This window comes from Sturnira hondurensis, unplaced genomic scaffold (genome assembly GCF_014824575.4).
Source record: "Sturnira hondurensis isolate 20B ecotype Veracruz unplaced genomic scaffold, ASM1482457v3 Scaffold0022305, whole genome shotgun sequence".
NCBI classification, from domain to species: Eukaryota; Metazoa; Chordata; class Mammalia; order Chiroptera; family Phyllostomidae; genus Sturnira; species Sturnira hondurensis.
Genome location: NW_028094936.1, coordinates 1339074 through 1452035, shown reverse-complemented (window position 1 = coordinate 1452035; position 112962 = coordinate 1339074). Strand labels below are relative to the sequence as shown.

At 38.9% G+C, this 112962-nt stretch overlaps 3 protein-coding genes and 1 pseudogene across 4 annotated transcripts; 2 read left to right on the top strand and 2 right to left on the bottom strand.

Moving 5' to 3' along the window:
• Positions 1–24296: 24296 nt before the first annotated feature.
• MRPL32 (mitochondrial ribosomal protein L32) lies at positions 24297–40631 on the bottom strand. The gene is made up of 3 exons (XM_037035397.1): positions 40449–40631; positions 37986–38167; positions 24297–24591 (listed from the first exon to the last, which is right to left on the bottom strand). Exons 1-3 carry the CDS (start codon positions 40597–40599, stop codon positions 24337–24339), a joined length of 588 nt encoding a protein of 195 aa, XP_036891292.1. The 5' UTR covers positions 40600–40631; the 3' UTR covers positions 24297–24336.
• A 116-nt stretch (positions 40632–40747) lies between these two features.
• On the top strand, positions 40748–57415 carry PSMA2 (proteasome 20S subunit alpha 2). Its single transcript, XM_037035396.1, has 8 exons — positions 40748–40853; positions 50624–50700; positions 51442–51574; positions 53576–53698; positions 54429–54510; positions 55856–55929; positions 56468–56525; positions 56609–57415. The coding sequence occupies exons 1-8, from the start codon at positions 40813–40815 to the stop codon at positions 56723–56725; spliced, it is 705 nt and encodes a 234-aa protein (XP_036891291.1). The 5' UTR covers positions 40748–40812; the 3' UTR covers positions 56726–57415.
• A 4651-nt stretch (positions 57416–62066) lies between these two features.
• Positions 62067–64456, top strand: CUNH7orf25 (chromosome unknown C7orf25 homolog). 2 transcript variants are annotated; one of them, XM_037035404.1, is made up of 2 exons: positions 62067–62146; positions 63083–64456. In XM_037035404.1, the coding sequence occupies exon 2, from the start codon at positions 63104–63106 to the stop codon at positions 64367–64369; it is 1266 nt and encodes a 421-aa protein (XP_036891299.1). In that variant the 5' UTR covers positions 62067–62146; positions 63083–63103; the 3' UTR covers positions 64370–64456. The 2 variants fall into 2 exon arrangements, with proteins under 2 accessions (XP_036891299.1, XP_036891298.1); XM_037035403.1 differs by having other exon boundaries at positions 62071–62231.
• An 8564-nt stretch (positions 64457–73020) lies between these two features.
• Positions 73021–74319, bottom strand: LOC118979375 (obg-like ATPase 1; annotated as a pseudogene).
• Between the last annotated feature and the right edge of the window lie 38643 nt (positions 74320–112962).

The window sequence follows — 112962 nt, the reverse complement described above, 5'->3', positions numbered from 1 at the left end:
TATGCCAAGAAACTTGAAAACCTAGGTGAAATGGACAAATTTCTAGAAAACATGATCTTTCAAAGCTCAATGAAGAAGAAGCAGAAAGCCTGAATAGACCAATAAAAGCAGGTGAACTTTGAGTTGTAATCACAAAACTCCCGACACACAAAAGTCCGAGACCAAATGGCTTCAAAGGAGAATTCTACAAATCATTTAAAGGAGAGCTAACTCCTATTCTTCCCAGGCTATTCCAAATAATCCAAAATGATGGAAGACTCCCAAACTCTTTTTATGAAGCCACCATCATCCTAATCCCAAAACCAGATAGAGACACAACAAAGAAAGAAAACTTCAGGCCAATATCGCTGATGAACATAGATGCTAAAATCCTCAACAAAATATTGGCAAATCACATCCAAAAATACATCAAAAAGGTTATACACCATGACCAAGTGGGATTCATCCCAGGGATGCAAGGATGGTTCAATATTCGCAAGCCAGTAAATGTAATACATCACATAAACAAAAGAAAAAACAAAAACCACATGGTCACATCAATAGACTCGGAAAAAGCTTTTGATAAGGTACAGCATCCAATTATGATAAAGGCACTCAGCAAAGTGAGAATAGAGGGGGCATTCCTCAATATAATAAAGGCCATATATGAAAGACCTACAGCCAACATCATACTCAATTGGCAAGAGCTAAAAGCTTTTCCACTAAGATCAGGAACAAGACAAGGTTGTCCACTTTCACCACTTTTATTCAATATAGTATTGGAAGTTCTAGCCGCAGTGATCAGACAAGAAAAGGAAATAAAAGGCATCCAAATCGGAAAGGAGGAAACAAACCTGTCATTGTTTGCAGATGACATGATAGTGTACATGGAAAATACTACAGACTCTACCAAAACACTGCTTCAACTAATAAATAAATTTGGCAAAACAGTGGGATACAAAGTCAATATCCAGAAATCAAAGGCATTTTTGTATACTAACAAAAAATCAGCAGAAGCAGAAATCAAGAAAAAAATACTATTCAACATAAAAAAAAAAACAAAAATAGAATATCTCGGAATAAACCTAACCAAGGAAGTAAAAGACCTGTATGCAGAAAACTACGCAACACTGAAGAAAGAAATCAAGGAAGACACAAGCAAGTGGAAACATATACCGTGTTTATGGATTGGAGGAATTAACAGCATCAAAATGTCCATATTACCCAAAGCAATTTACAGATTCAATGCAATACCTATTAAAGTACCAATGGTATATTTCACAGACATAGAACAAACACTTTAGAAATTTATATGGAACCATAAATGACCCTGAACAGCAGCTGCAATTTTGAGAAAGAAGAACAAAGTAGGAGGGATCACAAGACCTGATACCAAACTGTATTAAAGGCCAGTGTAATCAAAACAGCCTAGTACTGGCAAAAAAAAAAAAAAAACCCACAAAAACTAAAACAAACAAACAAACAAAAACACAGGCACATCTACCAATGGAATTGAATGGAAAACCCAGAAATAAACCCATGTCTCTATAATCAATTAATATTCAACAAAGGGGGCTGAAACATAAAATGGAGTAAAAATAGCCTCGTCAACAAATGATGTTGAAAGAACTGGACAGCTACGTGCAAAAAAATGAATCTCAAGCACGAACTTACACCATATACAAAAGTAAATTCAAGGTGAATAAAAGACTTAAATATAAGCCATGACACCATTAAAGTCTAGAGGAGAACATAGGCAGTAAAATCTCAGATATTTCACGCAGCAATATTTTCACTATTATGTTCCCTAGAGCAAGGGGCATAAAGGAAAGAATAAACAAATGGGATCTTTTCAAAATAAAAAGCTTCTGCACAGCTAAAGAAAACTGTATTAAAATAAAAAGAGAACCAATTGTATGGGAAAACATATTTGCCAATGATACCTCAGACAATGGTTTAATGTCCAAAATATATTAAAAACTTACATGACTCCACTCTAAGAAGACAAACAACCCAATCAACAAATGGACAAAGGGCTTGAACAGACACTTCTTCAAGAAGGACATACAGAAGACCCAGAGACATGTGAGAAGATGCTCAGTATTGCTTGTTATCAGAGAGGTGGAAATTAAAACCACAATGAGATGCCACTTTACACCAGTCAGAATGGCCCTCATAAGCAAAGCAACAAACAACAAATGTTGGAGAAATTTATTTCCCTCTTTCCTTGTGGGGAAAAGGGGATCCTAGTTCTTTGTTGGTGGGATTACAGACTGGTACAACAACTATGGAAAACAGTATGGAATTTTCTAAGAAAACTAAAAATGGATCTGCCTTTAAGCTAGCAATTACACTGCTAGGATTATATCCTAAGAACCCTCAAAGACCAATCCAAAAGAACCTATGCACCCCAATGTTCATAGCAGCACAATTTACAATAGCCACGTGTCGGAAGCAACCTAGGTATCCATTAGTAAATGAGTGGATCAAAAAACTATGGTACGTGTACACAATGGAATTCTATGCAGCAGAAAGAAAGATGGAGCTCCTACCCTTTGCCACAGCATGGATGAAACTGAAAGCATTATGCTAAGGGAAATAAGCCAGGCAGAGAAAGACAAGTACCATATGATCTCACCTTTGACAGGAACCTAAACAACAAAACAAACAAGCAAGCAAAATACAACCAAAGACACTAAAATAGAAAATAGGCTGACAGTGACCAGAGGGGAGAAGGGAGGGAATTTCAGGGGAGTTTCAGGGAAAATAAGGGAGCGGTTTATAGAAACAAGCATAAAGGACACATGGACAAAAACTAGGGTGGGTGGAAATAGGAGGGAGATGGGGAGAGCTTGAATGGGAGTAAAAGACAGAAAACTGTATTTGAACAACAATTCAAATAAAATTAAAGGTAAAATGCCCCTAAGCCCGGGCTGGTGTAGCTCAGTGGATTGAGTGGGGGCCTGGGAACCACACGATCGTGGTTCGGTTCCCAATCAGGGCACATGCCTGCATTGCAGGCCAGTTCCCAGGAGGGGAGACTCATGAGAGGCAACCATTGATATTTCTCTTCTTCTCTCCTTCCCTTCCCCTCCAAAGATAAATAAATAAAATCTTTTTTAAAAGTCTCTAATGTAGTTCCAGGTAGAGAGTATGCAACTTTTGTTACTTACGTTAAAAACTGTTTTGTGCTTTATCATAGCTTGTTATCGCATACAATGTGCAGCACTTTTATGTGGATCTGAAATTAAATGTATTCTAAGCCCTCTACCAGACCGTCTAATGCTAAGATACATACTCAACAACAAAATGAATACTCCATATGAAACTGAACTCATAGAAATAATATAGTTTAAACTAACAGTGGGGGAATGGTGGGGGACTCAAATGTCGGGAAACTTTTAGTTTTAGGTAATAGCTAACAAGCTTAGTAATCAATGCATATAATAAAACTGTTGTCTCAAGAACTGAAGGTATGCCCCACTTTGACTCCAGGAGACCATAAGCATTCCCACCTTTTTGCCTCAGGAGGACTGCAAGTAATTAAAATGGCATGTGAGCCATTATACTCCAGTGTGAGACTCCCACTGCCCAGGACACAGGTAAATTCCACCACCCAGGTCACAAATGAAAAAATGCTGCAGATTTTTTTCTGATTAACTTTTTCCCCGAATTCCAACCTCCTTACCTACACTTTTCTCCTCCTTATAAAATGGGTCACTTTAAAATGGAATTTAAGATGGTCTGTTAGGATGCATACCTGCCATCTTCTCAGATTGCTGGCCATCTGAATAAATTGTCCATAAAGAGTCTATCCCTGTCTCTGCTTACTGGGTCTGGTAGGTGACAAGAAGAAGGAATGTCAGCTTTTATGATTTCATACCCTTTCTTCTCAGAGGTCTTCCATTTCTTCTTCCCACTGTGGAAAGGAAAGAAGGAGGGAGGGCCCTCCAGAGACCCCTCTCCACATTTCCTGTCAGCCATCTACTGTTTGCCTGACAACTTTAACTCTTCTCATCAGATGAGCTCAAAGCAGACCACTTTTAAAATTTCAGCTAAGGATCCATGCAGAAAGCTTGGCACAGTTTTCTCCAGGAGGTTTTATACTTAATTAGTATCTCTTCCTATACAGAGAAAACCCTATAAGAATCCACCTAGGCAAGCTGCAGTTGTAAACAGCAACATCAACCAACCATGTGACATTTCTGACCAGTGTGAATGAGAAGAAGCTACATACTAAACCTGACAAACTCAGAGAAGGCCTCTGTGGCTGCCTTTCAAACTCAGAGACCTAAAGTCATCACACAGAATAGTTTGAAATTAAAGCTTTTCAACTAAAAGCAGTTGATGGTGGGTAGTCATGTCCTAGGGCCCTGTCCTAGAGCATACCCTTTGTTGGGGTATTTTTTCCCTAATAAAGAAGGGAAAAGCTGGCGTGGTGTGCTAGCCAGCTGTCTCATGAAGGAAAACACTTTCTCATAGATCAATCTTCACCTTAACTGAGCCTGTCTGTTTTTGCATCTGGAATAACATACTTGATAAACAAGGCTTTGGAATAGCAAAGTAATCTCTTTCCCCCCCTCATTACTTTTATCAGGTTAATTATTGACTGTTAATGACCCTATACACACCTATGTAAAAGAACCATTTGTCTAACATTTTACTTTTTATCCAACCCCAGAGTTCCTCCAAACCTTTCTTTCTTTCTCTCACCTTACTAATCTATAACCAATGGATTTTGTGTAAGCTACTTATGTTTCCCCTTGATTGTGATATATAAAATAAGGTGCAAAACTGCCTTATCCCAGAGTATATTCTCAATCCTTTGATGTTTTGCTTCCTGGCAATTGTCACCATTTGGCTCAAATAAACTTGCAAAAGTTCTTACAATTTTGGATGTTTTCTTAGGTTGACACTAGAGTCTTGAGCAACAACAACAACAAAAAAACCCACCTCTTCCCAAACCCATCATCTATGGTTTCTAAACTAGCACAATATCACCAGAGTATAGTAAAGGATCTTTCTTTCCCTTACTTCATTGCCAGGATGTTCACCTCATTATTTCTAATGACTCAACATCAATTTGGTCTAAAAATATTTATCTCAGTTCCATAATGGAGATAACTTGACAATTTGAACATTTCTCATAAAGATTATTGATGTTTGTTATGCAGGAGCTTCAAACTTGGAGCTGCTTAAGTATTCATGATATTCTAAAAAAAACCACCCAGAGGACTAGGAGATGTGGACATGCCATTTATCCCTCACCAATGACAGCAGGTTGGTGTGATAGAGATCACACCACCATGTCCGAACTTGTTTTAAGGGGCCCCAGTCAAAGAAGACACATGTCTTATGCATGACTCTAAACTACATTACCTCAGAGTAAAGAAAAGATCAAGAAGCTGTCACAAGACAGGAAGCCAATCCCAATAAGGAATAAAAAGGAAGTTACATTCCATTTCCAAAGTAATAAACTTTCTCTCTGGCCAGGGGCCCCCTGATCAGCCCTCAGTCATGGGAGGGGAAAAGGCCACGTCAATTGACCCCACACTCCACCCCAGAATTGCTTTTCCACCTAACATTCTTCTCATTAATTCTTCTGATAGGGGAACTGTGTGATGAGCGTCTTGACACATTGCATCCAGATACCACAATAAAGCTGTAGGCTACAACTAAAAAAGCACAGGGCAGAAACTGAAGAGACCTAGGATGAGGGAATGCCACCAAGAACCTAAAGAGTTCCACCCTGTCATAAAGGGGTCAGAAGCTATGGCTCATATATAATTGATTTCAGCTCCGAGGGCAGTTAATGCTTGGGATACATTGTTGGCATTATCAGGAATATATACACAACACTCTACAATATAGGAACCCTCTGGGCAGCAGTGAGTAAGTCTAATGCCATTTTATTCTGTAGCAAAACTTTCAGAAATAAGAGCTATAGCATGCTTGGTATAATTAAGGGCTATTGCAATGTGATTTGTTAGGGCCTTAGTGGCTTCATGGGTTAAAATACTACATGCAGGGGATACAAAAATGGCCAAGGTATAGAAACATCAATCAAAATGATTGACTCAAGAGCATGTCTGAAATGAGTCCCAATTCTGAGGGACACCTGTATGAGAATTCAATACTCATCCTGGGATATATTGCTACCCAGGTGCAATACCCAGTCCAATTAAATGGGAGATAAGGCCAACCATATTGGTCAGAGTCTCACAAGGCTCCCTATGGGATAGGATGGGCCTTTAGCCTGTTAGTAGACAATCCCCAGAAACCTATAGTAGTCATTAGCACAGTATTTCTCCATAGGGTTGCTGGCATCCACCCCATGAGTTGCGGAGGTACATTTACAGCCCCTTTTGTCAATAAATATGGGTCTGGGCTGTCATACTTCTACCTGTAATTCTGACAGACACCTCACACTGTCCTAAATGGTGTATATGAGCCATGGCGTGGTATGCTAGCCAGCTGTCTCATGAAGGAAAACACTTTCTCATGCATCTGTCTCAAGAGAGGGTCAGAAGCCTTTCAGAGGGAAATCTCAGACCTGTGCTAGAAAAGACATGGATGTGTAAAGTCACTGGGGGAATAACAAGGCAAGAAGTGACACACGGCTGGTGGCATACACTAGCTGGAGCAGTGGTCAACAGCTGGGATAGTACCAGAGACACTGGGGAGCTGACTGACACCAGGGGCTGAGAGAAGAGATGGGCAGCAGCTAGTTATGAACCAGAGAGACTCTGGACTGGTCAAAATCTATCAGAGTTGGACTGTGTGGAAAGCTGGGTGGGTCTTAGGAACAGTGGGTGGCACCCAAGAGGACTTTTCTCAAAAAGAGAATTAAGCAGCCATGAAGGGACCACATATACATGGATCTCCTGCATGCAGCAGCCTGGCCAGCAAACAGGGAGAAGGAAGATGCAATTTCCTCCCACTCAGGGCTTTTCATGAATTGATCAAAGGTGGAAAGCAGGGGCTCAGAGAGGAAGGTGCTCCCAGAGAGACTTCTCCCATTAGCAGGACTGAACAGCCCTGAACGGGCCTCATGATTCTGCAAAAACCAGGCCAACAAAGAAAAGTGAGTGGCATGATTGCTCCCACTCTGTACACCTCAGGGACTGATCAAAGGGCTGAAAAAAAAGGTAGATTATCAGTACTACCCTGATGCAAATACACAGAGTACACAGTGTAAAATCAGCAGGAGGCTTCCCCCCACCCCACCCCGTGAGAGTAAGAGAGTAAGACTTGGAGGTATGAGAAAACCAGAGATGGATCCAGAAAGAAGTTAGAACACCAACAGCTGAGATAAATTTCGCCTTACTGTGTTTCAGAACTTGCATAGTGCTTTTTTCCTCTTCTTTCTGTTCATTTAATTTTTTGTTTTGTTTGTTTGTTTTCTTTGATATTTTTGTTCTCCCTTTCATATCACTTTTTAATTTTTCTTCTTTCACTTCATTCCTATTCCAAATAACACGCTACTCTTGGTCTTTGACTTTTTTATTCTTTTTATTCAGATTGTATATTGCTTATCATACTATAGTTATTCCAAATCCCACACAACACATTCCCTAGTCTTAAACCATTTTTCCAACCCCCTGAGATTTACTACTGTTGTGGTTAACTATTTTCTCACACATTACACCATGTTTTCATCCCTTACTCTCACTAGTTCTCCTCTATCCTCATATAAGTGCTCTGCTAGCTAAAGTCATCTAACATTCTTTTTTCCTTCTAATATGAATCTTATCTCTTTACCACCTTTTATAAAAAGTGTGAAGTTGGGTGAAATATCACAGTTATTGCTGTACTTCTCCAAAGGATCTCCTACATGATCAATTATTGTATTTTAAATCCCATAGAATATTGTCCCACTGTCTTACTCCACTTTGACTTTCACCCTACCCATGATGAATTGAGTAAGAACATTTTCTCACTGTTTTCTCTCTCCCTTTTTTCTTCTTTTTATTTCTCTTTCTCTCTCTATTTCTCCCCTCTCAAGACCTGGGCTTTATTCCTTACTTTTATTAGTTTGCTTCTCCCATCCTCTCAGAATGATTTTCTTTACTGTAGATATCTCATATTCATTTTTTCTTTGCTACAATATTTGTATTCCCACTGCACCTTCATTAAACTTCATTCAGCAGTCATTGCTATGGACCCTGCTGGGTTTTTCAGCAATTTTGCTTCCATTGGCCCAGGACCTTTTCAGTTTTACTTCAAATGTCATAACATACTCTTTCATCTTCTTTCCTCACAGTTCCTGTCATCCTTTCATATTATACTTACATTGCACATTTTTCTGTCTCCTTTTCTTTGCCTTGGTTCTACTTCAACTCATGAATTCTCTTACCTCTTACCACACAACAACACTTTTCCCTCTTTTAGTTCTCTCATATTCCCTTTGTCATATCTTTTAATACCTGCAAACTTTAGTCACCTTTATTAATCTTAATTAAATTGCAGCAGAGATTGCTGATGTAGTAAGGGGGTTACTTTTGATGGTGTAGGGGGTAACTTTTGTTTGGTTGTCTGCCAATACTGCTTAGTTAATCAACACTTGTACGACAGCATACAAGATACGTGGGTGTTGTGACTACTAGTAGGCCCTCTTGAGGGAGAACTCACCAAAAAAGGAACCAACAAAAAGTAAAGACCAAGTACAACAAGAAAGCCTTCACAAATTGAAGAAAAGGCAACACTATAGCATCCAGACAAGAAGATCAAAGAGACCCACAGAAAACCAAAAAGAACAACTGAATCCCACAGAACTCCTACCACAGAAGTTCACCAAATGAGGAAAGCTGGCAAAGCACGGAATCCAGAGTCACAAAACAGACAGAGTCACCTGAAAAGAGTAGACAGAAAGAACCCAAAATCAAAAGGAGTGTAACACTTCCCAGTAAAAGTGCTAAATGAAATGGAGGAAAGAATACTACCAGATATAGAATTTTTAAAAATGCTTATAAGGATGTTCAAGGAACTCACTGATAACTACAAGAAACTGAGTATGAACTACTATAGCATTAAAAAAAAGAAAATAGAAACTATAAAAATAACCAGGAAGAAAAGAATAATACAATATGTGAAATAAAAAATACCTTAGAAAGAATAACAAGTAGGCTGGAGGGCAGAGGATCAAATTAGTGAGCTGAAAGATAAGGTAGAAAGAAATACCAAGGTAAAGAAGCTACACAAAAAAGACTCAAAATAGATGAAGATACCCAAAGGGAATCGCAGGACAACAAGATATGCAACAACATTAAAATCCGAGACATACCAGAAGGAAAATAAAAGAAGCAAGTGATAAAAATCCTACTTGAAAAAGTCATGACAGAAAACTTTCTTAACCTGGAGAGGGGGAAATGCCACACATCTCAGAAAGCACAGAGGGTGCCAATCAAGATGAACTCAAAGAGGTGACTCAGAGACACATCATAATTAAAGTGCCATATATTAAAGAGGAAGAGAGGATCTTAAAAGCAAAAAGGGAGAAACAGGTAGGAACATAAAGGGCTGCTCCAATAAGGATAGCAGGCTATTTCTCCACAGAAACACTACAAGCCAGAAGACAATGGCAATAAGTAATGAAAAGCAAAGGCCTGCAACCAGAACTACTATACCCACCAAGGCTCTGAATTAAAATGGAAGGTGAAATAAGGAGTTTCTCAGACAACATAAGGCAGAAATAATTCACCTCCACCAAACCAGCACTGCAAGAGATGCTAAGGGGACTGCTTTATGAAGATGAAGAAAATGAGTGAAAGAGAGGAACACAGGTACAAAGGCAGAAAATGAATAAGTACCTGTCAATAATAACCTTAAGTATAAACGGATTAAATGCTCCAATAAAAAAACATAGGATAGTTGAATGGATAAGAAAACATGACCCACATATAAACTGCCCACAAAGGCCAAGTCAGAACAAATCCACCTACTCAATCTGAAACTAAAGGGTTGAAAAAAATATTCCAAGCAAACAGATAGGAAAAGAAAGCCAGGGTAGCAACACTTATATTAGACAAAAAGTCTTCAAAACAAAAGCCATAAAAAGAGGTCCAGAAGGACACTTCATAATACTCAAGGGAAGAATCCATCAAGAAGATGTAAACAGCCCTGGATGGTGTAGCTCAGTGGATTGAGCACGGGCCTTCGGACCACACAATTGAGGTTCGATTCCCAGTCAGGGCACATGCCTGGGTTGCAGGCTAGTTCCCATCAGGGGACGCATGAGAGGAAACCATACATTGATATTTCTCTCCCTCTCTCCTTCCCTTCCCCTCTAAAGATAAATAAATAAAATCTTTAAAAAAAGAAGATGTAAACATATCTGTACCCAACTTAGGAGCCCCCAAACATATAGGAAAAGGCTTGGAGGACTTCAAGAAACATATAGACAGCAACACACTTATACTAGGGACTTAAGCACCAACTGGCAAAAATGAATAGATCTTCCAAACAAAATATTAACAGGGATATTGTGGAATTGAACAATGCCCTAGATCAAATGGACTTAACTGATATATATATATAGAACCATTCATCCTAAAGAAGCAAAATAGGAGGTGGAAGGTGGCGAAGGGGTAGTTGGGAGCAGAGCCCGCTTCTTCTGCACACAGGTGGGACACTTTTCTGATCTTCAGAGGAACAGAGTGAAAAGCGGATGGAATCCCATCATACATGAAGGTTGGAGGTCAAAACTGTAGAGATCATTGAAAAATAGATGGTAAGGAGATTGCTTTGGGACAATAAGGACCCTGGAACCAGCACAGGGACCAGTGCTGCTGCAGCCACCTGGCCTGATCCCTGCAGGCACCTGTCACAGGATCCATGGATGAGAGCCAAATCAACAGGTCCCTCACCTGCCAAACAAGAGTATAGAGCAGCACCAAGATGGACCTGGATGCTTGAAGTCACTGGGGGTAACAAAGATGAAGTGGGAGATGCACAGGGGTGGTGTTAACCTGCTAAGACTGTGGATGCTGGCTGGGTCATTACCAGGGAAACTGGGGAGATAGGTGATGCCTGGTGAAAGAAGAGTGGGCCATGATGTACCCTGACCTGGATAGACTCCAGTCTGGTTTGAAAGGTGAGCTGTGTGAAAGGCTGGGTGCTTGTGAGGAGCAACAGGCTTGAACAGGATTTTGTTCAAAAAAAGACTGTTCACTGTTTTGTTTTGATTTGTTTTTCCTTTGTCTCTGTGTTTTCTTTTTTTTAAATTTATTTAACTCTTGTTCACGTACAGTGTTCTTTCCTGTATTCCCAGCCCTGCCCCCCAGTGCTCCCCACCTCCCTCCCATCTCCACCCCCCCACCTTAGTTATTGTCCATTTGTCCTTTATACTTGTTCATGTGAGTCCCTCCCCTTTTGCCCTGTGATTCTCTCCCCTCTCCCCTCTGGACCCCGTCAGCAAGCTCTGAATTTCAGTGTCTTTGGTTACATTTTGCTTGCTTGTTCGTTTTGTTGTTTAGATTCCTGTTAAAGGTGATATCATATGGTATTTGTCTTTCACCTCCTGGCTTATTTCGCCCAGCATACCCTTTGCAACATCATGGATGGAACTGTTCACTGTTTTTGTTCAGAAAAAGGCTGTTCACTGTTTCTGTTCAAAAGGCTGGTCACTGTTTAGGGAACTCACCTGCAGCAGCCACTGCTGGCCACCCTGGCTGCAACCCTGCTACTACAGCCGCAGCCGCCACTGAACCCCAGCTCCCACCACCACAGCAGCCATGCCAGCACCCTCACCCCCAGCACCTCAGTGGCCACAGCTGCACCCCTGTCCCCACCTCCACAACTGCAGCCACTCTGCTTCTCCCTGGAGGTGGGATAGCTTTCTAAGAGGAAAGACAGGGGCCCCCCAGCAGAGGAGAGCAGCAAGGCTCAGTGAATTGGCAGTCTCCAGAAAGACTTAACTCAGGGGAGGAGCTGAACTATCCTGAAGAGCTATGAAAGTGCCTAGCACCTAGGACAGCAAGCAGCAAGAAAGTGGTGTGTGAATTGCCCCTAATTAGTGCACCTCAAAGATGGCACAACTGGTGGATTGAAGGTGCTTGCCTGGTGCAGACAGGAAGTGGGGGCCCAGCAGGAAAGGGAGGAGCTGGAGTGGAGACTGGGCATCCCAGACCTGACCCCCATCCTGGCAAAAACATACGAAGGGAGAAAATCAAACCCAGACCACCCTCATCCTCAGGCATCCAGGAAGACCAGCAGAACTTACTTGGTCTGTTTAAAGTCAACAGGAGGTTTTTCTTTTTTTTTTCCTTCTTTTAGAAGGTTTTTCTTTTTCTTTTTCTTTTCTTTTCTTTTCTTTAACAAGAAGTGAGACAATAAGACCTGGAGCTGTGAAAGGTCCAGAGACAGACCCAAAGAGGGATCATGAGGCCAATCCCAACAACTGAGAAACTGAGACAAATTTCACTTTGCTATTCCAGAGAACTTTCATGTGATTGTTTATTGGTATTATTGTTGTTTTTACTTCTTTTACTTCATTAGTATTTTTCCTTTCTCTTCTTTCTGTTTAGTTTTCTTCATTTTTATTTGTTTAATTACATTTTTTTGACTGGTTCTCATTCTCTCCTTCATAGTGTATTTTTTCCTTTTTTAAAATTGTTGTTCAAGTACAGTTTTTTGCCTTTTCTCCCACCCCTCCCAACCACTGCAACCCTCTCCACCTCCCCCCATTCCACCATCCCCCTTGTTATTGTCCATATGTCCTTTATAATTGTTCTTGTAAACCCTTCACCTTTTCCCCCCATTCTCCCCTCCCCTTTCCTCTCTGGTCACTGTCAGTCTGTTCTCAATTTCAGTGTCTTTGGTTATATTTTGCTTGCTTGTTCATTTTGTTGATTAGGTTCCAGTTAAAAGTGAGATCATAGGGTATTTGTCTTTCACCACCTCGCTTATTTCACTTAGCATAATGCTCTCCAATTCTATCTGCACTGTCTCAAAGGTTAGGAGTTCCTTCTTTCTTTCTGCTGCATAGAATTTTATTGTGTAAATGTACCATAGTTTTTTGATCTATCCATTTACTTGATTACTTTTTGATCTATTCAAGAAAATTGAAATCATATCAAACATTTTCTCTGACCACAAGGGACTGAACGTAGAAACCACCTACAAGGGAAAAATTCAAAAATACTCAACCTCATGAAGATTGAATAGCATACTATTAAATAATAAATGGGTCAAAGTGAGATTGAGTAAGATATCAAAAAGTTTCTGGAAACAAATGAAAATGACCTCACAACAACCTAAAACTTATGGGACACAATGAAGGCAGTCCTGAGAGGCAAGTTCATAGCAATACAGGCCTACCTAAATAAGATAGAAACATTTGAAATAAACAATGAAACCTTACACCTACAAAAACTAGAGGAACAACAACAAAGACAGCCCAGAGCAAATAGAAGGAAGAAAATGACCAAGATCAAAGCAGAATTAAATGACATAGAGACTAAAAGCACAATTCTAAGGATCAATAAATTCAGGAGCTGGCTATTTAGAAAGGTGAACAAAATTGACAAGGCTTAAGCAGACTCATCAAGAAAAAAGAGAAATAAACACAAGCAGAAATGAAAGAGGAGAGATTACAACTGATACCACAGGAATACAAATATTCTAAGAGATTACTATAAAGAAAAGCTAGGTAAAATTTCTAGAAAGAAAACCTAGGTGAAATCTGTCCAAAACTATGTAAAATTTCTAGAAAGATATCATCTTCCAAAACTGAATGAAGATGAATCAGAAAGACTGAACAGACCAATAACAGCTGATGAAATCAAAACAGTAATTAAAAGATTCTCGGCACACAAAAGCCCTGGATTGGATGGTTCTGCAGGAGAATTTTACAAAGCACTTAAGGAAGAGCTAACCCCCATCCTTTACAGATTATTCCAAAAAACTAAGATGGAATTCTCCTAAACTCTTTTTATGAATCCATCATTATCCTAATCCCCCAAACAGATAAAGAAACAGCAAACAATGAAAACTGCAGGCCAATATCACTGATGAACATCGATGCTAAAATCCTTGGCAAAATATTGGCAAACCATATCTAGTAATACATTAAAAAGATAATACTGCATGATCAAGTGAGATTCATCCTAGGGATACAAAGATGGTACAATATTTGCAAATCAATAAATGTATTACATCAAATAAACAAAATGAAAACAAAAATCACATGATCATATCAATAGATATGGAAAAAGCATTTGATAAAGTACAAATTTAGCAAAGTACAAATTTATCACTGAATCATCTGGCACTCTTTTATGATAAAAACATTCAGCAAAGTGGGAGTATAGGGAGCATAAGTCAACATAATAAAGGTTATATATAAAAAACCTATATCCTACTCAAAAGTCAAAACTAAAAACTTTCTCATTAGATCAGGACCAAGTCAAGGATGTCCACTTTTATGACTTCTATGCAACATAGTCCTGGAAGTCCTAGCCACAGCAATCAGACATGTAAAAGACATACAAATTGGAAAGAAGGAAGTAAAACAGTCACCTTTTGCAGATGCCATGATAGTGCACCTCGAAAACTCTATAGACAACACCTAAATACTACTTGGTCTAATAAGTAAATTTGGAAAAACATCGGATCCAAAGTTAATATTCAGAAATTGAAGGCATCTTTGTACATCAACAACAAAACATCTAAAAGAGAAATCAGGTGGAAATTCCATTTGCTATAGCAACAAGAGAAGTAAAGTGCCTAGGAATAAACTTAACCAAGGAGGCAAAAGACCTGTACTCAGAAAACTACACAACATTAAAGATAGAAATTAAGAAAGCCATAAATAAATAGAAGCATATATAATGTTCAAGGAGTGGATGAATTAACATCATCAAAATGTCCATACTACACAAAGCAATTTATACATTCAATGCAGTACCTATTAACACACCGATGACATATTTCACAGATACAGAACAAACATTTCAAAAATTTATATGGAACTATAAATGACCCCTAATAACCACAGCAATTCCGAAAAAGAACAAAGTAGGAGGAATCACAATTCCTGATATCAAACTATTTCATAAAGCCATGCTAATCAAGACAATCTGGTACTGGCATAAGAACAGACACATAGATCAGTGGAACAGAATAAAGAGCCCAGAAATAAATCCAAGTCTCTATGATTAATGCATATTTTAAAAAGGGGGCAGAAACATAAAATGGAGTAAAAATAGCCACTTCAGCAAATGGTGTTGGTATGTCTGGATAGCTACATGGAAAAAAAATGAAACTCTACCACAAACTTAAAGGATACACAAAAATAAGCTCAAGGTGGATAAAAGACTTAAATATAAGTTCTGACACATAAAATTCCTATAGGAGAGCACAGGCAGGAAAATCTTGGATATTCCCCACAGCAAAATTTTTATTGATATATCTCCTACAGCAAGGGACATAAAGGAAAGAATAATAAAATGGGACTTCATCATAATAAAAACTTGTGGCCCTGGTTGGTGAAGCTCAATGGATTTAGTGAAGGCCTGCTAACCAAAGGGTTGCTAGTTTGATTCCCAGTCAGGGCACATGCCTGTGTTGTAGTCCAAGTCCACAATTGGGGGTGCACGAGGAGCAACCATACATTGATGTTTCCCTCTCTTTTTATCCTTCCCTTCTCCTCTCTCTGAAAAATAAATAAATACAATCTTTAAAATAAATAAATAAAATCCTCTGCATGACTAAAAGAAACATCAGCAAATTGAACCAACCATACTGAGAAAATATATTCATAAATGATACCTCAGACAAGGGTTTGACCTCCAAAATGTATAAAGAACCCACATGACTCCACTTCAGGAAGACAAAAACATATAATTAAAAAATTGGCAATGAACCTGAACAGTCACTTCTCCAAGAAGGGCATATAGAGGACCCAGAGGCATATGAAAGGATTTAGCTCAGCATCACTAGCCATCAGAGAGCTGCAAATTGAAACCACAATTGTATACCACCTCACACAGATCATGTGTGAAGGCCATCATAGCAAATCAACAATGGCCAAGAATGGCCATCATAAACAAATCAACAAACAACTAGTGATGATGAGGTTGTGTAAAAAATGGAACAGAAGTACACTGTTTGGAATGCGGAATGGTGCAGCTATTCTGATGAAAGTATAGGATATACTCAGAAAACTAAAGATGGACCTGCCTTTTGATGCAGCAATTCCACTGCAGGGATTATATGTTATAAGAAGGATATATGTTATAGTATGTTATTATAAGAAGGTTCAAACACCAATTCAAAGAACCCATGCACACAATGTTAATAGCAGCACAATTTACAATAGCTAAGTGTTGGAAGCAATCTAAGATCCCATCGGTAAATGAGTTGAGAAAAAAACTGTGGTACATTTACACAATGGATTATTATGCAGCAGAAAAAAAAGAAGGAGCCCCTATCCTTTGTACCAGCATCAATGTATCTGGAGAGCATTATGGTAAGGGAAATAAGCTAGTCAGTGAAAGACATATACCATATGATCTCACCTATAAGTGTATCCTAATCAACAAAACAAATGACAAAGCAAAATAAAACCAGACATTGAAATAAAGAGCAAACTGACAAAACCAGGAGGTAGGGGATAGGGAAGAGAGGAATAATGGGGGGAATAGAGGAACAGTCATCAAAGACAATCTGTAAAGGACACATGGAGAAAGCTAAAAGGGGTAGGATCATGGGTGGGAAATGGGGTTGGGTGGGGCTGATGGGAGTGGTGGGTAGAAAATGGAGACAACTGTACTTGAACAACAATAAAAAAAGGAACTTCTCAATTGGAGCATGAGGCAAGGACTTAGCAATATGTACAACATTTAAGGCAAACACTGTTTTGCACATATTTGTGTATTACAATTTTACTGTACCCATTCCATCCAGTTGGCTGAGGATGTCTACTAAATGATCTGGAATACTCAAGGCCCTGAACATCAGCTGGTTAAACAAGGAACTGGTCTCTATGATATCCTCTTGACAACACATTCTTCCCTGAATCTTATGGTAATTAAGCCCTGGATCCACTCCACATGGGGCATACCACCTGAGGAGGACATGGACACTGCTGCTGTAGTTGAAGCTGAATGGGAAAGCTGGACCTGCACTCCAGAATAAGATGCAATTCCTCTCCTTGGAAAGTACAGTGAACCCCAACGCAGAGTAACAATGTTTCTTTTACTTTGTTCATGTCCTTGTAAAACTAGAGACTTTTCCCTGACAGATAATGAGTTTGATTGTGGTCCTTCCTAGCATGAAGAAGACTAAGCGTTGAAAGTGGATAATGGTTAAATCTGAAGGAGTAAACATATATACATAATTCTTGAATGTTTCAGAAGATCTATAGGATGTTATAAAGGCTATTAGAGCTTGTGAAAGTTTTAAATGCGGATGAAAGGTCACCTCAGCTCTTGGGTGTTTTTTTGTTTTTGTTTTTTTTTTGTTTTTTGCCTGTTTTCTGATATTAAGGACATGGCTTGAACTTTGCTGCTTTAGGTACCTCAGGAATCCTGTCTCTGTGTTTTTGTAGTTGAGACCTAAGAGAGGTCACCTGTAAACTAAGGAGGATGCCTTTGCCTTTTGGGAAACCAGGAAGGGTCATGTGGGGTTGATGAGGATAGCAGCCTGGGGAAAGAGAGTATGTTTCTGCCAAAAGACCAGGTGGTGAGAGAGCACACTCTTTGCCAGAAGACCAGTGGATGCACTGGTGGGCAAGAGGTTGTCTCTAACATTAAAGCAAGGGTCTATGGAATGCTGATGATTATGCTGGCTGAGGGTGAGAGAGTATGTCTCTCTGCCACGAGACCAGTGGATTCACTGGTGGGCAAGAGAGTGCTTCTATCAGTGAGGCTTCAGACCATATAGGACCTAGGAAAGCTAGCTGGGATAACCAGTTAGTGAAACCAGTGGGGAGTAAGACAAGATTCCAAAGCCAGTTCTAGTCCCCCTAATTCTTTTGGACATCTGTCTTTGCTTTAAATTTTTTCTCTACTTCTGGTTTGAGAGGAAATTGAGGTTTCTCAAGGAGGGTTAAAATTTCACACTATGTGGGAAAGTGAACAAGACAAAGTATAAGGCATAGAAATTCAATTTTAGTGAATATTCAGAGGACAATAATTTTCCGTCACAATTTATATTTTTCTTACTACTTGACCCCTCTGTAATTTGCCATTCTGAAGTAGTGACGACGTAAGGTTTCCTTCCATAAAATCGGTGAGATCAGTTGTCAATGGTGAATTTCTCAACCAAGACTTTGACTGGAATTTCATGCCTGAAGGAGGCATGCTTGGGCTCTGTCTGTTACCAGAAAGCCTGGAGGAATTGGGATTGACTTCTAAAGCTAGTAAAAGCCCATGAGAAAAAGCCTGGTACCTTGACTGGTTGTGTGGTTCATGGCAGTCTTTCCAGGGAAGGAACAAAGGTAGTTTTCCTGAAAGATGGCTAGTAGGTACCTTAAAACACAGTGGAAACCTCAAGGACTTGAGAGCAGCAGTTGATAAAGGTAAAGAGAGATGACAGATGTGTGTCTCAGCTTCTGTGCCCTGAAAGGTGGACAGAAGAGTCAATCTAAATGTTCCTTGTGTGAGTTCCAGCAAAGCATACTTAAAGATTGCATGTGATAAATGGTTGCTCTTGTTGTGTTTATGCAAACAGGTCAAATTAAAGCTGTACTTAACGCAGTCCCTTCAATGGCAAAGAGGGGGATCTTAGGGAGAAAAATTGTGGTTCAAAGAAAATAATAATGTTTAGCGGTGCACATTAGACTAGTGCAGCTAACTGTCTTCAAAGTTTGTTTTCAGTTGGAAGTTGAACCTGGGTGTGTAACATCATCATCAAAGATATTTAATTTACAGGCAAGAAGGATATCTCAAATTGCCACTGTTACATGTATTCTAGCAAAAGATTTGCAACTGGATGCCTTCTCAAAAAAAAAAGAAAATCTCCTGGACTCAAAAGAGACTGTTTCGTGGATTGTGTGAATTAACATGTCTGTTCTTCCTTCTATTTTCATAGGATTTAAGCCTATGATCTCATTACCTGAGTGACTGGTTACACAATATAGGCTTCATTAAGAAGCCCATCTGGGTGACACATCAACAGAGGGAAGATGGCAGCAGAGTAGTGGGCAGCTCTATTCATCTGCTCTCAGACATGGACCAGATTTGAAGTCAGAACACAGAGTGGTGAGTGAAAACATCTGTAAGTGAGAGGTTACACAGAGGAGAGTGTGGAGAGTAAGCAGGAGTATGCAAGGACTGGCCTGCCTGCAAGGAGCCTGCAAAACAATGGCCCAGGTTTTCTAGGTAGACCACCACTGCTGCCCAGCCCAACACTGCTGGCTGCATGGAGTTGGGGTGGCTTTAGATCTGGTCAGGAACCATGAGCTACTGGGATAGTGAGAGAAGGCGTGGGAGGTGCAGGCTTCATAAACATCAAAGCAGGAACAGGAAGGCCCAAAGCTGAAGACCAGTGGAGGAAATAGTAGAGAGACCACAGTGTCACCACCTTGTATTATAGCAGAGCTGAGGGGATCTTCCCAATGCCATCCAGGAAAGAGAACTGAGGAGTGGGGAAATAGGACTTGGAGAGATGGGATTCTGACTTGGAGATACTGAGATTAATGAGTTATCTGTCAGACATTTGACTGGAGATTCCAAGCAGGCAGTTGAATATGACTTTGGAGTTCAGGAGAAGAGGCCCCCATTAGAAATATCAAATTGGAAGTCCTCAACATGTAGTTGCTATCTCAAAGCCATAATGATAGGGGACTCAAGACTTGGAAAATTTTAGCTTAATATAAAAAATATATAAGTCTAGCAAGTAATGTGTATGTTAAAGCTTTTGTTTCAGAATCCACAGATAAGGCCCATCCAGGCTCCTTGGAAAACAGCCGGCCTCCTGGGGCACTGCTACAGATTACTACCTGGGGACAAGTTGGAGGCATCAAGGCCTTTGGGTTCAAGGAAGAGGAGACCACCCTCCCCTGGGAACAGCTAACTGCCCAGGACAGGCATGTTGCAGCTTCTGATTCTCAAAGCCCTCACTGCACCTTGTTTATTCACCTCCCCCCCCACCCCGCCCTTATAAAAGGTCTGGCCTGGAAAGAAAAGACAAGATGGTCTGTTAGGGTATGAACCCACCATTTTCTCAGATCACTGGCCATCTGAATAAAGTACCCATAAAAGATCAATCGCTGTCATTGCTTATTGGGTTTGGTAGTGGCAGACAGCCCAAACACTGGTGTCTTTTCTGGTTACAATAAGACTGGCTGAAACCACCAGGGATGAAGAGTTGGGCACTAGAAAGTTAAGAGTTTGGGAGAAGAGAAGGAATTAGTAAGGGAGTCTGAAAGGAAGACCCACTGAAGTAAAATGTAGGGAACTGCTTCATGTGGTGTGGAAATGTAGCTCAGCACTCACGTGGAAAACCAGTGGGGAGCGAGTGGTATGCAGGACCACGCCCACGGAGAGGTTTTCCCATGAGGAATCAGGCCTGCATTGTACCTAGACTGCTATGAGATCTGCTTTTGCTAAAATTCCCTCACCCTAAATTGAGGCACAAGGGCTTACTGCAACTTCCTAAATTCTGAGCTAAAAAACCTCTCAAGTGTGGAGTGAGAGTGGATCAATCCCTTTTCCCCTTGGTCTGCAACATCCTTCTCTTTGAAGTAATTAGCCACATTCTTTCCTTTGTCATCTGTAGAAGGTAATCCCCTGCAGTGAACCTGTGCATAATAAATGAGGACTACTCTCTGTGTAATGTACTCAGAAAGGCAATAAAAGCCTGTCCAGGTAGGCACTGGGGCCTCTGGCCCTCTAGCCCCCACTCTCTCTCAGAGAGTGGCTATGCCATCTCTTTTTCTCCACAGGACTTCTGCAGTCCGTGTGTATTTGTTCTCTAGCAGCAACGACATCCTGCAGGACAGGATCCACCACAGTAGAACAAACAGTGAAGCATACAGCCCAGATACTTGTCTCCATGTTTATACGTCATATGAAGATTTGTGGAGAAGGGAGTAAGATTTTATTAATAGGGTCCCCAATGAGGGGTCTTAAAGCATTCCTGTTCTGAGTTGACTGAGCAGACTTCTGCAAAACACAGAAAACCAGCCACATCCAGGAATATTAAAGACAAAATACGTGTCCAGAAATTCTCATTATTGCTCATCTGTAACCCAAGGTTGTAACTCCAACAGGTCTCCCTCTCTCCAGCTCCAGCCCCTCTCTCTCTCTGTATCCAGTCACCATTGCCTCTTGGCAGCTCTCATCTATGTGCTGCTTAGTCTCCATACGCTGCTCTCTGGGCGAGTAGAAGCTGTCCGGGACCCATGGGCTATGCTACAGTGCTGTAGTGTCCCAAGGGCTGGCATCCAGCGAGGCCCACACACCAGTATGAAACCCTGCCTCCTACAGCTTGGCTTCCAACCATGCAAGGCCTAAAACCTGAGCTACCCCAGCATCTGCTGCTTCCAGCTGTTAAGGGGCAAAAGCAAGAGGAATTTCTGCCTCTCTTTGTTTTTAAAGTCCTCTCTCAAAATCCCACGTGCGCTGGAAGCCAGTGTAAGTATCCACCTTTTTGACCAATGAGGGCCAGCATCAGCCATGTTTACCTTTGCCTCTCTTCTGGCACCACGTTGAGGTAAGGGGGCGGTCTTGAATCACACATGCTCTGTACAAGCTCCCTTCTCCTGGGTCAAGAGCTGCTTGTCTGACTGGGCAAGTTTTCTTCTAGTGGCCCTTCCCATGGGCAGGGCAAACCCCTTTTAATCTTTAGTTCTACTTTGGGGTTTTTCTCCCTTCCCCCTGCCTTCTCTAGGTGATTTGGCCTGACCCCTCTGTTTCAAAGCCTAGTGAAGATAGTGGGAGAGGAGTGATGCATTCTGAGGTGCTCAACAATCTCTGCCATGTTTGGTTATTTCAAGTCTGAGAGTTGTGTACATACTACACAGTGGTAGGAGGTGGGCATAAGGACTTGAACAGATTATGAGGACACAAGAGGTTTAATTTGGATCCTGGTTTTGATTGGGGAGTGAGTTATATAATTACAAACAGTGCAGTAGTGTGGCATTTAGAAGCATATACGTGATGGAGTGTGGTACGTATGGTTGTAAAAAATCGATTAACCCTTTGCTGATACTCTTTGTATTGCTCTAGTAATCTTAAACAACAAAGAAACTATTAAATAAAATCAATTAGAAATATGAGACTGGGAAATATTTGAAAAGTACACTTTTAACATCTCAGGAAAGAGATGATTAGGGTTAGGATGAGGGAGGTGGACTAAAGTCAGACACTTCAATTTTCAGAAGCTGGTGATCTACCAAAAACTGGTTAAGGGAAAAACAAATACCACCTTTGAAAAGTACTTAGTGTCTCGACATCTTGATATTGAAGGGGTTAAGAATAGATGGAGATCACTTCTAATGTTCAGAATGTATACAAATCAGTGGTATACGTGACTTAACTCAAACTTGATGCTTTTTCATCGGACAATAAAACCTGGAGGTATCAAATGATAAAATGCACTAATTATAAAAATAACTTTGAGGGGACAGACTCTTCAAAGAAAATGCTAAGAGTGCTAAGTACTCTCTCCTTTACAACAGCTTTCTGACATTAACCAGACATCTGGTTTTGCTATCTGGGGGCACACTTTATAACATTTATCTGTCCATGAATAGCAAACAGAAGTTTTATTATTAGTTGTATTCTCTGCACATTCTCATTAGGTCTACCTGCATATATACCCTACAGCTACTCAAAATACATAGGTGGCAACCAGTATACCTGGTTGTATACTTTGCAACCAGGTATAGTCACCTGAGATGCTGAGTAGGCAGTGAAATAAATTCAGGTACATACCTGGTTAGAATTGGCTTTTTTGAATTCTTTTTACCTTGAGTATACTATGTACCTTAAATGCAACACATAGCATTTTTAAGGTTTGTCAGAGACTAAGAAACAATTATTCATTTTTAAGACTTGTCACAGACTAAGAAATATTATATGCAGAGTACTGCCTTAATAAGTCTATTCAAATAATTCCTCCAAGAACTCAATTTTAATGCTCAGATAAATCCAAGTCTTAAAAGTGTTATCTACTGAGATTCCAATACTTTATCAGTTTTAAGAATTTGCTTTGACTGAATTGCATTTCAACCTATTATTGGACTTACTGTACCTTATGAAATTGGTCATTTAACTTCTAGGAGTAATACGGATTACCCCTTTACACAATTCTTATTATAAAGTATCTTGGGAGAATGGTCTGTCAGGCCCAAGTACCAAAGCAGAGGTGCACTTTTGGGTTGTGTCTTACCTTGTAGAAAACTTATTAATGTAAATACTTTCCAAAGAAAAGAAAGTTCAATGTTGAATTTGCTGCCTAATTATAATAGTTATTCAGGCTATTGTAGTATGCATTGTTTTAAATATGTCTCTGGACTTTACCTTGTCTCCTGATTTTCCATCCAACTATAATACCTTACTTACCTCTGTGTGTTTTAATAAGCTACCTTTTATTTGTATCTGAATGAGACAGTAAACAAAACATCAAAACTTGGGCTCAGGGTAGAAATAGGGAGAGACAAATATTAAATGATTTGCTTTAAGCTGGAAAGGCCATTGATATAAAGAGACAAGAAATGATAAAAATATAAACTAAAAGGAAAATGCAAAGGCAACAGCCTTAGCACATTTTCTGTGCACTACTGGATTCACTCACATCTCCTTTTAAAAGTCTCACTCCCAAAGCAATAAATTACAAATCTCATGAGCTATTTAATGAATTTCAAATGTCATTCTGACTTAATGTAAAATGTCAGTATTTTTATCTGAGTAAATTAACATAATGTCTCACATAAGTTCCAAAGGCAATTTTAGTTCAAAATTACAAACTCAAACCTTTTTTTATTGCTAGAATTACAAACTTAAAAAATACCCAGAATTAAAACAATAACCTATTTCTAGATATTACTTAAAAGTATATGTGTAAGTATTCTGGTTTAAGAAAAACCACTGGCAAACAAACAAAATCAGGGCCAAACACATATCTCTTGGTATAAATTTTAAATTATTTTATTACTTTGTCCTGGACATTTAATGTATACTTAAAACCTTCTAATAAAAACAGACATGTAAAACCACTGAACATCTGCATAAACATTTCTAGATTTTATTCCTATTTTCAAATTATCCACATAAAACTAAATGCTTAGGAAGAATGCTTTAAGCCACATTGATAATTTTAAAATAGCACAAAACAATGAAAACAAAGAATCTTTCTTTTTTCCAAGAGAAATGTTTTATGTTAAGTTATACTGTTTAAACATCTCTGGTGTCAATTCCGAGTGAACCAGGATGGTCGCTTCCTGTCTTGTTCAATGATCCTCTTGCCCTGATCTTGTTCAGATGGTGTCTCTCCCACGTATAGCACCATGGATTCTACCGTAGGAGCCTTAAAAGGGCCCCCTTCTTGTTTCCATATCTGTCTTCTTATTTCTACAGTCTCTTTGCGCACCTTCTCATAGCAATAGCCACAAAGGACATGTTTCTGTTTCAGGTGACCACATTCAGGACAAACATCTATGTTGTTCTATGAAAAAACAAACAAAAAGCATTGTAAGAAGAGGCAAAATAATGAACAAATAATTATCAACAAGAGTGATACTTATATTTGAATATTCTTAGAGTATTCATGCTGCAAAAGCAGTCATAAACCATCTAGTCTAACCTAATTTTCACAGGAAAACAGGATAAAGAACACTGAGTTTGAATTAGTAGAAAAACTGGGACTAGAACTCAAGTCTAGTCTTTGAACTACACTACACTGCAGTCACATTATATAAAATGCTACTCTATTTCCCTATCTTCCAATACTAAGCATCTAATAGAAAGAAATTCACTTTTCCTTTCAATCTACCTTGAGAAAAACAAGATAAATACATTACAAGCTGGCTTCCCTTGATTCACCACAGTGAAACTCAAATTCTTATATGAAATATAGTTGATAGATGGTGTATTGTTTTAATAAATGAGCACTGATTATTCCTTAATGTAAAGCTTCCCTGTTATGACTTAAAGATGTTTTAGTAGTTTTTATACTGTCTATTCAACTTTAATGAGACAGTTACAACTTCAAAGACGACTTTTTGATGTGTTTAAAAGTAGGTGTGAGATGTGAAAATACGGGAGGGACACCAGCAGCATGGCAACACGAAGAACCCTAGTTCTCTCCCTTTTGCATTTCAACAAAATTGACAGCAATAATGCAAAAGAGGATTCCCTGCTCAACATAGAAATACATCTGAGAGATCCATGCATTGAAACATCTGAAGGTGGGTATATATCAGGAAACAGGGGAAGAGGAAAAAAGGAAGGCCAGGCACAGGTACCAAAGATTCAGCCCAGAGCTCACTATGGCCCCAGAAGACTCAATAGCAGGGGAAGTGTTGGGTTACAGCACAGATAATCTGAGCTCTAAGGAACAGAACACAATCAACATTCCTCCTGAGTAACCAGTTACACACTACAGTTAACTGCACCTTGTAAAAGGGGCAGAGACAAAATGCAAAAGGGTGTAAGCTGTGGTCCACCAGTGGCTATTACCAGGCAGAAAACAAAAGCACAGGCACACAGCTATCTCCCCTCACCCTCGCAGAGCTAACAGTGGCAGTGCTGTAGCAGTGGAGGTATTGGGTTACGGTAAATGCTCTCTCTGCAGCCCTAAGGACTAGAGGGACAGAAAGATCTCTCTAAAGGGCAGGAGTATTCCATGGTATAACCCAGTGACAGTGGCACAAATGTAGCAACTGAGGTCTGGCAGATACCATTACCAGGAGGACAGCAAGGACAGCAAGGCCATAAATGCAAGAACTGACTACTCACCCCACCCACCCACACAACTGCCACCCATTGCAACAGAGCCTGGTGGAGGCCCTGGGAAACTTCAGATAGTACAACACTGCTAGAAGTATCTAGTTGCAGGAGGCAGCATAGAGATGTCACAGGCCCAGAGAACCACTGCTCACTGTAATTCTCAACGGGGATGACGCCCAGGCTAAGGATGCCCACCTCCCCAAGGAATACATGTCATATCACACAGGGAAGGCAATACTGCCCCAAAACTATCCCAGAAGCCCCAGCAGCCTCTGTCAATGGGTTGAATTGCAGTGTGTGCTGGTTGCTCAGGGAGAAATATTTCTGGCCTTCCAGTCAGTCCTCAGGGCTGTGAAGAGTGTGCTGGCATCAATATTTCCACTGCTACAGAGTCTGCTGGGGGCTGATGTGAGGTCTGGGAGGCTGAGGGGAAGCAGCAACTGTGGCTTATGCTTCAGCAATGTGTACTCAAAAGAAAGGCCTCTATTTATCAATGTCTAAACAGTGGGGGGTCAAATATATTTTTTAAAAGCATACTTTATTCCCACAAGTGTCTAGGCATAGAAATAATCAAATACAATGAATAACCAAAGTAACAAAGTAGCTTAAAAAGAAAATTAAAAATCTCCAGAAATGACAAAGATGAAAGTTCAAAAAAAAGGGAAAACTCAGCAATACATGAAAACCGAGTTTAGTGAACTCAGAAATACAATTAAATGAGCAAAAGGAGTAATTTATCAAAGAGATTAAAAATACAAAAAAAAAGCCAAACAGAAATTGTGGAGATAAAAAATAAACTGGCAATCCAAGGAATAGAGCTGACCATGTCAGAAGAAACACCACTAGAAAAGAACTAGTGATGTTGAAGATAGAAATCTAGGAATCAGATGAAAGAACAGAGAGATTGGAGAGTAAAAATGTAAATGAGCCCTGGCCGGTGTGGCTCAGCTTGTTGGAGTGCTGTCTTGTAAAGTGAAATATCATGGTTTGATTCCCAGTCAAGGCACATGCCTAGGTTGTGGTTCAGTCCCAGGTTGGGGCGAATATGATGGCTTTTTCTCTCACATCAGTATTTCTCTCTGTCTCTACTTCCCTTTCTTTCTCTCTAAAATCAGTGTGCATGTCTTTGCATGCAAATAAAATTAATTAATTAATTCATTTAAAAAAGCAAGAAAGAACTGTATGAGTGCTGGAAATCCAAGATGCTGGCAGAGTAGGTGGAAGTTACCTCACCTCCTCCCAAGACCGACCAAACTGTCATTTTAAATTAGAGAACAATAATCCTGAATAAACAACTGAAGACTAGATACAGAGGTCTTATAACCAAGGATTCATAGAAGAAGCCACATTAAGACTGGCAGGAAGAGCTGAGACACAAAAGGGCTGGTGTGCTCCCATAGGCGGTGGGGTGGCTGAAGTTCAGGAGGTGTATCTCAGCTGCAAGGGGTTTATCCTTGAGGAGTAGGGGGTCTAGCCAAGCTCCCTAGCTGGGAGCACCAGATCTAGGAAGATGTGCCCATGTAATAACACCTGGCTGAGAAAAGCAGCTAGGTTTCTGTCTGCCAGGGAGAAGCAGGGGTCTGTTAGACATAAGTACTCTCTTAAAAGGCCAATGAACAAAATTTCAGCTACTCACCCTGTGCTCTAGGGGAGAGGGCGCAGAGCAAACTAGAGTTGTATGAGGTTAGCCTGGGGTTTGTGGCTCTGGGGAGGAAGCTCAAGGAACAGCTGCCGGGATCCCTGTGCTGAAATCATTTTCCCAAAATGCAAACACCATTTTTCTTGGGTGGACTACTCCACTCCGACAGAATCACCCTAAAGGAAAACAATGACCCCAACCTCTGGACTGTCTCACCACACACTGTGGAACTTTCAGCCTACTGAGGGGTATACCCAGAGATTCTTTCATGACTGAGATTAACAGGAAGCTAGCAGGTGGAAGAGGCAGGCAGAAGTGAACCTTGTTGGGGTGTCTTGAAATTTTACCTGACCAGCCCCCAGGCCTGGTGCTGGTAAAAGCAGCTTTGGTGCACATTGGGCCTTCCTGTGTGTACCCAGGCCCAGCAAAGGCACAAACTGTGGCTTGCTTGTAGCTCCAAACAGGTTGCCAAGAGCCAGTTGCCAAAGTTGTAGGTGGCAACTTACATTGTCTTACAAGTCTTTTGAAAAAGGATGACAGCAAACACACCCAATGGCAAGCTTCAGAAAACACCACAGCAAGATCCAATAAAGCTTCACAAGCCACTTATCCAGAGATCTCTCAGCAGGCACCAAACCTTGCTGAGGCAAATTCTGATTCATGTGGTTACCACCTGCACAGCAGCTCAAACACCATGGTCAGGGGTGAGCCACGTAGCCAGCCTGCCTAAGATTGGATCACCTAAATGAACTGCCGATATCAATGAAGACACAGTTATAACAGGAAGAACCACAAAACCCACACAAGGGACATTCCTAGAGTACCTAGCATGGGTAAGTAAGGAGACTGGATCACCGGGTGCTGTAGGACACTTATTATGTAAGGGCACCCGAACAAGAATGGTAGTCATAGCAGATCTAATACACAGACACAAACACAAAGAGGCAACTAAAATGGGGAGAAAATGAAACATCCCAAATCAAAGTACAGAAGAAATTTACAAAAAAATTGCTAAATGAAATTAGCAATTTAGCAATTGCTAATTTATCAGCCATAAGCTTCAAAGTCATGGTTATAGTATGCTCAACAACATAAAAAAGGACATAAAACATTAAAAAAATCAGAAATAAAGAATATAATACCTGAAAAGAAAAATACAGTGGAAATAAACAGTAGGTTGGATAAAGAAGATGATGGAATCAGCAATTTGGAAGACAAGGAATAAAAAACACCCAATCAAAGTAGTAAAAAGAAAACAAATTAAAATGCATGGTTTAAGGGATCCATGAGACAACATGAAGCATAATTACATACACATCATAGGGATACAAGAAGGAGAGAAAGCTATCGATCAAGAACTAATTTGAAGAATGATGGAAAACTTCCCAAGCTGGTGAAGGAAAAAGACACAAACACCAGAAGCACAAAGAGTCCCAAATAAGATGGACCCAAAGGTGCCCCTAACATGACACATTATAATTATACTAGCATATTTTTAAAAAAAAACAGAACTGTAAAAGCCACAGGAGAAATACAGTTACCTACAATGGAGCTCCCATAAGACTGTCAGCTGATTTCTCAAAAGAAACATTTCAGGCCAGAGGGACTGGAATGAAATATTCAAAGTGATGAAAGGGAACAACCTGCAACAAAGACTACTTTACCCAGCGAGGTACAAAGACCAGTGATGTATCATTTAAAGTTGGAGGAGAAATAAACAGCTTTCCAGATAAGAAAAAGCTAAAGGAGTTTGCTACCATCAAACCAGTATTATAGAAATATAAGACCTGCTTCAAGACGGAGGAGGAGAAACGAAACAAAGGAACATGGTTAACAGAATAAAATGGCAATACATACATAACTACAAAGTCACTTTAAATGTAAATGCCTTAAATGATCCAATTAAAAGAAATAAGTTAATAAATGGATAAGAAAACAAGAGCCACAAATCTGGTGTCTACTAAAAGACCCACCTCAGAATGAAAGATACACACAGCCAAAAATAAAAGGATAGAAAAAAATGTCATGCAAATAGAATGAAATAAATGCTGGGGTAGCAATACTTATATCTGACAAACCAGACTTAAAAAAAAAAGGCTATACTAAGACAAACAAAGACAATATGAATGTGAGCATTCCAAAAAGAGGATTAACCCATGTAAACATTTATGCAGACAACATACGAGCACCTGTTTTGTGACTGTTCATGGTTGGACAGGTCCACTCTGGATTTGGGCAGAAGGAAGAATATACGAGGAGCTCTGGGGATGCTTGACATACCTTTATTCAAGGGTGGACGATCCATGCATGCTACAATCTGCAGGTCCCCCCACTGGAAGCCCCTAACTCCCTTATGTACTAAATGCAGATAAAGCCAGAAGGTTGCCAGAATACACTGTATAACAAAGGGACATTCTGCGCATGCGAGCCCACTCAATGTTATGGGAACCATTTAAAGAACCCAGTCTCAAGGCTATGAGAACGCAGTTTATCTTTGCCTTCCAGACATCTGGGTAAAGGAGCTAGACTGCCTCTGTTTACCCTACAATCTAAATATACAAAGCAAACCCTGATCAACACAAAGGGAGAAATCAAAAGTAATACAGTCACAGTAAGGGTTTTCAACACCCCAATGACATCAACAGACAGAACTTCCATATAGAAAATCAACAAGGAAATAGTGGCCTTAAAGAACATTAGATCAGATGGATTTAATTGGCATCTTCAGAGCACTTCACATCAAAGCAGCAGAATATACTTTATTTTCAAGTGCACATAGAATGTTTTCTGGGATAGGCCATGTGTTAGAACATGAAACTATCTCATTAAATTTAACAAGATTCAAATCATATCAAGCAGAATGCTATCAAACTGAAAATCAATCACAATAAAACTGAAAAACACAAATAATGGGGGCTAAATAACATGTTACTAAACAATGAGTGGGTTAACAATAAGATCAAGGAAGAAATCAAAAGTACTCTGAAAGAAATAAAAATGTGAAACCAACAACCTCAAACCAATGGGACAGAGAGTAGCAATGCTAAAGGAAAATTCATACCATTAGAGGCCTATTTCAAGAAACAAAAAATAGCTGAAATAAGCAATCTGACTTTACACTAAAAGGAACTTGAAAAAGAATAAACAAAGCCCAAAATGAATAAAAGAAAGGAAAGGATCAGAGCAGAAATAAACAAAAATGAATCTAAAAACACAATACAAAAAAAGATCAATGAATCCACGAAGAGCTGGTTCTTGGGAACGATAAACAAGATTGGCAGATCTTTGACCAGACTCACAGAAAAAGAGAAGATCCAAATAAATCAGAAATGAAAGAGGAGAATAAATTACACCAAAGAAATACAAAAGGATCATGAGGAGATATTATGAACTAAGTGCTAACCAACTGAACAATCTGGAAACAAATGGATAAATTCCTAGAAACATACAATCTTCCAAAACTGAATCAAAGAATTTGAATAGACAGATTACAACTAGTGAAACTGAAGCAGTAACCAAAAGACTCACAACAAACAAAAACCCTGAACCAAATGACATCACATGAGAATTTTACTAAACATGTAGCTCAGTGGATTGAGTGCCAACCTGCTTATCAAAGGGTCCCTGGTTCGATTCCCAGTCTCGACACATGCCTGGGTGGCGGGCCAGGTCCCCAGTAAAGGGTGTGCGAAAGACAACCACATATTGATGTTTCTCTTCCTTTCTTTCTCCCTCCCTTTCTCTCTCTCTAAAAATGAATAAATAAAATCTTAAAAGAAAAAGTTATTTAAAAAACCCTAATCTCACATGCAAGGAGAAGTATAAATTCAAAGTAAAATGGTAGAAAATGATACCTCAAGCAAATTACATCCAGTGAAAAGCTGATGTCTTATTTATAGTTGACAAAATAGATTTCAAAATAAAAAAGGTAACAAGAATCAAAGATATATATTTTATAATGATAAAGAGAATAAGAAGACATAACACATATTGATATTATACATACCCAACCAGGGAGCACAAAATAGATAAAACAATAGTAACAAAAGTAAACGGAAAAACTGACAATTATAGTGGGAGATGTAAATACTCTACTGACAGCTATGGATAATCATCCAAACAGAAAATCAATGAGGTAGTATCAGCTTTAAATGACACAATGGTCCAAATAGACAAAATTGACATTTATAGAGCTTTTCATCCCAGAACGACAAACTATATATTCTTTTCCAGTGCATGTGAGGCATTTGAAGGGATAATCATTATGTTGAGACATAAAAATAACTTCAAAAAATTTAAGATTTACATCAAACTGACTATATTCTCTGACCATAATGCTTTGAAGTTTGAAATCAGTTGTAAAAAGAAAGAACCTCCCCCCCCCCAAACAAGTATATGGAAATTAAACATGCTATTAAACAATGGCTGGGTCAGCCTTCACCAGCTCGGGCACTGTTCATCAAGTGGGAGGTTGCAAGTTAGATTCCTGGTCAGAACACAGGCTTGGGTTATAGACCAGGGTCCCCAAATGGGGGTGTGCTAGAAGCAACTGATCAATGTTTCTCTCGTACATTGATGTTTCTTTTCCTCTCTTCCTCCCTTCCCCTCTCTCTAGAAACAAAAGTAAAATCTTTAAATAACTGGATCAAAGAAGAAATAAAAAAGAGGTCAATACACACACACACAATGAGAAAAACAATACAACACATCCAAATTGGGGGGTGGGGGGTATAGCAAAAGTGGTAATAAAAGAAAAGTTTATAGCATTACAGGCCTACCTAAGAAACAAGAAAAATATCAAGCCCTGGCTGGTGTAGCTCAGTGGATTGAGCGCAGGCCTGCGAAGCAGAGGATCGCGGTTCAATTCCCAGTCAGGGCACATGCTTGGGTTGCAGGCCAGTTCCCCAGCAGGGGACGCATGAGAAGCAACCATACATTGACATTTCTCTCCCTTTCTCCTTTCCTTCCCTTCTAAAGATAAATAAATAAAACCTTTAAAAAAAATCCACTGCTTTCCTATACAGTGCTAACAATGAAATCTCGACTTCCGGTCAAGATGGAGGCATAGGTAAACAAGGTTCACCTCCTCATGAAACCACACAAAGAATTACAACACAGGTGGTAAACATAAGGCCTGGGAGCCAAATCTGGCCCCCCACCTTGTTTTATCCAGCCTGGCACCGTTTCTACCCAGCAGCAGCGCCAAGTTCCTTGCCCCTAGTTAAGGAGTAGTTACATTTACACAGTTCTAAAATAATGTTCAGCCCTTTGAAGGCAACGAGGCTGATGTGGCCCCCAGTGAAAATGAGTTTGACACCCTGAATCACAACTAGACTTCAAATAAATACCCAGAACCACCAGAAAAATCAAGAAAACTGTATGCAAGTCAGACAACTAAGGATTTAAATAAGCCACATACATCCAGACAGGTAGAGAGGGAAGAAATGTGGAGAGGTGTAAAGACACAGTGTGGCACAGGAGAGTTGGCTGCAGTGGAACAGGCGGTCCCATACTGACATGTAATGGATAAAAATAGGGAAATATACCTTGGGAGCAAGCAATCCCAGACCCAGGCCAGACTACACAGCTCAGGATTCTGGCACCAGGAAGATAAACCCCTGTAACTTCTGGCTGGAGATTGAGGCAGCAGAAAAAACTCCACTTAAAGGGCTCACACAGATTTAGAATGAAGGCAGACCCTGCTTGGAAAACCTCCAGAAGCCAGGCAGCAGCACTGTCCCCTCTCCCCACACAGCCACAAAGTGGTGAAGTGGGATGCCAGGTTCTGGAGATTATCTATGGCTCTTCCCACACAATTTACAGTTGCTTTTTCTACAATGGGCCACACCACTAAAATAGGAAGTCAAAGCAGCTCTACCTAACACACAGAAACAAACATAGGGAAGGTGCCAAATTGTGGAGACAAACAAGATGGCCCAAATGAAAGAAATCCCAGAAAAAGAACTCAATGAAACAGAGATAGACAACCTATCAGAGCAGAGTTCAAAACAGTAGTGATCAACATGATGAAAGAACTTGTTGAGAACTGTAGCAACATAAAAAAGACCCCAGAAGAAATGAAGGGTACACTAAGTGAAATAAGGAAAAATCTATAGGCAATCAATAATGGAGGTGATGAAGCCAGGATTCAAATCAATGAGTTGGAACATAAGGAAGAAATAAGCATTCAACCAGAACAGCAAGAAAAAAGAATTTTAAAAAATGAGGATAGTATGAGGAGCCTCTGGGACATCCCCAAAAGTACCAACATCTGAATCACAGGGATGCAAAAAGAAAAAGAGCAAGAAATTGAAAACTTATTTGAAAAAACAATGAAGAAAACGTCTCTAATTTGGTGAAGGAAATAGACATACAAATTCAGAAAGCACAGAGAGTCCCAAACAAGTTGGACCAAAGAGTACCACACCAAGACAGATCATAAATAAAATGGCAAAGGTTAAAGATGATCTTTTTTTTTAAAGGAGAGAGTTTCGTGTGACTTTTTTTTCTTTTTTAAAGATTTTATTCATTTAATTTTAGAGAGGGAAAGGGAGGGAGAGAAACATCAATGTGTGGTTGCCTTTTGCGCAACCCCCTATAGGAGTTCTGGCTCACAACCAGGCACACAGGAATCAAACGGGTGACCCTTTGATGCGCAGGCTGGTGCTCCATCCACTGAGGTACACCAGCCAGGGCTAAAGATACTTAAAAGCAGCAAGTGAAGAGCAGAGAGTTATCTACAAAGGAGTTCCCGTAAGACTGTCAACTGATTCCTCAAAAGAAACTTTGCAGGCTAGAAGGGGCTGGCAAGAAATATTTAAAGTGATGAAAAGCAAACAGCCTACAACCTAGATTATGCTATCCAACAAAGCTGTAATTTAGAATGGAAGGGCAGATAAAAGTGATTCCCAGACAACATAAGGCTGAAGGAGTTCATCATCACCGAGCCATTATTATATGAAATGTTAAAGAGACCTATTGAAGACAAAGAATATCAAAAGTGAGAATGGCAGAATGGCAACAAATTCAAAATTATCAACAACTGAATCTGAAAAAGCAAGCTAAGCAAACAGCCAGAACAGGAACATAATCACAGATATGGAGATCATTTAGAGGGTATTAGCTGTGAGGGGTAAGGGGGAAAGTGGGGGACAAGATACAGGGATTAAGCATAATTGGTAGGTACAAAATAGACACGGGGAGGTAAAGAATAGTATAGAAAAAGGAGAATCCAAACAACATACATGCACAACCCATGGACATGAACTAAGGAGGGGATCATTGAAGGGGAGGTGGGTACCAGGTGTAGTGGGGGGCAAAGGGGGGGAAACTGGGACAACTATAATAGTATAATCAATAAAATGTATTTAAAAACACAATGAAATCTCAGGAAAAATTCAATTGCAACTTCAACAAAAACACCTAGGAATAAACTTAATTAGAAGTGAAGACCCTATATACTGAAAACTGTAACACACAGGTGAAAGAAATTGAAAATGACACAAAGAAATAAAAAGGTATTCCATGTCCATGGACTGGAACAATCAACAGTTAAAATGGCCATATCACCTAAAGCAATATACAGATTTAATGCAACCCCTATCAAAATCCCAATGGCATTTTAAAAATAATTAGAATTTTTTAAAAAAATCATGAAATGTGTAGGAAGCCATGAAACATCCCAAATAGCCAAAGTAATACTGGGAGAAAAAGAACAAAGACAGAGGTATTGCACTCCCTTACTTCAAATTATACTACAAAGGTATAATAATCAAAACAGTTGGAAGAAAAATAAACACACAGATCAATGGAATAGAACTGAGAGTCCACCCATACACATACCTGAAACTAATTTTTGTTAAAGGAGACATACATATATAGTGGAGAAAAGAACGCCTCTTCAATAAATGGTGCTGGGAAATTGGAAAGTCACGTGCGAAAGAGCAGAGTGCTACTTGATACCACAAAAATTCATTCAAAAGAGATAACAGTAAAACACACAGAAGCAAGCACAGGTACTAAACTTATGGATCTTGGTCTCAGAGAGGATTTTATAAATTTGACCCCAAAGGCAAGAAAAGTAAAAGCAAAAATAAATGGGCTATATCAAACTAAAAAGCTGTGTACATCAAAAGAAACTGCCAACAAAACAAAAAGGCAACCAACTGATGGGAGAATATATTTGCAAACAATACCTCCAATAAGAGGCTAATATCAAAAATATAAAATTAACTCATACACAGAACCCATCCAAAAAACAAACTCATCCAAAACACACAATTAAAAGGACCTGAACAGATACTTCTCCCAATGTGACATACAAATGGCCAACAGATTTTCAAAAATATGCTCAACTTTACTAGTAATAAGAGAAAAGCTAATCAGTGAGATAGTACCTAACACATGTTAGGATGGCTATTACCAAAAAGACAGGAAATAAATACTAGAGAGGATGGGGAGAAAAAAAAACCTTCTTGCACTGCTCGTAGAAATGTACATTGGTACAATCACCACGGAAAACAGGATAGAGGTTCCTCAAAAAAAGTAAGAATTGAGCTACCAGATGACCCAGGCATCCCCTCCTTTGGATTATCAACCCCCAAAATTTGGAAACATTTATTTGCAAAGATATATATAGACCCCTATGTTTATTACAGCATGATTCAGTGCCCCCAAAAATGAAAACAAGTGCCCTTTGACAGATGATATGGAAAAAAAAAATGTAGACCATATATACTACTACTCAGCCACAAAAAAAATTATGAAATATTGCCATGTAAACCTTGAGAACATCATGCTATGGGAAATAAGTCAGCAGGAAAATGAATCATATGACTTCATTCATATGCGAGACAGAAAACAGAAAGCAAGAAACAGAACAACTCATTGACCCAGACAATAGTACGATGATTATCAGAGGGTAAGGAGGTAGGAAAAGTAAAAATGGGCAAAGGAAGCCAAATTCATGGTGATGGAAGGGGACTTGCTTTGGGGTGGTGAAAACACAATGCAATATACTGGTAATGGTTATAGAATTGTACAGCTGAAACTTATTAGCTAATGCCACTCCAATGAATTTAATAATTAAACAATGCACCCAGGATAATAAACTATATGCAGCAGAAAACAGTTCAATGAAGACAACGAATGCACAGGATAAGAGCTATTCTTTTCCCTCAGAATAAACACACAGTCAGGAATACATAATGGATTGGAGCAAGATCTTACTCCTAAAAAATTAAATTTTCTCACCCACTTGTATGAATTATTGTTCTTTTAGTTAATGAAGTATTTTTCAGATCCAGATTTTAAGTCAGTAATACGTCTTGGCCTAACTAACTTCTAAGGACTTGGTTTAATAATCAACATAGAAGCTTAATAGTAAGTTCTCTGTTCTGGAGTTTCATATGCACTGTGCTGGTGCTGTGGAATTCCAGTAATTTAAACATGGCCATTAAGGCCATAAGTTAACAGATCAAAGTTAAGTATAGTATAAACAACTANAATGAAGTATTTTTCAGATCCAGATTTTAAGTCAGTAATACGTCTTGGCCTAACTAACTTCTAAGGACTTGGTTTAATAAGCAACATAGAAGCTTAATAGTAAGTTCTCTGTTCTGGAGTTTCATATGCACTGTGCTGGTGCTGTGGAATTCCAGTAATTTAAACATGGCCATTAAGGCCATAAGTTAACAGATCAAAGTTAATAAACAACTATACTTTTTGCTTATTAGATAAATGACAAGTGTATCTATGAATTGAATGAAGAGAGCAGAGGTGTGGAGTTGCCTGAGGATAAAACACACCAATTTTCAAGAGAAGAATTTGAGCTAAAAAATTAGACTTCCAGCGCTGAAACCCTGGCTCTACCACTTAGCAGCTTGTGAACACAGGTCAATTCTTTTTGCCTCAGTTTCTTTAACCTAAAAATGGTCAGAGCAATATTTATTTTGGAGGGCTCTTTGAATTTGATAGTTTACATCTTGGATATATCACAGGCACTTAATAGATGTTAGCTATTTTTATTACTAATCGAAGGATTTTTCTTTGCAGCATTTTATGGGGTACAGGGAAGAATAAAATAAAAAGGTAAAGGCCAGTAAAACCCAAGATCCAATATAACTATTGCTTCTAACTTTAATTTGAGGTTCTGCCACAGTTAAAATGTTTACCCATATATGCTTCAAATCACATAGCCCAGGACTGGCACAGCTCACAGTTAAAAAGTCATTTATGCTCTTCCCAAAATGGTCCTCTGTGGAGACTCCAAACTCCCTCCTTGACTGTGTTCCTACCAATTAGGCTACAGCACAGTACACATACAGAATACTGTATTTTACTTTTAGGCCAGAAGAAAGTAGACATATAAAATCTGAGAATAATGTACTGATGGGTTATATGGATATACTAGGAGAATATGCAGTGGTAGTAGTCATGAGAAAAAAACACATTCACAAAAATCAACGTATTACCTTGACTTTAATAAGCTTCTGAGGATTTCTTCTCCTACACCGGTTAACTTCAATGCTGCGTCTGTTTTTGGGTGCTGCCATCCAAAAGATACTATCCAAAAGGCTGGAGATCTCCTTACTTCCATTAGTATTATTTGCTGGTTCTATAAATACAGTTGAACCTTGGACAGCTAATGCTGGTCCTACAAAATAAAACATGGAGATTCAGAATCAGTTTTAGCTTCTAAATGTCTATTTACAGGTATCATTCTCCTTAGTCAACAGCGATATGAAAACAGATATATTTACAGATAATTTAGAATATTACACTCAATACATATTTAGCAGAAAATCTTAGCTATTAAATTACACTGAAGCTCATACATAAAGCAAATTTAAAGAACACAAATACAAGGTTTTCTTAGAGGCACCTGCTGAAATAAATCAGTGAAATCCTACCAAGAGGTTCTTACCTTATGAAAAACAGAACTCTGGGGTTTAGTGCTAAACATAAATACAAGACTGAGGCACCTAATTTAAACAAAACAAACAAAGCCAAAATTTAAAAAAGAAGAAGAAAATCACTCAGCTGTCCATATCCAGTTGGTGGGCAGTACCTAATCAATTTACAAGTAAATCTAAGCATGAAAGTCCCCAGCTGCACCTCTAACCAACACTAAGATCACTGCCCACTGACTCTTCCTTTGTCACACACTCCTAAGTTGGCAGGCCCTGTTTAAGTCTCTTAGTTCATAGTATTTAACCTTGATTCCTGTCTGTTTTACAAGAAAAAAAACTAGCTCACCATTCTTTGTATGATAGTACTTTATATAACCATGAACATTTCACTTTTGTTTTTCTAAATTGTATATAAAATCAAATAGATTCTTTAACCCTCTCCTGCCTATTCCTCAGACTTGCAATATTTCTTTAGATTTTAGGAACTCTTAAGAATATACAAAGCTTTGAAACACTTAACTGGTACTCCCTTTCAATATATCTAAACGTATTTTCTAAGCATAGCCCAGTGGTTAACAGCACAGGTTCTGGAAGGTATGTTTAACCTAGAGACGTTTTCAGACCTATTTCATCAGTTGAAAGGTGGGGATGTCTAATGGAATTGTTCTGGAAATTATCCCAGGAAGTGCAGGTAGACTTTGGTATATAGTGAGTCGGCTCTCAGTTCAGACTGCCTGGGTATTATCAAATTTAGGACACCTTAGAAAACGTGTAGAATGTAAATACCAAAGCAATGCCAATTTTAATATCTAAGAAGCTTCCCATTCAAATTATTTTCTGGGGGAAAGACAGGTGAGACAGGATAGCGAAGCTATTAAAATTCATTCGAAAGTGGCATAGGGAAATTGAGAGAGATGGCTGAACACAATGGCGGATCGATTTACAGCCAGATGGAGATGGTCACCAGAGCGGAAGATCTGGCAGGGGGCAAAACTGGGGCAAAAAGAACCTCGCCCCCAGGGTAAACTTCTCTGAACTTTCCTCTCTGGAGATAACATCTCGGCCTCAGCTGTACTTTAGCATCAGGCCCGGAAAACCAGCAAAACCAGGTGGGCCACAGTAGGACCAATTGCAAAGACCACTGTCACTGACCAATCAGTGGAGATCTGGACCCTAAAAGGTCACATCTGGAGAACTGATGAGTATTCTACGGAAACTTCAGACCTCTACCTTTAGACCTCTCCTAAGATTCCCACCCACAAGAGATGAAAGCCTCAAGACAAAAGACCCAGCTCCCATGTGCTCTCCCTGTGGGTAGAAGTGGGGGGGGGGCATTTCCTTTCCTCTCGCCCTACCCCCACTTCTCTCTTCCCGAGCACCTCTCTCCTAAACTCTAAAGCAATGGGTTTCCGGTAGCTTGTCCCATGCTAATCCCCCTAAACCCCTCCCTAAAGCCCTCTCTCTCCTGACTTTCCAGTGAATTAAGGGAGCAGCAGGCAAGCCAAAGCTCTCCTGTTGCTCCCTCTATGCTAAGCAAGCCCTTCCTTGAGTCATTGCCCCTAGATTCGTGTTGGGAACTCTTTCCTATACAAGAACCCAAGCACTACAGCTGGTGCTAGGCAGACCCACTCGGGTCCAGGCCCCTGTCCGGTAATAGGGGATCTGGATTCAACTGCACAGAGCTCAAATACCACAAAAGAAGATGAATTGCTTTAAGGTGTGGGAGGACTGGAAAAGAAAGATAATAAAAGAATCCAGATGGTGGTGGCTGTAAATGCTGAGCTAATGAGTTTGGGTGACATTCTGTGTAGGAATGTGAGAGAGGACTATTTTCTTTATTGCCGAGAAGAAGCAGAAAAAAGCCAGCTCTCTCCTGTTCCTAAGTAAATGTCCTTGACATGGACATTTCATGTCCATGAAATGGAGGATCGGAAAGCGGGAAAAAGCCAGAGTATGAATTGTGCCCACCACGCTGCCTGGGGCTCCCTCATCTACCCCTTCTCTATGCCGGTATTCTTTACGTACCCCACGGAGGGCTGGAAAGGTCTGGCCTGGTCTCCAGAAATTTCCGCTGCAGTAGCTCCCACAAGTTTCGGAGGAGCCGAGCCATTGGCCGCTGAGGAGCCACCAAAGCCAACATGGCCGCCAACATCTTCCCATTCGGAAGATCACCCATCCGCGCTGGTAAGTCCCGCCCCTACCGCCAGTACGCTCACTAGACGTAGACTCCGTCAAACTCGGCTCCTGCAACTACAACGCCCAGCCTGCTACTGGGGCTGCTCTGACTCTTCCAATCAATGCGAGAAAAAGGAAGGCAGGGGGAGGGACGTGAAAAGAAGCCGACTGCAGTGCGCAGGTGTGTGGAGGTGCTTTGACTCTCTGGGTAAAGATGGCGGAGCGCGGTTACAGCTTTTCTTTGACTACGTTCAGGTATGGAACTGTTCTGCGTACCTGAGGTTGCAGTATAATCGCTGATCGGATTTTCTCACGTCTTTGGTCTCTGGCCTGGTGCTTCCAGATGGCCTAGTAGGGGATGAGGGTGGAAATGCGATTTTGCAAAGTCATCTGTCGGGCCTGGCGGAGGCCTGGGGCGCTTCGGTTCCGGGAGGCCGCGGGAGGTCCGGGGATTCCCGCCGACCCTGGGGCCTGTGGGGAAGTCCAGCCTTCACCTGGGGACTTGCTCTCGATTTGGAGACTGCGAGAGACAGCAGCTTTAGCTGATCTTTTTCCGGATGTCCCATTCAGAAATCAGTATTTCATTTATGGCCCAGGTAGGCCTGACCCCGGAGCCTCTGGAGCTCGGAATGTTGGTCAAATCTCAGAAAGCCTCAACTTTACAATTTGGACTGTCTCCTCTTGGTACTAGTGTTTTTCGAAATCTGCTTTTCGGTTTCTTCGTTGCCCCTGTTAGAAGTTCAGGGGCTAAAAATGAAAGTCCTAAGCTTTCTATCACGTAATGTTTATGGAACCCGGACTACTAGGCTACATTTGCGTTTTGGATTTTTTTTTTTTTGAGAGTGATATGTTTACTGTAGAAAAGATTGTAGGCTTTTCTACTTCAGAGCAAGGGGTGAAGGTAAGTATAACTTCAGAACAATTGAGTGATTTATAGCGTTTCCAGTGTGAGAAAATAATCATCGAAGATTTAATAAACCGACGGGAAAAGGTTCAGTTTGTCAAAGGACCATTTTGTTGCGTAACAGCGAGTCACCATTTAATTAAAGTGTATTCCTATCTGGCGGCTGAAGGCAGGCGCGATAACTTGTGGAGTACTTTCAGTGTGGGTGCAACTTAACTATCTGTTTCCACCACCGTGTGTGACACGTTATTTTAACATTTTGCAGATGAGCCAAGCAGAGATGGGACAAGTAAAAGAACTTGTCCAAAGTCATAGATGAATACTTGAGACAACATTCATACCGGACTCTGATGATGCAATTAATAAATACATTTCATTATCATATGATGTTTTCTTAAAATACTAAATTTCTTTCCTTGCTTTTGACGTTTTTCAGTAACTAAGTGAGGGTATGTATTTTTTAAACCTTTGAATGAAATTAATTCTGTAGTAAAGGTTATAATATACAAATGAGAAAGAACAGTGTTTCCCAAGTAGACACTTCATATTCGTGAATAAAGCAAACCTGTTACTTTATTTTTGAGAAATTGTAATCCTAGTGGAGTTGAAATGTAAAACAACCAGATGTCATCAGGGCCTGAATCTTTTTATAATCAATTTCTTTGTTAAAATAAACTTGTGTGTTTTTTTTTAACATGACGATTCAACTGTTTTAGATTTTAAAAACATTTATTTCTAAACTGTTGTATTGAGAACAAAATTATAAATGGTGTGCCAAGAGACCGTACTATAGGATGAAAAGGTATTTTCCCCCCCAACTTTTTAAATTGTTCTTCAAATACAGTTGTGTCCACTTTCCCACCACCACCACTCATCCTCAATCCTACCGACCTTTGGCTTTGTCCATGGGTCCTTTTATACGTGTTCCTTGAGGACCCTTTCCCTGCTTTCTCCCCATAATCTCTCTCCCCACTCCCCTCTGACTACTGTCAGTTTGTTCCTTATTTCACTGTCTCTGGTTATATTTTGCTTGCTTGTTTGTCTTGTTGATTACGTTGCACTTACGGGTGAAGTGATATGGTATTTGTCTTTCACCTACTGTCTTACTTCACTTAATATAATTAATGCTCTTCAGCTCCATCCATGCTGTTGCGAACTCCTTTCATTCTGCTGCATACTATGCCATTGTGTAAATAAATGTACATGGTTTCTTGATCCACTCATTTACTGGTGGGCACTTAAGTTGCTTCCAACACTTGACTATTGTAAATTGTACTGCTATAAACATTGGGGTACTTAATGTTCTCTTGAATTAGGGTTTCAGGATTCTTAGGGTATAATCAATCCCAGCAGTGGAATTGCTGGGTCAAAATACATTTTTATTTTTAGTGTTTTGGGGGAAATTCCATAGTTTTCCAGAGTGGTTGTCCCAGTCTGCATTCCATCATCAATGCACTAGGGTTCATGATATTCTTTCACCATACCAGCACTTGTTTGTTGATTTCTTTGTGATGGCCATTCTCACCTGTGTGAAGTGGTATCTCCTTGTTTTACTTCTCTCTTACTGGTGGCTAATGATGCTGAGCATCCCTTCATAATGTCTCAGGGCCCTGGGTATGTCCTCCTTGGAGACATGTTTGTCGAGGACTTTTGCCCATTTTTTAATTGTATTATTTATCTTCCTGGCGTGGAGTCCTGTGAGTTGTTCATATATTTTGGAGATCAAACAGTTGTCCCAGATATCATTGGCAAGTATATTTTCCCATACAGTTGGTTTCCTTTTCATTTTGCTAATGTTTTCTTTAGCTGTGCAGAAGGATTTTATTTTGATGAAATCCCATTTGTTTTTTCTTTCCTTTATATGCCTTCCTCTAGGGGACATATCGGTGAAAATATTGCTGTGTGGAATATCTGAAAATTTCCTGCCTGTGTTCTCCTTTGGTACTTTTATGTCATCACTACTTATATTTAAGTCTTTTATCTAACTTGAGTTTATTTTTGTGTATGGTGTAAGTTTGTGGTCAAGTTTCATTTTTTGCATGTAGCAGTCCAGATCTTCCAGTACCATTTGTTGAAGAGGCTATTTTTATTCCATTTCATGTTTCTGCCACCCATTGTTGAATATTAATAGACCATAGAGACTTCGGTTTATTTCTAAGCTCTCTATATGTTCCATTGGTCTGTGTGTCTGTTCTTATGCCAGTTCAGACCATTTTCATTACTGTGCCCTTGTAATACAGTTTGATGTCAGATAGGATGATCCCTCTTACTTTGTTCTTTCTCAAAATTGATTTGGCCATGTGGGGTCATTTATAGTTCACTGTAAATTTTTGATATATTTGTTCTATATCTGTGAAATATATCATTGGTATTTTAATAGGGATTGAGTTGAATCTATAAATTGCTTTGGGTAGTATGGTCATTTTGATGAGGCTAATTCTACTAATACATGAACATGGTATATGCTTCCATTTCTTTGTATCTTTCTTAATTTCTTTCTTCAGTCTTGTGTGTTTTTTCTGAATATAGGTCTCTTACCTCCTTGGTCAGATTTATTACTAGGTACCTTATTTTTCTTGTTGCTATAGCAAATGGGGTTTTTTTCCTGATTGCTGTTTCTGATACTTCTTTGTTGGTGTACAAGAATGCATTCAATTTCTGAATATTGACTTTGTATCCTGCTGTTTTGCCAGAGTAATTGCAAACAATGACTGTTTTACTTCCTCCTTCCAATTTGAATGCCTTTTATTTCTTCTTGTCTGATTGCAGTAGCTAGGACTTCCAATACTGTGTTGAATAGAAGTGGTCAAAATTGACATCCTTACCTTGTTCCTGATCTTAGTGGGAAAGCTTTTAGTTTTTCCCCTTTGGATATGATGTTGACTTTAGGTTTTTCATATATGACCTATATTATGTTGCAGTATTATATATGCTCTCTCTACCCCCACTTTTTGCTCTTTATATCATAAATGGGTACTATACCTTACCAAATGCTTTTTCCGCATCCATTGATACAATCATGTGATTTTTGTCTTTGCTTTTGTTTTTGTGATGTATTATGTTTATTGATTTGCAAATATTGTACCATCCTTGCATCCCTGGGATAAATCCCACTTGCTTATGGTATATGATCTTTTTAATGAATTGCTGGATGCAGTTTGCCAGAATTGTGTTGAGGATTTTAGTGTCTATGTTCATCAAAAATATTGGCCTGTAGTTTTCTTTCTTGTTGTGTCTTTGGTTTTGAGATTAGAATGATGCCGGCTTCCTAAAAGGTGTTTGAGAACCTTCCCTCTTGAATTTTTTGGATTAGTCTTGAGAAGGAAAGGTTTAGCACTTCCTTAAATGTTTTGTAAAATTCTCCTGTGAAACTGTCTGGTCCAGGGCTTTTGTGTCCGAGGAGTTTTTTGATTACTGCTTTTATTTCACAAGCTGTTATCAGTCTGTTTAGGCTTTCTTCTTCTTGATTCAGTTTTGGAAGATTATATTTTTCTACCCGTGTTTTCAAATTTCTATGCATATAGTTGTTCATAGTAATTTCTTAAAATTCTTAGTATTTTTGTCATATCAGTTGTAATTTCTTTCATTCCTGATTTTATTTATTTGAATCATCTCTCTCTCTTTTTTTGATGAATTGGTTGAAGGGTTGTTGATTTTTTATCTTTTCAAAGAACCAGCTCCTGGGTATATTGATCCTTTGAATTATTTGTTTAGTCTCTGTGTCATTTAATTCTCTGATTTTGGTTCTTTCCTTCCTTCTACTTGCTCTGGGTTTTGTTGTTCCTCCAGTTCTTGTAGATTTAGGGTTAGGTTGTTTATTTGAAATGTTTTTATATTTCTAAGGTAGACCTGTTTCAGTATGAACCTCCCTCTCAAGACTGCCTTTGCTGTGTCCCATAGATTTTGTACTGTTGTGAGTTCATTTTCATTTGTTTCTAAAACCTTTTTGATTTCCCCCTTGATCTCAGTATTCACCCATTCATTGTTTAATAGCATGCTGTTCAATCTTCATCAGTTTGAATGTGTTTTGTTTTTGTTTTTTCCTTGAGGATGGTTTCTAGTTTTCGGCGTTTGTGGTCAGAGAAAATGCTTGATATGATTTCAGTTTTCTTGAATTTTTTGAGGCTTTTGTTGTGTGCTATCATGTGGTTTGTTGTTTGAAATGTTCCATGTACATTTGAAAAGAATGTGTATTTTGCTTCTTTGAGATGAAATATTTTATATGTATATTAGTAAAATCCATTCGATGGAATGTGTTGTTCAGTTTCACAATATCCTTGTTGACATTTTGTTTGGAAAATGTGTCCAGTTTTGACAGCGGGGTGTTAAAGTTCCCTAGGGTAAATGTATTGCTGTCAATATCTTTTTTGAAGTCTTCCCAAAATTTCCTTCTATATTTGGGTGCTCCTATCTTGGTACGTATATGTTTATAATAATTTATGTCTTGATGGATTCTTCCTTTGAGTGTTATGAAGTGCCCTTCAGTGTCTTTTTTTATGGCCTTTGATTTGAAGTCTATTTCATCTTGTATAAGTATTGCTATGCCAGCTTTTTTGACTTTTCCATTTGCTTGGAACATTTTTTCCAACCCTTCACTTTCAGTTTGTGTAGGTGTTTTGTTCTGAGGTGGGTGGGTCTTTTGTAGGCAGCACATGTGTGGGTCATGTTTTCTTACCCATTCAGCTACCCTGTGTTTCTTGATTGGAGCATTTAGTCCATTTACATTTAAGGTTATTGATAGGTCCTTATTCATTTGTATTTTACTCCCTCTGTACCTGTGTCCCTCTCTCTCTTACAGTTTTTCTTACTGTTCTTAAAGCAGTCTCTTGAGCATAGATTGCAATGCTGCTTTGAGGGAGGTATATACTTTTCCGCTTTTGCTCAGGAAGCTCCTTATTTAACCTTCTATTTTAATTGAGAGCCTTCCTGGTTAGAGTAGTCTTGGTTGCAAGCATTTGCTTTTCATTACTTGTAATATTTATGCCTTTCCTTTCTGTCTTGTAATGTTTCTGTTGAGAAGTCTGCAGTTAGCCTTATGAGGGCTTTCTTGTATGTTACTCCATGTTTTTCCCTTACTGCTCATAGTATTCGCTGTTTGTCTTTGAATTTTGCTATTTTAATCATGATGTTTCTTAGAGTGGGCCACTTTGGATTCCTCTTGATAGGGACCCTCTCTGTTTCCTGGACTTGAGTGGCTTTTGCTTTCATCAAATTAGGAAAGTTTTCCATCATTACTTTTTCAAACAGGTTTTCTATTCCTTGATGCTCTTCTTCTCACTCTGGTATCCCTGTTATGTGGATGTTATTACCATGTAATATGTTTCATGTTGTCCTGCAGTTCCCTTACCTCTTCTTTGTTCTTTTTGAGTCTTTTTTCCTTTTCTTGCTCTTTCTGGGATTTTTTTCCTACCTCTTCCTACAGCTTGCTGATTGAACCTTTGCTTTATCTGTCCTCTTTTTGATTCCTTCTACTGTGTTCTTCAATTCAGAAATTTTATTCATCATTTCCCCTTGGTTCTTGTTGATTGTTTCTGTGTCCCTTTTTATGCTAATACAGTTTGCAGTAAGTTCCTCCTAGTTTCTCTGTTTTTGGTAATTGTCAGTGAGCTCATTGAGCTTCCTTACAACCATTGTTTTGAACTCAGGATCTGATAGTTGACTTGCCCCTGTGTCATTTAGTATTCTTTCTGAGGATTCTTCCTTTCCTTTTTTTTTTTAAGATTTTATTTTTTTATCTTTAGAGGGGAAGGGAAGGAGAGAGGGAGAGAAATATCAGTGTATGGTTGGCTCTGCTGGGGACACACAATGTATCATGTGTCCCCTGCCAGGAACTGGCCTGCAACCCAAGCATGTGCCCTGACTGGGAATCGAACTGCGATCCTCTGGTTCACAGGCCCACACTCAATCCACTGAGCTACACCAGCCAGGTCTTCCTTTCCTTTTGATTGGGGGTTGTTTCTTCATCTTCCCATTTTTTTGTGAGACTCTTCTTGTTTGCTTCTGCTTTTTCAATTAACGTGTTCTGGCTTCCTGAATTTGTGGTATGAACTTCTATGGTAGGAGGCCGATGAGATTCAGTAGTGCAGTCTCTTTCAGCACCTGAATTACATGCTCTTGGGATGCCCTCTTTGCCATTTATGTTGACTCTCTGAATGTAATTGGGTCTTGATTATCGTTGGGTCTTTCTTTGGTGGGTCTTTTCTTCCAGCTGGTTTACTGTCACTCTGCCCACCATGTCTTGTGCATTGTTGTGATGGTGCAGATAGATTGTGCTGAAGCTGATTCTTCCTGTCTGTCTGGTATTATAAGGCTTTTATCTTGCTGTTTCTCAGTTGTTTGTTCTTCACAATTAGTTGTGATTCCAGATTATTCTTAGGAACGGTTTAAGTGTGACTTCCATTTACTTCTCTTCTGTCTTCCTCCAGAAAAGTTTTTCTTTTTCATCTTTTATTTATTGATTTAAGAGAGAGGGAGGGAGAGAAACATGGATTTGTTGTTCACTTATTTATGCATTCACTGGTTGATTCTCATATGTTCCCCTTGGGGATTGAAACCACAACTTTGGGTTATCGGGATAACTCTAACCAACCGAGCTACCATCAAGGGCAGTAAAGGTATTCCTGTGTATTACATGCAGTTGGAGATATTAACAGTAAATGAGTACACATATCGGTTCCTATAATTGTATTCTAGAAAATGTTTTTCTCTTACTTTTGGGAATTTTTACAAAACGAATGTTAAAGGAATATAACTTTAGATTGGGTAGTCAGAGTCAGGAAAGGCCAGTACTTGGGGATAATTTTTGACATTGTAAGATGAAAAGAAGACAACTGATGATTTAGGGGTAGAGAGAGTTGCAGACAGATGCATGGTCATGCATGAAAGTCCTAAAGTTGGGAAAGAGCTTGAAATCTTAAACTGATATAAGGCCAGGATGTTAGAGTATTGTGATAAAGGAGTTAGTATGAGTCAAGGCCAATCTTGTAGGACTAGAGTAGGAAGTTTAAGTGAACCAAGAAGTTAGTCTAGAATTTAAGTGGGGAGTGATGTGGTACAAAGGTAATTCTGGGTGGAGAGATGGAAAAGAGGACAACTAGTTAGAAGGCTGGTTCACTTATCCTAAGTAGAGATGTTGGTGCTTTGGAATAAGGTAGAGGTATGATTGAATACAGAGATTAGTCTAGGAGCTCACAGATTCGTAAGTTTTTACACAGAAAGATGCAAGGATAAATGTGTATACAGGTGATGAAAGGTAACTTTTAAGTTTACCTGAGCTTTTAATATGTTCTCCAGAGGTACCATGTTTTGCCATACATAATATGCACTTTGCTCACATTTGTGAGGGAAAAATAAAGATGCACATTATACATGGGTATAATGATTCCATAATGTGGTTATAGTAATCCCATCTATAATGCATACTAGAAATATTGTGCATTATACTGAGGAACACTTTTTATACAGTAAAGTACAGTTGAATTAGGTATTCAACAATAATCGAAAGCTGTGTGGGATGGACCCAGAATACCATGATTTGATAATTGGAAAAGTGACCATGCAAGGAAAACAAGCACAGCCGAATTTATTAATTTAAATGCCTATTTATGTCATTCTGCTCAAGCCAGCTAATTTTGTTATGTAAGAGTCTTTAAACACCCCTAGACTTAACTTCTTAGATGGAACTGGATGTGTCTGTCAGCCAAATGATTATGGACTCCTGGTAATAGGTTATATGTTGGAATATTGACTGAACAAAGCTTACACTTTGTTATGAAAGACAGATTTTGTAAAAAGTAATTCAGATGTGATGATTCTTAGCCAGAGAGGAGGTACAGGACACCATAGTCATGAGGGTATGTGATTCAACCTAGTTTGGGGTGGTCAAGGCACCTTCCTCAGGACATGACATTTCTACAAAGGATTAAGGGTGACCAGGAAAGAGTTCACCAGGTAGTCCTGAAATGCATTCCAAACAGGAATTAGCTTGTCAAAGGGTTTTTGAAACCTACAAGTAGTCTGTGTGTGGAGCAAGGTAGGATGATATGAATTGAGATTTGAGTGACAGAGAGTACTCATAATTTTATGAAGCTAAAAGAGATGACTTTTTGAAACTCAAGATTGTCTTTTCAGTAGTAGTCTAGAGCTGTGTACCTAGCTGTGTCACTTTGAACAACTTAATTGCACTCAAGGACTTTATAAAATAAGGTTGGCCTGTGACATTTATGATGGTTCTAATTCAACAACTAGATCAAAATAAAGTATAACCTAAAAAAGCCACTTGGGGTCAAGTATTTAGCTACCACATTCATGGAACCAGGTGTGTTACATAAAACCAGTTCATGACTTCTAAAAATAGTTTTACACTATATAAGAAGTACTTTTGTTGTGACTGATATCTAAGTCTTATATCTTAGACCATTCTGCTTTCTAAAATGTATATATGACTTCACCCACATGAAACACATGGTGCTGTTGTTTGGTATTTAACAGACACATTCATGTTCTTAATAACATTACTATTTTGTGTTTACTTACTGCTAATTTTGTGCTGGGGACAAAAGGCATCACTTCATTTAATCTTCACAATCTTTGAAATAGGTAAAACTACTACAGTACTATTATCCTCTTTTTATATATGAGAACTGAGATATGTAGAGGTTTAATAACTTGCCCAAAGTCACAAGGCTGAAGTAAGTGGTGGAGAGGTAACAGTAATGATATTTCTTTAAGTAGCAGACAAGAAAAAAACAACCAAAGGAAAGAGTTCAGTACTTCACTATGAATATGTTCAAATTGCCTGGTAAACTTTTTCTGTGCAACTTCATGATAAATTTCAAAGTCAAGCTATTCTCTTTTTGTAGTTTTTGGAGAGAGAGGAAGGGGGAGAGAAATTCACCAATTTGTTCCACTTGTTTATGCATTATTGGTTGATTCTTTATGTGACCTGACCAGCGATTGAACCTGCAAACATGTGAGACAACACTCGAACTAACTAAGCTACCCACCCGGCCATGGCCTCTTGATTTTTGATTAATGGGCTTATATATCTGCCCTTTCAAGAGCTATTTCTTTAATATTTGAGAATGTGTGAATTTAACAAATATCTTTGTTTCTTTTTAAGCCCATCTGGTAAACTTGTCCAGATTGAATATGCATTGGCTGCTGTAGCTGGTGGAGCGCCTTCAGTGGGAATTAAAGGTAATTAAATTCATTTATTTCAGATGCCTGTTAATAGTTACCCTCTTGTCCTTATGGAATTAAATTATAATCCCATATATAAGTCCATATATTAATTTATAATTCCTTAAAGGCAACAACATAGTAATTAACATATAAGTAAATTGCTGTGGCAACATAATTTTAACAGTTCTTTTTGCTAATTTATAGTATTCTAAGGTTTAAATGAAGTAATAAACCTGAAAAGGTAATTAATTTCTTCTCAAAATAAATATAGCACCTTTATCTACTAAGTATGATAATTTATAGGCTTTCCCATTCAGATAACTGAGTATTCTTTCATTTTTACATTGATTATATATCACTATTCTCTGGAAGTTTTTATCTTTCCTATAATTTAGAAAAGATTATTTATAAAATTTAATCTAAAGATACCCTTTTGAAAAAGTCCCTGTCATTGACTTTAAATTTCCTATTATAAGAACAGTAGACGGAATTCCATTATTTTAAAACGTGGTCTCTTATTTTTAAGAAAAGTTGTATAATACTGTTAGCTATAGGGATTTCTTAGTGTATATAGATGACTTGTTAGGGAGAAACTGATTTACTGTTATTTCTTAGGTCATGTTAATATAGAATTCCAGAGGAAAAAGTTTTATAAGTAGGAGGAAATGGGTGAAATGTAGGTATAATTCGAAAACTGTTGAAGCATTCTTTAAATTATTAAACATTTAGGTGTTGTTTTGTTGTTGTATTTTTAAGCTGCAAATGGTGTGGTATTAGCAACGGAGAAGAAACAGAAATCCATTCTGTATGATGAGCGAAGTGTACACAAAGTGGAACCAATTACCAAACATATAGGCTTGGTATATAGTGGTATGGGTCCAGATTATAGGTACGTTAATACTGTTTATTAATATTCTCAACATCTCATGTCTTGCTCATAATTTGTATTTGAGGAGAAAAAAAATTAAGGAGTGTTTATCCTTTAATTTCCCAGTTTCCTTTTTACTTGTTTTGTGTAGCAACAACAGCATTACTGGCGGTGGAATTTAAGTTTGCCTGTACGTGACAGACTGAGAGTTATTTTAAGTAGGATACTCAGAGCAAGTTTGTTGTAAAAGAGAAGATAGATACTATACTTAACTCCTAACTTCTTTTTAGTTGTTTATCCCTTCTGATAACAATCCTTCTTCTACCATCCAAGGGCTGTGCTTCAAAGGCTTTGCTCTTTTCTAATGCATTTTATAAGCAATAAAATAGTTATAATAGGTATAGTAAGCCTGGCTGGTGTAGCTCAGTGGATTGAGCGTGGGCCTGCAAACCAGAGTATCATGGTTCGGTTCCCAGTCATGGCACATGCCTGGGTTGCAGGCCAGCTCCCAGCAGGGGACACATGAAAGGCAACCAGACACTGGTATTTCTCTCCCTCTCTCCTTCCCTTCCCCTCTAAAGATAAATAAATAAAATCTTTAAAAAATATATGTATAGTAAACTATATTTTAAAAGGTTATCTGGCAGCCCTGGCTGAGGTAGCTCAGGTCGTTGGAGTCTCGTCCCATACACCAAAAGATTGGAGGTTGGATTCTTTATCAGGGCACATAGGTTGCGGGTTCAATCTCCAATTGGGCCGTGTATGGGAGGCAGCCAGTTTCTGTCTCTCACATTTCTGTCACATCAGTTTGTGTGTTTGTCTGTCTGTCTGTATGTCTCTCTGTCCCCCACCTTCTCGCCTACCTCGCCCCCTCCCCCATTCCTCATTCTAGAATCAATAAGCAATTTTAAAATTGTTTGTGGGAAAAAATAGCATCAAGCAGCAGAAGGAAGCATCAGCATCCAGAGTTAACTCCATTATATTTATTTCTGTTTTTAGTAAAGGGACAGAATTCTCAATAGCCACTGAAAGTTGCAGAATATGGCAGTCGCTCGGGGTCCAGATGCATGTCTGTTTACTCCTTTTATATTATGTACAAGGAGATAGAGTTACATCAGGGCACCAACAAGTTGAAAGACATTGAAAGCTTCCTACGTCTGTCTAACTATAAAAGGGGTATGACTTCATTCTTGATTTTGTGTGGAACAAGATAGGTAGAGCTAGAATTTCACTTTAAGTTGAAAAATGGCTAGAATGGTGATCAGGCTTCACTACAGTGGATCCTGTTACTGCTGCATAGAAAGAATGCCTCAGTGTGCTACCACTGATGGAATAAACTGAGAGAGAATAGGATCTTGGTATTGTACAGGGGGACAATGTACATGGTTCAGATCAGTAGTACGTGAGCAGATAAAGGTACATCCTATTTGTCTTCCTGTATGTTTTTGATGGCTATATAGTATATTCTTTTGATAAATTTTACATTTTTAAACTTACAAGTAGTTTTGCTCTCCCTTAGTCTCTAAAAGGTACTTTTTGAGGTATAGTATATAGAAAAAGATTGAAGCAGAGTGAGAAAAAAATGCATGAAATTTGGGTGTTTATCTTCACATGTGCAGGTGATCTGTGTGCTGGAATGAGGTATAAAACAACAAGATGACTGCTCTTGGGATAAGGAGCACAATCGTGAAACCGTGGAGGCAGATAAAATTCTCATTGTGTACACTAAATCCATTGTTATTAAGCTGGCTGGTATCCCTGGTTTCTCTCTTTTTTTTTCTGTCCTTATTCATCTGCTGTGGTGCATCTCCTCTGTGACACTGATACTTTCTTGTAAATTAACTGGAACCATGTAAGAGCAAGACTGGCTTTAAGTAGACAGCTACTATTAAAAGAGATACATCTAAAACTGTGCTGTAGGTATATGCCTTTAGAAGGAGAATAAGTCTTTAGGTAGTATACTCTCAGGTCTTTTTTATTATCTTAATTTTAATTAAACCTTACTTCTTCCTTGTTTACTAGAGTGCTTGTGCACAGAGCTCGAAAACTAGCTCAGCAATATTATCTTGTTTACCAAGAACCCATTCCCACAGCTCAGCTGGTACAGAGAATAGCTTCTGTGATGCAAGAATATACCCAGTCAGGGTAAGTTGATTTTATTATTTGAAATGTGTCATGAATTAGAAAAAAATCATTTTAGAAGCACAGATGTATTTAAAAAGAGAACTTACTATTTCTGTATTTGTTTAACGAATAGATAAAATTGTGAATATGATTAAATTCTCACCTGGAGTTAGAATATTTTTAAGGAAAAATTGAATGTTTTCTTGCTATTTGTATAATGGGAGAAAGCAGTAGAAAGTTTCTATATAAAGTTCTTTTACTGGGTACTAAAACACTCATTTATACGCAAACAACCCTGATGCTTCCAAGTTTATCTTCTCCATCAGAAATTGTCATAAGCTCACCATGAAAACAAAGCTCTTTGACACCTTCGAATTCATTTTAATTCTTTTGGATTTGGGTGTGAAAATAGATTAAGTAGTATAAAGGTAGTTGCTAATACATAATACAAGTGGGAAAGCTGCATTTGTTGAAGGTTGTCATTTTGTTAGAACAGTAAATGTTACGCCACACTTATTAGACTCAATATTTGTGTTACTCTACTTACCAGAATGATTTAAGTATGGTTCCTTGGTACCACAAAGATAATTAATTTTGAATTGATTTATTCAGAAAAAGTATTAAATACCTTTTAAGGAATTTACAAGTCTAATACAGTTTACCTGCTAATTTGCTTTACTTCAGAGTTTTAATTCTTACTTGGATTGACTTGAACAGCATGAAGACATAATTTTTATTTTCCTTTGTTTAGTGGTGTCCGTCCATTTGGAGTTTCTTTACTAATTTGTGGTTGGAATGAGGGTCGACCATATTTATTTCAGTCAGATCCATCAGTAAGTATTGGCATGTGTATTTTGGGGGATTTGTTAAAGTGCTTCTTTAATAGTTAATGAAAATAATAACCATAAACATTTAAATTAACAATATTTTGTCTTTTTCTTTTGGAAATTATGTAGTAGTACATATTTATTTGCACATTTGAAGTGTTGGTAATTCAGCCTTTTGATAAGGAAGCTACATTAGTTCCACCCTCTGTTTTTCTTTTGGTTCATTAACTTCACATAATTGAATGATTTGTTGAAATAGTTACCAAATCTTCTAAAATCTGGAATTCTGTTCCTTTGAGAAATATTGTAGTGAAATATACTGCTAGAGGACATGTTATACTCTTTACCATCTATTTAATCTTGGGGCTGACTGGAGTGTGACTAATCCTGTGCTAATATTGATGTAACTGTCTTTTGTTTTGCCAAATGGGTGACTTTTCTATTCTAAAGCAGAAGATTGGTCTCTCAAGTTAAAAGGTATATGAACGTTGCCTATTCCACATCCATCTCATTTGCTGTGAAGAAAATTAGAAGAAAAAAATCATGATTAGGAACTGATCTTTCATATTTTATGGATCATTAGGTATTTATAGGTTTGCCTAATTCATATGTTATGCAAAGACAAAGGAAAATATTTTGGTTGTTATTTAAGAAAAAGTTAGTATTTTTTTTTTTAGAACTTTGTTACCACATCTCTGAGTTTCTAAAGCAACATGACAGGCCCTCTTACTTTCCTTTCCAGTGAGTAGTGGAAGCTACCGTGATTGGAATCCAGGTTTCGTCTTTTGCCCCCTTTTTTTGGTTGTATTTAAAACCAAAGCTGTTTCTCTTAAAATGTTTATATTTGTGTGTTTGTACAGTCATATGTACTTTTTCAACAGATGAAGTCATGACATTGCTGCTGATTTCATTTAACTAATTTATTCACTGGTGATGATGAGATGAGTTGAGCACCATTTTTCAGATACACGATAGTTTTGTAGAACCCTTTAATCCTAGTAAGCTAAAAGATTACTTTGAATTGGTTGCTTTAGGTTAACCTGAGTTTCCTTTAACTGGCTTTTTTACATAAATTGTATACAGTAAACTGCACATTTTTAAAGGGTACAGTTTGATGAGTTTTGATGTGTATGAATACCTGAGAAAACCATCACCACCATTAAGATACAGAACTTCTCCATTACTTCCAAAAGTTTCTAAATGCCTTTTATTATTTATCCCTGGAACCTTTTAAAGAGAATAACCAACTTTATGACCTTAGAAGTTAGAGACAAATTATAGAGCCAGAAAATAAATGGCAGGGCTATAATTAGAGTAATGATTTGAATATGGGTTTTCTTTCCTGGTTTAGGGAGCTTACTTTGCCTGGAAAGCCACAGCAATGGGAAAGAATTATGTGAATGGAAAAACTTTCCTTGAGAAAAGGTAAGCTGACCATAACTGGATTTATTAGCAAACTTACTTAATGTTTTTCAGCTTTATTCTACTTATTTATTTTTGTTTTTAGCTCTTTTTAAATAACTAATGTCATGAGTCCAAACAAATTTGTTGTATTACTCTGTATTTGACCCTACTTACAGATGACACAAACAAAAGATTCTCTGCTCTAGTTCCTTATTCTTCAGTATGATAAATGGTGATATTAATTTCTTAAGAACTTGTTCTGTCAACCCCCCCAAAAAAGTCAAGCAAATTTGGAAAAAAACTTTTGGGAAGAACATTTTTCCATGATTAGTGGTAACATTATCCTCATGATAATGGGGATGCACCTTAAATTATTGTCAGTTTCTTATTTGTGGACAACTATCTCAGTGACATGACTAAAATAATCTGTACCTTAGTATTTTAAGAGTGCTTAAAATTTTTTAAAAGTCTTAATAAGCTGTTAGTATCACTGTTTAAATAATTGTAAATAGTATAAATAGTACCATAAATTATTTTTTTTCTTCAAAAAATTCTTCAGATACAATGAAGATCTAGAACTTGAAGATGCCATTCATACAGCCATATTAACCCTAAAGGTTAGTTCAGTATCTAACAGTTGGGTTTATAATGAGTTTATAATTGTTTGGAGAATTGACCTGTTTTCCTTCCTCATCAATAGGAAAGCTTTGAAGGGCAAATGACAGAAGATAACATAGAAGTTGGAATCTGCAATGAAACTGGATTTAGGAGACTGACTCCAACTGAAGTTAAGGATTACTTAGCTGCCATAGCATAATAATGAAGTGACTGAAAAATCTGGAATTTCAGATAATCACTATACTTAAACACGTTTAAAGTATGTTTTGTTTTGCAAACTTTTGCATACCTATTTCTACATGATTTAATGGACTGATGTTTTTAAATGACACATAATAAACTGTTAAATCCAACTTGCAGCTTTTTAGGTGTTAGTAAAATTTTTAAAAGTTATTTCCTGCTTTATGTACAGTTGATTCCTGGAAACTACACTGCAAAACAGAATGGTGAAATCACTCTTCATTCGGTTTGGTTAAGTCAAATTTTATGATCTTTTTTACTACCAGATGTTGTCTATGCTTAAATAAAGCAAAATGCTGATTCTGGTAAATACTACTTTTAGAGCTAAGAGAATGTGGAGACTTTCATGGATTCATAAGGAGGTAGGATTCATGAGGCAGATGTTTTCTTAGGCACCATTAGGTGTGGGTCAGTAAAACCCTAGGGTGTTCTGGGATGTAGAACTGTAGCTTTGAAGAGTACTAAGCCAAATAGTCTCCTATAGAGATATATTATGTAGGTAAGTAAATTGTGTACTGGTTCCTATTGGTTTCTACATCACAAGTAGATAAATATTTTAAAAGAGCTCATTAGTTTTACTAGACTTCAGAGTCAACAATGGATGGTTATGAGTGCTGAAAATAAAATACTAATACTCAAAGTGTCAAAACTCTGGTTTAAGACCCGCTCGTTCATGTAATCTCACGAGTATTTACTTTACAGTAAAGACCTACTTTACTGCAGGCCCTGGCTGGTGTAGCTCAGTGGATTGAGCGCGGGCCTGTGAACCAGAGGATCACGGTTCGATTCCCAGTCAGGGCACATGCCTGGGTTGTAGTCCAGTTCTCTGCAGGCCAACTCCCAGCAGGGGACACACAAAAGGCAACCATACATTGATATTTCTCTCCTTCCCCTCTAAAGATAAATAAAGAAATAAAATCTTAAAAAAAAAGAATTTAAAAAAGAAGTGGTATACTAGTATAAATAAACTGCCTAAAAAAAAAAAAAGACCTCCTTTACTGCAAAGTAAAGTCTATACAAGGAAGCAAATAATAGAGTACCTGAAGTCTGTTGTCATTATGTATAAGACAATATAGTTTTCTTTGTCTTTTTTTAAGGCATCTTAGGATAAGAGAAATCACATCAGTAGTCTGGCTCATAGAACATACGGAGAGTTTATGAGTGTCATTTTGCCAACAGAAACAGTGGGCATATCCATGATTTCAATGTAGCTAAAAAGATTTTGACTAAAATTTAGCCAGTCTCAGGGAAAAGGAGTCCTAGAGCATTTTTGTCAGGATTCTCAGTTCTACCCACCCATGACTATGTGGCAGAAGCATTATTGTGGTACTTGCCGACTTCTATTTCAAGATGTTTGTCTTGAAAACTTCATCTAATAATCTTTCCTTATGGGCTCTTGGTACATTGTGAATTCAGCATACAAGAAAATGAAGATAGTGATAAAAAGGGATGGTTTTCAGAATCAGGTCTTACCTTTCTCACTTACTGGCTAAGTGACAGCACAAGGTAATTATCTCAGAGGGTTTTCCAAAACTAAATTTGATAATGCAAGTGAAAGGCCTTGGCAAGGTTAATGGTTTGGTTTAGTTTTAGCTGCCTTTGAATTTGCTTTCTAATGTCTAACATTAGAAAACTAGGAGAATACCAAAATTCTACAAATCAAAAAAAAAAGGAAAAACAAAACATTTATGACAAAAGGAAACCACATGGATTTTCATTCAGAATGAAAACAGGAAAAACTAGCTGAGGCAGATTTTTGTTAAGAGTTGACTGCCTCTTGCTTCATGAAGTGTGAAGTACAGTTCGGTTGAAACTTTATTCTTTTCATTGACCTTAATAAACCCTAGGCCCTGGCTGGGTAGGTCAGTTGGTTAGAACATCATCCCACTATGCCCCAAGATTTCAGGTTCAATCCCTGGCCAGAACACATAGAATCAACCAAGAATGCATAATTAAGTGAAACAACAAATCACACTTGCTAGCTCACTCTCTCTATGCCCTCTCCCTCTCTCCCTTCTCTAAAATCAATACATAAAAGAATAAGCCCTCCTTTTGCCAAAGTTATTTGGTTTAGCAACCCATTCCCCTACATCTCTAAATGTTCCAAAATTCTAGTCATTCCTAGTCTGTATATTCTATTTGCTTTCATTTCAGTATTAAAATGTCCCTAATTGTCATAATCCCTCTCTGTTTTTGGATAACTAGTATCTTGTCTTAAAATTTTTTTTCTTCACTTGCTCCTTTCCTCTTTTTCAGTTCCTCACTTAACCATGAATTTAAGTTTACAAAACAGTTTTTAGCAGTGAGACATGAAAATATTTAAAATTCACAATGAAAGGTGAAATAAGGAAGAGTGATACTGATCTTTACAATTATTGAATGCTGTTTAGTTGCGATCAGTTGATAGGGGTGATCAAGAGTTTTTCTCTATTCAGTTATGTTCATGGACCAAACATGCCAAATCTGAGTCCTTAACCTCACCACTTTATTAGGTGTCTCCTTGCTATTGGAGGCAAGTGCTTTACTCCAATAAAGAAACACAAACGGGTGAAATAAGGTGAAGGGATTAGCCCAAGAACATACAAGCATAAATCCCAGACACAGACAACGGTGTGGTGATGGGTGGGGGAGAGGGTTGAGTGGAGGTAGGAAAAGGGGAGAAAATGGAAATGTCTGTAACTGTCAACAATTAAACATGCACTTGGAATAGTTAATGAATAGCTCCCTTAATACAGAATTATGATTTCCTGAAACCCAGTCTAGTGGTCTTGTATTAATGTCACATTGCCTCACATAGTTTCTTCAATTCTGGCTCCATTGACTACGGGCCTTGTTAAAGAACAAGCAGTACCTACTGCCATGAACAGTTAGATAACTTTAACACTTCATCAAAAGCCATGTCCCTCAGTTGCATCCCTTTTAACTTTTTGGGGTATTTCATTAGGTACTCTATTCCAAAATATTAGGCTTACATGATTATTTCTGGGTTCTGAAGTTTAGCTGCTATATAAACTATATTCTGCAATATGAGATTTTAAAACATACCATGCTCACTTTCCCTCTCCCTCAATTTTATTAGATCACAGTGTTTCAAAGTTTTTATTATAGCTGTGTAAGTATACTATAATTACATTTTCTAAATTTTCCAGGAGGTGATACAGCCTCACTTTTTTGTTGGCTTTGTTTTCTATGGAGCTATTACTAATTGCCAGTTTTCCCCAACAGGATTGTAAAACCCCTTGCGTACTGTTTTTCTTACGGTCGGATATTAGGTAATCTAACAGCTCTAGCTCAGCCCTTCAAACCCACGCCCCTACCATCATTCTAAGAAGTTTCTTGGAACCATGTCTTTAGTTGGTGGGCTTAAAAATTCTAAGAAATAATTATCTCCACATTTTGAAAGCATTACTTTACTCCCTTCTAGATTCCAGTGTTGCTGATGAGAAATCTAATGCTATTGTTTATTTGCGATGCCAAATCTTTCCATGGGTGTCCAACCCTTTGTTGTTTCTGGGAAGAAGAAGAGTTGTCTTCGGCCACACATTAAATACACAAACACTAACAAAAACTGATAAGCAAAAAAAATTTTAACTAAATTTATGATTTTGTGTTGGGTTGCATTCATAGCCATCCTGGGCCATATGCTACTTGCAGGCCGTGGGTTAGACACCCCTGCACCTGTTTGTCTCCTTTGTCACTCTTAGGATTATTTCTTTTATCAAAAATGTTTTGAAATCTTACAGTGATAGGCCTTTGTGTGGGTTTCTTAAGAAAAGAGTTTGTAACCTCTACGGGGTTAACGTTGCTCTGAGTTCTCAGCAGGGCCTTACCCTGTAGAAATTGATATCTTTTTCAGCTTTGGTAAATTTTCTAGTATTGAGAAATTACTTCTTTCCTTTGTTTTTGTTTTTAAAACTCCTATTGGCCCCTTTTGTTGCTGTATTTTTTGCTTTTTTATTCTAGTTCGGGGGCCCAAGTGAGTTTTTACTCACCCTTCTTTTTTTTCTATTGATGTTTAAAATTTGGGGTAACTTTTTGGGTTTGAAGAACTCATTCTATATATTATCACCTATTAAAATTATCTTGATTCATAGCTGTAATACCTTTTATCTGAGGATGCAAAAGGCCATTTTTTGAAAGTATTTTGTTCTGCATTTTGTTGCCTTCAAATTCTAAACAGAAAACTGTTTGGAAGTGCTCTTTTTAAGTTCCCAATCTACTTACTGAGGGATGGTGAATATCAGCACCTATAAACCTCTATGGCCTTTCTTTCATTTGCTCAGTTTCTCCAGAATAAAACAATTTTGGGAGAAAGAGAGCAGAGTGCCAGCATTCTAGAAGGGGTAGAGAAGGGACCCATTGCATTTCACCATTTAATAGGAGAACTTCATGGAACCCCTCTGGTTCTCTTTCTACATCATAAACTCTAGTCTTGTGCCCAGCTGCACAAAATAGGAGAGAGGACTTGGGTGTTTTTTCTTATTCATACTTCAGCAATGCCCATTTTCAATCCTGCCTCACTGCTTCCCTACCTTCTACCTTACAGGCATTTGTCTGCAGCTTCAAAGCCATTCTGGGGTTCCACTTTGTCAGCACTTGGTGGGCACGGTTTTCTCCACTCCTAAATCCTTCATCTTCAGGCTGCCTGTGTTCAAATAACCTTTCTGTGTTGACTTAACTGTAAAATATATCTGCCCTTTAGGTTGTTGAGAAAAATGGAATAAATTTATATGTGAAGAGCACTTAGAACAATGCCTGCTATATAGAAACAGCAAATAATTATTGCGTTTTGACTTCCAAAAGTGTCAAATGCAGTCTTGTTTTGAGGGATTTATTTTTTTGTTTCTTTTATTGCAGAAAGATTTCAGGAAGGCTACATAGGATTAATTTTACCTCGAAGTCCTTAATTTTTAAAATTAGCTTTAATGAAGCCCTAATGTTTCTGGGTGACTTTGGGCACTTCACTACGCTAATATGAATTTCCCAGCCCCTAAGACAGGAAAGGTCCAACCCTGATTACGTGGTAAGGCGCGGGGTTAGCCTGCCTACGATTCTGGAGTTGGAGCTTTCGGCACCCCAGTTGGTGTGAGGTAGAGTTCCGCCAACTGCACTCCTGATCCTTTCCTGGTGCCTGGTGACTGTTCTTTACAAGCTGATCCAGCAGCAGGAGTGGGAGAAGCCTTGTGCCCTCAACAAATATGGCGGCCACATTAGCCTCCGCCTCTTTAGCCAGCCGGTGTGGCCGGGTGGGGTGTTGCAGCCTGGGAATCGCTGTGCTGCGTCATCCAGTGCAAGGCCACGTGACCCGGAAAGCGCCTGAAGAAAGCGCCAGAGGCAGCGCGGCTCTCCTGGACAGAATAGCAGCAGCGTCCAGAGTCAGGTGCGGGTTTGCTGTGTGAGGTTTCTTGGTGGGTCCCAGCTTGTGGAATACACGTGCCCGCTCCTTGCGGTCCTAGGGGCTACTGGTGAGGAGCGGAGGTGGGGGGAGAGCGGGTTGGGCCGGGGGTGATTGGAGACCCGGAAGCGACTAAGCCAGGCCAGTCTGCGTGGAAGGTGGCCAGCGCTGGGTCTGCCCGCCCTGCGCCTGCCCTTGCTCTACGCCCTTTGAGTTTACCTCTGCCTGGCAGGGCCCGAGTGGTACTGGTGGACCACACAGGGCCGAACCCAGCCCGGAAGGCCTTGCAAACCTCGGGGCTGCCACAGATTGTACCACAAAGTTTAGTTGATCTCCCGAGTGGGGGAGGGAACCAAACCAGTGGATTCCGCCAATCTTTTAAAAAATGGCAGTTGGGGTCCAAGGCAGGAATGAGGCATCTGTACAGTGTACCCCTGTGTAATCGCCATTAGAGACCCACTCATTAAGAAGATCAGAAAGCCTTAGTGTGGTCATTTTAGGAGAGAGAACTTTGCTTTGGACAATCTGGTGATATCTGTGTAAAGTTTTATTTCAATCATTTTATTTCGACTTTCCGAGCTTTTATTAAAATTTCTCTACAACCAAAGACTAAGGCTGCCGACAAGGAATTCCTACATAGCTCATTGCTGAACTCCTGCATTTAATCGTGACCTGGGTCATTCTGTGGACCCCAAGGCTTCCCAGCTGAAACAATTCCAGCACACCTAAGGAAGAGTTTAGAAGTAAATCTATCAATTTTTATTTAGTTGTCAGAGGACGGAGACACTCCAAAATCAGACATGCAGAAACTCAGTTTCCTAGACTCAGCCTCCATAAAATCGGTTGCTAGGTTGAAATTTTGTAATCCTCACCGTCATTTTTGAGGACTTTAAATTTGCCTTGTTTCTTTTCTTTTGATAGGAAAAGAATAATGCTGTCAGCATGTCAGCACACTCCATGCTCTTTGAACGAATCTCCATAGCCAAGGAACTGATCAAGAGAACAGAATCACTTTCTAGATCAAGAAAAGGTGGCATTGAAGGTGCTGCAAAGCTATGTAGCAAATTGAAGGCTGAATTAAAATTTTTACAGAAAGTAGAAGCTGGTAAAATAGCCATTAAGGAGTCCCATTTGCAGAGCACCAATTTAACGCATCTAAGAGCCATAGTGGAATCAGCAGAAAACCTGGAAGAAGTTGTTAGTGTTCTCCATGTCTTTGGTTACACAGATACCTCGGGAGAAAAGCAAACCCTTGTAGTGGATGTTGTTGCAAATGGTGGTCATACATGGGTGAAAGCCATTGGCCGAAAGGCTGAAGCTCTGCATAATATTTGGCTGGGCAGGGGCCAATATGGTGACAAAAGCATCATTGAACAAGCTGAAGACTTCCTTCAGGCCAGTCACCAGCAGCCAGTGCAGTATAGCAATCCTCACATCATCTTTGCATTTTACAACAGTGTCTCCAGCCCCATGGCAGAGAAGCTAAAAGAAATGGGGATATCTGTGAGAGGAGATATAGTAGCAGTTAAGTCTCTGTTAGATCACCCTAAAGAACAGCAACCCATTAAGAGAGAATCAGATGATGAGGGCCCTGAACTTTTCCAGGTGACCAGAGTAGACCAAGAAAATATACTAGCAAGTGTTGCGTTTCCTACAGAGATTAAGTTTGATGTGTGCAGAAGAGTAAATCTGGACATTACGACTTTAATCACATATGTATCTGCCCTCAGCTATGGAGGTTCCCACTTTATCTTTAAAGAAAAAGTGCTCACAGAACAAGCAGAGCAAGAGAGGAAAGAGCATATTCTTCCGCAGCTTGAGGCATTTATGAAGGACAAGGAGCTGTTTGCTTGTGAATGTGCTGTCAAGGATTTTCAGTCTATTCTAGAGACTTTAGGAGGACCTGGGGAGAGAGAAAGGGCCACTATGCTGATTAAGCGAATTACTGTTGTGCCAGACCAGCCTTCTGAGCGTGCCTTGGGACTAGTGGCCAGTTCAAAAATCAATAGTCGTTCATTAACGATTTTTGGGACAGGAGACACCCTAAAAGCCATCACGATGACTGCCAATAGTGGTTTTGTCAGAGCTGCCAACAACCAGGGTGTTAAATTTAGTGTGTTTATCCATCAACCCAGAGCACTTACTGAGAGCAAAGAGACTCTAGCCACCCCCTTACTAAAAGACTACACAACTGACCCTGAACACTGATATCTTTTAAATATCATCATGGATCCCTGGCTGGTGTGGCGCAGTGAACTGAGTGCCAGTCTGAACCAAAGGGTCGCTGGTCAGATTCCAAGTTAGGGCACATGCCTGGGTTGCCAGCTAGGTCCCCAGTAGGGGGTCTCAGAGGCAACCACACACTGATATTTCCCTCTCTTATGTCTAAAAATAAAATCTTTAAGGCCCTGGCTGGTGTAGCTCAGTGGATTGAGCGCGGGTCTGCAAACCACACGATCAAGGTTCGATTCCCAGTCAAGGCACATGCCTGGGTTGCAGGCCGGTTCCCAGCAGGGGACCCGTGAGAGGCAACCACACATTGATATTTCTCTCCTCTCCTTCCCTTTCCCTCTAAAGATAAATGAATAAAATCTTTATAAAAAATAAAAATCTTTAAAAATATATTATCATGGAAATAAGTTTTTGTACAAGACTGGGTCTTCCTATCTTAATCAGGATAAAAAATCTATAATAAAACTAATAACTGAGAATTCAGACTTGATTTGTTTCTCATCTGTAAAGTAGATAACTTCCTAAAATAGAAAAAACACAAGAGACAACCCTATTTATCAAACTGTCTACATTATAGTACTTAAGAACAGAAGTACATCTATGTAAGGCTTTTAGCTGTGTCACAGTGCTTTTATTTGATTCAGTAGAGTTACAACCCCACCTACTGGTAATCACATTTCATGGGCTGTGGCTGCACAGCATCTTGCATTAAATATCTGGTGAAAACAAGCTTGTTTTTTATTATATGGGTTTATCAGTTGATAATGGGTTGGAGCTAGGAGATAATAGTGTGTAATTAATTTTAGATTATAAAGTTATAGGCATTTTTAATGACGAGAAACTTACTGATTACTATGTGTCAGGTGCAGTCTGGCTATGTTTACAAAGAGTAATATAGAATAAATGCTTTCTTGTTTTTCCTTTCTTTTTAAAAGTAAATTCTGACCTTGCAGGTCCTGAGGATCTTTTGATATACCTTTGTGAAAAGAAAGGTAGCTGACAATTACACTACTATAAATGTAGGACATTTAAGGTAAAATATTGAACAAATTAAAAGAGAATTATATAAAATATGTAAAAGGAATTTAGATCTTTTAAATACAAACAGTTCCCATGTCGCAGATATTTGAATTATGAATCCCTATTTTCGCTTTTTCTTTTGTAAGTAGCAAGTGACAACTGCATTATCTCACTGTTGTGAAATAGGGAGATTGTATACCTGTTGAATGACACTTTGTAATTGAGAAGAGATTTTTATGTCCAGGTCATGCTAGGTACTTAATTTGTAACAAGGTGAACAAAGTAGCATAGATATGTATTCACATTTTAAAAATGGAAAAATTGAGCCTTAGCGCTTACACTATGTGGGAGCTAGTATTAAATGATTTTATGTCATTATAGCCTAACCTTTTTCCACTGTGCCAACTCCTATTTTGTGAGAAGGGAAACACAATTTCCAGCCACAGTGTTTGATTGGGAAGTGAAATTTGATCACTGGGGCCCAGGAACATTCTGAAACAAAATGCAAAATTCAGTGTATGGGGTATTTTTCTTAGGAGAGATTCTGTTACTCAGAATACATTTTCTAGGGGAGAAGGCTGTGATTGTTTTTCCAGTTTAATGTAAAGAGGTATACAGGATCTGGCAGAAGTTATACCTATGTGAGTGTGGTTGGTAGGGTGGTGATAAAGGAGTAATAATTTATAGTTTTAATTTGAACATTTCACCTAAAATGTCATATGGTGTGTTTGCATGTGATACTGTTATGTTGCAGAATTACATGCTTAAGATTTTGTAATAAAAAAGCATTATTTGTGACAGACCCTGTACTTAACTGTTATTGCAACTAAAATTGTCTAGTGTTGGAAATTGGATTTGGGCTTTTGGATGCACCCATGAAAGTCCTATTAAGTTCTCATTACCCTAAGTATTGAGCATTACTATGATAGTTTTGTATGAAAGATAATTGATCTTTGCTATAAGGAATTCTTAGTCTGAAATGGAGGTAGACAACTGAAGTACAATTATATTAAAATCTCTAAATGAATCATGTTTGAAATACTATGGGAACATTAAGGTATTAATTTTTGCTATGGGGTCAGGAAGTCAGAGAGGAAATGACATTTGAGGGATCTTAGTGTGAGATTTCATAAGATGTGTACAGGTAATGAGTGGGATTGAAAAGGTACAGAAATGAGTATGAAGGTAGAAGTGAGTATAAAGTCCAGGCTCATGTCGATGGTCTATAAAAAATGAAACTGGGGAAGTAGAAGTTCTCTCCAGAGTGGCATTAGAAAGCCATTGGCAATTTTTAAGAAGTGATGTGCCATAATCATATCTCTTATGAGAACAATGAAAACCTGTAGTGTGAAAGACGAATTAAAGGAAGCAAAGATGGGACTATAATGGCCTTGGCTAGGGCAATAAGGATGGAATGTAAAGTCATGGGTATAAGCCAGATTTGTTCAAGACAGAATTGACATAATACTAATTCATTCAGTACACATTTTTTAGTGTCGTGTGCTAGACGGTATGAAGGGCCAAGCTTTTAAAAGAGTAGCAAGAAAAAGGTATCTATAGATTCTTTTCCCTGCATACTATGAATTGATACTTGAGAACTTGGGGTCTTGGCCAATCAGGATACTTACAGCTATAGGAAAAAACTTCATTGTGAAGTAGCCACAGTTCTGGTCCCCCAACAACTGTTGTCTTTTTCCAGATGACTACAATTTTAAAGAACAATGCAAAGCAATAGATGTGAACAAGTAGGAGGGCACTATTTGCTGGAACATCAAGAATATTGCATTCTCTAGAAATGATCTGTATACATCCCCAAAACCACTCTATCTAATCAAAAAGATCATAATGTAACAAATGAGGGAAGTAACTAGAAAAATGACAAGAGTTAAGAGAATGTTCAGTTAGCCCTTCAAGGTCAGCCCTGGCTGGCATAGCTCAATAGATTGAGTGTCAGAACAGTGGGGGATGCATGAGAAGCAACCACACATTGATGTTTCTCTCTTTCTCCCTCCTTTCCCTTCTCTCTAAAAATGAATAAATAAAGTCTTTAAAAATAGCTATCAATTTAATGGAACATAGCTTTACAGCAAAGCTATGAAGAGCAAAGAATTATGTTTTTCATAATTATGAAAAATGAAAATTATGAAAAGCAAAGATATGTTAAAATTATTACTAGGAATGGAAAGTTGAGAAAAATAAAGTTATTTAGAAGGAATTCAACAAAAACTTAATAATTTTTTACCATTAAAATTTAGAGCAGTATAATTTGAGGTATCAAACAGGACATGTAACTGATAGAATAAATTAAACCAAGTTGAATTACTTTCAAATGACGGCCAAGGGTGGATAATGAATGCTGTTCGTGTAGGAAAAAACAATATTCTCAAGAAAGTACAAAAACTAGAAAGTGTAGAATAAGAGCTATAAGACCAAGAAGATAAAACAGGTTTGGAGAAGAATAATTAATTACAGGGAAGTATACTATAGCTATATACTATCTTGATATATTTGGCAATCAATAAAACATGTTTTTCTTAGGAAATTTGGGTTATAATTGAAGAAGAACTAGCAAACCCAAATAACTGATAGTCATTAAAAATTACTGAAGTACAGTAGTTAACAATCTTAAAGAAACTTCCAGGTTCAGATAAATTAATGAGATAAGCTGTTGCTTTATTGTTCCCCCATTGCCCTTTCACTTAATGATTTTAGCATGCCTTGATGGTTATGACCTGAATCATTTATTATATTAAGTGTGACAAAATGGTGATTTTCACAGTTTTGTTAATTTCCTTTTCATTTATTAGCTATAATTCTTCCATGAAAAAGAACTTGAAGAGGCCCTCCGAGCTTTGGCTATTTGGTTACTCTGAAATTCACTTACTTCTGGAATAGGCGAATATACCTTAATTCTTTCTCTTTAGCAGCAGTAAAGTGTGTGGGGAGAAATTCTACTTTGTGAATATCATATTAGACTTATGAGTTAATGTATATTCAAATGTGTAAATCAATTACACTTATTCTTTTTTGTTATAATTCATTTTATATTTTGTTCTTTATACCTTTATTTTTAATTATACTTTATTTTTAATTTTTTATTTAATTATTGTTCAAGTACAGTTTTCTGTCTTTTACTCAAGCTCCAGCCCACCCCCCAGTGCTTCCCACCTCCCTCCCATTTCCACCCCCCTTAGTTTTTGTACAGATATCCTTTCTACTTGTTCCTGTGAATCCTTCCCCCTTTCCTCTGAAATTCCCTCCCCTCTCCACTCTAGTCACTGTCCCCCTGTTCTCTACTTCAGTATCTTTGGTTATATTTTGCTTGTTTGTTTCTTTTGTTGTTTATGTTCCTGTTAAAGGTGAGATCATATGGTATTTGTCTTTTACCACCTGGCTAATTTCACTCAGCATAATGCTTTTCATTTTCATCCATGCTGTTGCAAAGGGTAGGAGCTCCTTCTTTCTTTCTGCTGCATAGAATTCCATTGTGTAAATGGACCATAGTTTTTGGATCCATTCATTTACTGATGGGCACCTGAATTGCTTCCAACTCTTGGCTATTGTAAATTGTGCTGCTATGAACATTGGGTTCTTTTGGATTGGTGTTTCAGGGATTTTAGGATATAATCGCAGCAGTGGAACTGCTGGGTCAAAAGGCATGTTCATTTTTAGTTTTCTTAGAAAATTACGTACTGTTTTCCATAGTGGTTGCACCAGTCTGCAGTCCTACCAACATTGCACTAGGGTCTACTTTTCCCCACAACCTCTCCAACATTTGTACTTTGTTCCTTTGTTTATGATGGCCGTTCTGACTGGTGTAAAGTGCTTGGTCACTGTGGTTTTCATTTGCATCTCCCTGATAGCTAGCAATATTGAGCATCTTTCATGTGTCTCTGGATCTTCTGTATGTCCTCCTTGGAGAAGTGTCTGTTCAAGTTCTTTGCAATTTTTTTAATTGGGTTGCTTGTCTTCTTAGAGTGGAGTCCTGTAAATTCTTTGTATATTTTGGAGATTGAACCTTTGAGGTATCATTTGCAAATATGTTTTCCTATATAGTTGGTTCTCTTTTTATTTTAATATTGTTTTCTTTAGCCATGGAGCAGCTTTTAATTTTGATGAGATCCTGTTTATTTATTATTTTCCTTTATGTCCCTTGCTCTAGGGGACATAACAGTGAAAATATTGCTGTGTGAAATATCTGATATTTTTCTGCCAATGTTCTCCTGTAGTACTTTAATGGTGTCATGGCTTATATATAAGTCTTTTATCCATCTTGAATTTATTTTGGTGTATGGTGTAAGTTGGTCCTCGAGTTTCATTTTTTTGCATGTAGCTGTCCAGTTCTCCCAACACCATTTGTTGACGAGGCTATTTTTAGTCCAGTTTATGTTACTGCCTCGTTTGTCAAATATTAATTGCCCACAGAGACTTGGGTTTATTTCTGAGCTCTCTGTTCTGTTCCATTGGTCTATGTGCCTGTTTTTATGCCAGTACCAGGCTGTTTTGATTACAGTGGCCTTGTAATACAGTTTGGTATCAGGTATTGTGATCCTTCCTACTTTGTTCTTCTTTCTCAAAAGTGCAGCTGCTATTCGGGGTCATTTATGGTTTTATATAAATTTTTGAAGTGTTTGTTCTATGTCTGTGAAATATGCTATTGGTACTTTAATAGGTATTTGCATTGATTCTGTAAATTGCTTTGGGTAGTATGAACATTTTAATGATGTTAATTCTTCCAATCTCTGAACATGGTATATGTTTCCACTTGCTTGTGTCTTCGTTGATTTCTTTCTTCAGTGTTGTGTAGTTTTCTGCATACAGGTCTTTTACTTCCTTGGTTAGGTTTATTCCCAGATATTTTGTTTTTCTTGTTGCTTTATGGAATGGATTTTTTCTCGATTTCTGCTTCAGCTGTTTCATTGTTAGTATTCAAAAATCCCTCGATTTCTGGATCAAGACTTTCTATCCCGCTGTTTTGCCAAATTAATTTATTAGTTGGAGCAGTTTTTTGGTAGAGGCTATAGGATTTTCCATGTACACTATCATGCCATCTGCAAACAGTGACAGTTTTGTTTCCTCCTTTCCAATTTGGATGCCTTTTATTTCCTTTTCTTGTCTGATGGCTGTGGCTAAAACTTCCCATACCATATTTTTTCCCCCAATACTATATTGAATAGAAGTGGTGAAAGTGGACAACCTTGTCTTGTTCCTGATCTTAGTGGGAAAGCTTTTAGTTTTTGCCCATTGAGTATGATGTTGGCTGTAGGTCTTTCATATATGGTCTTTATTATATTGAGGAATGCTCCCTCTATTCCCACTTTGCTGAGTACCTGAGCAAAGGTTCTTATTTTCATATATGCCAGGGTACTGTTGGCTGTTTGCTTTGTTCCTCCATAGATTGGCTAGGTTTTTCTCTCACGTCTGTACCTTAGTTTTTTGATTCATTCATTTACTGATGGGCACCTAGGTTGCTTCCAACACTTGGCTATTGTAAACTGTGCTGCTATGAATATTGGGGTGCATCAGTTCTTTTGGATTGGCGTTACAGGGCTTAGGATATAATCCCAGGCAGAGGAATTGCTGGGTCAAAAGACAGTTTCATTTTTAGTTTTCTAAGGAAATTCCATACTGTTTTTTCACAGTGGTTGCACCAGTCTGCATTCTCACCAACAGTGCACTAGGGTTCTCTTTTCTCCACATCCTCTCAAATACTTGTTTGTTAATGATGGCTGGTGTGAAGTGGTATCTCATTGTGGTTTGAATTTGTATATCACTGATGGCTAGTGATGCTGATGCTGAGCATCTTTTCATGTGTCTCTGGGCCCTCTATATGTCCTCCTTGGAGAAGTGTCTGTTTACCTCCTTTGCCCATTTTTTAATTGTTTTTTTTTTTTTTTTGTCTTCCTGGAGTGGAGTTGTGTGAGTTTTTTATGTATTTTGAAGGTCAAATGCTTCTCCAAGGTATCATTGGCAAATCTGTTTTCCCATATAGTTGGTTTTCTTTTTACTTTAACATTGTTTTCTGTAGCCATGCAGATGCTTTTTAATTTGATGAGGTCCAGTTTGTTTATTCTTTCTTTTATGTCCTTGCTTTAGAGGACATGTCAGTGAAGATATTGCTGTGTGAAATATCTGAGATTTTCCTGCCAATGTTTTCCTCTAGGACTTTAATGGTGTCATGACTTATATTTAAGTATTTTATCCACCTTGAATTTAGTTTTGTGCATGTTTTATGTTGGTGATTGAATTTCATTTTTTTGCATGTAGCTGCCCAGATCTCCCAACATCACTTGTCAAAGAGGCCATTCTTATTCCATTTTATGCTTCTTGCTCCTTAGAAAATATTAGTTGACCATAGAGATGGGTTTATTTGTGGGCTCTCTATTCTGTTCCATTGGTCTATGTATCTGTTCTTATGCCAGTACCAGGCTGTTTTGATTACAGTGGACTTGTTATACAGTTTGATATCAGGTATTGTGATCCCTCCTACTTTGTTCTTCTTTCTCAAAATTGGTGCAGCTATTCCAGGTCATTTATGGTTCCATATAAATTTTTAAATGTTCTATATCTGTGAAATATGTTATAGTATGCTGCTTTGTATTCCACTGCTTTGCCAAATTCACTTATTAGGCTGAGTAGTTTTTTGGTGGAGTCTATAGGATTTTCTATGTACACTGTCATGTCATCTGTAATAATGACCGTTTTACTTCCTCCTTTCCAATTTGGATGCCCTTTTTTTCTTTTTCTTGTTTGATTGCTGTGGCTAGGACCTCCAATGCTATGTTGAATAGGAGTGGTAAAAGCAGGCATCCTTGTCTTGCTCCTGATCTTACTGGAAAGCTCTAAGTTTTTGCCCATTGAGTATGATGTTGGCTGTATATCTCTCATGTATGTCTTTTATTATATTGAAGAATGCTCCCTATATTCCCACTTTGCTGAGTGTCACTTTCATAAATGGGTGTTATATCTTATCAAATGCTTTTTTCACATCTATTGATACGGTCATGTGACTTTTGTCTTTGCTTTTGTTTTCTTTGCTTTTGTTTATGTGATATATAATGTTTATTAATTTTTAAAAGATAATTTCTTTTTTTTAAAGATTTTATTTACTTACCTTTAGAAGGGAAGGGAAGGAGAGAAATATCAATGTATGGTTGCCTCTCATACATCCCACGCTGGGATCTGGCCTGCAACCCAGGCATGTGCCCTGACTGGGGATCGAACCGCGATAGTCTGGTTCGCAGGCCCACAGTTAATCCACCGAGCTACACTGGCCAGGGGGTTTATTAATTTTTTTTGTCAAATGTTTTATTGATTATAGACATATGGAGTACTGTAAAACACCCATTATCTGTAGATTCAGAAAGGAGCAAGCCACATGCCACATTGTCTTCACTGTCAGTTGTGTCGGGTTTGGCATACATGATGGAGATTAATGCGGTATCATGATTGTAATGTGGTTCCTGGAAAGCTTCTGCAGTTTGAACTGGGGTCTTAATCATGTGAAAAGCAAAGCTGCTTACATTAGAGAACTTGCATTTTTATTGGAGGCACACAGTATTTTCATTTTATAACAAATAAAAATAATTTTTGCTGAAGATTCCTATCCCCAATTGTGTCTGTCCCTTCAGTTTCAGAAATTTTAATTTAAAAAAATGATACACCTTTTTGAAATTGTATGTTTATACAAGTAGTAACTGAAATTTATTTCTTCTTCATTTTCTGAGGTGTATTAAATTTGAAGAAGAGAATATCTCCATCTTCAACAATATAATTTCTACCTGTTGCCTATACTTTCCATTAGCCTTGGCTGCATTTTCAGAACCTTCCTCTTTAAAACCTTCATATATCATTACTTCAACCATAATGAATCTTTTTTTGAAAACCTGTGTGAATTTTTCCTGCAGCTTGAGGAGCTTTATTCCTCTCCTGATGGTCCATTCACGTATTTTATCTGGGCCTGCAGTGAAAAAATATTCTGGTTTTAGTGCTGCAAACCCAGCCTTAATGATCTTTGGCAAAGCACGTTATGTCATGTTCACTTCCAGATGCTTCTGTCACTCCTCAGCACTCAATTCTTGCAACTTGAGTTCCAAGGCCCCACTAGAAGGAATGGCCATGATGCCTGGGTGATATCTGTCCACCCACTGTTTAATTTTTATCAACCATTTGGTTTTTTTTCTAATGTATTCTTTTTCAGAAAGATTAATCAAGTAGATCATTGGTTTTGAAGTCAAAAATAAGTGTTTACTCAGCACTTCAGTCTCTTTGTCATTCCAGTCATGATAGAAGTGAACAGGTTTCTTTTGATCTATAACCCAGGATTTGACTTTTCACATTATGTCATATTCAGGTTTTAGTTTTTTATCTCCTCCTCTCACAGCCACTTTTTCTAGTTTATCTATAATGGACCCAATCATTTCCTCATCTTTAAGCTGAAGCTCTTCATGTATCAGTTCTATATCTTGAATAGGATCTACACTTCCTTCAACATGAGTGATATCATCATCTTCAAAAGCATGTGTTAGATGAAAGTTTCCATCACAGGCACTAATATGAGATAAAAAGGCATTTTCCAGACTTTGGCCATCGTGAGCTCCTTTTAAAAGACTAGCAATAGCCACTATATTTACAAAGGCAGGGATTTTGCTTGTTGGTTTGTGGTACTGGCAAAGAAAAACCTTTCATCTGGCACAGGTACTCTGCTCTCATTTGGATCAATAGTGCAGAATGGGAAGTTTTCTGCTGAAGCCTGACTATTGGTTAATATATTGAAGAAGGTAGATTTCCCAACTTTTGGCAATCCAACAATACCAATTTTCAGGAAGGTTCCAAATCTTCTAATAATTGGGGGTGGCTTGATTCTATCACCTACCTTTTTGCGGGGCATTGTGTTCAGAGCCAGCAATGGCATGTAGTCCCAGAAACAGTAGCAGATGGGTCCTACTGGCAGCCAGAGGTGCTGAGCATATTATATTTATTGATTTGTGAATGTCGTACCATCCTTGCATCCCCGAGATGAATCACACTTGATCATGGTGCATCATCTTTTTAATGTATTGCTTGATGCGGTTTGCCAATATTTTGTTGAGGATTTTACCATGTTCATCAGTGATATTGGCCTAAAGTTTTCCTTCTTTGTTGTGTCTTTATCTGGTTTTGGGATTAGGGTGATGCTGTCTTCATCAAAACTGTTTGGGAATCTTCCTTCTTCTTGAATTTTTTTTTAAATAATCTGTGAAGTATAGGGCTTTGTAAATACTTTGTAAAATTCTCCTGTGAAACTGTCTGGTCCAGGGCTTTTGTGTGTCAGAAGGTTTTTGATTACTGTTTCAGTTTCATCAGCTGTTATTGGTCTGTTCAGGTAAAGGCATACAATTTTGCAAGGCTACTTTTCTTAATTGATAGTCACTTTCTTATTTAAAAATCTTAAAAAATCAATTGTTGTAATCAATGCTTGAGCAGTCTGAAAAGCCAAGGCAGTTATCTCAGTCTCAGTGACTACAGATGCAGCTTGAGAACAAAAACACCTAATCGATATCACCAAGGGGTGCACTTTACCTGGTTTCACACTTCAAACACTTCCCAGTTTCTCTGGCTCACAGGAGTTTTCTGAACTCCAGCAGACAATTAGGGCCATCCCCAAGTAAAAAGACCAGTCCAATTTCCAGGCAGGTGAGGCCAGCCATGTGAGCCACACACCCAGAGGGCTCCAGTAGGAACTGCAGCCCAGACATCATCCCATGCCTCTAAGAAATACTCTAGAGTCTGAGTCTGACACAGACCTGTCAGAGTCTAGCCCACCTGGGCTTGCCTTTTGGGGTTCTCAGTGCAAACTGGAGCTGGTCCAGCCAGCTCCACAGCCTCAGCTGTGAGCCACCCCAAGCCATCCCATAGGGAGTAGCTGCTTAATGGCTTGGGCCAGTCATACTGCAGCTTCACCCCAGCATAGATGTGACTCCAGGTCATATTCATCGAGGGATGTTCACTGTTCCGCTAGTTCTCATGCCAAGTCCAGTTTGAAACAAAAGCAGGAGAAATGTGCCATAGGATGCTGGCTGACATGCTCAGGGGGAGTTCAGTGCAAACCCAGCATGCTGATTGGTTAGCAACTGAGGCATATTTATGAACCCAGTACACTGAGGTGTTACTTTGAACCCTGTAGGCAAAAAGGCAGAACAGTTATTGGCCCAAGTAAAGGAAAGTCATGAACATTCAGGCATTAAACAAGGAAGCTTATAGTTAGCTGGCAAGACAGTAACTGGCAGAGGGGGTCTTCCTGGATGTGAATACCAGACCTTTCGTGCCTACCCTGGGGGTTCAGTATCTACTTACAATTACTCATAGGAGAACTCATAATGTGCCATAGGGAAATCACAAAGGTGTCATGAAGTATTTCATGATATGCTGGCCTTGGATATGTCTTCTTTAAGACTGGACACCATGTCCCAATCACTCAGGGCATTATTTGTAAGTTTCTCTCTACTCCCTAGCCCCTAGGGGCAACAAGAGCCACCCAACACTTGTAGGGCGCTTTTATTTCCCAAGGCCATGTCCAAGTGGCTGTTTGCCCTCACTCTAGGCCCTCCAGAGTGGGCAAGAGAATATTCACCTGTTTTACCATTCATGGTTTCAGCAAAGTATCCTTAGTCTGTACCTGCAGCTGAATTGGAGCTGCAGTCTGGTGGAGCAGCGCTTCCACTGGAGCTGGGTCCCCCTCTGACTCCTCTCACTTAGAGTCCACAGTGCAGTCCATAAGCATTTTGTCTAACCCCTAAGCATAGGGGTGGATCCTGCAGCGTGTAGTCCCTGCTTTAAGGGACAGTTGTACCATTCAGTCATTCCAGTAGCTTGGGGATGATAGGCCACATGAAATTTCCAATCAACCTACAAGTCTTGAGACCAGGACCCCAGTAAAATGCATCCCCTGACCACTTTCAATGATTAAGGGTTGCACATAAGCAGCCATAACTGCTCCAGTGCAGCAATCACTGATTTCCGATCTGGGTGCCAAGCAGCTAAATATCCTGTGGCCATGTCCATATCCATATTAGCATATTTATATCCTTCTGAACTAGGTAGGGGCCCAATTACATCCACCTGCCACTGGGTCAGCAGTACCTGTTTCCACACTACCTGTCCAGAAGTTCCCACAGGCCTTTAAGTATGCTCTCATGAGCAGACAACACAGGTCTCAAAAGCCTCTTGTGCCTCTGCCAATGTAACAGGTAACCCCCAAGTTTTGATAGTGGATCACATGGTCTTCTGCCCACCAAGGCCCACCATGGGGCTTCCTGTTATGGCCTATGTGGTCAACAGAGCAGCATATACTGCAGCCAACTGTTTTCTAACTAAGGAGTACTGTGTATCTCTGATCCCTTCCATAGTTGGGACCAGAAACCCAAGGGTTGATATAGCCATTTCAATCAGTGCCACAACCCCCATCCAAAGCCTTTCTGTGTCACATGCATGTCTGGCTCACAGGGTATAGCAGGATTCAAAACATGCAAGGCATGGGTGTGGTTAATGATGCTCCCAGTTCACCCCCTTCTTCATCAAGGCATACAAGGGATGAATACCTTGGGCTAAATGGGAAACAAATGCTCTCCAGTACCTCAGAAGGCCCAAAAAATATCTGGAGCTATTCCACAGTGGTAGGGGTGGAGTATGCCTAATTCTTACCTATCACTGCATCAGGGATGACTTTTGTCTTACCCACCAGACAATCTTCAAGAATTTGACAGATAATCCAGGTTTGGTTTTGTAGCTTGGTTTTGTTGACTGCTCATCCAAATGACTTCAGGTATGACAGTACTTGAGTCACTGCCTTCTCTAATTCTGCAAGAGAATCACTGGTTAGCCAGTCATCAATGTAATGGAACAGGCGTACCTCTGCAAGCCATGGCCATGTAGCCAGGTCCCCTGCCTCAAGCCCATTACAGACAGTTGGGCTGTGCAAATACCCTTGAGGGAGCATTGTAAAAGTCCACTGTCAGCCTTCCTATGTGAAGGCAAACTGATCCTGGCTCTCTGGAGCAAGGTTAATGGAGAAAAGGGCATTTCTTAGGTCAGCTACAAAGTGGTAAGTTCTCAACTCATTAGTTAACCAGTCCAAGTCCAGCACAGAAGGGACCACTCCATGTAGTGGAGGAATGACTTTATTGAGCTTCCGGTAATCATCTGTCATTTACCATATGCCATCGTCTTTTTTACTGGTCGCAGGGAAGAGTTAAAAAGACTGTGGGCAGCCCTAATCATGCCAACCTTCTTCAACTTCCCTATAGTTGCTGTGATTTCCTCATGTTCTCTGGGAAGCTGGTACTGTTACACTGTCATTACTCATTGTGTATGTGGAAATTGCAGAAGAGGGTGATTAGCATGTCCCCACAAAATGGCTTTTACCATTTGCACCCACAGATGGAACTCTCCTGTGGTCATGTGTAACCACAAACTCTGAAGAATGTCAATACGCAGGATATATTCAGGAATGGGAGAGACATAGACAGTGTATTCATGGGGGGGGGGGGGTTTGGCAAACACCTGATACCCGGAGCAAGCTACACAGCCTTTACCCTATGCTTTGTCCCCCATAACCATCAATAGAGACCTCAGGCTCCTGAAACTTCTGAGAGTTTCCATGTGAAAGAGTACATTCCTCTACTGTATCCACATGAGCTGACACTCACTGTACATCTGCAGGGGATCAATGAATAGCTAATTAAACATGTGGCCTCCAGTCCCTGCCTATCCCCTGAAGATGGGTCCCTCGGACTTGATTCTAGCCAAAGGTCCAAAGGATAGACAACCTCCCTTGTCTTGGGAGGTTGACACAGACAGATGATCTTCCAGCCCTACTGAGTGGGCGTCTCAGGACTCTCAGGGCGCATGCCCAGCTTTTTCTATCAGCTTCTTCTTCTGGGGCCGCAGGAAGCATTGGTCAGCTTGCAACTGCTTCCAGAGCTCTAACAGGTACACATTTGGCTTCCTGTCAATCTCAGTGTGATCAACTCCAGCCTCTAAAAGATCTGACCACATCTGTGTTCCAGTAACCCCAACAGGGCTGCTGTTCAGCCAAGAAACAGAGGGACTCTGAGAAGCTGTGAGAACAGCTTTCTGTTGGTGGCAAGACTCCACCTCTCCCAGACTAGCCACCATTGTTGTGACATCCTTTAAGCCACAGCCAATATATGGCATGAGAATCACCCTCAGGGAACCAAAAGAGAAGAGGGGAGCATGCTGGAGGACAAGATCCCTCATTTTAGCTGTAAAACATTCATTACCAGGGCCCCGTGGGTTCAGATCGATCATGGCCTGGCACATGCCCAACTCCTGCAAAGTTTGCACCAAGCCTGTAAAGGACTGTCACTTGCTCACTGTAATTAGAACATCACCTGCATTTGCCCAGACAGTATGGATAGCTGTCATTACCCACTCCATCAAAGAATGTGAGCCCTGCTCCCTATCTTGTCTCTGGCTATTTCTCAGGTGTTGGTACAGGGAGTGGTTTGTTGTGATAGATACTCACTTTTATATCTCACCATCAGAACACATGATGCTATCCACCCTTAGGTCCCACAAGTGCAAGAGCCACACAGCCAAGTGCTCCTCAGGTTGCTGGTGAAACTGATTAGCTAGATCCACTAGGTTGGCTTGTATGTATGGCCTATAAGTGGTGTGGTCCACCATTTGCATAGGGCCCACCAGGTTTTCCCCAGGAGCCATGTGCTGTTGGGATTTCATCTTTTGTGTCACTTTGGGGTGGGCCTATCAGGGAATGCGGTTCTGCATCAACATCATCTTTCTCCAACTCTGACTTGTCTGCTGCAGCAGGAGATGGGGCTCTATGTCACCGTCCACCACTCACAGTTCTTCCAGAGTACCAATCCTGGCTTCCAGGGTTTCTTCTTGTCCGTGAAGCTCATGTAGTTTCATTGTGTCATGGAACATGATCTCTGTCTCAGCTCACAAAGCTGAAAGACACACTCAGTCCATGGCCCCTGTGGCAGCATTGGTGCTGGGCCACTCCAGGGTATTCCCAGGCTTCTGTAGGGCTTTCTCCATGGTTTCAGGTGTGCCCTGACATTGGGCGACTCCCTTGGTGGGGCCCATGAGGCCAGGAGTCTCACCATCAGTTGCCATGGCCACCCAGGGCTACCTGTTGAGACTTACCTTGGAAGATCCTGTGGGTTCCTCTATTTCCGTACTGTGAATATCCTGCCAACTGCACCAGTTGTGTTGCAGCCAATTAAGACTGGGCAGATCCAGTTTTGCTTCTGGGAGATGGAAGAAAATTCACGGAGTTGTGGGGATGCATTGCATAACTTTATTCACGGGTGAGCCACACATGCTGCAAGCTGTATGTCTAACTAATGAGAAGCCCCTACTTGTTTAAGTACTAGAGGGGGACAAAGCCAGAATAATGCCAGAAGATTACATAGCCTAACATAATTCTGCACATGCAAGCCCACTTCACGTTATGGGAACAGTACCCAGTCTCAAGGCTATGAGGACTGATTATCAGTCCCTTCCAAGGCTATGGGAACACTACTTCCCTTAGTTACTCAGACACCTGGGTGAGGAAGCCAGACTGTCTCCACTTACCCTATAGGTCTCAACTCCATAAATCTATGAATTCAGTTTCATTTGACAGGGTACAGAGGAGGGCATAATTGCCATAAACACAACCCAAGAAACAGACAGGAATGCTCCTGCATTAGTTTTTTTTAAATCAAAAATATCAATGTAAGAAATGTCAAAACCTGTAGAGAATTTATATAAGAGTTTATTTCAGTCAAACTGGCAACATAGGCTGGGGAACAAGATCTCAGATACTCCTGCACATAACAGTTTTGTAGCTTTTTTTTTATGCATTTGAAATTAAATAACGGAATGTAAGGAAGATTACATCAAGTAGAAGGGAGTAACTTTGGGATAGGATTACAGGATAGTTTATAAGATTATGTGCTCTTTTGAATCTGTTTATTTAAAAATGCAGAGAAATAATGGACAGGGCTTACTATGGCAAAGATAAACTTTTTACTAAAGAAGATAGGCACTATCCACCTCAAAATTACAACTAAAATATAGAACAACCATAATTTAGAACTGCCTAAAATGTTGCTGGACAGAAGGCTTAAAACTAAGGATATGAAGAAGCCATATTGAGACTGATAGGAAGGGTGGAGATGTGGAATGGGCTGGTCCCACATCCACCTTTGGCAGATAAAAATTGGGAGGTATATCTCTGCTGCAAGGTCCCCATAAGGAGCAAGGTGGCCCTGGCTTATGCCAGCATCCCCCTCAGCCCCAGCTTAGGGTTCCAGTGCCAGGAAGAGAAGTTCCCATAACCTTTGGCTGTAAAAACCAGTGGGCATTGTGGTTGAGTGAGAGAGAGGGCTTTCTGGACTCACAGTGATTATCTCTTAGAGGGTTCACACGTGAACTTACTCCCTCTCAGCTCTAGCTCTGAGATAGCAGCTCAAAAGATGCCAAAGGCATACAAGGAGAAACTGAATTATCTGGAATTAGGGAAAGAGTTGGAGGGGATCTTTCTCCCAGACAGAAGTGCTGGCAGGAGTCTTTGTTATTTTTCTTAGCTCTCCTCTCACAGACCCAGCAGATGGGTGCCATATATGATTCCATGAACCTGGCTGTTATTATTGGCTCCACCATCATGATTGCCTCAGACTCTGCCCATCCAGTTTGTGAATCTACCCTACCTTTTTCCAGTGGCTTTTTAATAGGAATGGCCTTCTTGGCTCATGATTTAGACTTCTCTAAAATGTCTCAAACAGCAGCATGCGGCCTTGGCATGCCCATTACTCTTGCTTAGTGGCTCAAGGCCTGGCACTAGTGGCAGCCATCCTTGGTTCATAGTTTGACCTATTTGGGGCATCTCCAACCCCAGCACAAGTAGTGCCATCTTCAGATTTCTTTGTAGCTGAAGCTGGGTGGTGACCCCAGGCAGAGCACACATGGCAGCAGATCTTGCTCTGAACATTACAGGAGACCCCAGAGCCAGTGCATCTTCAGAGCAGTTGAAGCACCACAAAACTGCCTGCTCAAGAAACCCACTCAAGAGACAAACTCAACAGGCACCAGGGCACTAATAAGTAAGTCCTGCCCCATGGCATGAACCCTTACACAACTGATCCTCCACTGTGATCACAGCCAGTCCTTTCAGAGATTATCCTGGGGTAAACCCTTCCAACTGATATACAAACAGCGTTCAAGGCTAAACTACAACATGAGGCTGTACACAGTCAACAAGGTGAGGTGGGTTCACCTGGAAAGCCCAGCTTGGGTAAATGAAGAGGCTGTGCTACTGGACCATGCAGACCACCTGCTAAATTAGGCCACTCTACTAAGCCTGGAAGACATAGCAGCTCTACCTCATACATACAAACAAACAAAAGGAGGCTGCCAAAATAGGGGACAAAAAAATGCTCCAAATGAAAGAACAGAAAAAACCTCCAAAAACCATCAATAAAATGGAGACAATTTATTAAGTATGGAGTTTAAAACACTTGTTATAAGAATGCTCAATGAACAGGGAAAAAGTAAATAAACTTAGAACTTCAATAGCACTAAAAAAAGGACATGGAAACAATAAAAAGATCCAGTCAAAAATAAAGAATACAATAACTGAGAATGAAGACTATATTACATGAAATCAACAGTAGAGTAGATGAAACAGAGAATCAAATCTGTGATTTGAAATATAATGATACAAAAACATCCAATCAAAACAGCAAAAAGAATCAGAAAATATTAGGATAGTGTAAAGAGTCTCCGTGAGAAGTTCCAGTGTACCAATGTCCACATAATGGGTGTTCCAGAAGGAGAAGAGGGACCAAGAAATTGAAAACCTATTTAAAAAATAATGGCAAGGAGGAGATCCAAGATGGTAGAGGAGTGAGTGGAAGTTATACTAACTTCCTTCCAAGACCAATCTGGAATTACAACTAAACTGTGGAGAAATCATCCAGAACAAACAACTGAACAATAGTGAGAAAGAAGCCTTATAACCACAGATAGACAGAAGAAACAGCTTCAGCACAACATGACTGGTAGGGAGGAGGGGGTGGAGACATGAGAGTGCTGGCTGGGTGCCCACAGGCAATAGCTCAAGTGCCAGAGGGATATTTAATTAGCCAGGTGGATCTCCCTGAGAAGTGTGAGGTTTAAACCCTAAGTTGGGATCTTCAGCCTAGAGTACCAGAGCCCCCAAATTACACAGATAACATCCAGCTGCAAAAAGTGGCAGGGTTGCTTGTATCAGAGATGTATGGCTGGAGACACAGAGAGCTATTAAAGGACCAATACATATATTTTCACTTGTAGCCAGGGATTTGACCCTTGGATCTGAAAAAGGTGGGTGGGCAGAGTAGACTAGAGACACTTGAGGAGAGACTGGGGGATAAGGTTTTGAGGACAGAACTGGGAGAGTAACTACAGGGATCTCAGTGATCTGTCATCCCCATACTGCAGCAGCCATCTTGCTCAGGCAGACCACTACCCTTAAAGGGGCAGCAGCCTGAGGGAAGCAATAGTCCCATCCCCAAGAAGGGACTCTGCCTCACTTCTGGTACTTGAGCCTGACTGCTGATTGCAGAACGACTAGACTACAACTGAAGGAGTCAGTCACAGACAGTAGAAGCCTGGTAGTCTCAAACAGACTGCCTAAGGTCAGATGGGGTCACCATCTGGGATCACCAGAAACAGATCCACGGAGAAAAAACTGGTAAATACTAGATGCTATTGAGACAAAATTCAAAATGGTCTTCTCCATGATTTGCAATATTTACTTCCCTGCATAGCTTTTTAACATCCATTTAACACCCATTCATTTTCTTTTAAGTTTGTACACATTAAGTCACTAGATTTTATACTATAGTTTATTTCATTTTGTATATTTGCCCCTCCATTCTCTTATACTATTTTACCTTCTTTTTTCCTCTTATTTTCATTTTAATTTTTTCTCTCATTAGAACTTGTTTCCATTTTGCACTCTGTTTCTCCCTCTTCCAGCCTCTAAAACCCAATTTTCTTGTCAATGGTCATCTCACATTCTTTTTTCTGCTCTTAGTCTATATGCTTTCTCTCTCCACATTTAGCAGTCTTTACTCATTGGTTGTGGATAGGGTAGCTGTTATTTCATTTTTCAATTTTATCTCTAAATCTTCACTATTTTTATATTTAATATCTCAAATTTTACTGTACCCCACTCCTATTCTTTTTATCATCTTAAATTATATTTATCCCTCTCCCGGCCTGTTTTTTTTTTCTTTTTTCTTTTTTGTCCTGCAATTTTTCATTCTTATTTTAAAAAACTTTAAAGATTTTATTCATTTATCTTTAGAGGGGAAGGGAAGGAGAGAGGGAGAGAAATGTCAATGTATGGTTGCCTCTCGTGTGTCCCCTGCTGGGAACTGGCCTGCAACCCAGGCATGTGCCCTGACTGGGAATCAAACCTCAATCCCTTAGTTTGCAGTCCCACACTCAATCCACTGAGCTACACCAGCCAGGGCACCATTTTTCTTTTTTAACTTACTTAGTCCTATTTTATTGTTGTTCAGTTACAGTTGTCCCTCCTTTTTTTACATCACTCACACCGTGCAGTTTCCGCTACTCTCATAGTCAATTCTCCTGATTATCTATGCCCTTGAGACCTCTATTCATGTTGCCTTGCTTGTCCCTTCCCATTTTTCCCCTTGTTATCTCTATCCCACTCCCCTCCAATCACAGTCAGATTGTTCTTTATTTCCAAGTCTCTGGTTCTATTTTACCTGCTTGTTTGTTTTGTTGATTGGGTTCCACTTATAGATGAGATCATATGGTATTTGTCTTTCTCCACCTGGCTTATTTCACTTAGTATAATGCTATCCAGTTCCATCCATGCTGTCAGGAAATATAGGAATTCCTTTTTTCTTTCTGCTGCACAGTATTCCATTATGTAAATACCAGAATTTTTTGATCCACTCATTTACTAATGGGCACTTAGGGTGCTTCTAGAACTTGGCTATTATAAATAATGCTGCTATATATATTGAAGTTTTTGAATTGGTGATTCATATTCTTAGGGTATAGTCCTAGCAGTGGGATCACTAGATCAAAAGACAGTTATATCTTTAGTTTTCTGAGAAAACTCCATACTGTTTTCCATAGTGGTGGCATCAGTCCCATTCCCACCAACAGTGTACTAGGGTACCTTTTTCTCCACAACCTCTCCAGCACTTGGTGTTTGTTGATTCATTAATTATGGCCATTCTGACTTGTGTGAGGTGGCAAATCATGGTGGTTTTAACTTGCATCTCTCTAATTGCTAGTGATGTTGAACATTTGGTCCTGTGTCTCTGAGCCCTCTGTATGTCCTCCTTGGAGACGTGTCTGTTCAGGTCCTTTGAGGAATTTTTAATTGGACTGTTTTTCTTTCTGGAGGGGAGTCCTGTGAGTTCTTTATATGTTTTGGAGGTCAAACCCTTTTCTAATATATTATTAGCAAATGTTTTCCCATATGTTTGGTTCTGTTTCCATTTTGTTACTGCTTTCTTTTGCCGTGCAGAAGCTTTTTAGTTTGATGAAGTCTCATTTGTTTATTCTTTCCTTCATAAACCTTGCCCTAGAGGATGTATCAGTGAAAATATTGCTGCATAAGGTATCTGAAATTTTCCTATGTTTTTTTCTAGGACTCTTATGGTGTCACAACTTACATTTAAGTTTTTTTTCCATCTTTTATTTATTTTGGTGTATTGTGTAAGTTGGTTGTCTAGTCTCACTTTGTTGCATATACTTGTCCAGATCTTCCAACTTCATTTACTGAAGAGACTATATTTACTTCATTTCACGTTCCTGCCCTCCTTGTAAAATACTGACCATATTGACATGGGTTTATTTCTGGGCTTTCTATTCTGTTCCATTAGTCTATGTGCCTGTTCTTATGCCAGTACCAGACTATTTTGATTGCAGTGCCCTTGTAATATAGTTTTGTATCAGGCATTGAGATCTCTCCTTCATAGTTCTTTATTCTCAAAGTTACTGAGGCTATTCGGGGTCATTTATGATTCCATATATATATTTGAAATACTTGTTCTCTATCTCTGAAATATAGCTTTGTTATTTTGATAGGGATTTAACTTGATCTATAGATTGCTTTGGGTAATACAGACATTTTGAGGATGTTCCTTCCAATCCATGAACATGGTGGATGCTTCCACTTATTTGTGTCTTTAAATTATTTCTTCATTGTTTTCTATGGAAAAATATTCTGTGAGATTTGAAGTACAACCAATGAACAAATAGGAATTCTGTTGGTGAAGTACAACAATAACTGTGGTATTTCACCTAACTGGCCACTGTTTATAAAGGTGGAAAAGAAATAAGACCCTTAGAGGAGATAAAAAAGAACGTGAGTTTACTTAAGAAAGAAGAGTGCTTATGCAAGTTTCAGTGGAGGAGAAATAGTGAGAGTACAGGATAGGAACATGGCATAGTGTGAGAGAAAGTAAATTTTACAACAGTATTCAAGCACAGGAAGATGGCAAAATGGATTTAGACCAGGGAAGGGTGCTGTATGGAATTTGGAATAAGAATAATATAATAAAATATATATAATATGAATAAAAAGTAAAAGACTAAGAGTAGTGAGTTATTTGGAATACAAGTGAAGTGAAAGAAGAAAAATAAAATGTAATACAAAAGGGAAAAGAACAAACAAAAACCTAAATGAAGGAAAAGAAGAAAAAGAAATAAAAAAACATGTGTGTTCTGATGAAGAACAAGGTGAAATTTGTCTGAGCTGTTGCTGTCTATCTTCTGACTTCTTTTTGGATCTGTCTCTCATTTCCTCTCAGCTCCAGGTCTTAGTGTCTTAGTCTTAAAAAAAAAAAAACCCTAAAAAACAAAAAAACAACACCCTGCTGGTTGTTAAGATTGTCCCACAGGTTTTGCAGTTCTCAGTTCCTGCAGGTGGTGGGGGTTTGGCTCTGTTTCCCTTTTCCTGCGATTTGGCAAGGGAGGGGGCTCAGTATGGACTACAATAATCAAAGGTGCCTAGTTTGTTTCCAGCTCATGTCCTCAGAGGACTGTGCATCCTGTACCCTCCACTCTATGCTGTTGCGCCAGGTCGATACTTACAAATTGCCTCACTTTGCACACCTTTGATCAATCTGTGAGGTGCCCTGTGTGGGAGAAAATTGCACCCACCATCCTCTCTCCCTGTTGGTCTGGGAGATGTATGTGCATTCTCTGCTCAGTGTGCCTCAGTTCTCCTTCTTAAAAAAAGTTCCTGTTAACACCACTGCCACATTAAACCACTGCCTAGCTTTCCACACACTCCAACTCTCTGGTAAGTCCAGAGTGTATCTCAGTCGTGGCTAGTCGCAGCCCACTTTTTCTTCCAGCTCCAGGTGCCGACCAAATACTTCCAACTATCTGGCACTGTCTTGGATGGCTTGGGGGCACAGATAGTGGTGTGTATGCCTGAGTGACTTTATTTTCCCCTGGTGACTATGAATTCAAGTCTCTCCTGACATGGGTCTGTGATATACTCAACCTAGGAAGGGAGGGTGCTGCTAGGCTGCTGTAACTGACCCAACTCTTTTCCAGTATTATCTCGTGGCAGCCATGGTTTCTGGTGCCAAGCCTGGAGACTTTCCTCATCTGCCTATAAAACCACTGTACTGCCCATTTTAAAGCATCCTCTGCACTCTCTGACTCCCAAAACTCATATCAGCTAAGATTCTGTTGGCTCTTCACTTTGTCCTTCTGATGATCAGATAATTGTCTCAGTTGGGTGCCTGAGTAAGTGTGCTCAGCTACCACCCATTTTGCTAACATCTGTCCTCCTTTTTTTTCTTTCCCTTTTTGTCTCAAATTTTAATTTTCCCTGTCTTAGCCTGTTTTTCTCCCTCACTCATAGTACTGCCTCTACTTCTATCATCTGAAAATCACTTCCCTTTCCTCTAGACATCTCTTAAGCTTTTCTTTCTTTCCTTCTTTCCATCTTATTGCCATCCCACCTATATTAACTTTAGTTCTTTTGGTGTTGATAGTACTATGGTGGACTTTTTCTCCAATTTGATTCCTATTTTTTATTATTTATTTCCTTTTTCCTTTTTCTTTTTCTCTCACTTTATTTTATTTTTTAAATTTCTGTTGAAACCTCAGACTAAACTCCTGCCTTTTCTCACTCCATCCCTTCTTCTTCATTCTTTTTTAAAAAAATAAAATCTATTATTTTTAATAAGTTTATGCTAATTAATGTTATCATTTTTAATTTAATTATTGTTCAAGTAGAGTTTTCTGTCTTATATTCCCAACCCTGCCCCCCCCCAAGTGCTCCCCACCTCCCACCCATTCCTCTCCCCTTAGTTATTGTCCATACATCCTTTATACTTGTTCCTGTGAATCCTTCCCCTTTCCCCCTGTGACTCTCTCCAATCTCCCCTCTGGTACCTGTCAGCCTGTTCTGTATTTCAGTGTCTTTGGTTATATTTTGCTTGCTTGTTTGTTTTGTTGTTTAGATTCAAGTTAACAGTGATATCATATGGTATTTGTCTTTCACTGCCTGGCTTATTTCGTTCAGCATAATTCTTTCCAGTTCCACCCTTGATGTTGCAAGATAGGAGCTTCTTTCTTTCTGCTGCAAAGAATTTCATTGTGTAAATGCACCATAGTTTTTTTTATTACTTTTTATTTTTAATTTAATTATTTATCAAGTACAAATTTCTGTCCATTACTCCCATCCCAAACCACCCCCCATGCTCCCGCCTCCCTCCCATTTTGACCCTTCTTAGTTGTTGTCCATGTATGCTTTATATTTGTTCCTCTAAATCCCTCCCCTATTTCCCCTGAAATTTCCTCCCTTCTCCCCTGTGGTCACTGTCTCCCTGTTCTCTATTTCAGTGTCTTTGATTATATTTTGCTTACTTGTTTGTTTTGTTGTTTGGCTTCCTGTTGAAGGTGAGATCATATGGTATTTGTCTTTCAACACTTGGCTTATTTCACTAAGTATAATGCTTTCCAGTTCCACCCATGTTGTTGCAAAAGGTAAAAGCTTCTTCTTTCTTTCTGCTTCATAGAATTCCATTGTGTATATGCACCATAGATTTTTGATACATTCATTTACTGATGGGCATCTAGGTTGCTGCCAACTCTTGGCTATTGTAAATAGTGCTGCAATGAACATTGGTGTGCATAGGTTTCTTTGGATTGGTGTTTCAAGGTTCTTAGGATATACTCCTGGCACTGGAATTGCTGGGTCAAAAGGCATGTTCATTTCTGGTTTTCTTAGAAAATTCCATACTGTGTTCCATAGTGGTTGTACCAGTCTACAATCCCACCAACAGTGAACTAGGGTCCCCTTTTCCCCACAACCTCTCCAGCACTTGTTGTTTGTTGCCTTGTTTATGATGGCCATTCTGACCAGTGTAAAGTGGTATCTCATTGTGGTTTTAATTTGCACCTCTCTGATAGCTAGCGATATTGAGCATCTTTTCCTGTGTCTCTGGATCCTCTCTATGTCCTCCTTGGAGAAGTGTCTGTTCAAATCCTTTGCCCATTTTTTAAATTGGGTTGCTTGTCTTCTTAGAGTGGAGTTGTGTAAGTTCTTTTTATATTTGGAGATTAAAGCTTTGTCTGAGGTATCATTGGCAAATATGTTTTCCCAAACAGGTGCTTCTCTTTTTATCTTAATACTGTTTTCTTTAGCCATGCAGAAGCTTTTAATTTTGATGAGATCCCATTGGTTTATTCTTTTATTTATGTCCCCTGCTCTAGGGGACATATCAGTAAATATATTGCTGCATGAAATATCTGAGAATTTCCTACCAGTGTTCTCCTCTAGGACTTTAATGGTGTCATGGCTTATATTTAAGTCTTTTATCAACCTTAAATTTATTTTGGTGTGTGGTTTAAGACAGTGCTAAAGTTTCATTTTTTGCATGTAGCTGTCCAGTTCTCCCAACACCATTTGATGAAGAGGCTATCTTTACTCTATTTTATGTTATTGCCCCGTTTCTCAGATATTAATCGACTGTAGAGAGTTGGTTTATTTCTGGGTTCTCTGTTCTGTTCCATTGATCTATGTGCCTGTTTTTATGCCAGTACCAGGATGTTTTGATTACAGTGGCCTTGTAATACAGTTTGATATCAGGTATTGTGATCCCTCCTACTCCGTTGTTCTTTCTTAACATTGCACATGCTATCCGGGGTCATTTCTGGTTCCATATAAATTGTTGAAGAGTTTATTCTATGTCTGTGAAATATGCCGTTGGTACTTTGATAGGTATTGCATTGAATCTGTAAATTGCTTTGGGTAGTATGGACATTTTGATGATGTTAAATGTTCCAATCCATGAACACGGTATATGTTTCCATTTGTTTTTGTCTTTCTTGATTTCTTCCTTCAATGTTGTGTAGTTTTCTGCATAAAGGTCTTCTACCTTCTTGGTTAGGTTTCTTCCCAGATATTTTATTTTTGTTTTTGCTATATCGAAAGGAATTTTTTCTTGATTTCTGCTTCTTCTATTTTATTTTTGGTATACAAAAATGCCTTTGATTTCTGGATATTGACTTTGTATCCCGCTGTTTTGCCAAATTTATTTATTAGTTCGAGCAGTTTTTTTTGGTAGAGGTTATAGGATTTTCCATGTACACTATCATGTCACCTGCAAACAATGACAGTTTTGTTTCCTCCTTTCCAATTTGGATGCCTTTTATTTCCCTTTGTTGTCTGATTGCTGTGACTAAAAATTCCAATACTATATTGAATAGAAGTGGTGAAAGTGGACAACCTTGTCTTGTTCCTGATCTTAGTGGAAAAGCTTTTAGTTTTTGCCCATTGAGTATGATGTTGGCTGTAGGTCTTTCATATATGGCCTTTGTTATATTGAGGAATGCTCCCTCTATTCCCGCTTTGCTGAGTACCTTTATCATAAATGGGTGTTGTACCTTATCAAAAGCTTTTTCTGCGTCTATTGAAATGATCATGTGTTTTTTTTCTTTGCATTTGTTTACGTGATATATTACATTTACTGATTTCCAGATATTGAACCATCCTTGCATCCCTGGGATGAATCCCACTTGGTCGTGGTATATGATCTTTTTGATGGGTTGTTGGAAGAGATTTGTCAATATTTTCTAGAGGATTTTAGCGTCTATGTTCATCAGCGATATTGGCCTGTAATTTTCTTTCTTTGTTGTGTCTCTATCTGGCTTTGGAATTAGGATGATGGTGGCTTCATACAAAGAATTTGGGAGTTTCCCATCATTTTGGATTTTTTGGAATAGTCTGTAAAGAATAGGGGTTAGCTTTTCCTTAAAAGCATTGTAGAATTCTCCTGTGAAACCATCTGATCCAGGGCTTCTGTGTGACGCAAGTTTTTTGATTACTGCTTCAATTTTGTCTGCTGTTATTGGCCTCTTCAGGTTTTCTGTTTCTTCTCTGTTGAGTTTTTGAAGATTATATTTTCTCTCTTTTTTAAGATTTTATTTATTTATCTTTAGAGGGGAAAGGATGGAGAGAAATATCAATGTATGGTTGCTTCTTGTGAGTCACCTGCTGGGAACTGGCCTGCAACCCGGGCATGTGCCCGGACTGGGAATTGAACCGCGATCGTGTGATTCACAGGCCCGCACTTAATCCACTGTGCTACACCGGCCAGGGCTGAAGATTATATTTTTCTAGAAATCTGTCCATTTTATGTAGGTTTTCAAATTTCTTGGCATACTGTTCTTCATAGTAATTTCTTACAATCCCTTCTCTTTCTGTGGTATCAATTGTGATCTCCCCTCTTTCATTTCGGATTCTGTTTATTTGGGTCCTCTCTTCTTTTCCTAATGAGCCTACTTAAAGTCTTGTCTATTTTGTTTACCTTTCAAAAAACCAACTCCTGGATTCATTGATCCTTAGAATTGTTCTTTAAGTCTCTATGTCATTTAATTCTGCTCTAATCTTTGTTATTTTCTTCCTCCTACTTGCTCTTGGCTGTCTTTGTTGTTGTTTCTCGAGTTCTTGCACGTGTAGGTTTAGGTTGTTTGAAATGTTTCTATCTTCTTTAGGTAAGCCTTTATTGCCATGAACTTCCCTCTCAGGACTGCCTTCGCTGTGTCCCATAAGTTTTGGGTTGTTGTGAGTTCATTTTTATTTGTTTCCAGAAACTTTTATATTTCTTTCTTAATTTCATTCATTACCCATTCGTTGTTTAATAGGATACCATTCAGTCTCCATGATTTTGGGTGTTTGGGGATTTTTCTTTGGGGTTAGTTTCTAATTTCAGTTTCTTGTGGTCACAGAAAATGCTTGGTATGATTTCAATTTTCTTGAATTTATTCATACTCGTTTTGTGTCCTATTTTGTGGTCTATCTTTGAAAACATTCCACGTGCTTTTGAAAAGAATGTGTATTTAGATTTTGGGGATGAAGGGCTCTATATATATATCAGTCAAGTCCATTTCATCTAGGGTGTTGTTTAATGCCACTATATATTTGTTGATATTTTGTTTGGAAGATCTGTCCATTTTTGACAGTAGGGTGTTAAAATCCCCTACTATAATTGTGTTGCTGTCAATAGTTTTCTTAAAGTCCTCTAAGATTTTCCTTATATATTTGGGTGCTTCTATGTTGGTTTCATATATATTTATGATGTTAATGTGTTCTTGGTGCAATCTTCCCTTGAGTATTATGAAGTGACCTTCTGGGTCTCTCTTTATGGCCCTTTTTTTGAAGTCTATTTGGTCTTATATGAGAATTGCTACCCTGGCTTTTATTTCTTGTCCGTTTGCTTCGAAAATTTGCTTCCAGTCTTTCACTTTTAGTCTGTCATGGTCTTTTTTCCTGAGGTGGGTCTCCTGTAAGCAACATATATGGGTTATTCTTTCTTATTCATTCAGCTATTCTATGTCTTTTGATTGGAGTATTTAATCCATTTACGTTTAAGTTTATTATTGATAGGTACTTATTCATTGCTATTGTTGTGCCTGTGTTCCTCTCGGTCTCTATCTTTTCCTTTCTTTCCTTAAAGCAGTCTTTTTAGTATTTCTTGCAGAGCTGGTTTGGTGGAGGCATATTCTTTTATAATTATTTTGTCTTGGAAGCTCTTTATTTGTCCTTCTATCTTGATTGAGAGCCTTGCTGGGTAAAGTAGCCTTGGTTGGAGGCCATTGATTCTCATTACTTAGACTATTTCTTGCCATTCTCTTCTTTCTTGGAGTGTTTCCATTGAGAAATCAGTAGGTAACCTTATTGAGGCTTCCTTGTATGTCACTTCCTTTTTCTCCCTTGGTGTCTTTAAGATTCTCTCTTTGTCTTGGAATTTTGCCATTTTCATGATGATGTGTCTTGAATTGGGCCTCTTTAGGTTCCTCTTGATTGGGACTCTCTGTGATTCCTGGATTCGTGTGACTCTTTCTCTCATCCAATTCGGGGAATTTTTCATCATTACTCTTTCAAATAGGTTTTCTGTTCTTTGTTCTTCTTCTTCTCCTTCTGGTATTCCTATTATTCGGATATTATTACTTTTCATATTGTGTTGTAGTTCTCTTAATCCCTCTTCATTCTTTCTGAGCCTCTTTTCCTTTTCTTGCTCTTTCTGGGAGTTTCTTTCTACATTATCCTCCAAGTCGCTCATTCGGTCTTCTGCCTCATTGATCCTGCCCTTCATTCCTTCTGCTGTGTTCTTCAGTTCAGAAATTGTATTGTTCATTTCCTGTTGGCCTGTGCTGATAGTTTTTATTTCCTTTTTCATGTTGATATGGTTTGCAGTGTGTTCATTGTAGCTCCCCTGTAGTTTCTGGTAACTCATTGTGAGCTCTTTGAATTTCCTGATAACCAGTGCTTGGAATTCAATATCTGATAGCTGACTTGCCTCTATTTCATCTAACATTTTTTTTTGAGACTTCCACTTTTTTTTTCATTTGGGGATTGTTTCTTTGTCTTCCTGTTGTTTGTGAGACTCTTCTTGTTAGCCTCCGCTTCTTAAATTAATCTGTTCTGGCTTCCTGCGTTTATGGTGTGAACTTATGTGGTAGGATACATGTGAAATCCAGTGGTTCAGTCTCCTGCAGGTATCTTGATGTTCTCTGCTTCCACCTACTCCTTTGTGTATGTGTGTGTGATCAGTTGGGGGGCAGGGCAAAATGGTTTATGACAGCAGAAGAGTATTTTATGATCTTTACAGTCACAGTCAGTAGAGAAGAGACAGGTGATCTTTAGGCTATATAGTGTTAACCATAATCTTCAACCCAACTTGCCACTTTTAAGAAAGAATGGACAAAAGATAAGTCTCTTGTTGGGAAGGGAAGGTTTGTGAGTTGGATCTAGAAAGCAGTGAGGTTGTGAGTCGTCAGATATTGAGGTAAGGTGAGAGTAAAGAATAGTAAATAGCCCTGGCTGGTGTAGCTCAGTGGACTGAGTGCGGGCCTGCGAACCAGAAGATTGTGGTTTGATTCCCAGTCAGGGCACATGCCTGGGTTGCAGGCCAGTTCCCAGCAGGGACCAGTTCCCCGCAGGGGATGCACCAAAAGCCACCATACATTGATATTTCTCTCCTTCTGTCCTTCCCTTCCCTTCTAAAGATAAATACATAAAAATTTTTTAGAAAGAATAGTAAATAAATGTAGCATGTGAGCAAATAGAGTTAATCACTACAGTAATAGTATTCAGGAACTTGTAAAGTGGGCTAAGATTTGAGACATGTGTTGTGAAGTATTTACAGTTGTATAGAACAGCTATTGTTAACAATAATATTAGAGCAACAATCATATGACAGACTGTATGTGATCTGTCTGAATAGGGGGTATAGAACTTTGGGTAGTTTGCCAAAGGAAAACAAGTGGCCTGAAGTATGGAAAAGTAGCAACTCACTGTGGAGGAAAAAACAGGGGAAACCTGTGAAAGAATACAACACAACCAGCCAAGACAAAGAAGCCTATAGAGAAAGAGGAGGAATACAAATATACTATGAAAATATAAAAGAAGTGATAATAATGAAAAAAATAATACAACTATGCAGCAACTTGTGGCTTCTCTCGTATAGCAGAGTGAAATTTGTCTCTCTTTCTCTATTGTTGAGATGCCCCCTCTTTGAACTCCACTCTGGTCCTTTCACAGTTCCCAGTAGTTTGTGTTTCTTGTGGGTAAAAGAAAACAAAGCAACAAACAAACAAACAAAAAAGGCAGGAGAAGGGAGGAAAAAGCGGTAAGTTTGGGAAGAAATGAAGAAGGACTAAAACAGGAAAAAAAAGGAGATGAATAAATTATTGAAAGATAAAGCAATAATAAAATTAAAAAATATATGATTAGTAAAAAAAGTTACTTAAAAAACAAACAAGCAAACAAACAAACAAACAAAACCCTTCCCTTGTTAGTTACAAACTGTTCAATCCAGTTTTTCTGGTTGCAGTAGGACCCCTCTGTGGGCTGAGGTGCAGGGTACCAGACTTGGGTGTGGGTGCCCACACACTCAACAGGCTGCCTGGGTCCCACGCGATCCGGCACAGTCCTTTCCAGTCCTGTGGCAGGACTCAAGTGCTCCTGCCCCTCCTCTGGATGGCTGCCAGGCTAGGTGGGAAGCAAGACAAGCTGCCTTCACAGGAGAACACCTCAGTCCACTTTCCAATAAAAACTCCAGAAAGCCTGCCTCTCAGCCCAGCTCAATCTCTAGCCAGACCAGTGACGACAATGCTCCTCTCAATTCTCTCGGGCTGGTGGGCTGGTGGGCTGGCGACCACAGAGTCTACAGTTGAACATGGCCCTTTGTCCTTGTTACCCTCTCTGTTACCCTAAACTTAAGCAGACAGGTCTCTGCCTGGTGTTGCCCAGCCTTGCTTAGACAGGGAGGAAGGGAGCCAGCTTTCTCCCAAGGGCCCTGTAGCAGGCCCAAGGCTCCCAAAGAGTCTGCTGTAGACCCACTGGGTGCTTGGCTTCCAAAGAGTCCTCCATGGCAGGCCCCCTGCCCCCGCACTGGTTGCAGACTGAAGTCTCTGGACTTTGACCACAGTGGCAGCACTGAGGCCATTAGGCACTGGCCCAGGGCGCCGGCCCCCACCGCCGCCACTTTTGTTTTTATTCATGTCCCCGTGACCTCACTGACCTGTAGCTGTCTGATCTGTCCACCACAATCTGTGGTCTCTTATTTTCATAAATGCTGGGGAACTGTTGGTTGATTACACTTTTCCTCAGTAGATCTGCTGGGATTTTCTCCCAGGGGTGCGGGAACTGGAATCACTATGTCCTACTCTGTCACCATCTTCCTTCCCCTCCATATGTTATCATTTTTTCCCTTTTTTATTTATCATATAAATTTTACATCTTCTTTTTGCATTGCTCCAATTCCATACTCTTATTAGTGCTGCTCCCTCTATCCAATCAAAAGTATTTTTCCTTTAGTATTCACTCTTTTCTTATAATAGTCTTAATCTCTTCACATCCTTATTAATACTGTTTCATTTGCTCTTGATAGTGGGATTGTGGGTTGGAGTCATTTTTTCAGGAGTGGGTTTGTTTCCTAGTTTTGTTCTGGCTGCATCTGCAAAACAGCATACAAGATGTGGTTGATGAAGTGACAGTCAACCAGCTGGAGGGAAGGACCCACCAAAGAATGACCCAACAACAACAAATACCCGGTTACATCAGATAACATCAGATCTATATATGGCATATAGATCACTCCTAGGTAATCAAGTTCAGGAGATTAAGGAGACTGCACCACTGAATCACATGGTCTCCTATCATACATGTTCACCCCACAAAGACAGGGAGTCAAAGAAGATCAATTTAAGGAGGAGGAGCAAACAAGAAGATTGTCCTCCAAAATTGGGAGACAAAGAAAAAATTCCCAATAGAAAGTAAAGGAGGAATTCCCAGAAGTAGTGCTAAATGGAAGAAAGGCAAATAGACTATAGGATATTGAGTTCAAAACAAGGGTTATAAGGAAGCTCAATGAGCTCAGTGAGAATACATAAAAAACTACAGGGAAGCTAGAGGAAACTTACTTCCAACTACATCAGCATGAAAAAGGACACAGACACTATGAATAAGAGCCAGGAGGAAATCAAGGACAATTTTTGAATTGAAGAATACAGCAGAAGGAATCAAAAACAGGCTAGATGAAACAGAGGATCAAATCAGTGAGCTGGAGGATAAGGAAGAAGAAAACTACCAGAAAGAGCAAGAAAAAAGAAAAAAAACGACTAAAGAATAATGAAGAGGTATTAAGGGAACTGCAAGAGAAAATGTATCATAATAATATCCATATAATAGGAATACTAGAAAGTAGAAAAGGAGCAAAAGAGAGAAAACCTGTTTGGTGTTGAGGTGGATAGAAATCTGCCTTAAATTTATTTTTGTATATGGCATAAGTCAGTGAATGAGTTTCATTTTCTTGCATGTAGCTATCCAGATAGTGTAACACACAATTTTTGAAGAGGTTATTTTCACTTCATTTTATGTTCCTGCACCCTTTGTCAAATATTAACTGATCATATTGATGAGGGTTTATTTCTGGGCTCTCTATTCTCCATTGATCTGTGTGTCTGTCCTTACATTAGTACCATACTGTGGTGATTACAGTTGCCTTGTTTTATATCAGGTATTGAGATCCCTCCTACTTTGTTCTCATTTTGTGGAATTGCTGCAGCTATTTGGCATCATTTATGGTTCCATATAAATTTCTGAAATACTTGTTCTCTATCTGTGAAACATGTCATTAGTGTTTTAATAGGGATTGTGTTGAATCTATAAATTGCTTTGTGTAATATGGACATTTTAATGATGTTGATTATTCCAATCCATGAACACAGTATATGCTTCTGTTTATTTATGTCTTCCTTAATTTCTTTCTTCAATGTTGTGTAGCTTTGAGTACAGTTCTTTACCTCCTTAGTGAGATTTATTCATAGGTATTTCATTTTTCTTGTTGCTATATCCAATGTGATTATTTCATTTCTGAATCTGACCTTTCATTGTTGGTGTATAAAAATGCGTTTGATTTCTGAGTATTGACTTTGAACCCTGGTGTTTTGCAAAATTTGCTTATTACGTTGAGTAGTTTTGGGGTGGAGTTAATAGGGTTTTCTGTGTACACTATCATAGCATCTGCAAACAGTAACAGTTTTACTTCTTCCTTTCCAATTTTGGATGCCTTTTAGTTCTCTTTCTTGTCTCATCACTGTGCCTAGGGCGTCCAATACTGTATTTAAAAGAAGTGGTGAAAATGGGCATCCTTGTCTTGTTCCTAATCTTAGTGGGAAACCTTATAGTTTTTGTCTGTTGAGTATGATGTTAGCTGTAGGTTTCTCATATATGGCCTTTATCATGTTGAGACTCTACTCCCTCTTTGTTCTTAACTACTTCAACTCCCACTTTGCTGAATGTTTTTATCATAAATGGGGGCTGCGACTTATCAAATGCTTTTTCCAAATCTATTAATAAGATCATGCTGTTTTTGTCTTTCTTTTTATTTATGTGATGTATTACGTGTATTGATTTGCAAATGTTGTGCCATCCCTGCCTCCTTGAGATGAATCCCACTTGATCATGGTGTATGACCTTTTTAGTATATTGGTTGATGTGGTTTGCGAATATTTGGTTGAAGATTTTAACAATATGTTCATCAGTGATATTGTCCTATAGTTGTCTTTGTTGTTTCTTCATCTGGTTTTGGGATTAGGATGATGCTGGCTTTGTATAAAGATTTTGGAAATCTGCCCTCTTCTTGGATTTTTTTTTTTTGAATAGTCTGGGATGGACAGTGGTTAGCTCTTACTTAATGTTTTGTAAAATTCTGTGAAACTATCTGGTCCAGGGCTCTTATGTGCCAGGACCTTTTGATTACTGCTTCAATTTCATCATCTTATTTGTCTGTTTAGGCTTTCTGCTTCTTCGTCATTCAGTTTTGGGAGATTATATTTTTCTAGAAATTTGTTCATTTCATCCTGGATTCCAAATTTCTTGGCCTATAGATCTTTGTAGTAATTTCCTACAATCTTTTATATCTTTGTATTTTCCATTTTAATCTCTCCTCTTTCATTTCTGATTTTACTTTTTGGGGTTCTGTCTTTTTTTCTTGATGAGTCTGCTTAAAAGCTTGTCAATTTTGTTTATCTTTTCCAAGAACCAGCTCCTGGATTTACTGATCATTTGAATGGTTATTTTAGTTTCTATGGCATTTAATTCTGCTTTGAAGATGATTATATCTTCCTTTTACTCACTCTGGGCTTTGTTGTTATTCTTGCAGCTCTTGTAGATGTAGGGTTAGGTTGTTTATTAGAAATGTTTCTTATTTTTTCAGTTAGGCCTGTATTGTTATGAACTTCCCCTTTAGGATGCTTTTGCTGTGTCCCAGAAGTTTTTAACTGTTCTGTGTTCATTTTTATTTATTTCCAGAAACTTTTTGATTTCTTCCTTGATTTCATTATTAACCCATTCACTGTTTAATAACATGCTATTCAATCTCCATTAATTTGAGTGTTTTCCTTGTTGTTGTTTCCTAGTTTCATTCTCTTGTGTTCTGAGGAAATGCTTGATAGGATTTCAGTTTTCCTGAACTGGTTAAGGTTGGTGTTGTGTCCTATTATGTGGTCTATTTTTGAAAATGTACCATGTACATTTGAAAGAAATGTGCACTTGCTTTTTTGGGGATAAAATGTTCTCTATATGTATCAGTTAAGTCCATTTGATCTAGGGTATTTTTTAGTATCACAATATCTTTGTTGATATTTTGCTTGGAAGATCTATCCATTGTTGACAATTAGGTGGTGTTAATGTCCCCTAATATAAGTGTGTTGCTGTTTATATCTTTCTTGACTTCCTCCAAGATTTTCCTTATATATTTGGGTGCTCCTATGTTGGGTGAATATATGTTTATGATATTTATGACTTCTTGATGGATCCTTTCTTTCAGTATTATGAAGTGTCCTTCAGTGTCTCTTTTTTTTTTGGCTTTTGTTTTGAAGTCTATTTTGTCTGATATAAGTACTGCTACTCTAGCTTTTTTTCTTGTCCATTTGCTTGGAATATTTTTTTCCAATCCTTTACTTTCAATCTGTGTAGGCCTTTTTTTTTTTTTTTGAGGTGGGTCTCTTGTAGGCAGCATATGTGCATGTCATATTTTCTTATCCATTCATCTACTGTGTGTCTCTTGATTGGATAATTTAAATCGTTTACATGTAAGGTAATTATTGATAGGTATTATTAATTTCCCCCCCTGTGTACCTGTGTTCCTTTCTCTCTCACTCTGACACGGCTGATATAGGAGCATTTCAGGAAAGCCAGGTCAGTGATAACTACCTCAAGCTCCATCCCCTCCCACAGAAGGAAAGTCTCACACCCATGCCAGTAGAGACCTGGACTCTTGAAGTTGCTTGGGGGGATAAAAAGGCAGGTAGTGACAAAAACCCAGCATCATATCCTTGCTGGAGTAGCAGTTGCTGGCTAGGACACTATGAGAGTAATTGGGGAGTGTGTGACACCTGGAGCTGGGAGAAAGAGGAACCACAACTGTCAATGACCCAGATAGACTGAGGACTGGTCAGAGTTGGAATGTGTGGAAAGCTGGGTGCTTGTTAAGAGTGACAGATGGCACCAGGGGGACTTTATTCAAAAGACAACCACAGCTGATTTGCAAGGGCCGTGCAAGTGCAGCTGCCTGGCCAGTCAAGAGGTAGGGGTGGGGGCATGATTTACTCCCATTAGGGTGCCTCAAGGATTGGTCAAAGGTGGGTAGCAGGGGTTTGGGGAGGCAGCAGTCCCCAGAAAGTCTTTGATCATTAGGGGAACTGAATCATGCTGCAAGGTCCTCATGCTTGTGCAGCTTCCAGGCAAACAGAGGGAGGAGTTGGGATGCAGTTTGCTTCCACTCAGTGTACCTCAAGCACTGATCAAAGTGATGCAAAAGAAGGTATATTTTTGGCCTCATTCTGGTGAATATTTGCAAAGTGGATAGTGTGGACTGCACAGTTCTATGAGGGCTTAAACTGGAAATGGGCACCTGTGAATATTGTAGCCAATACAGAGTCCCCAACTACAGGAAAGAAAAAAAAAGTGGAAACCATCCCCCCTCTGACTAAAGGATTAGGGAAGACATAAAAAACACAGCATGGATGGAACTGGAAAGCATTATGCTAAGTGAAATAAGCCAAGTGGTGAAAGATAAATACCACATGATTTCACCTTTAACAGGAACCTAATCAACAAAACAAACAAGCAAAATATAAACAAAGACACTGAAATTGAGAACAGGCTGACAGTGACTAGAGGAGAAAGGGGAGGGAATTTCAGGGGAAAAGGGGAAGGGTTTCCAGGAACAAGTGTAAATGACACATGGACAAAATAAGGCAGAGGGGTGGTTTGGGAAACAGGAGAGAGGTGGGGAGGGCTGTGAGGGTGGGCTGAGGTGGGGGTAAAAGGCAGGAAATTGTACTTGAACAACAATTAAAATAAAAAAAAAAACAGATTTGCAGGTTTAAAATCAGTAAGAGTCTTTTTTTTCAAGGCTAAAACAATAAGACCTGGAGCTGTGAGAAAACCAGAAAGGGATCCAATTAGCTGGGACAAATTTAATTTTGCTTACCTTCAGAACTCACATGTTTTTTTATTTTTCATCTTTTTTGCTTCTTGAGTTTGTTCTGTATTGTTCATTTTAATTGATTTGTTTTTTATTCTCCATTTCATATTGCATTTTAATTTTTTTCACATCACTCATATTTCAAATAACACACTACTTTAGGTGTTTTACTTTTTATTCTTTTTATTCACATCATATATTTTTATCATACTATTGTTATTCCAAATCCCACAAAACACCCTTCCCTGGTCTTAATCCATTTCACCATTTTCCTGAGCTTTATTACTGTAGAGGTTAACTTTATTTTCTCTCACATTATGCCAAGTTTCTATTCCTTACTCTTACTCTTTCTTCTCAATCTAAACTTGCATAAATGCTCTTCTTTCTGAAGTCAGCTCACATTCTTTACCCTTCTAATGAGATTCTTATTTCAAAACTCAGTATCTTGGCCATGAGTATTGTCCTGTAGTTTTGCAAGATATTACAATAAGGAGAAATTAGAAAAAGAGCACATGATGTCTCTATTATTTCCTATGATTTCATGCTACAACTTCAATTATCTTAACATAACAAAAATAATTGCAATTTTTTGATAAGAAAAAAAGAGTTTTTTTCTTTTTCAGCTTTCATGAAGTGTCTAGTTCAGTAAAATACCATGGTTATTGTGGTATTTATCCAAAGGATCTTCTATTTGTTCCCTACATGTTTGTACTTTAAATCCCATAAATACTTTTCTCCTGTCTTAATCCATTTTGCCTCTCCCTTCCCCATATCTGCTGAGTAAAGAATATCATTTCATTGTCTTCTCTCTCCTTACTTTCTTCTTTTTTTATCTTTTTCTTTTTTACTCTCACTCAACCTGGGCTTTACTCCTTACTCTTATTAGTGTGGTATCCCCATCCTTTCTTAATCATTTTTCCTTACTTTGATATCTCATCCCCTCATCTTCATTTTTTACTTTTCTACAATATTCTTATTCTTATTCCAACTTTTTTAAGTTCATTGAACTGTCATAGCTAGTGACCCTGCAATTGTTTTACTGCAATTTTTCTCCCATTGGGTCAGTACCTTTTCAATTTTACTTCAAACCTCAAAGTATACCTTGCCTTCTTCCTACCCTACTGTTTTTATTGCCATTTTGTGTTTTATTTATGTTGTACACTTTGCCCTCTCCCTTCTTTCACTTTGGTTCTTTCCCAATCCCTTATCAATTCTCCTCTGTTTTACCACACAGCATTTTTTCCTCCTTTAGTCATCTCATATTCCCTCTGTCATATCCTATAATACCCATAGTCTCTCTTCACCTCTATTAATCTTAGGTCAATTGAAGATCAGACTGCTGATGTGGTAGGGAGATTCTTTTTGCTACTGGAGGTTTGATCGCCTGGTAGCATTTCTTTGTTAACCAACATCTGCACAACAGCATACAAGACACAGAAGGACTTATGAATGCCAGTAAACTCGCTGCAGTGGAGAGCCCACCAACAAAGGAGACACCAATAGGTAAAACTCAAGTACAAAAAGAAAGCTCATACAAATGGAAGAAGGGGCAATCCTAGAGCATCCAGACAAATAAATCACACCACTGAGCCCCACAGAGTGCCTATCACAGAAGTTCACTATATGAATACAGCTGGCAAAGTGGAGCATCTGGAATCAAAAGATGCAAACAAAACAGTCACCTAAACTGAGGAGACAAAGAAAGAACTCACAATCAATAATCCAGGTGGTGAAAGACAAATACCATATGATCTCACCTTTAAGTGGAACCCAATCAATAAAACAAATAAGCAAGCAACATATAACCAGAGACATTAAAATTAAGAAAAATCTGACAGTAACCAGAGGGGGGGTGGGAGGGAATAATGGGAGGAGGGAAGGAAACAACTATAAAGGACACATGGACAAAACCAAGGTGGGGTGGAACCAGGGGAGGGAGGTGAGGATGGCTGGGGTGGAGGGGGGTAAATTCAGACAACTCGAACAACAGTACTTGAACAATAATAAAATAATTTTTAAAAAAGGAATGGAAGATTCCCCAGTAAAGCAATGAAAAGAAATGGAGGCAAGCAAACTATCAGATATAGAATTCAAAAGACTGGTTACAACAGTGCTCAAGGAACTCACTGACAACTATAAGGAACTGAGTGGGAAGTACACAGTATAAAAAAAAGCAATAGAAACTATAAACAAGAACCAGGAAGAAATGAAGTATACAATGTCTGAAATAAAAAACACACACACTAGTAGGAATGACAAGCTGGCTAGATGAAGCAGAGGGCCAAATAAGGAGCTGGAAAAACAGGTAGAAAGAAATACTCAGGTAGAGAAGATGCATGAAAATAGACTGAAAATATAAAGATAACTTAAGGGAACTATGGGACAACACAAAACACATCAACATGCGATCATAGGTATACCAGAAGAAGAAAAGTAGCAAGGGATAGAACCCCAGTTTGAAAAAATAATGACAAGAATCTTCTCTTACCTGGAGAGGGGGAAATGCCATACAAGTTCAGGAAGCAAAGAGGTCCCAATCATATGAACCCAAGGAAGCCTTCTCCAAGACATATCATAATTAAAATAGCAAAATATTTTTTTGTTTTTTTAAATTGTTTTTCAAGTACAATTGTCTCCATTTTCCCCCAATCACTGTCCCCCACCCCAGACATCCCCATTTCCCACCCTTGATTGTATCTTCCTTTGGCTTTGTCCATGTATCCTTTATACTTGTTCCTTAACAACCTTTCTCTCTTTTCTCCCCATTATCCTCTCCCACCTTCCCACTGGTTACTGACACTTTGTTATTGATTTCAAAAACAAAGAGAGAATCTTAAGACAGCAAAGGAGACATGGGAAGTAATACACAAGGAATATCTGATAAGGCTAGCAGTTGACTTCTCAACAGAAACACTACAAGCCAGAAAAGAATGGCAAGAAAAAATTCAAGTAATGAAAAAAAAAAGGCCTGCCACCAATACTACACTGCCCAGCAAGGCTCTCAATTAAAATGGAAGGTAAGGGGAGGAGAGAAGATGGCGGTGGAGTAGGACAAAGAATTTCGCTTTCCCCCACACCCCGGAGAAAAACTGGGCTGATCTGCGGAGGAGCACAGCAGATAGCCAGCAGGGACCCAGCATATAGGAAGGTAGGACTCCAGAAATTGTAATGGACACTGAACGATCAGACGGTGAGGAGAGGAGACGACTGTAGGTCAACAAGGTCCGAGGGAAAAGTGCAGAGGCTGCAGAACCTCCACCAGGCTGCTCCAAGGCCTGGGCAGTCCGCCTTGGTCTCTGGTTGCTGAGGGCTGGCAGCAAGGACCTTGGAAGAGAGCCAGTCACCAGCTCCCTCCCTACCTGGCTGGGTGCAGACTGAAAAACGTGAGGAGAGATCGGTTTGCTTGGAGTGTCAGAGAGAGGAGTGGGCATTAGAAAGCACACCAGAGTGCTCTGATCACCCCTGGAATCAGTTGGTGGTCACCAGGGGGGAATTGAGAGTCGCCCGTGCATTCTACCATAGCACTGGGAAAAATTCATGCCCAAGCCTGCGAGACCAGGGAAGCCTGGACAGGAGCTAGTGCACGCCCACACCCTAGGCCAGGACTGTGAATACTAGGGAAAATCTGCTCTCAGAGGGGCACTGGGGAGAGGCACCAGTCTGGATCTTGGGAGGGAACTGGTGAGACCAGCTTAGTTCACTGAGAAGGGAGGAAGGCCACACTAATTGCCTCTCAGACTGCTGCAGCTAGTGTGAGCAGAAGAAAAGGTTTGACCAGCTGGAAACCAACAAGAGGTTTTTGTTTATTTATTTATTTTTTACTAATCTTTTATTGCTTTAACTTTTTAAAACTTTATTATTGTTTTATCTCTCAATACTTTTACCCTCTTTCTTCTTCTTTCTTGTTTTATTCCTTCTTCCTTTCTTTCCAAACCTACCAATTTTTCTTCCCATCTGCTGCCTTTTCTTTTTTATTTTTGCACCCCTCCCCCACAAGTGAGACAAAAGACATGGAAGGGCGAAAAGACCAGAGTTAGACTCAAAGACCGGGCATCCCAACAATAGAGACAGAGAGACAAAATTCACTTTGCTATAACAGAAAAACAAGTTACTGCATATTTGAATTTTTGTCATTATTTTGTCATTATTTTTACATCTTTATTTTAATACTATCTCTGTATTCCTCCTCTTTCTGTATAGTCTTCTTTACCTTGGCTGGATACATTGTATCACTTGACAGGTTTCCCCTGTCCCCTCAATCATAGTGTATTGCTAATTTACTGTCCTTTACTTCCCCTTGCCCAGTTAGCACACTATTGAAGGTCCAATACTCCCTAACCTTGGTATATCACAGATTCTGTCATACTATTGTTGCTCTAATATTATTGTAAATAATAGTTGTTACATACTATTGTAAATACTACACAACACCCCCCCCCCCGCCCAGGTCTTAGCCCACTTCATTTTTGCCTTAAATAAAACACTGTAGTGGTTAATTCTATTCTCTCTCACACTACACCTGTTTACCATTCTTTACTCTCACTTTACCTCAGAATCTGACCTCCCTCAACCTCACTCTTTTCTAGATCCAAATCACAAACCTTCCATCCCCAACAAGAGCCTTATCTTTCTTCCATCCTTCTAAAAGGGGGCTAGTTGTGTTGAAGATTATGGTTATCGCTGTACATAGTCAGGGGATCAGCTATCTCTTCTCTACCAGCTGCTACTGTAAATATCACAAAATACTCTCCTGCTGTCATAAACCAGTTTACTTTCCCCTCCAACTGATCACACACACAAAAAAAGAGTAGGTGGAAACAACGAACACGAGGATACACAAAGGAAGAGGAAACCCAACAACAAAGAAACCACCAACAGATAACAACAGAGGAAGGTGAAGGAGGGAGTAGAAACCACATAAACCTCAATCCAAGACCTATCTGGAAATACAAATAAGCAGCCTAGAAACTACCCAGGGCAAACAACTGAACAAGAGCAAAAGAGAACCCTCAAAACCCTGTACATGCAGAAGAAGTAGCTTCAATGCAACCAGCCCTCACCAGCACAGCAAATTTAAATGGGTAGTGGACAGAGGGACCATCAGTTAATCAGCTTGTAGGAAGGACCCACAAAAAACCCCAGAAACAACAAAAACTCCCAAACAAACTCAGAGCCAATGTAAAGGACAGCCCAAGACCAGAGAGCTTGGGAAATCAAGGAGACTGTATCACAGAAGTTCACATCATAAATCCAGAAAGCCAGAACAAATCAACTTAAGAAGCTGACGCTAACAAGAAGAGTCTCACAAACAATGGGAAGACAAAGAAACAACCACCCCAATGAAAAGAAAGGAGGAAACCTCAGAAAGAATGCTACATGAAATAGAGGCAAGTCAGCTACCAGATATTGAATTAAAAGCACTGGCTATCAGGAAGTTCAAAGAGCTCACAATGAGCTACCAGGAACTACAGGGGAGCTGCAATGAACTCAGTGCAAACTATATCAACATGAAAAAGGAAATAGAAACTAACAGCAAGGGCCAAGAGGAAATGAAGAATACAATTTTGGAGCTGAAGAACACAGTGGAAGGAATCAAAAGCAGGATTGATGAAGAAGAGATCAGATCAGCGAGTTGGAGGACAAAGTACAAAAAAAACCCAGAAAGAGCAAGAAAAGAAAAAGACACTCAGAAAGAATGAAGGGGGATTAAGAGAACTGCAAGACAATATAAAATGTAATAATATCCATATAATAGATATACCAGAAGGAGGAGAAGAAGAGCAAGGAATAGAAAATTTATTTGAAAGAGTAATAATGAAAATTTTCCCTAATTTGATGAGATAAAAAGTGACACAAATCCAGGAATTACAGAGTCCCAATCAAGAGGAATCTAAAGAGGACCGATTCAAGACACATGATCATTAAAATGGCAAAATTCCAAGACAAAGAGAGAATCTTAAAGGCACCAAGGGAGAAAAAGGAAGTAACATACAAGGGAGCCTCAGTAAGGTTACTTACTGATTTCTCGATGGAAACTCTCCAAGCAAGAAGAGAATGGCAAAAAATATTCCAAGTAATGAGAACCAGAGGCCTTCAATGAAGGGTACTTACCAAGCAAGGCTCTCAATCAAGACAGAAGGCCAAATAAAGAGCTTCCAAAACAAAAGAACTCTAAAAGAATAGACCTCCACCAAACCAGCTCTGCAAAAAATACTAGAAGGTCTGCTTTAAGAAAAGGAAGAAAAAGAGAGAGACAATGAGAAGCACAGGTATAAAAATGGCAATGAATATGTGCCTATCAATAATAATCTTAAATGTAAGTGGATTAAATACTACAACCAAAAGACATAAAATAGTTAAATGGATAAGAAAGCATGGCCCACACATTTGCTGCCTGCAAGAGACCCACCTCAGGACAAAAGACCTACACAGACTAAAAGTGAGGAGCTGGAAACAAATTTTCCAAGCAAACTGACAGAAAAAAAAGTCGGGATAGCAATGCTCATATCAGACAAAATAGACTTCAAAAAAAGGGCCATAAAGAGAGACCCATAAGGAGACTTCATAATACTCAAGGGAATAATCCACCAATAAGACATAACCATTATAAATATATATGCACCCAACATAGGAGCACCCAAATATATAAAGAAAGCCTTAGAGGACTTCAAGAAAGATATTGACAGCAACACTATTACAATAGGAGATTTTTACACCCCACTGTCACAAATGGACAGATCTTCCAAACAAAATATCAACAAAGATATTGTGGAATGAAACAACATCCTAGATGAAATGGACTTAACTGATATATATATAGAGAGCCCCTCATCCCAAAGAAGCTAAATACAAACTCTTTTCAAATGCACATGGAACATTTTCAAAGAAACATCACATGATAAGTCACAAAACAAGCCTCAACAAATTTAAGAAAATTGAAATTATCCCAAGCATTTTCTCCTATCACAAGGGACTGAAATTGAAAACCAAACCCAAGAGAAAAGACGCAAAACATTCAAAATCATGGAGATTGTATAATGCTATTAAACAATTAATTGGTCAAGAATGAAATTAGGGAAAAAATTAAAAAGTTTCTGGAAAGAAATGACAACGAACTCATGACAACCCAAAACTTATGGGACACTTCCCTCTTCCAGAGAGGGAAGTTCATAGCAATACAGGCCTACCTAAAAAAGGTAGAAATATTTCAAACAAACAACCTAACCTTTTGCCTACAAGAACTTGAGGAACAACAACAAAGACAGCCCATAGCAAGTGCAAGGAAGGAAATAACCAAGATCAGAGCAGAATTAAATGACATAGAGACTGAAAGCACAATTCTAAAAATCAATGAATTCACGAGGTGCTTTTTTGAAAAGATAAACAAACTAGACAAGCCTTTAAGCAGGCTCATCAAGAAAAAAAGAGAGAGAACCTAAATAAACACAATCAGAAATGAGAGATGAGAGATTACAACTGACCCCACAGAAATACGAAGGATTGTAAGAAATTTTTATGAAGAACTGTATGCCAAGAAATTTGAAAACTTAGGTGAAATGGACAAATTTCTAGAAAAATATAATCTTCCAAAACTCAATGAAGAAGAAGCAGAAGCCTGAATAGACCAATAACAGCAAATGAAATTGAAGCAGTAATCAAAAATCTCCCAAAGCACAAAAGCCCTGGACCAGATGGTTCCACAGGAGAATTCTACAAAGCATTTAAGGAAGAGCTAACCCCTATTCTTCACAGGCTATTCCAAAAAATCCAAAATGATGGAAGACTCCAAAAATCTTTTTATGAAGCCAGCATCATCCTAATTCCAAAACTAGATAAAGACACAACAAAGAAAGAAAACTTCAGGCCAATATTGCCGATGAACATAGACTCCAAAATTCTCAACAAAATATTAGCAAACCGCATCCAACAATACATTAAAAAGATCATTCACCATGACCAAGTAGGATTCATCCCAGGGATGCAAGGATGGTTCACTATTCGCAAATCAGTAAATGTAATATATCATATAAACAAAAGGAAAGGCAAGAAACACATGATCATATCAATAAATGCAGAAAAAACTTTTGATAAGGTACAACACCCATTTATGATAAAAACACTGAGCAAAGTGGACATAGAGGGAGCATTACTCAATATAACAAAGGCCATATATGAGAGACTTACAGCCAACATCATACTCAATGGGCAAAAACTAAAAGCTTTTCCACTAAGATCAGGAACAAGACAAGGTTGTCCACTTTTACCACTTCTATTCCATATAGTATTGGAAGTTTTACCACAGCAATCAGACAAGAAAATGAAATAAAAGACATCCAAATTGGAAAGGAGGAAACGAAACTGGCATTGTTTGCAGATGACATGATAGTGTACATGGAAAATCCTATAGACTCTACCCCAAAACTGCTCGAACTAATAAATGAATTTGGCAAAACAGCAGAATACAAAGTCAATATTCAGAAATCAAAGGCATTTTTATATACCAACAATGAAACAGCTGAAGCAGAAATTGAGAAAAAATATCATTGGATATAGCAAAAAAGAAAAATAAAATACCTAGGAATAAACTTAACCAAGGACATAAAAGACCTGTATGCAGAAAAGTACACAACACTGAAGAAAGAAATCAAGGAAGACACAAACAATTGGAAACATATACCATGTTCATGGATTGGAAGAATTAACATCATCAAAATGTCCATACTACCCAAAGCAATTTACAAATTCACTGCAATACCTATTAAGGTACCAATGACATACTTCACAAACATAAAACAAAGACATCAAAAACGTACATGGAACCATAAAGGACCCCACATAGCAGCTGCAATTTTGAGAAAGAAGAACAAACTAGGAGGGATCACAATACCTGATATCAAACTGAATTACAAGGCCACTGTAATCAAAACATCCTGGCACTGGCATAAAAACAGGCACATAGACCAATGAAACAGAACAGAAATGCCATAAATAAACTCAAATCTCTACAGTCAATGAATATTCCACAAAGGGGGCAGCAACATAAAATGGAGTAATAATAGACTCTTCAATAAATGGTGTTGGGAGAACTGGATAGCTACATGCAAAAGAATGAAACTCTAGCACCATCTTACACCATACACCAAAATAAATTCAAGGTGGATAAAAGACTGAAATATAAGCTGTGACACCGTTAAAATCCTGGAGGAGAACATTGGCAAGAAAATCTCAGATATTTCACGCAGCAACTTTTTACTGATATGTCTCCTAGAACAAGGGACATAAAGGAAAGAATAATCAAATCAGATCTCATCAAAATTAAGAGCTTTTGCACGACTAAAGATAACAGTATTAAAATAAAAAGGCAATCGACCTTATGGGTAAACATATTTGCCAATGATACCTCAGACAAGGGTTTAATCTCCAAAATATACAAAGAACTTGCACAACTCCATTACAAGAAGACAAGCAACCCAATGAAAAAGTGGGCAAAAGACTTGAACAGACATTTTTCTGGGGAGGACATGCAGAGAGGATCCAGACACACATGAAAAGATACTCAATATCGCTAGCTGTCAGAGAGATGCAAATGAAAATCACAATGAGATACCATTTTACACCGGTGAGAATGGACATCATAAACCAAGCTACAAACAAAAAAAATTTGGGGAGGATGTGGAGAAGAGGGGACCCTAACCCATTGTTGGTGGGATTGCAGACTGGTACAGCCACTATGGAAAACAGTATGGAATTTTCTCAGAAAACTAAAAATGTACCTGCCGTTTAACCCAGCAATTTCACTGCTAGTATTATATCCTAAGAACCCTAAAACACCAATACAAAAGAACCTCTGCACCCCAATGTTCATAGCAGCACAATTTACAGTATCCAAAAGCTGGAAGAAACCTAGGTGCCCGTCAGTAAATGAATGGATCGCAAAACTATGGTACATATACACAATGGAATTCTATGCAGCAGAAAGAAAGAAGGAGCTTTTACCTTTTGCAACAGCATGGATGGAACTGGAAAGCATTATGGTGAGTGAAATAAACCAGGTGTTGAAGGACAAATACCATATGATCTCACCTTTAACAGGAAGCTAGTAACAAAAGAAACAAGCAAGCAAAATAAAGACAAAGACATTGAAATAGAGAACAGGAGGACAGTGACTAGAGGGAAGAGGGGAGATTATTTCAGGGGCAAAATTGGAAGGATTTACAGGAACAAATTTAAAGGACACATGAACAGCAACTAAGGGGGGGGCGAGAAATGGGAGGGAGGTGAGGAGCACTGGGAGGGTGGGCTCGGATGGGAGTAAAAGACAGAAAACTGTACTTGAACAATAATGATATAGAAAAAAACTATTTGAAAAAACCCCAAAACTTTTAAAAATGAATGGAAAAGTAAGATACAAGTATACGTTGTAAAAAAATAAGGAAGGTGTAATAAACAATTTCCTAGACGAAAGAAGGATGAAAGAATTTACTCCACCAAACTAGCCCTACAAGAGATCTTAAAAGAACTGCTTAAAAAGAGGAAGAAAAACAGTAAAAAGGAGAGTGGAACACAGGTTCTAAAATATAAAATTGCAACACATAAATATCTATCAATAACAACCTTAAATATTAATGGATTAAATGCTCCAATCAAAAGACATAGGATACCTGATGGATAAGAAACTTGATCTATACATAAACTGCCTACAAAGGACCTACCTCAGAAGAAAAGATCTACACAGACTGATAGTGAAAGGTTGTCAAAAAATATTCCAAGCACATGCATAGAAATAAAAAGCTGGGGTAGCAATATTTATATAAAAATAAATAAATAAATAATCTTCAAATCATTGACAATAAAAAGGGACACAGTATTACTTCATAATACTCAAGAGAAAAATCTTGGAAAAGAAACAAGCAAACAAAATATAACCAGACACAGTGAAATTAAGAACAAACTCACAGTAACCAGACATGACATTGGTGGAAATAAAGCAGGGTGGAGGGGAGGAATTTTCAGAAACATGTATAAAGGACACATGGAAAACACTAAAGGGGGTTGGGATCAAGGGTGGGAGGTGGGGATGATGGGTTGGGCGGAGTGGTAGAGGGAAAATGGAGACAACTGTACTTGAACAACAATTAAAAAAATAAAAATAGAAATAAACATAAATAAAAACAAAGGCAAAACAGACAATGCCCCTCAAAAAGAAAAGAAAAATCCATAAAAATACACAAACATGGTAAACATATATGCACCCAACCTAGGAGCACCCAAATATATAAGGAAAATCTTGGAGGACTTCAAGAAATATATAAACAGTAATACACTTATACTAGGGGACTTTAACACCACTTCACAATGGATAGATCTTCCAAACAAAATATCAACAAGGATATTGTGGTATTAAACAATGCCCTAGATCAAATACACTTAAATTATATACATAGAGTCTGTCATCCCAAATAAGCAAAATACACATTCTTTTCAAATGCACATGGTACTTTTTCAAAGATAGACCACATAACAGGACACAAAATAAACCTCAACAAATTAAAAAAAAATAAAATCACATCAAACATCTTGGACCATAAGGACATGAAACTAAAAAGCAGCCTCAAGGAAAAATTCTCAAAATCATTTAATTCAAGGAGATTGAATAGCTTCCTATTAAAGATGAATGGGTCAAGTATGAGATCAAGGAAGAAATCAAACAGTTTCTGGAAACAAATGAAAATGAACACCATAAGTTTTGTGTCCCAAAACTTATGGGACACAGCAAAGGCAGTCTAGAAAGTGAAGTTCATAGCTATATAGAACTACCTAAGAAATATAGAAACATTTCAAATAAGCAACCTAATCCTATATCTACAAGAACAGGAGGAGCGACATCAAACAAATCCCAGAGTGAGCACAGGGAAGGAGATAACAAAGATCAGAAGAGAACTAACTGACATAGAGACTAGAAGAACAATTAAAAGCATCAAAAAA

What these genes read in the sequence shown, in the direction of transcription:
- MRPL32 (XM_037035397.1), bottom strand. Translation starts at nt 40,599, where the DNA reads ATGGGTGATCTTCCGAATGGGAAGATGTTGGCGGCCATGTTGGCTTTG. An exon ending in CCTTTCCAGCCCTCCGTGGG is followed by an intron (nt 38,168 to 40,448) that starts GTACGTAAAGAA and finishes TTTATTTTGTAG; the next exon opens with GACCAGCATTAGCTGTCCAA. An exon ending in AGAAGCTTATTAAAGTCAAG is followed by an intron (nt 24,592 to 37,985) that starts GTAATACGTTGA and finishes GTTTTTTCATAG; the next exon opens with AACAACATAGATGTTTGTCC.
- PSMA2 (XM_037035396.1), top strand. Translation starts at nt 40,813, where the DNA reads ATGGCGGAGCGCGGTTACAGCTTTTCTTTGACTACGTTCAG. An exon ending in TTTTCTTTGACTACGTTCAG is followed by an intron (nt 40,854 to 50,623) that starts GTATGGAACTGT and finishes TTTCTTTTTAAG; the next exon opens with CCCATCTGGTAAACTTGTCC. An exon ending in CAAGAATATACCCAGTCAGG is followed by an intron (nt 53,699 to 54,428) that starts GTAAGTTGATTT and finishes TCCTTTGTTTAG; the next exon opens with TGGTGTCCGTCCATTTGGAG.
- CUNH7orf25 (XM_037035404.1), top strand. Translation starts at nt 63,104, where the DNA reads ATGTCAGCACACTCCATGCTCTTTGAACGAATCTCCATAGCCAAGGAA.